The sequence below is a fragment of the Rhipicephalus microplus genome, chromosome 4, assembly GCF_043290135.1.
Source record: "Rhipicephalus microplus isolate Deutch F79 chromosome 4, USDA_Rmic, whole genome shotgun sequence".
In the NCBI taxonomy this organism is placed as follows: domain Eukaryota; kingdom Metazoa; phylum Arthropoda; class Arachnida; order Ixodida; family Ixodidae; genus Rhipicephalus; species Rhipicephalus microplus.
In genome coordinates, this window is record NC_134703.1 from 153,244,376 (window position 1) to 153,373,716 (window position 129,341).

The 129,341-nt window shown below is 46.0% G+C and overlaps 1 protein-coding gene across 1 annotated transcript; it reads left to right on the plus strand.

The window, feature by feature from the left end:
- Positions 1-39,812: 39,812 nt before the first annotated feature.
- E(Pc) (Enhancer of Polycomb) lies at positions 39,813-121,642 on the plus strand. The gene is made up of 15 exons (XM_037423518.2): positions 39,813-40,216; positions 53,589-53,748; positions 65,489-65,634; positions 83,840-83,935; positions 84,891-84,998; positions 87,027-87,094; positions 88,262-88,342; positions 89,418-89,547; positions 90,323-90,478; positions 91,310-91,396; positions 93,423-93,574; positions 95,442-95,570; positions 100,476-101,080; positions 108,243-108,444; positions 121,417-121,642. The coding sequence occupies exons 1-15, from the start codon at positions 40,064-40,066 to the stop codon at positions 121,496-121,498; spliced, it is 2,355 nt and encodes a 784-aa protein (XP_037279415.2). The 5' UTR covers positions 39,813-40,063; the 3' UTR covers positions 121,499-121,642.
- Positions 121,643-129,341: the final 7,699 nt, after the last annotated feature.

Consider the following 129,341-nt stretch of genomic DNA (forward strand, 5'->3'; position numbering starts at 1 on the left):
TTTCGTTCCGACAATGAAGCCTGCCTTCTTTCAGCCTCTACGACTCACTTTCCAAATCTATCGATGAATCCCAATGAGTTACCCCTTCTATACCTACGATGCAACGCCAGCTTCTCCCCCGTCGTGGCAACGCGGTTTTACCGGCTCCTACTTTGAAGTCATGCCAAATGGTGCTGTGAGTGGCGCTGCCAGCTGCTGTGGTTACTAGGCAACAGCTCAGCTCACGGTGTGGCCACCAGCCACAGCCAAACGGCGAGAATACGGCCAATGTGGCTCTTGCTACAAAAATGACATGAAATGAGTGGCACGACAGCTAGTCAGCGTACCTATAAGTGATTGTCATACTCACTCGTCCTCGCAATTTACACTAAAACATTCATCCGTCTGGCATTACTTAGCTCAAACCATGGTGTAAGCATAAGTTAGGTGATGACACAGCGCCCGGTGCCGCGTCCAAATTGTGTTCGCCGCCTGGGCTGTTTCTGGTTGATGCGAAGGATGGTGCTCGCGGAGGGCGGGTCAAAGCACTCAATGGGGAGTGACTCGATCCGCGCCGCGTGTAGAAGGTTATTGCTGTGGAGCCTCGCTTGTTATTGCGATAGCAACTATATGGGCACTTTCGGCTGGATTCTGCCACCGCCGGCTTCGGCGTCACTCACCACATAAGTACACACACACACACACGCACGCACACACACACACACACACACAAACACACACACACACATATATATATATATATATATATATATATATATATATATATATATATATATATATATATATATATATATATATATATATATATATATATATATATATATTGCCGCAGGCATGGAACGAGGTTTAGCCATGCCAATGCGAGTATGCACCATGGTGTGAAAGAAGAAGAGGACCATTGGTGTGCTCATGCTCTAACGTTCGGTTCGGCTCGACGTCCAGTGCTGCTCCTGTGAACAGACGTTGTGGTCGTTCTGTAATCACGTGACAATATATATATATATATATATATATATATATATATATATATATATATATATATATATATATATATATATATATATATATATATATATATATATATATATATATATATATATATATATATATATATATATATATATACCAGTATGGCATTAGACCAGACCCAGAAAAGACCATGGCTGTTGCGGCATTTCCTCCACCTTCGAACAAACGGGATTTGCGCCGGTTTTTGGGTCTCTGCGCCTACTACAGGCGCTTTGTCCAAAACTTTGCCAACATCGCTGAACGCCTTACCCGTTTAACGAAGGAGGGAGGATACTCCTTTTGTGTGGGGTCCAGAGCAGAGAGCCGCTTTTTCCCAGCTTCAGCAGTGCCTTCAGAGTGAACCCTTACTAGGGCACTTTGATGAAGATGCCGCCACCGAACTTCACACTGACGCAAGCAACATCGGCCTTGATGCAGTCCTCGTCCAGTGGCAAGACGGCGCTGAACGCCCCATCGCTTATGCTAGCCGCATTTTGTCATCTGCGGAAACTAACTACTCGGCCACGGAGAAGGAATGTCTTGCTGTTATTTGGGCGATAACAAAGTTCCGACCCTATCTGTATGGCCGTCCATTCAGAGTAGTTACGGACCATCATGCCCTCTGTTGGCTGGCCAATCTCAAGGACCCTTCAGGGCGCCTCGCGAGGTGGAGCTTACGCCTTCAAGAATTTGACGTTACAGTCGTCTACAAGCCGGGCCGCAGGCACACTGATGCCGATTGCCTTTCGCGCGCACCCCTCGCGACGACATCGAGGGACGATGATACCGATGGCCATTTTCTTTGTGCAGTCAGTGAATCTGACTTGGCCCAGCAACAGTGGAATGATTCAGAGATCCAACAACTTATCAAATACCTTCAAGGTCGCAGCTCAAGTCCACCATCGGCATTTGCACGTTCAGGGTCATTTTGTCTCCGCAATGACATCGTCTACAAAAAGAACTTCGAACCTTATGCGACTGAGTACCTCCTCGTCGTTCCACCAGGGCTACGTGCTGACATTTTACCTGCCTGCCACGACGAGCCTTCCTCCGGCCACCTAGGATTCGCACGTACCCTTGCCCGGATTCGGACTCGCTACTACTGGCCAAAGCTCACCCAGGATGTCAAGCATTACGTTAAAGCGTGTAATCATTGCCAGCGCCGTAAAGCCCCACCTGTGCGCCCTGCTGATTTATTGCAGCTTGTTGCACCCCCGTCACAACCGTTTGAACGAATCGGCATGGACTTGCTTGGGCCCTTCCCGAAGTCACATGATGGCAACCGCTGGATCGTAGTCGCTACTGACTATTTAACGAGGTACTGCGAAACGAAAGCCCTACAACGAGGCACCGCCAATGAGGTTGCGTATTTTTTTTTATCAACAACATCGTCCTCCGTCATGGAGCGCCAACAGTTCTTATCACTGACCGTGGAACAGCCTTTACAGCCCAATTGATGCAAGACGTCACGACACTTAGTGAAACAGCTCATCGCAAAACAACCGCATACCATCCACAAACCAATGGTCTGACGGAGAGATTAAACAAGACGCTCGCTGACATGCTATCTATGTACGTCGACCGTGATCACAGAAACTGGGATGCAATTTTGCCATACCTAACGTTCGCTTACAACACTGCGGTTCAAGAGACTACGGGTTTCACTCCCTTCCGGTTGCTTCACGGCCGAGAAGCAATTACGATGCTTGATGCCATGCTGTTTGTTGCCTGACACGACCGATATTACTACTGATGCGAACGACTTTATCCGGCTCGCCGACGCGGCCCGCCAGCTTGCACTCGAGCGGATCCGAAAACAACAACAAATCGACTCGCAGAGGTACAACTCCCGTCATCGCCATGTTATTTACCAACCCGGTGATCTGGTCTGGCTGTGGATCCCCGTTCACCAAAGGGGCCGCTCGGAAAAGTTACTTCACCGCTACTTCGGTCCCCATAGAGTATTACGGGGCCTCACAGATGTCAACTACGAAATTCTGCTTGAAGACACAGCTCAGCGATCTCGACGTTCCCAACAGGCCGACATTGTTCATGTGTCACGGATGAAGCCACACTACCCCCGAGCCACATGACACTGCTTCATCATGCGTCTTTGTGCGTGTACGCGATTACTTTAATTTTTAATCGGCATTGGTCATCGGGGTGGTACTTTTTTTTCAAAGGGGGGGGGGGGTAATGCCACAGGCATGGAACGAGGTTTAGCCATGCCAATGCGAGTATGCGTCATGGTGTGAAAGAAGAAGAGGACCGAGGGTGTGCTCGTGCTCTAACGTTCGGTTCGGCTCGACGTCCAGTGCTGCTCCTGTGAACAAACGTTGTGGTCGTTCTGTAATCACGTGACAATATATATATATATATATATATATATATATATATATATATATATGCCTTGAAAAAGACGGGGTTCCCGTCGAAACGTCGGCACAATAAACAGTTGTTATGTGAAAGCACATCTACTTTCACATATATATATATATATATATATATATATATATATATATATATATATATATATATATATATATATATATATATATATATATATATATATATATATATGAAAACGAAAGAAAAAAATTCCGAAAAGACTCCAGTGCGCATAATCAAACTTGGAACATCTGCCTTGTAAGTGCGAGGCGTTAACCACTTAGCCACCACGGAGCACGTCATGCAACTTGTAAACGGGTAGCTATATATATTGTTACGCCTGCGAGTCCACACTTAACGTCAATGCCTCTACAAAGGCAATCTGTGTCAAGGCCAGTGCTCGAGCTCTCCTAACGCAATCAACTTAACGACGTCATCAAGCGGCGGCGCCGGTCTGTCACGCAACGAACAGCGAGCTCCCTCAGCCCACGAGCCCGATGAAGCAATCGGCGCCTTCCAGTCTGGCGAGTTTTACGCAACACGTGGCAACATCCCTCGTCCTTGGGTGCAACCACGTGCAGCGGAGGGTCCCCGTTTGAGGATTCTGACATCACGACCAGCGGCGCTTCTGGTTGAACGTTTTGGTGACTCAAAGAATCCACCCGATGACTATTAAAAAAACCCTGCGGCACGTCGCCAGCAGTACACCTATGTGTCAGAGAAGCCTCTCGTTGCTAGAGCCCCTTTCGCAGTCGGCGCGCCCGGTGTCCTTGGCAGCGGCGAGTTTCGTGGCACCTTTCGTAACCTCGTCAGCGGTGCGCTTCGTAACAAAGAGAAGCCGACAGATGCGTGCGAGAGAAGACATCTCGGCTCTTTGAGTCCCTAAGCTGTCGGCCCCAGTGCCGAATTCGTAACGCCTCTATTTCTATGCTGTACATAAACCTTGCCTTAACTCACCGTCGTCTCGTCCGTCGTTTCGTCCGCTCGTCTATCAGCTCTGCGCAGAAGCAGTCTCGAGCTGAGTAACACACGCTACCAAACGGCTGGTGACCTTGGCGGTGGAGTTGGAGCAGTGGCGCCTTCGGGACTGTGTTGGCGTCTCGCCTTTGTGACAATATACCGCTTACCGCTGGTGGTGGGCATCTCGGAGGGTAACTATTTTGGAGGAAGGAAAGATAGGAGAGGGCATGCCCAGGCGGCTCGCTACGTGAAAGGTGTGAAGGAAATGACATCATGGCGGCCATATTCACTTGGCACAATGGCGGCTTTGCTATGGTTACGTGTTGCGCAGTGGAGCTGGTCTAGCAGTGAGCGGCCGCGGCTGGTGACGGTATGTGTGCCTCCCCAGGTCTCGTGCTGAGCCGTGGCGGGCAATATCCGTGCTCTGCGCCACGTTATTGGTTACGCAGTGTTCTCCTGGCAGTTACTGTACTCTTAGCAACGTTTACAGATCCTTTTGTCCATCACGGGGTTTCAACAGTGCGTAGAACGAGTGCATATCCATTTGTCGTGCGGTGGATGACGTGGATGAAGCAATTGGTGTTCCGCGAAATGGCGTTGGTAACCATGACGAACCAGAACGACGATGAACGCCTTGCAGGTCAGTGACGGTTGGGCAGTGCTCCTGCTTGTGACAACGGACGACGCTGTTGAGCCCAGAAAGACGCAATGGGGACCATGTGCACACACGTAGTTTCGTGTTGTGTGTACAGCAACAACTTGCATGTGCGCAATAAAACACGTTTTCCGTTCCACTTCGTATACTCTCCCCCAGCATTGCATGTAATCTCAACGTAACAGCAACCGCGTTCAAGTGTCGCCTGCACCGTGCTCAAAGTCACCACGGTCACAGAATGCTGACGCCGGTGAGTTTCACGCGGAACACGGGCACAGTGGCCGGGCGCTGCGTCGGCCTCGTGTCTGAATGCAACTGTAGAAGGCGCACGACCGATCGTGTTGTCTGTACAGTTGCTGAATTAATGACCTGAAAACACTCGCCGTTGACAGTGCATCTAGAGCACGTTCTCTCGTACTTGTTTCGTTGTAGGTAAGCTGTTACTCGCTGTTAATACTCGGACGAAATGATTTCGCCGAAGGTGTCGCGCTGGCCCAGAGTGTTGAACCCCGTTCCATTAGTTTCAGATCGTCACGACAAACGCGCTGCGCAGCTCACGTGCTTTCCGAGCTGCAGAGAGTGGTGCCTTCTGCTTTACATTCGGGTGTAAACAAGAGAGGAGAATTCGCCCAGTCAATATGGCCGACTTCCGGCTTCATCGCGGCTTCACAACGAGTGACATCAGGGCCTCTCCTACCTTTCCTTCCTCCGTGGTAACTATCGTGTTTCCAGCGTTAACAGCAAAATGGTGCAGCGAGCGCGCAGCGGCACGCGGCGGCGCGTGCCCTCATCTCCCACGCGGACATGGCCTCGCGTAGAGGAGTGGGTAGTCGTAAATTCCTTGAACGCACATTCGCGCGCCCTTATCTCGCGGTTGTGAGCATCCCATGTCATCGGAAAGATTCTGTTGTAGTTACCGGGCGCACAGAGGTCACTGCAATTGTTGCACAGTCTCCGTTTGCGAAAAGAGAGCGCTTTTCAGACGCAGTGAAGTAACAACTGAAACGAACGCTTATTCACGTTCATCTGTGCCTGCGAGTACGTTTCGTGCGTTATTTGTGCGTGAGAAACGCGGGGAACGTTTCGATCTGCTAGCCATTTTGCGCGTAACCTTCCAATTTGTTGCTATCGCGTTCATTACTTCGCCTTTGCTGCAAAGCTGTGCTTATTATGCTCGATATACACGTGTACACGGACGTCAATAGATTAATAGTGACTCTGTTGTAACGAAATTTATTTCCTAGTTTTATATGTAGATTATTTTCTATAAGTGTTTTCGCCATAAATTTACTCCTACAGCAGCAAGCGTTGGCCTGGAGAGTGGTGGCATTTTGACTTGAGAGCACTAAAAAGCATCTTTCGCTGAAATTCTGGTGCCGGCGTCGGCGGTGTCGGCATCTTTGTTTATGAACAAAAAGCAGCATTGTACGTAAAAGGAGATTTGCGGTTTTGCAATAAGAATACCAGCCCAAGGACAAAGGCACGCTAATAAATAAGCAATAGTCTGCGTCCGTTTGTGCGTATATGTGAAAACATGCGTGTGTGTGTGTGTGTGTGTGTGTGTGTGTGTGTGTGTGTGTGTGTGCGTGTGTGTGTGTGTGTGTGTGTGTGTGTGTGCGTGTGTGTGTGTGTGTGTGTATGTGTGTGTGTGTGTGTGCGTGTGTGTGTGTGTGTGTGTGTGTGTGCGTGTGTGTGTGTGCAGACATCGCTGTCACATTCTGTTTGCTTAGCAAAATGAACTAGAACTTCGTCAGAAAACTTTCAACTATTGTATCACGGCACCTACACGTGTTCCATTAGGAACTTAAATCGACACGCTACCCTTGCCAGTTTTGTTGTTAGCGTCACGCAGATGTCTTTTTTTGCCATCTGGCAGAGTAAGTAATATGCATGGTATGGTGGAAGGAACTTCTTTGTGTCTCGGAAGTCCACCCTAGGTTAACCCGTGTCACATCTATGTTGGGACTGCCAGGCCAGTGCCATCAGTCATACTTGGCGCTGTTTTATTAAGCGCCACGGACTTCAACTTGATGACGTGGTTATCAGACCGTGAAAGCGAGCGCATTACCTAAAGCAATATATTTTGTGCAGATCGTCTCTTGCGCCACCGATGGGGCACGCCTAAAATCATATTTCGCGTTTGATGAGTCATCTAAGGCTGTCTAAAGCTTTCGCCTTATCAAATGGTCTTGTATCCTAAGTACCTTGTTCGGAAGTGGTCCTTGGTCCTGCAATGTCGCAAGACGGTGACGATTAAGTGCTATAGAGACATCTAAAAATGAGAAAATCTGGACTGATGACATGAAGCTTGGCAAACTAATTATGATTACGTGAATGCAGTGAACGAAAAAAAAGTGCCGCCATATCCACGAAGTGAATGATGATGAGTGGGCGAAGCTCTGGAGGAAAACCTGGTAAACCATGAATCTTCCGTACATTTTGCCTACTCGATTTTATTACAATGCTCCCCCTAGCGTACGTCGCCGCACTAAATCGAACGATTGCCTTCCACCAATGACACGTGCCATATGTGACATCATTCCTATTTTATAACATCTCGCATCTTTCATCATCTACTACAAGTACCGCCGTCTAGTTTATAACATCTTGCATCTTTTCACCATCAGCTACAGGTCCCGCCATCTAGTGAGCACTGAAAGAACTAAACGAGAGGTGGCTACATGCAGGAGACGTTGCCGCCATCTAGTGAACACTGCAAGAACTAAACGAGAGGAGGCGACATGGATGGATGGATGCTATGAGCGTCCCCTTTATAACGGGGTGGTGACAAGTATGCCACCAGGCTCGACAAAAAAAAAAAAACTCTTTTTTCTTTTTTTATGTTGGCCTAATGCCTCTACTTCGATAAATTCTATCTTAATGGAAAAAAGGTACATTTTCAGCTTAAGTTCTCTGCCATTTACGGCACACTGTCCATATTTTATTTTTCCAATATTTATTTTTGTCCTTTCTCTCTAATTTTCTGCCACCAATACTCTAACCGTCTCTTACTTATTTCAATCGCGGGTGTGTTCAGCTTTCCATTGTTGTCCCTAAAACCCAAGGCTTCCTGTAGGCTCGTGCCCAAACGTACACCTGGGTGGATATCTCCACATTCAATCAGAACATGCTCCGCCGTTTCCTTATCTTTCCCGCAGCATGTGCATTGTTCTTCTTCTTTACTGAATCTTGCTTTATAACTACGCGTTCTAAGGCAACCCGATCTCGCTTCAAACAGTAAAGCGCTTCCCCTTGAATTATCGTAAAATGCCTCCCTCCTTATTTCATTTTTGCCCTTTCGGTAGTTACTCAAAGCCGGTTTTTTCTCCATAGCTGCCATCCAGTAAATCCTCTCCGCCTCCCTGACTTTCCCCTTAACGCTCTTTGTTGACATATGGCTTACAATACCAGCCGTATATTTACTAGTGAGTCTTCTAGTTCTTTTTCTCCACTGTGTGTCCACGCTCTTCCTATACAAATAACGGAACACCTTCTCTGCCCATCTACTCTCCTTCATATTTCTTAGCCTTTCTTCGAACCTTATTTTGCTCTGCGCTTCCCTCGCCTCAAAACCTGCCCACCCCATATCGCCCTTTACAGCCTCGTTTGTCGTCTTCCCGTGAGCACCCAACGCGAGGCGTCCCACAGTCCTTTGATTTACATCCATTCCCGATTGCACCTCTGCCCTCATGCACACCACTGAGTTCCCAAAAGTAAGCCCTGGAACCATTACACCCTTCCACAGACCTCGAAGCACCTCATACCTATTGTATCCCCACAACGCTCTGTGCTTCATTATTGCCGCATTCCTCTTTCCTTTTGCTGCCGAGGCTTTTTCCTGTACCTCCATGTATCTATCACTCTCATTTACCCATACTCCAAGGTACTTGTATTCACTTACCCTCGGTATTTCTTGGCCCTGTATGGACACCGTCTGATCACAGGGATCATTGAATACCATCAATCCACACTTCGTTACACTGAATCCTAGTCCAAGAGCTTCACCTTCCCTTCCGCATATATTCGCCAGCTGCTGTATATCATCTCGACTGTCCGCAAATAAGACGATATCGTCCGCATAAAATAAACCTGGAAGCTTCTGCTCAATCATCATGCCGCCCTGTTTGTGTGACAGATTAAAACCAATGTTGCTACCTTCTAGCGCTTTTTCCATACTCACCATGTACAGCATGAATAACAGCGGGGACAAAGGACATCCCTGTCTCAGACCCCTGCTAACCTCAACGTTCTCTTTGCTACGCATTCCTTCCCACTCTATGCAAACTGTATTTTCTCGGTATATCTCCCTCAAAAGCTGTATACAGTCGTCGCCCATGCCCATTCCTTTCAATATATCCCACAAAATTTCCTGATTAACGTTGTCGTATGCCCCAGTGATGTCTAGAAAAGCCACGTACAAGGGCCTATTACAGGAGACGTACAAGGGACATACGGGAGACGGTACCGCCATCTAGTGGACACTGCAAGAACTAAACGAGAGGTGGCTACATACAGGGGACGCACAGCCCACGCCTTAAGGAGCTTCGCCCCTAAAAAACACCGCTGCATCACAGAAATAGTATCCACAATGATTTCTAATCAACATTTCATTTTTCTTGGTCCAAATAGGCATAGATGAGGCAGCTCGAAAATGGCATCTAAGTTTACAACAGGAAATCGCTTTTCCGGCGTGATGAGGAACTGAAGGTAGCGCATAGGCCCCACACTGTTGGTGTCGTGTCATTGTCACGGCTAGAGTGGAAGCGCTGCCTTTTGCATGCGTGCCTGTTCATTCATCATCGCCATGCTGTGGAGTCGCTGTTTCGACATGCAATAAATTTGGCGTACTTTCAGCGGTCGTTCAGATGCTGCTGCACCTTTTGGCCCCCGTCGCTTGCGAGTAGTCGGCAGTAGAGCCAGTCGTCTTCGCAAAGCTTTCCTGGTTTGTCGCTCCACGGCCAGGTATTTTAGGCAGCCATGGTAAAAATGGCAAGCACAGCGTCCGAAGTGAGCGCAAGTTTCTTCGATGCGTGCAACAGGTCGTTTCCCTTGTAGTCTGCATGATATGTGGCAGAGATCGCTTCTTCCAGGGAGTGCTTCACGCGCACATGGTCAGTAGGCTGCAAGGCTCTGTCAGCTCTCGGAATCGCCCGTCGCCACTCATCCAAGCGCTCTGGTTCACGCGGAGCCTTGAAAAGTGATACACGCTCTGTACAAGCTCCCGATAACCCGGCTTGCTGTTCGGGACAAAAGACCACTTGCCTATTTCGAGGCGCGACCAGCGACAAGGCCGCTCACGTGCACTTCGGAGTCATGCACAGCCTCGAGGTATGCCTGCACTAAATCTCAAAGTGTGAATCAGAAAAACGCATGCGCTAGCAATGCTTACATGAACAGGCGTTTCAAAATCACAACACCCCATGCAATCAAAGCTTTCAGAAAAATGATCTTCCGGGTACGCGAATTTCAGATTGAACACTGCGCGAATACCTGGCACGCCATACAGCAGCGCCATCTCAACTCGCATGAACGAAACTACTCGTAGCTCAAGATCATTGGCAAACACAGTCTGCCTGCACCGTCTCCTTACGCGGAGCAGCGAGTGTCAGCGTCCGACGCTCGGAGAACACAGGGCACGGCGCTGAAGCACCGGCTGACAAGAAGTACGCAGCAGTCGGTAGCTAGGCAGAAACTCCTTTTATGTACACAAGCATGATATTATATACATATGTACAACGCCCCTGGGGGGCAGAGAACCGGTTCCGAAACCGAAACTGTAACCGCGACACCACATCATCGCACCTTGAAATGTAGATGATGTGGGGTCCTCCACGCAACCAATGTACAATAATACAATGCACAGAATACACAGAAGAGAAAGAAAGTGTGTACAACATAACGCGTAAAAAATTACTCAGCAAACACACGAAAATACAAAGGTAATGCACACTTGAGAAGGGATAACAAGCACACGCTGCACGTAGCACAACGAATGAGGAAGAATTAAAACTGTATAGCATGCAGACCAACAATACAACGGCAAAGCACATTGCTAAATAACCACCACATCATCCCCTCCCCTGAGAGAGGATTTCTGCATAGTCATGGCCGCGTTTGAGTCTACGCATAGCCTCCTTTAAAGGAGGCTATGGAGGCTCCTATAAAGGAGGCTATGGTCTACGGCGTCGACACCTGTGGTGATGCCGTTAGCACGTACGACAGGCCTCTGAACTGTCATCGTCCACAGCAGTCTGGTGGTGCGAAAGGATCGGTCCATGTGCTCTCTTTTCAGTGCACTTCCGGCACAGTGGGGGCCAGAGCTAGCACGCGATGGTGCTCCGACGGGACGCTGCTCGGTGCCACCGATGCAGGCGCCGTGCACAGAACAGGAGCTGACACGGCTAGCGCAGACGCAACCGGTGGTAGCACGGCTGCAGTGCACAGAACAGGGACCACTTCCTGACTCTCGACCGGCATGCTTGGTAGATGCACCTCCGGCAGATCGAGATACAGACACAGCATCCCGGAGGCAACGACAAGCCGAAAGACTGTGCGCCGGGGGAAATCAGCTGCAGGCAAGACGGGAGCAGCAGGCACAACCGTCGTATGGTGAGCTGGTGCAGGCAAAGTATGGTCAGCATCAGCAGACCCGACCGGAACTGCCATCCTCGTGGCAGTACTCCCAGTCGAAGCGTGTGCAGTCAGGGCATGCTCAACATTAGGACACAAGGCAGGAGCAGGTGCCTCAGGAGCACGGCCAACTGGGACGCTGACAGATGCGGCACAAGCGAGCACGTTTTCAGTCTGGGCAGGGATCGTCACAGTTTGGGAGTCGAAGTATGGCCCGGTAGAATTAGCAAGATTTCCGCAGAACTCGGGGTGGGGGGGTGGCGGTGGTACAGCAGGGTTGGAAGCATAACGTTGTAGCAGTATGGGTCGAGAAGGACGAACGCCGCGGCGATTCATCCCCCATCTGGATGAATGACCAAAGCAGGTCGGGGTCATGCAGGCCGAGTAAAATTTGGTGCTGTATCATTGTATCTGCAGCGGTACCGAAATTGCAGTTGTTGGTCAACCACCGCAGAGCTAGAATGAATTGGATGGCAGTCTCGTCCGGCTTCTGAACTCTCCGCCGGAATCGCGCACGTACGCAGAAAGCGTCTTCAGGCGGCGCGAAGTGTGCGTCCAGAACAGCTAAAGGCCGTTTCACGTGACACAAAAAGTAGCAATTTTCAGTGCACGAATTCGCTCGCAGCGAAAAAAAAAAGGGCAGTTCGCTCCGCCGCAGCGGTCCGCGGCGAGCTTCCAACATGTTGGAAAGTTTCGCTCTGATCGCAGCAGAAGGAGCGATTTTGGGTCGGGACCCGTCGAAATAGGGCTGGTCCGGCCAAGCCGTCGAAATAGAGTTGACGTGTTTGTTTTGGTAATGGCCGATGCTGTGCATTTTAAAATGAATTCAGACTGGAAAGTGTTCTTAAATGACGAAACAAGCAGGCCCTTCGTTACCGTTCACGGTAACATCATGATATCATACTGCACATATTGTTACATTACATTCGCGTCTGTCACAATGAGGGGTGGCAAGAACTGCCGCTCCAGTCGTAGAGTGAAAATCGCAGACCGTGCGCGGTCCATGTAAAACGAAACCGACATTAGCGGCGGTTGCGAACAGCGCGAATGGAGCGAACGCAACGACTTTTTTCGCTGCAATCGCGGCATGTGAAACAGTCTTAAGGCCTGCTAATACGCGTCGCAAGTTGCGTCATCTCCTGGAGCCTCGATGCCTTCAGGTAACGTCTGCTCGCCAGTAGATTTGTAGTAAGCTTGCAATCCCTCCACTCCAGGCGCGTTGAGCAGCATGAGCAGCAACTCCTTCTTTGCATCTGGCGTAGCATCCGGGATCACCGCGCCAACGTACACTTGCAGAACGCGACGCCAAGTCTTCCACGGAATCGGAGGCACGCCAGGACTTTGCAGGAACGAAGGCGGTGGAATCGCGGGGAATATGCCGCTGCCGAGACAGAGTGCATACGGAGGCAATAAATGTAGAGCCACCCCACGTGAAATCGAAGCAGGACATACAACATTGGTAGGACAGCTTGCACGGGTGCCGAGTCGACCACACGAGGAAGAAAGCTGGATGCCCAACTTATGGCATGATGCTCGTGGATCCCATCCTCGTCGCCAAAATGCAGTATCATGCGTCGGACGCGACGCACGGAGAACACAGGGCACGGCGCTGAAGCGCCGGCCGACAAGAAGTACGCAGCAGCCGGTAGCCAAGCAAGAACTCCTTTTATGAACTCAAGCATGCTATTATATACATATGTACAACGCCCCCTGGGGGCCAAGGAACCAGTTCCGAAACCGGAACTGTAACCGCGACACCACAGTCAGCACCTAATTTATTCTTACACCATGGCTCAAAGTCAGAGTTTTGTTGACTGCCTAGCTATACATCGGAGAGTCGCTGTGATCGCCACAGCTCACGGACACGTTTCGCGTAGGCTGTGCATTTTCACCTTGCTCCATCGCCACACGTTCCCTTTTCTTTGTCTGAAAAGTGATCCATCGCTTCAAGAGGACGTCAGGCACCGTTGGAAATCGCCACTGTGTACCGGCAAGTCGTTCTTTTGCTGATGTGAGCGCACCAGGCCCGACTTCACTAGGCCGCCGTGCTTACCCTCACTCCGGCGTCGTTCCGACAAGACGCCGCCTTGCTTTGTCAGCGTTCGCTTCTAGAACTCGCCCCACAGGGGCGGCGCCAGGGGGGGGGGGGGGGCAAGGGTGGGCTGGAGCCCCCCCAAAATTCTCGCCTGCCCCCCCTATGCCCACCCAAGTGCCCGGAAGCATATATTGAAAACCTAGTAGGAACAGAGCTAGCTTGCCCCCCCCCCCCCCGGAGGAACTCACTTTTCGTGGTTGCCCCCCCCCCCCCAGTAAAAACATCCTGGCGCCGCCCCTGTCGCCCCAGTCAGGTAAATGGAAGTTCTCGTAACAAGAGCGCCAAAAACTGATGAAGAGCTTAATGATGGATCATGGTCACATACTGCAATGGCCATGCAACGCCGATATGGCCGTCCTGATCCCGAGCACCACTCAGACGCGGCTGACAACGTGACCACCGACACCCAACGCGGAAAGCCGACTCCTCGCCATGCATGGCCACCGCCCGCTCTAAAGCGACGCCCACTGCCATGGTTACCGCCGGAAGATTACAAAATAGTCGTGCGACCGCCGGGTTCACCACACCTATAGCCGATCTGGGGCCAGCCCGCCTCTCTGAAGCCTTATGCGCCGCTGTTGGTTTCGACTCGCCCGCAATCTTGCACATCGACCAGATGTACATTCACCCAACCAACAACACTAGTACTGTCAGCACGCCTGATGCAAACCGTACAATGGCTCACCTGAAGATTACCCAACTGAAAATTCCCGACCAATCCTGTGCCATGGCTCTGTATGCCCCCGCACCCGACAACTCGTTTAGAAGCATAATATTCGATGTGCACAGCTTCGAAAGTGATGACCAGATTTTCAACGAGCTTCGCGCCCGCAATCCAACTATCGACATCGTAGGCGCCCGGTGACTGGGAAAGACAAACATTTCGTCTTAACCATCACTGGTCATACCCTTCCCAAGCATGTCCGCTACCTTCTTTCACGCTCTTGATATTTGCCTTCAGAGAACGGATAGAGACGTGCTTCGATTGCAGACAAACCGGTCACAGGACCAACGTGTACCCGAAGCCGAAACAAGATAGCTGTCGTCGTTGTGGTGAAAGACACCCGCAAATTAGTGACTGCAAAGAACTCACTTGCCCAGCGCAATGCGTCGTTTGTAAAGGCGGCAATCTAACCGGCAGTCGCAACTGTAAATACCGATTCCTGAAAAGGAAACCTCCAGGAAACGACAAGAGCACTGACAAGGCAACTCAGCACCGTTCTGACTGCCAAAACGAGGGTACTACTACCGACAATAAGAACTATCGAGAATCTTTCCCGCCGCTTGGTGGAAGAAGCACCAGTGCTACCAGACCTGACCACGGTTCCCGCTCCCGATCCCGGTCAAGGACCCGGGATTACCCCAACAGGCAAGCGGCCGTCTCGCACGCAAAGGGTGTTGCCTGCAGATGAACAAGCAGCGACAGCCGCAGAAACAACCCTTCGAAAACCAACAGGTGAGGGAGTGGGCAGAACAGGTCAAACTATTGCAACAGCAATTGGCTGCCGCTAACGATAAAATTAAACAATTGGAATGCAAACAAGTGCCCACTAGCGCCACTATTATGAACAGTACCGAACAGATTATGGCCTGTGTCACCCAAAATGAAAACACTGCCACAATGGACGTAGGCGCGGTCAGGTGCATGAAACGTGAGGCTGGCGAACCAACAGCCGTAATTACCACCGCAGACCCGAACGTCTCACAAATCAATGACCGAATTGAAAGGCTAAAACCTCTATTCGACAAAATGTCTAGGGAGCAAACAACTCAAAACCAACAGCTCACTGAAAGTATCCGTGCCCTTGATATGGCTCTCGCTAACCTTACAGCTCGTTTAGATTTACTTCCCGCTCTGACAAAGAGTGCAGCTGCGACCGACCTAGTCACATCACAGACACCAATTATTCCGTCCTCAACTCCCACGCAGCCCATTGCTAATAAAAGCCCCAAAATGCCCTCGACCCAATCTGTCAGGGCAACGCCATATTCCCTAAAAGATGGCCAATGCGACTAGCACGCTATTCTGGCAGTGGAATTGCAGGAGCTTACAGCCACAACCGGGCGGCTTTGTAATTTCGTCTCCAATACGCCGGCCAGTCCCCTAATATAGGCGCATTACAGGGGACAGGCTATCATGCGAAACTGTCTGGATATGCGACCTTCAACGAATCCGGTAAGCGACCGGCTACTGCTATATTGGTGCAACGGAACCTCACGGCAATCCAACATGACTGGCATTATCCAGAGATAGCTCACCCTCTCGTAGAACGTCTCCCCCACAAACGCTCGGATAGTATCGTTTAAGTTTTAAACTTGTATAGTCCACCCAGGCATATTAGCATCCACGTTGCCTCACTTCTAAGAAAAATTATAAGAGTAGCGGTTCACTCACAGCTGATAATAATGGGTGACTTTAATTCCAAACATACCGAATCTCTATCCCAAATCTGACCGCAAGGGTACTAAACTATTAGAAACGATTAGAAACTTGAGTCTTACCCTACTCACGCTCCCCGACCGATCAACAAGGATTGGGAATAACATTCGTTGCAACACAACCCTCGACTTGACAATCGTTAAAAACGCTTACGCAGTTACGTGGGGAACAATGAACGACATTTACGAAGCGACCATTATCTGCTTTCCATCAACGTACCCACTAAAGGCTGCAAAACAACGAAATTCACTACTAACCACTATGATCGAAAATGAGTGGACTACCGATCTCACTAATGATGCTAAACGAGCTACTTGCGAAACCCCAATGGAGCGGGACGGCCCTGTCCCGGACTCGAAGCTTGTGCACCTATGGGAAACACAAGCTAACTTACATCGCTGATGGCTCCGCCAAATGCACAATCAAAAACTTGAAACACCGACTAGCGCAGACAGCGACATCGAGGCGTACTCAAAGAAACTTAGTCAAACGCACTGGCATCTGCTATGCGACAGACAGAACAGCCAGCTAGTAAATAAAGACACCTGGCAGCTCCTCGGGCACTTATTGGATCCTGAGCAAGCTAAAAGCACGTCGTGCAATAAAACGCATCAGCTCATTTTACAAGTACAGCCACCAACCAGAAAATGGTGCATTAACTGAAAACAGGTATTTAAACCCACAAGTAGACTCGTCACGAATGGCTGAATACTCTGGATTACTAACTGTGAGCTAGATCGAGACATCAGCGAGACAAAAACACGTGCTGTTTCTAATAGTATTCGTACAACGGCTGCCCCAGAAGATGATCAAACTTCCAACAAAATACTATGTAACCTAGACATTAGGTCTATAACGGCAACTACTGACCTTATGAGCAAACATTGGCGTCTGGGACACTACCTCCAAGTTAAAAACATGCTCGAGTAATCTTTGTTTCCAAGCCGGGTAAGACACTGGGTCTGAAAAACCTTCGGCCTATTTCCCTTACATCGTCACAAAGGAAAGTGATGGAAGACGCAATTTTACCATGACTAACAGCGTATGCGGAGTCGAGTGACCTGCTACCTCCCACGATGGTGAGATTTCGGCAGCAGTTATTCACACTATCCACACAGGATATAGGGCTGCAACTACACCAATGTATAAATAAATCCTAGACACGCAGTGGCTATATACCAGCACTATCCTCGGCCTGGATGTCACTAGAGCATTTGATAATGGGTCTCATGCTACTGTACTTGACAACCTGGCCCAAAGTAACGTCAGCCGTCGCACTTACAATTATATCAGAACTTTTCTGAATGAATGCACGGGTGAACTAACGCACGGTGACCTCAAAAGCGACAAAATCATCCTTGGAACACGGGGCACTCCGCAAGGAGCCGTGTTATCACCATTTCTCTTTAACATTACCATCCGTGGCCTGCCCACTCTCTTGGATCAGGTCCGACACATTAGGCACTCACTGTGAGCTGATGATATTATCATATGGACCTGCAGAGGCTCAGATGGGCAAATCTGTGACGCGTTGCAAACAGCCGCTGACACTGTACAAAAGTACGTAGAGAAAATGGGCTTTAGTTGTTCTCCCAACAAATCCGAGCTCTTAGTAGTCAGAACCAAAAACAAGAAGGATGACCCTTACAGTGGAGTGCACTCCATGATAGCTATCACAGTAGATGGAGATAACATCCCCACTATTCGCACAATCATGGTTTTAGGAATCTTCATCTAGCACGACACTCATAACACAGACGCTCAGCAAGTTACAGCCATCCGTACAGCAAACGACTAGGCTTCTAAGTAGAGTGGCAACTAAAGATCAAGTAATGAAGGAACTCGACCTAAGCAATTTAATCCGTGCTTTTGTAATCTGTAGAGTCACCTACTCGTTCGCCTACTACCAACTAAGAAGTAGAGTAGCTAGTACTCTAAATCGTTACCCACTTTTTTAAACAAGCTTCGTAGCGGTCTTTGGCCTGTTAGCTAGTATGCAGCTCCTGCGCAGGACGGCTTTATGTTCTTCCATAATAGAGTAACTAGTACTCTGAATCGTTAACCACTTTTTCTAAACACACATTCCCTTGGGATGGCTGTATGTTCTCCCATAGTAAAGCACCTAGTACTCTGAATCGTTACCCATGTTTTCTAAACACACAAAAGCGCATCTTTCGCCCTGGTACCACAGGGACGGCTCAATGGTCTCCCGTAGTTGAGTACGAAGTACTCGAAGTTGTTGAACACGTTTTCTAAACACATAACTTTTGTCAACATGACCTCAGGAAGTGTGAGGCTCACAGGACGGAGATGAGCTCTCCCATATTAGAGTATCAATTATTTTACATTGTTAAAAACTTTTCGGGGCAAAGCTCCTTATGGTGTGGGTCATTACCTCGTAGTTCTCAATTGCAAGGCCACTGCAACTGAAAACGGAAGTGCCGGTAGCGAGCACAGGTTTTCCTTTTGACATTGAAGAGCTTGACTATTCTGTACCCCAAAATTAACTGTTTGCACTCTGTGTCAGGCCATTGAATCGCATGACAAGAACTCTTTTCAAGGTGCGTACAGTTTTGCAACTCAGATGTTTCCTTGAACTTTTGAATTTTTAAATGCTTTTTAGTGAACTTCGGCGACTTTGAGCGTATCTATCTACCTAGCCGCTTACGTTTGGGGGCTCTCGTGGTCATCCCCTTAACTTATCGTGAACCGAAATTAGCATGGGAGGGTAAGATTGTTCGTAAGATGACGCGCTGGTCAAGACATGAATACTGTCCCCGTTCCCTCACGTACGTCGTCAAACACTTCACGCCAGGCAGTGGCACATACCCACGGGCGGGTATATGCCGCCGGTATGTGCCACAGGTGACTGACACTTTGTATCTACCCAGGAACGACGAGAACAAACATGGGCAATTTTAACGCGTGAGCATTAAGCAATACCCGACATCGGTAGCGTCGACCCAAAGAATTAAGGCACAGAATAAATGTCAGTGTTAAGGAAACCTGACATAGGCAGCGTTTACCCCCCCCCCCCCTCGACGAATGCAAATAATAAATTTCAGGGTCCACGCAGAAATCGAACACGAGAATTTAGCGTGGCAGTCAAGCATTCTACCACAGAGCTACGCCAGGTCTCGGAACTACTATTTAAAATACTCGCTAATCTTCGTGAAACGTTAATAGTGGTTGCAGTGCTGCCTATACCAAACTTTATAGACATCGCATAAGTACTCGTTTGATACAGCCGTCATGTCGGGTTAATATCGATTGTGGTTAGGTGCCATGCGCTGAAGTTCATTTATGTAGCAGTGTCCAGGGCCAGCATCTTCGCCATCTTCGTAAGCACAGCACTTCATATCAGCTTCGTGTTGCTAATACGCATGTTCCAGTTAGCATCGTTGCGCAATTGCAAACATCTGCAGCTCTACAACATATGCCTGTACGTGCAACATTTGTACATATGCTTAGCGTCATTTCATCAAGTGTCGCTCTATAAGAATATGAAACATGGTCACCTTCCCTCCGCATGCTTCGCATAACGTCGATTCCCAGGTACGTGAGGTCTGCCGAATTTTTTTTTATCTGTCACTAAGTTTCGTCACCTTTGATGGCATATTGTTTTTACAGAAAAACGTTAAATGCATAGGGTCTTGTGTTGCTCCGGTGCTTTTCAGTATCTGATAGCCAATTGCGAGAGACGCTTGTGCCAAAGCCTCCATTATCACCGGGTAGAACCTAATTTTAGAAATGTTGATGATTTAATTGTTTTCCCTAATATTGGAGGGAGGGACTATTTTAGATGTCATTGGTAACATCATTTGTGTTTCAAGCATGCCGCTCTCATTTTAGTTTCACACATCACGTTCCCCAGGAAAATTTCATTATGTTTATAGACCTCTCACCCACGTTTCATTCTCATGTTCACGTGGGCCGGAAGTATAGTCCAAGGACTAAACGGAATCATTTGCCTTATGATTCCCCCCACTCCAAGCTGGTCAAAAGAGGTTTATCCAATCTTTGTCAAATACTGTAACTAAGAGTTGCAATCGTAAAATGTAAAATAACATGGTTGAGCAGCGTTGCATTTGTTGGTTGGCTTACCCGAAGTCGTTGATAACGTCTGTTGCTAAATATGTGTTTGAGCGCGTTAAAGCAAAACACTGTCTGTCGGTCTGATGGTGGTGTTGACCCGCAGGTCACGGGATTAAATCCCGGCTGTGGCGGCTGCATTTCCGATGGAGGCGGAAATGTTGTAGGCCCGTGTACTCAGATTTGGGTGCACGTTAAAGAACCCCAGGTGGTCGAAATTTCCGGAGCTCTCCACTACGGCGTCTCTCATAATCATATGGTGGTTTTGGGACGTTAAAGCCACAAATCAATCAATCAATCAATCTGATGGTGGTGTTCGAGAGCAGAAGAACCTTGTTGTTATTCCGTACGTACATTATACATGAGACAGATTGAAAAAAGGTTGCGGCCAGGATTGACGTCAAACTGGTCTGTTCCGCACCCAGAAAATTCGCGGGTCTTTGTAAGAGGGTTGTGCTGCTCGGCACGAAAAGCACGATTTGCGACAAAAAACATGTGACGAAACATTGCGCGTGTAGCACATGTGTGGTTTATTGCATCCCTTTAAGTTGTGACAAGTTTTACGTTGGACAATCTGGTCGATGTGTCAATGTTCGGTTGAGGGAGCATGAAAATCTCCAACCTTCAGGCACTGGTGGTAACCAATTGTCATTGTATTAAAGTTGGGTGGTTGTACACCCCTTTTTGATAATGCTACAATTTTTGGTAGGGCTACGATGCAGCGAGAACGGGAGAATTATGAAACTTTCCCTATCCGGAAACTTGGTTCAGACAAATGTGTCAGTGCAGCTTCGCTTTATCTTACCAGAAAAGAATGTTTGTTTCCAGCACAGAGGTGATCTTAGATTAGCTGGTTTTCTTTTTGTATGTTATGTCCGCATGCTTTGCACGAACTTGGGAGGAAAGGTTTTTTTTTTTTTTTTTTTGAAATAGACGTCAGTTGTTAGTGCCACGTCTCCGTACTCTGTCTGTGTTTCTGCCACTCTGCTTTATTTCTGATTGCGATATTTTGTGGCTTTAGTTGTAGTTAACTTGGTAGTAGTATGTCGTAGTAGTAGCCGCTTCTTGTCAGCTTTAAAAACTCCTCACTAGTTCACGTTGTGTGTATATGCCCTTGAAAATAATATCACTAAATGGCGTAAGTGATTCTCGTATAAAAATTCACAGCATATCCACGGAGTGAATGATGAGTGGGATGAAGCGTCCGTCCGTCCATACGTCCGTCACAGATAGACGGATGGACGCTTCGCCCCACTCATCATCATTCACTTTGTGGACATGCTGTGAATTTTTTCTAAGCACAGTTGGGTCATCTCGTAACCAGCCTATTCGCTGACTTGAGAGGAACAGCTTAAGGCGCACCCATAACAGAATACATTGAACTCTAAATCACCGAACATCTTTCTTAATACAGCTCGTCACCTTACTGAACAGGTTGAAACACAGGGTGAATAAGCGTTAATCAGAAGGTGGCATACACAATTTCTCGGGGTATGGAATAAGAATAATATTAAATTTCTTGGATACTCCCATTCTAAATGTCACTTGCAAGGGAAAAAATTGTTGCTTTTCTTCACAAATATTGTGCGATTCTGTTCAAGCTTAGTGCTTTTCGTTTTTTCTTTTAAAGGGGAAGCTCCTTAGGGTGCATCTCGTTCCCTCGTACTAGTAGTATGTTGTAGTAACAGCCACTTTTAGCCAGTTTTCACGATTGCTTACTAGATGGCGCTGTGTGGATTTGTCCTTGGAAATAATATTACTAGATGGCGTTAGTGGTTTTCGTATAGAAATTCACAACATATCCGCGGATTGAATGATGATGAGTGGGGCGAAGCGTCCGCCCGTCCGTCCGTCTGTCCATCACAGATGAACGTATGGACGGATGGACAGACAGACGGCTGGAAAGACAGACCGACGGGTAGACAGGCAGACAGATGAACGCACGGACAGACGGGTAGGTAGACGGACGGACGAGCGGACGGACAGACACACAGACAAACAGGCAGGCACATGAATAGACGGGCAGATGGACGAACAGACAGACAGACAGACAGACAGACAGACAGACAGACAGACAGACAGACAGACAGACAGACAGACAGACAGACAGACAGACAGACAGACAGACAGACAGACAGACAGACAGACAGACAGACGGATGAACGGAGGTGCGGACGGATTGATGGACAGACAGACAGAATGACAGATGGACGGACAGCTAGACAGACAGACAGACGGACGGATAGAAAGACAGGCAGATAGAAGAAAGTTCAATAAATTACATTTTTGATTAGTGATGTCATATGAGAGAACTGAAGTTCTTCCCGCGAAGATAGAATCGCAACTTTGAGATATATAAAAAGTGGCCTCCCCTATAAGCATTGTGGCGTAATGAAATCCAAGTAAATTCAACTGTGAAGTGGACACGGTTGAGCGCGACAAGCAGACGACCAGAATGGCGTCACTGTGCAAGACAGCAGGTCTATTCAATTCACCTTGGCTAGCCTGAACTGATTCATGATGGTGCCGCTTGGGTGCCGTCGTCGTGCAGGGGGTGTTTCAGCAAGTGCAGCATAAAATAGTTTCCGAAATTTTCACGAGAGTGCAGACGTACAAAAACATATGCTACGGCCGGCTGTCTCGCGGGCTCAGGAGGCTGTGATCCGTAAAGGTCGGCGCCGTCGCACGTTGCCTAGCATTCGCAGCTTCCGGGAAACGTCCACTGCCGTATCTGTTGGCTGCGGTCAAGGCACAAATTAATGCAGCCGGCTTTGTCATGTGCTGCTGTTTCGCCCATCTTGCACTGCATGGACTCTTCACTTTAGTCCATGTATCATCTGTGTGAGAAGCGTCAGTGTACTAACGTCCATGCCATGTCTATGAGGCATATCATTGACCATTGCATATCACTGACTCGGCACAGCAACGCCGGGTAATCTCACGCGCATTGGAGGCCGCGGTGTCCCAAGGGATCCCCGTTGACCTCCTTTAAGCAGCGTAACCGACCTCTCGGCTGGTCCCCTTTTTTGGGAGTAATAAAGTTTTGATCATCATCATCACTATAGCCTTCCAAGACGGCTTCACTTTTGATTGATATATGGGGTTTAACGTCCCAAAGCTACCATATGATTATGAGAGGCGCCGTAGTGGAGGGCTCCGGAAATTTCGACCACCTGGGGTTCTTTAACGTGCACCCAAATCTGAGAACACGGGCCTACAACATTTCCGTCTCCATCGCAAATGCAGCCACCGCAGCCGGGATTCAAGCCCGCATGTCGCGGGCCGAGAGGTCCGCCGGTCGCGATTCGCCGGGATTCGAGCCCGCAGGTCGCGGGCTCGAATCCCGGCTGCGGTGGCCGCGTTTCCGATGGAGACGGAAATCTTGTAGGCCCGTGTTCTCAGATTTGGGTGCACGTTAAAGAACCCCAGGTGGTCGAAATTTCCGGAACCCTCCACTACGGCGTCTCTCATAATCATATGGTAGCTTTGGGACATTAAACCCCATATATCAATCAAAAGTGAAGCCGTCTTGGAAGGCTGTAGTGATGATGATGATCAAAACCTTATCATGGCAGCAGCCAAGTACCTTAGCCACTAGACCACCGCGGTGGGGCACGGCTTCACTATTAAAGAGGCTCTTCAGCACTTTTTGAGCGTGGTCAGAAAACGCGGCCGATCGGTAGTAGAGGCTCCCGAAAACACGCGAACCAAATAATATAGCACGGCACGTGGCCTGTAATTCACCATAAATTATCAAAGTCAGCAAAAAAAAATTAATTTATCTTCTCTCGAGAAAAAACGTTATATGCCCAAAATTCACATGTCAACGACCCATCTATCATCCATTGGCTGTTGTAGGCCCGTGTGCTCAGATTTGGGCGCACGTTAAAAAACCCCAGGTGGTCAAAATTTCCGGAGCCCTCCACTATGGCGTCTCTCATAATCATATAGTGGTTTTGGGACGTTAAACCCCACAAATCAATCAATCAATCAATCAATCCATTGGCTGATTTGAACATGGCGCGCTCGCTCGTTACAGAGGTCACCGCGGGAGACCACTACTTGTCCACGCGTGCGCACGTGATCACACTGAAAAAAGGCCGCACATTCGAAGAAAAAAAAACAAAAAAGTGCTCAAGGTCGCGAAGCGCGTGTGACGTTTTTCTGTGGCCCTGTCATCCCTCCCTGCTTTGCTTCCAGCGCTTTGGTCGGGACGAGACAAGATAGAATGCAATTACAATATGCGACAAACGTTTGTAACTCCACTCGCAGTGGACAGATTCTTAAAATATTTGCGGCGCTGAATTTGTGAGGCAATAAGCTCTTCCATAGATTTCATTCCATGGTTACTTGAAAAGTGTTTCAGGACCCTTTTAAATGTGCATTTCTTAGCGAACTTCAGCGACTTTGACCGTATCTATCTATCTATCTATCTATCTATCTATCTATCTATCTATCTATCTATCTATCTATCTATCTATCTATCTATCTATCTATCTATATATATATATATATATATATATATATATATATATCTATCTATATATCTATCTATCTATCTATCTATCTATCTATCTATATATCTATCTATCTAGCTGCCTACGACTTTTAGCAAAATTGGTGTGGCATAACATATCTTTATGACGAGCATGAGTGACTAGTCATAACATAAAAAACATTACATCTACACCATGATGGTCATGATTTACATGTCAAGCTCTTGCTGCTCTTGCAGTGGTTTCATTCACATGACATAATCGAAACTTGGTTTTGTATAACATGACAATGGCGAACATAAGTAACAGGCCCTAACATAGAAATCATGACATGCATGTCATGTTAGTCATGAATACGCGCCATACGCTCATTGTACGCTCGCTCTCGTTTCGCTAGCTTCCCATATATACCAAATTTGGTATTGCGTGACGTGAATCGATGGCGAAGGTATATGACTGGTCGAAACACGATAATAATGCCAAGCGTGTCATGTAAGCCAGGACTATACACGCCATACGCTCATGGTACGCTCGCTGTCATTTCACTGGCTTCTCATATACCAAATTTGGTGTTACGTGACGTGAATGGACGACGGAGGTAAATGACACGTCCAAACATGATAATCACGATATGCGGGCTATGTACGACATGACTACATGCTACGCTCATAGCGGTCTCGCGGCCGTTTCGCTAGCTTGATATATACCAAATTGGGTGTTACGTCACATGAATAGATGACGAAGGTAAATGACTTATCCAAACATGATAACCATGACATGCGTGTCATGTAAAACATGACAACATGCTACGCTCATGGTACGCGCGCTGTCGTTTTTCTGACGTCCCCAATACCAAATTTGGTCTTGTGTGACGTGAATGGATGACGAAGGTGTATATGACGGTACAAACATGATAATCATGGCATGCGTGTCATGTAACAACATGACTACAAACCCCGCTAATGATGCGCTCGCGGCTGTTTCGCTAGCTGGATATATAGAAAATTTGGTATTACGTGACGTGAACACATCACAAAGGTAAGTGACACATCCAAACATGATAATCAAGATATTCATGTCATGTAGAACACGACATGCTACGATCATAGCGCACTCGTGGCCGTTTCGCTAGCGTCACGTATAAACAATCTGGTAATACGTGACATGAATGGACGACAAACCCAAATGCCAGGCGCAAACATAATAATCATGACATGGAAGTCATGTACGGCTTAATTTACATTCCTACCTCTGCTGGGGCTGGTACTGCAAACGTTAGTGGTGCCGTCGTTACGCGACTATTAACAACACACTTAGATCTTATCCAGATACCTGAGTGCGCATTACATTTTCAGTTTTGTTTACTGTGAACTACATTCATGCGTCTCATAACGTAGTGGTCATTCTAAAGTGACATATCTACCTTCCCCATTCGTGCTTCGCATATCATCAATTATCACTGTACGTGAGGTCTGTCAATTTTGTTAATCGATTACCGCACCGCTGACGTCGCCATATCGAACTCGTGAAACGAATATCGGAGTGAAGCGCACCGCGGTTCACCAAGTGCAGGGGAAACAAATGGACCAGTGGTTACACAAATGCAGCTCTTCCGCGATTGTTAAAATATATTTATGCTCTAGTGTATATAGAGTACCATGCTTGCTATAATAACAAGCACAGCCCAAACTCCCACACAAAGAAGTCGGTTTATGATTGATATGATGACGCTCACGCTCTTTGGACGTTTCATATCAGAAGAATGTGGCAATCGCGCATTTCCGCGTTTCAGTTCCGGTTTTGCCAGTATACAGTACATACCACATACAGTGTAGTCATCTGCACCACATTGAGCACTCGCTCGCGCCGAAGCTGCATCTTGTTCTTCGAGCGCCTCGACGATATCGGGTGAAGAGCAGTGTTGCGGAGTTGCCATTCCGTAATCCGGAATGACTCCGGAATCGTTCCACATTTTCCAAGCACACTAGCGCCGCCATCGGGCGCGCAAGCACTCATGGGAAAAGTTGGTCCGCCACAGAAGCGCCGCGGCGAGCACTCAGGCCGCATGCTTCAAGTTGCCGTTTGCACTGTGCCAGCGCTTCTCAGAACAAGTGAATTCGGCAAGGTGCGATATATTGCCCGTCACGATTCTCACACAAACTGCAGTGTTTGGGTGGGATGATCTGTCTACGATTTGCACTTGTCCCCCTGTTAAACCAGCTGAGTGGCTCAGAAGCATCTGTTGTATAGTTATCATTATCCTTTAGCGTCAGTCCGCCTTCGGCATAAATAAAAAAAAATCACAGCATATCCACAGGGTGAATGATGTCGAGTGGGCGAAGCTCCGGAGAGAATCATCGGTACAACCGTGAATCTTCCATGTGTAATTTGCCCAGTCGATAGTGATCTAAAGACATCATGAGAAACACTATGTGTGAATATATAGAAATCAACTTATATTTGTTCTTAGATACGATGGATGGCTTGCGATTTCCATTCATTATGGTGGCTTCATGGTCCGTGAAATGAAGGGTTAGCGGTTCCTGTAAAGCTTGCAGTGGAAAATTTGCAAATACTAGGTCAATGCATGTTCACCGAATCGTGGTTTGTTTGATAAGGTAATACGATCTGAGTGCATATCGAGACGCCACATGTTGGATAAGGCTATTATTGGTCGTCTGCGACATGAACGTTGAAATCACCAACAGGGTATGAGTGGTGCATCATCATCGTCATGCTTTATCGACGCCGTGATTCCGCAGTGTCTGCATGACTGCTGAGAAACTCGATGACGAGCTCGCGTGGGAATCGCGAAAGCGACGGCCGGTGCCCGTCATGCTATAGGCGTATGCCTGTCGGAGTCGTGAATAATCAGCTGTTACCGCTGTTTCGACGCGTTTGTCTTCCACGAAGGCGTTTTATTCATTACTTTTTTATGGAACAAAGCGCGGCTGCGCAATGTTTGTTCTGAGCTTCATTAAAAGGATACAAAGTCGTCCAACCATGCGGGCCGAGGGGCCGCATGGGGGCGGAGCCTGCTGCTGAGAGCTCCTTCGTCCACGTGTGTCCGAAACGTCGCATGCGGCACGCTGCACCATGCTACACTGCATCGCACGGAAAATCACACACCTGTTTCGCACTATAGACGTGAAGTTTTCGGCAAAAACCGAACTAGCAAGCTTGTGTCCACGCGTCCATAAGTCCATAGGTTCATAAGCTTGCTCCGTAAAACACCTAGACATGTTCGTGAAATGCGTAAAGGGAGTAGTATATATGACACATTTTTATTGTGGAAAAGTCTACATCGGGCAGTCAGGAGGATGCGTGAACGACCGTCTTAGAGAACATCGCGCATCTGTTAAGGCACCAGGCCACACTGATCTTGCAGATCGCAGTGGAAAGTGGGGATGTTACCCTGCGTTTAAAGAAACAGAAATAGTATTTGGGCATAAGGATCAGCTGACACATGAGATAATCATACCACATTCTAAAAAGGAGACGTGATTGTGTCAGCCAAGCCGCAATCGTACTGCATGATAAAGAATACGCGTATCTCGACACAGTGCTTCAGAAATTTAATAAATGACAAATAATACCAGCAGTTTTGAAATCCCGGTGCGAGTGTTGTTGCTGTTTTTTTACACTGTTATGTTGCACATGCGCGGAGAACCGTGCCACCGCTTTAAATACCTTTTTTCTGACTATTAAAACTTCAGTTGTGAGAGCAAGCGCTGTCCTTGTCAGCCTCTTCTCTCCGTCAGTTTGTGTTGTTTTTTTTTTTTTGTGCGCTTCAACAAAATTTTCAATTATGATCGCACGTAAGAGTTCAGGCTACGTTAACGTTCTGCACATGCTCAGTTTGGAGCACGCAACGCTAAGGCTACCATTAGAGAGTTTTAGTACTGCGTACGTGGCGGCGTTGCGTACGTAAGGACGCCACGTTCTGCGTAGTGCGCATGCGCAGACCGCAACGCGCACGTATCGCGTTACGTACGCAGCCGCTACGTACGCGCGCATGAGATGCGTGCGTGCGTACGTATGAGCTGATCGCGCCGCTCTCGAACAAGTTCGCGAAAGCGCGAGACTTCGTTTTGCAAAATGGCGGCATCGAAGGCAAGCACCGACCGGCTCTGTGGCTAGAGTGTACTACCTATTCTAGTACACTCTACTGTGGCTTAAAATATGGCCATAATCTGGCTATAACACTTGGATTGGCTCACATTGGCTGTCAACAACACGTGCTTCTATTCTAATCTACCAGATGACGCAACACGCTTCACGCTCGTTACGTACGCTGGTACTACGGCGTACTAAAAGCCGATTAGTGGCAAACGATGCCACGTAACGCAAGGCGCTTGCGTGATGCGTACGTAGCACCATTCCGTAGTACTAAAACTCTCTATTATGTCCTTTGTTGGCTGTTTCCCGCTATACTAAAACGATGCTTGCGTTCGATGCGGCCTTTCTTATACCAGATTGAGCACCATCTCTTCTCATGGTCCGACTCACGGTTCGATTCGAAACTGTGTGAGTGAGTCGACTCATGAGAGAGCTTGCCCACCTATGACCTGATGACATCAGCTTTATCAGGCGTTCATTTCGATTCAACTGTACATATGGCTATCGTACGTACGTTGAGTAATCGCAGGAATTAAATTGAACTGCCAGATCTTCCCGGAGTGAGAATTGGCAAAATTTTTTGTTGTTGTTGTTCCGAGGAATTGAGAAGAATAGAATTGCGGCAAGTTCTATTGCCCAGAATTGAAGCGAAATGGAATGAAGGCACCCATTCCGCTACACTGGTGTGGCGCACTTTATATAAAACCACATAGTAAAAGTTGAACAAAAAAGAGGAAGTGAGCGAGAAATTGAAAAAGGGAGAATAATAAAGAAAATAGGAAAAAATAAATAAAAAAACACAATAAATCAAAGCATATCCACGGAGTGAAGGATGGTGGGTGGGGTGAAGCATCTATACATCCATCCGTGCTTTTGTCCATCCGTCCATTCGTGTGTTAGTCCGTGCGTGCATCCATGCATCCGTTCGTGCGTCTGTCTGTCCATGCGTCCTTTCGTCTATCTGTCTGTCCATCCATGCGTGCATCCATCCATCCGTCCGTGTGTGCGTCCGTCCGTCCGTGAATGTATCCATGCGCCCGATTGCGTTCGAGAATGCAAACGGCGTGCGGGTACGCCAACGAGACACGAGCCAAAGGAGGCCGAGCGCAAGCATCTTCAACGCGCCCGCAGCTCTGCTTCGTCCCTGCTCCGCCTACGATCCGCCACGTACGATGACTATCCAGAAGGCTGAGGGAGGCGCTCCTTTCTCGCGCACCCAGAAACAACGCTCGCAGCAGCCAATCGGACTGTAGCGGGAGAGTAGAATACCCTCACTCAACTGCAGTTTGCGTGTACTTATACGAGACAGCGCTATCTATTATACTGTTTGGGAGATACCGCATTCTTTTTTTAAGACTATAGCCTTTCTTGGGGACCTTCGACCCAGACGTGTTGATCTATCTGTCCGTACACTTGTCTGTTTGTCCGCCCTTAACGATACTCTAAACGGCACCAAAGTGGCCAAACGACACTCCAAATGGCCGACCCCATCCGCAGCGCCCATCAATATTGCTCAAGATTCAGCGTTCATACATGTGCGATTGCCAACTAAAGAGCAATTATTGTGCATATCAGCGGCACCATACAACACGTCAATATTCTGTATGTGTGTCTCTTACTAGAAAAAGGCATACATAAGTAATTCTAAGGGCTGTGGAGTTTATCACGTTGTGCTGACCATGCAACGCTTACACAAAAGGCAAGTGTTTCCAACGCTTTGCTAGGACGACACGGTGGTGGCATCTACTCGTCACTTTGTGTTCTAGACCGTATCACCTCCGAGACGGGCGCGGGGCGCGCGCGATTCGTTTTCCAAGATAACTGCCAGATATAGCGCTCATGTCTCACGTGTGACGTGACTTGATGCGCTCGTTCGCCTCCGCTGCACACTCGAGGCACTCTAGCGCAGCGCCTCCAAAATACCATTCACCGATTTCCTTGCGCAGAACATCAAATAAACGTTGTGTTCACTCTCTCCAGACGCAAGACTTTTGTCTTTCGACGACATTTGCGGTGTAAGGGTACGAGCACACTAGCGGGAAGCGTGCCGCCGCGGTGGTGGTGGTGGTAAAAAACATTTATTTCAGAAAAAGTCTACTAGAGAGTGCCGACGTGGCCCATCGGCGTGCTAGAGTGGCAAGACCCTATTCCGGGATGCCAGTGGAGCTGGAAGCTGCCCGTGCGCGCTCCACCAAGGAGCGTTGTGCAGCCAAGGTAGAGCAGCCGAGCAGGTGCTCCTCCCAAGCCTCTCTAGTTGGGATAGGAAAAGGGGATGAGAAAGGAACGGGATTAACTGGGCACGATGCTACGACGTGATATGTGTCGGCGAGCACATGACAGGTCGAGCAGGTGCCATTGATTTCCGGCAAAAAGTGCCTGGCGACCGCCGGACTGATAAAGGTGTTCGTCTGCAGGCGGCGTAGCAGTCGTTCGTCCGCTTTCTTCAAACCGCGTGCGGGGTCCGGGTAGAGACGGCGCGAAGCCCGGTAATAAGCCAAAATTTCGCGAAAGCGCGTCAGGTTGGTATTGCCAGATTCCGTCTCGGGACATGGAGGGGCAACGGCCCGGACAGGACAAGCGCGGGCAGCGGCATTTGCCGCCTCGTTGCCGGGCATGCCCGAGTGGCCTGGGGTCCACACTATACAAATGGGATGAGGGTTAAAGCGCCAAGAGGCTGCCTGTAGTAGGCTAGCCGCCAGCGGAGCAATGGAACCCTGAAGGTACTGAGAACAGGCCGAGCGCGAGTCCGTCAGGATGGTGCGTGAGGCAGGGTGAGAGGCGGCCAAAGCTATGGCAACCTCTTCAGCGTGCGTTACTGTGTCTGCTCGAAAGGAGAGGCCATCTACGTGTTTGCCCTCTGTAATCACGGCAGCCGTGAAGTGACCCGAGGGGGAGGGACCCGAGACGTCCACGTAGAAAACACCAGGACGATCGGAGTGTCACGTATGAAGGGCCGCGGCGCGTGCTAGTCTACGGCCAGGATGGAGGTCAGGGTTCATATTACGGGGTAGAGGTTCCACCCATAGCTTTTGACGCCAGAGCTCTGGTACCGGCTGCAGAGGGTCTTGGTCAGATATCGGGTTAAGGCCAAGTCTGTGTAGAAGACGGCGCCCTGAAGGCGTCTGCGACAGTCGATTGATTTGGTTAACGCGATGAGCTTCGCGCATCTCTGCAAAGGTGTTGTGTACCCCCAGAGCCGTGAATCGGCTGTTGGAAGTTGCAATAGGTAGGTCCAGAGCGCGTTTGTATACTGAACGAAGAAGGACGTTCAGCTGGTGCTCGTGTCGACGACGCAGGCGAAGGTAAGGCAAGGCGTAGAGGACGCGACTGGTCACAAACGCGTGGGCCAATCGGAGGGACTGAGACCCGCGGAGGCCGCCGCGCCTGGTAGAAACTCGCCGTATCATGCGGCTCACCTGTTCGCTGGTGCGTCTGAGGCCTGCTATTGTGCCCTTTGGATCCAAGGACGATGTGAGGTGAAGGCCAAGAACCCGAATATTTTGCACTGACGGGACGGGCCCGGACGGAAGAAAAATTTGAGGCGGCGGTAGCGGAGAGACTGAAAGAAGAGCCGATTTAGCTGGAGAGCACTCCAGGCCGCATGAACCTGCGTAGGTGTCCACCAGAAGGGCAGCCTTTTGCAGGCGTTCTTCGATTTGCGCTAAGGAGCCGGTGTTGGTCCAGATTGTGATATCGTCCGCATATAGTGCGTGTTGTATTCCCTCGACCTCGCTTAGAAGAGAGGGGAGGTTCATCATCGCCAGGTTAAAAAGCAGAGGAGACAGGACTGCAGCCCCTTGAGGTGTACCCCGCGTGCCTAATAAGTACGGGCCGTGTTCGGTAGAATTAACGCGAATGAAGGCGGTGCGATGTGATAGAAAGGCGCGAATGTAGTTGAAAGTCTTCTGCCCGCAGTTTGTGGTAGACAGGTTAGTGAGTATTGTGCTGTGTTTGACGTTGTCGAACGCCCCGCGGAGATCGAGAGCGAGCATGGCTTTATCGTTATGGCGCATAGTAGTCGGCTCTATGATATCGTGTTGAAAATTGGAGCAGGACGTCCTGCGCCGACAGATGCGGGCGAAAACCAAACATCGTGTCGGCAAAGGTGCTCCTGACCTCCAAGTAGGCCGAAAGGCGTTCGCGAACCATGGTTTCCATGAGTTTGCCTGCGCAAGACGTAAGCGAGATGGGTCTCAGTGCCTCAATACTAACGGACTTTGCCGATTTGGGAATGAATGTCACGACCGATGTGGTCCATTCCGTTGGAAGCGGAGAACCGTCCCATATCGAATTTATAAGCTGGAGTAGCGAGAGGTGTGCTTGGTCGGGAAGATTTGCCAGGAGCGATACTGTGATTCCGTCGCGTCCAGGGGCCGTGCCCCGTCGCATTTTCGTGAGTGCAAATCGTAAATCAGAAAGCGTGTATGGGGCGTCGAGGTCGATGTTAGGGGCGCCGGAATACGTATATGCTGGGCCTGCGGGATCAATTGTGCGGCAGATGTAGCGTTCACAAAGTTCTCGCGCGAGTTCATCCGTAGTGCCCTGAAATGCATGCAGAACACGGTGGAGCTGGCGTTGCGTTTCTCCCCTGGTGGTGGAGGGATCTAGAAGGCTTCTAAAGAGTCGCCACGCACTCTTAGAGCTCATCTGGTTTGCAGCCTTCGAACAGGTGTCTGCCCAGTCAGCATCGGAAAGTTGTGCGGAGTATGCGGCCGCCTCGGCAGTGAGCGCCTCAATGCGAGCGCGAAGTTTCCGATTAAGTTTGTTGCGTTTCCAGCGCCTTATGAGCTTTGCTTGGGCGGCGGCGGCAGAAATAGCGCAAGGAGCGATTGAGTCGGCGGCAGAAATTCCTCGACGCTCGGCGGGAGAAAGAGAGAAAAGCGGCGTCTCGCGAGCGGCGCGCGGCGCGCGGCAGAGCGTGGCGCCGCTAGTGTGTTCGTGCCTTAACATGCTAATACGGGGCCATTTTTTTCTCGTCTATTCTTATCTCGGTTACGCCATACGCAGGACAAGGTTAGACTAAAAGGAGCTTCGCTCTTTAAATTGTAAAATACAAAGAGAAAAAAAAAGATAGGAGGCAAGAGAGAGAAAACCGAAGAGAAAAAAAAAGGCTGCCCAGCTCCGCACTTGCCTCAGGCTTGGCACCACTATAAGCTGAAGCTGAGCATACGTTTATGTTGTTATGAAACCTGAGTTGAATTGGTGTTTCCTTATATGTGAACAGAAGATAGCAGAGTGGGTCAGGGTACGAACCGTGGTTAAGGACATCATAGTCGAAATAAAGGAGAAGAAATTGCCATGTGAAGGACACGTAGCGTGAAGGCAAGATAATTGCTGTCCATTCAGATTTATAAAGACTGGATTCGAAGAGAAGGCAAGGTAGTTAAGAGAGACATATATATAGTTAGGTGGGCATACGTGACTAGGAAGTTTGCGGGTATAAAAAGGCAGGAAAAAGCATATGACCGAGTTGACTGGCAGCCTTTGTCCTGCAATGGTCGTCGCACAGTCAGGCTGATGATGATGATGATATGAGAGCTGACAACGCAGAATAACCGAGAAGTAGTTAATAAGGTTCGAAAATGCGGGTGGGTATATTGCTTTAAAAATGTAAGGAATGTCCACTGCAGCTAGATAGCACTATTTATGCTATGCACGGTTATTCTACGGTCGTGTAACATTTTTCCTCTACACTGTTGCATACTGCACAACGCTGCTCCATTGTTGATCAGCATTGTCATGTTTCATAACGCTGCCTATTCTTTCTTTCTTTGATTACCAACAATAATATTGTACCCATAAATCTAGATGAAACCTATTTTATTTTATATCTTTGCTTGTTCCTTAGTTGTTTTTTTATATCTGTGATCGTAGTCCTCCGGCACGTAATTTTTTTTCACCTGTTTTATATTACTATCTCGCAGTATTCTTGCCCTGTCTTCCTTACTTTTCAAAAATCGTTGTGGTTCTGCGTCCCAAAACCCCGATGCGATTACGAGGCACGCAGGGCCGTGGCACGAGTTTTAGCAACCCCCGAAAATTTTCTAAGCTGTAAGTTTTCAGTGAAAAGGACGAGGATAAAAAGAAAACCAACTTTATTTTGAAAATCCGGCAGCCTCGGCACACAGAGCGGATCCCACGTGTCAGTCAGGAGCTCCTTGTGCCCTGGCGGCGTCCTCGGCTCGTCTAATTGCCCAGAACTGTCCCTCTGGGTCTCAGCTGAGCAGCTGAAATTCGGAAACAGTGCGTGCCGACGTTTCGACAAGTGATCTTTTCCAAGGCTGCAAGGAATTTCGTTAGCGCTGGCGTGTGCCATCTCCTCCTATACAAACAAGGGAGCAGGACAAAGGGGACGAGGCCACCGTGGAGGCCCAGTTTGCCACGACTGCTTTCTTAGGTACCGGCGACCATTGCAGCGCCACCGACGATTCTCGTTGGCTACCATCGCCATGTCGCTCCGTCAGGCAAGTTCCATCATTCGGAGTTTTAAGCGTGTAACGAATGACGTGTGATATCGTTCAAATAAATGAAGCGATTGTTACAGGCAACAACATGTAATTAGATCCAAGTTTTCGGCAGGTGCTGCGTGAGCACGTTGCAAGTATTTGGATACGCCAACTGAAAGGTTGGAAACTCGAGGAAAGAAAGGATGCATGACTGTAGTGAAATATTTACAGGTTTTCTCGCCTGCACTTGTGCAGCATGTTTTAATCTTTACGTTAATGAATCGATGTTTTTTTTTTACTTGTTCATGGTCGTCTTAATGTGCACTGAACAGAAGTCATGAAATGACACTAACGTAAAAAATAAGACAAAACTTTCATATCTGGATGTAGTAATAAGATAAGAACAAAACAGTGCATCATTCGCAATGGTCGAGCTCTAATAGAGCGTGGTGCGATCATTGCGAACTAATATTGAATCTGCTGCAACGAGGCAAAGAAGTTGACGCCGCCAACTAAGACCATGCAAACAATAAGGCTGTAGCCACAGTCGTGGACCACACACTCACAGAACGTACCAGCGCTTCCGTGCGGTGCGGCAACATCACCGATGCTGAAGAAACTGCCATCGCGCTCGCTCTCGCCCTCGGCTACAGACAACGAAGGTCGTTGACAGTTCTCACGGACTCTCAAGCAGCTTGCCGCAACTACCTACAGGGGCGCATCAGCCAACCCGCTCTCAGCGTCATCATGAGCGTTACAGACACTGGCGAGCATTCTATTACACATCCACTCAGAATTTGGCATCGGATTATATGGACTCCGGGCCACATGGGACTGGAGGGGAATCAGGCAGCAGATAGGGCAGCTCGAGGCTATGCGAGCCGAGCACCTTCCAACTCCGCCCCTGAGGAACTCGTTCCGGTCCCTTGCGACTATTCGGCCATCCTAAACCATTACAGAGGACTTAGGAAAGCTTATACGCTACCACACCGAACACTAAATAAAGAGGAATCAGTCAGCTGGAGGCAAATTCAAAACGGCACGTTTCCAAATTTGCACATCCTGAGTAAAATGCACCCCTCGGCATACTCTCCTCTCTGCCCATGGTGTTCAGCTAAAGCCATTCTGTACCACGTCACGTGGGAGTGTCAGGCCATTACAGCCTTACAACCAGTACAAAATCCAACAGCGGAGCGATGGGAGGAGCTGCTGGCCAGCGAGAACCTGGAAGATCAGTTGAGTCTGATCAACCGGGCCCGCAGAGCGGCTGCTGCAAGCGGAGCCCTGGAACAAGGGCCCTCCCACCGCAAGCCAAACATCTCCGACTACTCGGAGCTTCTCCGCAGAAAATTTCATGTAAATAAATACGTTTTCACCACCACCACCTAGCACCAATCTTCACATCGAGCACCATGCAGTTGCCAACGTTCTACGCACACACAGAAAAGAATTCCTGGGTACGGGACTGCAGAAATTTCGATAATCTGGTGTTTTTACCGAGTGCTGACATGGCACAGAACCTCTATACGATTTCGCCTGCATCGAAAACGCGGCTGGGTTTCGATCCCGCAACCTTAACCAAGGCGGGTCGATATTCACGCACATTCTTTGAAAGCAGGGGATGCTTTCTCGGACAGCGGCGTTGACCTATCCCCACACTCGAGCGAGTAAATGTCTAAATAAAGAAATAACCGTAAATATAAACAGATCGAATTTTCCGAACAATTGTAATCGAGAACACGTGACATCTGCTTCTGGGCTGTGGTTTTCATGCCCTTTGTTTTACGACTTCTTCGTGTTATCTTTTTTTTTTTTCACATTACCGTGGGTTGAAATAGCGGTGAATGGCTGGCTGTTTCATATGGAATACATTTGACTGGCATATTGTTTGGTGATGCGCTTTATTTCCGCTTAATTGTTTGCATTCTCAGCTTATTAGCGTGTGAATGCGATTCAGTTGGTACGTGTGCATAGCTATAAAAAAACAGCGAAACGAAACGGGCAAGTCGTAGAGCGGTTGCATATTGGCCGTGTTTATTTTGCGCCGTTCTGATATACAGTCGGCCGTTTGCAGAGCGCTTGGTCGATCGTCCCTATCATGTAGGCGAAGGGCGGTGCATCATTTGCAGCTTACTTAGCGCAACTCAAATGAGTAAACACACACACGTACGCACACGCAAGAAGAGAGTGAACTACACTACACAAGTACGTCTCATATATACATTTCGTGTGAAGTAAATATCTACCTCAATTTTATGCAACATAACCTATCTGGATGTAGCACAATCTCAACTTGTCGGCATTCCAGTGCCTCAGCAAGAGAGGCGGCTTGCAAGCAGAAAATAAATTTCGTACGGCGTCTGCGTGTCATGGAGTGCTGCTTCGTTTTTTCCTTGTAAACTGTAGTAATAATGATAAAAAAAGCCATTACACATTCATGGGCACCTACACTTGAACACAGACAAGGGAAAAAAAATAAAAAGAAAGAAGGAGAACATAGTAAACTGCACTGCGCAAATACATGGCATGCATTACACACTTCGCGTGATCAAGTAAATAGATCTACCTCATAAAAAATGTATTGATTGATATCTGGGGTTTAACGTCCCAAAACCACCATATGATTATGAGAGACGCCGTAGTGGAGGGCTCCGGAAATTTGACCACCTGGGGTTATTTAACATGCACCCAAATCTGAGCACACGGGCCTACAGCATTTTCGCCTCCATCGAAAATGCAGCCGCCGCAGCCGGGATTGGATTCCGCGACCTGCGAGTCAGCAGCCGCGTACCTTAGCCACTAAACCACCGCCGTGGGGCTGAAAAAAAAAAGAAAATGTTAAGCAACATATGATATCTGCACGTGTAGCAGAATCTCAAATTGTCGAAATTCAAGTGCCTCAGAGGTTATGTATGCCTACGCCTGTACCGTTTTATAATTAAACTGGCATTTGGTGTGCATCACGGCAATTAACACCACCGTGAAAGAAGAAATACATCTATCAGTGTTGAAAAAAAAAATAAATAAAAGAACTTCCGGTGGCGCAGCGACACGTCACGTGCACACCACACTGATCTGTGACGTCACCAAGTTCATTGCGCAACACACGCCAGTTCAGCATGAGCCAACCGCACGGTCTCATCTTGCTTTCGTCAACATACTCACCCCCCTCTTCCACCTCAAACTCTCCGTCACCCGGAAAGAAAAATCACGTAAAATCAAGGTGGTGACAGGCCCGCTCCTACGTGAAGCAATAGCAGACGTAAAACCAATTAAAGATAAATGAAAAGGTATAAGAACTACCCAAAGCGCAATTTTTTTTAACACCAATAGGAAAAATAAAAATTGGACGCGGTAACGCATGCGGCTCCTAAAATGATTGAGTTGGTTCAGCGAGCACAGAAAGTACTCACATAGGCCATTTATTATACAAGCATGATGGTTTTATGTAATTAAGTGCTGTGAATGATGGTTGTCCCGACGTGCCCGAAAGAAAGCGCATGCCTCAACTTTCTGCGCGCCACATCCCTCACGTTGCATTCAACTGTGCACGTCACTGGAAAAACCTGGGATATACAATACTGTCGGTTCAAAATTGAAATATGATGGCGTTATGATTTCAATAGACAGAATTACAGTGCACCGAATCGCAATCGGCAAGCGCGAACTTTCTCTCTCCATTCGCGTGACGCACTTCGATGCCAGACAAGGCGCGCATGTTTGTGAATACGCCAAGCTTATTTTGGCGCTTTTCAAATTGACTTTGAAATAGTGATTCGCCCAGCGAAAGCATGAAAGTGAGAAAGAAGGCGCGCACAGTAGCGGAAAGCACGCCCACTTTTCGGGGGCGCGCTTTCGTGGGTGAAGGCACCGAGAGCGAAAACAATCAGCTCTTGATCGGCGCGGGGAACTACGCCTTTATTATCGGACCCACTGCGGCAGGCGACGCGCGCATTCCCTAGCCCTCCTTCGTGAGGTGCGCGTCACGCCTTGCTTTGCACATGATTTCAGAGATGGCGCCACTGCCGAAGCGCGTTGAAATGCGCTCGAAAGTGCGGGCGGGCGCGGTCGCGTGGTCCCGAGCTAAAAAGAAAAACACTCAAGAACATGTATCAGAAGCACCGAGAGGTGCATTTGTAATTGCGATAAATATTTTCATTGAAATTATGCCTGACAAATGCACTGCGTACGTTTTACGATTGCGAATACGCAATTCAAACTGTCGTAAACAACCCACTTCGTGCGCAACACTCATCGTAGGCCAAGTTTTCCAGGTAAATAAAAGCAATGACAAGATAATTTGAGCACCGAAAAATCTAATAAGAGCTAGTTGAAAAGTTACGAGTTGATAATTAGGTTCTTTTGCGAGCGAAATTTCGAAAAAGCTGGGGCAAAGTTTGAAAGTTCGTTAAAAACAACACTTTCGTAGTTTCCGTCGCGCGTAACAGATGTCACTAGGTGCATCGTCAACTTCGAGGAGGTTGATGGGATTGCATGGCTGACGACCGCCATGATGGTCTTTGAAAAATTTCCTCTATACCTTCGAGTAAAGCGCTTATTATGCATTCGTCAGGGAGGTGAGATACCCAGCTTCACCATGGACTAAATTTAGAAACTCTACTCTTTCTAATTGAACCACAAAAACCCGTCTAGGCGGGTTTTTTGGAGTGCTATCTGCCTTGCAATCGCGTGGCCTCGTGGTGCTCGTACGAGGACTAAGAACCACTCGGCGGGATGAGCAAGCTTTCGTTCCGAGCTCGGGCGCTCGACGCCTCCAAGCCCATGCCCATATTCCGGTCAGAAGAAATCCCCGATCTCCCGGATTTCGCTGCGATCAACAGAGCAGTGCCTCAGATGCCTACGGGAATGGAAAAAGAGGAAGAATGTGTGAGTACATTTCACAAAGAATCTACTCTGAATTGTGATTGGCCGCTGACATGCAATGGCGGGTGGTTAAATCGCTCCCCGGTGTTTTGGTCTGCACGTTTCGCGCTGGATGCCGTTGCATCGTTGATGTTGTGCGTTGAGAATTATTGGGGACCCGCCGCGACTGTGGAACCGATCGTTCGCGCAGTTTGTTGTTTGCCGTTGGCGCTCGCGTAGCGTGTAAACAGTGCCTCTCCACCGGCCGACGAGCGCGGGTGTGTGACATGTGGTTCTGGGTTGGATGCGGTGCTTTGAATAAACGATTAGTTGTGCTTATTCTTGACCTGTGCCGTGCTGGCTCATTCGGTACCACGGGAACATCGCGATCCCTTCGCCGATGACGTTTTCGTGGCTGTCGGATTAGTTTAGGCGCGCGCTATCCAAATTGAACGGGTTGCGAGCTTACTAGTTTATTGTTGTGTTCGCGCGAATCACTCGAAAATCGTCGGTGTTTAATGCTGCAATTTTAGTGAATCAACCGCATTCCGCGCCATTATACCGACACTCAATCATTTTTACGACATCGTTAACGATAGCGGTCGGCTTCATTAGCGGGTTTGTTTACATGTTTTCGTAGGCGCTTCTTTGATTAAAAAAGTAGGTAGTCAGCATTTTGTCATTCGTACCTTTGATGTAATGACTGCTAGTACAACAAAGTGTGCGTTTGAAAGCGACCTCGCAGAACTTCGTTTGATGTTTACTTATGTAAACAGTGCGGGCATGTGGTGGCCGCTTGTTTCTTCGCGCGTATTTTGCGAGGCCACTCGCTGTGCTAACGTAACCGAAACTCCTGCGTAGGTTTTCTTGCAGAATTTGTTTTTATCATGTGTAAACTGCCGTTTTGGGCTTTCCCGTAGCACTGCGGCTGATTGATTTATCGTGTACTTTCCGCAAATTCACCGATATTTGCAGAATGAGCATTTCGATATTTTGTGTGTGTGTGTGCTAATTTTTGAGTGGCAGTTAGTATTTATAGTGTTTGTAAAGATGTGATAGCCTGTGGAAGTATTTTCTTCGGACTTCTTGCGTAATGTATTTAGTTTTAAAAAAATGTTTTATGGTGGTAGTTTCTAAAATTTGTATTCAGATGATTCTGTATTTGAATCTATGAGCAGAAACCAACATTTCACACAAATTAGACTGTACGCGTAATGCATATGGCGTGCATTTTGCGTTAATTCACTGAAGTTCAAAATTAGGACTTGGATTAGGTGTGTTATTATTGAATGTAATGCTTGAAAGTGTTAACCGGATTTTTAACATGGTCTTTTTCAAATCCCGCACACAGCTTGATGTTCTTTAGCTGGCACATTTTTGTCATATAGCAACATGAAAGAAAAAAAAAGCTACATCTAAAATTTGCGGCAAACAATTTAAATTAATATCACGAAAAATACAGTTGTCATAGAAAATGGATGCATGTTGCTAAGTTTTTGACCTGCCCTCACCTGGAACTGTATCCACATAATGTGGTGTGGAATACTCAAAAACTTTGTCGATTATTCAAACATCATGCTCACTTGGGATTGTGCACACATAAAAGCACCCTGCTTATAATAACTATGCAATAGTGCATTCTTTGGAAACGTGAAGGTAGGATTGTTATGCTTGTACTTAGCAGATCTTAAGGGTTAGCCATTGATTATTGTTTCTTTGTGCTTTCTATATTAACCGGCTCTCAGCACTAACTCGCCCTTGTAGTACACGCTAATATAATTTTGGTTTGGCGGCCTCATATGATGTCAGATCGGAAGCATTTACATTTAGGATAGCTTGTTTGCGGCTTGAGCAGAAAACAGTATGGGACCCTAGAAAGGGATATACAATAGCAGTGGGCTTATATCAAGGGTTTATTCTTTCAAGCAATGTATTCTTCGGTGATTGTTCTACTCGACAAAAGAATAATTTGTCTGAAAAGACTGGAATAGTAGCTTGCATGGCAGTACTGACATAACGATCACTCCATTAGGACGCTCTTTCTTTTCTTTCTTTCTTAGTTCACTGTCTGCCAACAGCTGAAGTGCCTTGGCAATTGGTCACTACAGCATACAACAGTGTAAACGTGATATATGTGCGTGTTGGCAAAAAACATTTAATGTCACTGCTGAGGAGAATGGCTCCATTACAACATAGCGCATTTATTATGAGGCAGTTGTCAGTGTACCCAGACAATAAACATGAAAAACTTTTATTTGTTCCAATGTTACAGCTGCACCTCGGCTGTAACGGTGAAATAACTAACAGTTTTTATTAATGGTTCTATTTTAATACGCACATATAGGACATAATTTCTTTAGTAGAGCATGTTTAAGTTAGTCTATAAGGTGAAGTTTTCGACATGGACATTACCAAAATGAAAGTGGCTGCTAAATGCGTTTGTACATTTTGTGCCCCAATTCTACTCATACATTCATTCCGATCTTTGCATGGCAGATGAAATGGTTATTCACAGCTACTGCAGCCATGTCATGAAACTTGTTACAAGATATCATGACTGAGCAGGTCAAAACGCTTGCTGGTTTTTGAGTGGTGGTGCCTGAAACTGAAACCGTGTGTGGTGTTCTTGACTAGACAAAAAACGAAACTACTCTAAAAGTTGTGAAACGGATCTTTACAGTGTGCATTGCCACTGTTTTCTATGTGTTAGGTTTCGTGTAGTATAAGTCATTCATGCTCATCATGGTAATTTTATACTACGTAACAATCTTTTTAACAATGCATTCCACTAACATTCAGCAATGCTGTATAATGTGGCTTTCTCCTTCTTGCTTACAAGTATGATGTGACCTTCCTTTTTTTTTTTTTTTTTTTGATCTTTCAGTACATTCTGGGAAGTGCAATTTTAACGAGTGATTTCATCCTAATGTGTCTATGCACGTTTCCACTCTATCTTTTTATTGTCTGTTTCATTAAGGAGTGAGCAACACACAGTTCTTGAAAAAAAAAATAAAAAGTTAGTTCTATTGCCCCTTCCTTATGTTCTTAAAAATCTTTTATGCTGTCTATGGCTCTACTGTCGTTTCTTGCAAAGTGTACTTGATGAAATGACTGCTGCTTTACGAAGACAATGCCTTCAAGTCATGCTTGAAGTATGCCTGCTTGGTCCTCACGAATGAGTTAGCAGCTGCACAAAACTTTCACAGAAGACTTTCAAAGCTCTTGTGAATTTTTAGTGATGCTGCTTTTATCGAAACAACTGATTGTATATTCTGGGTTCAATTTACCTGCAGTTATGCATAGTTGAACAATATTTTATTTACATTGCATAAATTGGATTAGTTATAGTGAGAAAGTTGTGAATAAGTCCTGGGAAACGGCATTTAGAAATGCCCTGATGGGGGTAACGACCAATTTAAGCAAGGCTTGTAAAGAAAAACTGACATGACACATCTTGTCTTGGCTGGAGGCTTGGCATATTCGAGAAGATGGGTAAACCAAGCACAGTTTTTCATTTAGACCCGAAGGATGGTGTAACAGAATATATTCTATGCTAGTCAATTTTTCAAAGCCATGTGCCTTTGAAGCTTAGGCCTAAACTGAAGGTGCACAAAATAATCACCCAAGTACAGAGAGATTCTGTGTAATCTTTATCATTCAGTTGATGTCATTGCTTCCTTGTTGAGGTGTGAATCTGAAAAAAAAAAAGATATAGAGCCATAATTCTCTCACTGATAGCCAACCTATTATTAGTTTTTTTCTCTTATAATAGGAGCAATAGTATTGAAAGCTTTTAGCTAGGGAGAAAAAATTAAGAAAAAACTATATGAGGTAATTTACCGTGCACATGCTCCTGGCAAAGTATGTACAGTTTCGCTACAATTAGTACCACATCCTGGATTTTTCAAAGATGCCTATCACTTGATTTTTCTCCACTACATTGTCACACATGAATCGTAGCCAGCTGATTTTGTCGGTGTTGTGGGTGCAACGTTTTTTGGACCACTTGCAAAGAGCGAAAAAGGATAGCATGGGGAAAGGCAACTAAGGCTTATGTTCCAAATGGCCCAACAATTGTTCTGATGAATCTGTTAGGGTATTCCTGTATTTGTCAACCCTCTTGAAGTGGCTTCGAAATGCTGTCTCATGCCTTAGGCATTGCTTCTTTCAGGAAAGTAGCAGGGAAAGGTGCGACGGCTTAAAGGGACAGCTTACGCAAAAAAAAAAAAAAAAAAAACTTCTCACAGTGGTTTGATGGCAATGTGGTCGCACCTCTAAGCGCAATAGAACTGCACTGCCAAGCGTGACTGCAGTGGGGTGCATATCGATAGACACGGAGAGTTGACGCTCATGTGTTAAGTTTCAGGGGCGCGTTTATAAAACCAAGTTGATCAACACTAACCAGAAGCCCACTACCACAGCATCAGTCAATGGACTAAGGTCCTGTTTTTAGACATGAAACACATTTTTTAAAAAATGTAAATTTAGAAAAAAAAAGAGGAGGGAGAACATTGCTAAGGAATAGTGTATTATCTAGTGCAACTCTAGCGGGAACTCTAACAGGAAGCAGCATTTCTACTTCAAAGGCAGATGCTCACAAGCATGCACCAATGAGTGCACTCTCTGCACTGACCTTAGAAGCCGGACGATTAGTGTCTCCATTGTCGGAGAACATCACTGTGTGTGAGTGAGCAAGACTGTAGCAGACGCAATTAGTAGCAGGCGCACCTTATGTGGGCGGGTACATTATGTGGGCGGGTACATTAAAATACTTTCTTAGGTTGTGCCAAGCTGTGATATGAAAAACGGGCTCACGAGAGCAATTATTAGATATATTTATTTCTAAAATTTATAAGCTTGTGTGGGAAAGAAAAATAGATGTTAGGCTTGTTTAAAATGCAGCTCGGTGGTGTTGGAGTACATAAAGGGTTTTCATCATTTTCAGCTGCTTGTAATTAAATCATCGGTTGTTTTCATAGTAAGAAATACACCTAGCACGGGTAACAGATGTTGCCTGTGAATATGAAGGGAGACGGGCAAATACTACTTGGGACAAGCCACGATATTTGTGCTTTAAATATTCTTGAAGTTGTAATATTTTCAAAAGCCTGCAGTTGTCATGTGTTATTGGATTAGTATTCATCTAGTATTTTCTAATAGGTGTTACGTACATTTAAATGTCTGTTTGTCATGTTATTTGATTTGGCAGCTACATTGCCAGTGAAATATAGCACTCGTTAAATTGTAAAACATAGTGTGTCACATGTGCTGTTTTTAACTGCATTATATAAAAAGCTTTTGGCAGTTTCAAGTCACATAGAGTGATATAGATTGTGAGTTAGTCACAAGCTGAGTAATTGCAAGTGAATATCTACTGTACGCTGGGCTTCCTTGGCATTTGGCCAATGATCTGTGAACACAGAAATATTGCAAATTGGAAGTTTGAGCATTTTTAAGTCATTTTTGATAGTAGTAATAGTAGTTGTGGAAGAGTGAAAAAGAAATCCCAGAAACACGCACACGTGTGTGTGTGTTGGGGTTCATTCTTTTCTTAGACAGCTGGCAGGAGTTCTATATAGTGCTTTCTTAGCACTAATGAAATTACCTCTCACATACACAAACACAAAAAAGAAGCTGAGAAAGAGAACCGTGTACCAACTTGTGCTGGTGCAATATTGCTATTACTAGTAAAAATAAAAAAAGCACCCTGCTACTTCTAGACATACAAAGTACAGGAATATGCTGGGGCGCATCTCGTGGGGATAATCACGCACCTGATTTATTATATACACAGCCACGAGTATGTGAGGATACAACTATACAAAGAACACGTAAAAATAAATAGCAAAAAGCTTTTGTATCGCGATTATTGCAGTTAAACTCCGCTCAACAACACAATGCCTTGCATCATATTGGTGCTCAGGCCAAGACATGCAAAGATTCATTGCTTTTCAACGGTGTTTGTGTGGCGCTGCCATGGTATCTTAGTTTTTGACTCTTGCACAACGGGGAGTGCATCACAGTCTTTGCTTCTTGGTATCAAGCAGATTACGTGTTGGTATCTCAAGGAGTGTGCTCGTGTGGCCTTCACTTTGATGTGCTTCCGCTTCAGTTTTCTTGCCAGCAAGAAAGACTAAGGCAGCATAGAACTTAAGTTTGGTACTGTTGATATAGTGTATTGAAGGCATGCTGTATCACACTACTTCAATAAACATTTAACTGGCAGGCTTAGGTGTTAATTGCATATTTTTACAGCAGGAGCAGATATCATTTCCTAGGAGTAGTCCGCAATGTGTTTTGCCTTTACGGGCAACTTACCAACAAAACTAATGGTGCAAAAGTAGGGCTGGTCGTAGGGCTTAGTACCGAACTGGTGTCGTGTTGTGTGTTTTATTTGTGGTTCACGACTGGGAATGATGTTGCTGTTGGACATCCAGCACACTCACTCATACTGAACTCATGGACACAGCTATCCTAGTGGGAGTGACACTTAATAGGCAATGCTTGATTGCGATTGTGAATGAGGGTCTCGTTGAGTGGGCCAAAATGTACCTAAATTTTCTTGCCTGGCCAGCATTCTTCTTTATTTATTCTCTAAAGCACACTAGTTTCATGTATTCCTTCAAGACTACACAGTTTGTTCCTATACATTGTACTAAAGACAAGACCATGAACTTAGACTCAGTGACAATGAATGGTGTGCATTGTCTTGTGCAGCTTGGTACTTGAGAGATTATCTGTTAGTATCTTGAGTATGCTAGAGCTTCGTGCACTTTGATGCACTGTTGTTTCAGTTTTCTTGTCCACAAAAGAAAAAGAAGAAAAAAAAGAGTGAAGATCCATGCGGATTAGGAGAAATTTCATTTCAGCAATCCTCGCTAGCCTGTGTTACATGTTCTGAATAAAGGATTCACAGTGAAATCAGCTTTGTTAGTTTTCCTTGCCTTGCAATCTTTTTCTTCCTTTTCTCTCACAGTTTCCATCCATCCATCTGATTATTACGTTAAACTATTATGTTATGACACCCCACTAAAAGCAAATAGTAAACCTTTATTATTGCTCTCTCTTTCTCTCTCCTCTGCTATTGTCTTTAGTGTGCAAAAAGTATGAGCAGCCACCCAGTAGCTCAATTTGTTGCTCTGTTGAAATGATTTCTATTTATATGATAGAAAAGAAAATTAGATGATGTGGGAGAAAGTGGAAAAATTAAGTTTCTTAGTTTTTCCTAGGTATGTCACACTCAGATAATTTGCACACTGTTGCGCCAGTCTTGCTGAACATGCATTTTCACAGCTCCTTAGGTTGAGTTTTTGTGTGTTGAGAAAGCTGCATAATCCTTTTTTTTAGCGATCATCTATCAACTATCTTCAGCATGATGTTTTAAAAGTAGCACTCATAGCTGGTGCACAGACTTCGTGAGGTTAGGTGTTGTCACCTGTGTTCGGTTCTTACTTGTTTTCTGCCTTGCCACCTTTTCTAACGGTATAAAGGCTAAGGTGTCTGTCCTCCAAATTTTATTTAGCAATCCACATTCAGCATGTGTGCAGGTGCATACATGACTTTTTATTATCATATGACACCTCGGTCGTAGCGTGTAACGCTCATGTTCACATCTGTTTAAGAAGCTTCTCAGTATAGCTTTAAGTCCTTGTAATAACTGCCATTTTTGTAGTAGCTTAGCTTACTTGCCTTTGCGTAAGGGCTGCAAGATATGTGCTTCACACTTGCTTTGCACTGCTCGATACTTGAAGAGGCCTCATTGCGAGAAGCCCAGTTGTGGAAATAAGGCATGCATTGACTTGTTGTCTTGTATACTACATTGAGTGAGTGTCAGCACTGTGATTGTGGCGGCATTCTTTTAAAGGCCAACTCTGGCGATATTTTGACTTTGTCAAAATAATGGTGCTTTTATGTTCCCCAGGCGCTTCTGTCACGGGCCTGATAGGAGAAACACTGGAAAAGTTTAGAATAATTTTTAATAAGCAAGAAAGTGCAACACCAACACCGATACCTAACCGCAGTACTATCTTCATGTGACGTAAGCGATGGTAAAAACCGTATTAACCAGAAACTGTGCAAGGCCTGCCGGTGTTGCGAGGGTGGAGTATGAAACTGCCAGCAATAGCGACGAAGAGCAGATGCTCAGGGAAAGGTGACCCCTTTATTCTGTGGTGGCCCCATCGCAACAGCCGCACCATGTGTGTTACTGACTGTGGTATGTGCACAAGCTCGTCGCAGCTGTTGCAAAATGACAGCTGTGATTTGGGCGCATGTGGAGGTATGATTTGGGCGCCGAAGAGGAATGACCATTGCTGGTTGTGCATTCCACTGTCAGATGGCACCACCTGTACAGGCCGCTCAAGTTTGTTGGACCGTGATCGATAAAATGCTATTGCTGAAAAGTTTGCGGGATAACTGAAGCGTCCTAATATTGCTATATGAAAAGTGCATATGTCTGGCAATAGCGGAGTTTAAAATTGCAGTGGCAGGGCTGAGGTAAATTAATTTAAGCCGAGTACGGCACGCTCTTTCGCATGACGCGCTATGTCTGGTCACGGTGCGCCCTGCATACGTTATAAGAAATGTTTCCATATGGTGATGTACTCACTTAGTACACAATCCTAATGTCCAGACATAGACCCTCTTCTGCCGGTACGGTATTAACACATTTTCGTGAAGTGAGCTGGCAGTGCTAGCTAAAAAAATATATAATAACAAGGCGGATGGTTATCGTAACCTCTGAGTGTTTCCTGAGTGTGCGGGCAACGGGGAATCGTGTGCAACCACAACGCAAGACCACCTGCCACTTATCACTAGCATGCCCAGAACGAACTGGAATTCGCGCGCTGAACCAACGAAATGTTCGCGCACGATCATTGCCTTGGGAACAGCAGATGACATAGTGGTGCCTCGTTTCTGTAACTTTGATGCAAGTGTTGGAACGCACACACACGATGTTGCCAATAACTGTTGGAAGCCGGTTGGAAGAGTCGGGGTAATTTATAAAAATCATTTGTAAGAAATTTTCTTATCTGCCCAGCCTGCGAAAACAATACCTTGAAGTCCTCACGCTGGTTCCTGTAGATTCCACAAGTTTTTCAGCTTTTTAAAGGCTGCCGTAAACTACTCAGAGGTCGAAATTCAGTTGTTGTGGGGAAATTGTGCATGAGTGTATGACGAACACAGAGCTGTGAGAATTTTTCGGAACAGTGCAGTAATAGTGGAGTTAGACGCATTTGATTATCGAAACCGTGACGACCACACCTTTTGCTCTCTCCTGTGCTTCCCTCCGCTGGTACGCTCTCCCACGCCGTTTTGTCCTCTTGCTGAGCGCTCCTACCAATTTCGCATGGCATATTTCATCGCTGACGTGCTGCTTGAAACACCATCTACTTCCGGTGCCACGACTCCGTCAGTTACGTGCTTGTTGACGAACCGTCACTGCCGTAATCGTGCCGGTATGAAATCTGCATTGCACACATGCATTCAAAGGATTGCCAACGCGATAGACCCCTGCCCCGCACGTGTTACGCGCACACGGGCAACACGAGGAACAACAAGCAGCGCGGACAGCTGCTTGCAGACCGACTGGAAGTCGTAGGCTCTTGCTCGACAGCATATTTGGCATATTTGACTCGGCGCGTCACGCGGAGGCTCGAAAGACCCAGAAAGGAAGAGGGATTGTTTCTTGGAATTTGTGGTGCGCTATAGGCTCATAGCGGGGCCATGTGCAGAATCAATAATTGCGATTGCACTCTGCACACGATGCGCACGTTTACTTGAAATGCTTGAAAAAATATTGGAGGTCGTGTACGGGCACTTTAAGGCCTTGTTAATTATATTTTTTATTGCAATATCATTAATGGTGTATTGTGAATGAACCATAGACCAAACACTAATTTCTGAAATTGGCACTGCACTGCCATGGCTCATATATGTTTTCAAAATCTGCAACTTAGCTCTAATGTACTAGTACAGCTACACCAGTGTGCAATTAAACAAAATAAACTTTTAACTTTAGTTTCTTTTGAAGAAACAGATGCTCACCATTAAATTAATATCAACATGGGCTCAAAAAACATGTTTACCAGGGTGAACTGATCTAGATTTCCTTAGTGCCTCTTTAAATCAAACTTATTCAAAATAACGTGGAAGATCACTGGAAGACATTATGTCTTAAGAGGCTTTACATGCCTGTAAAAGTTTATTTAAATGCTGGAAGTGCGGTGTTATGATAAAAAAAAGGAATGAAAGGGAAATAAATTGTAGCATACGTAAGAATGTTTTATATAGCAATGGTCAGGAGTTCGCATACCACTTGCGCCCTGTGCAAATTAGGTGTAACTGGATTCGTTGCATTGTGTGGCTGACATTGCATAGACTGTGCCATTGTGTGAAGATGGTCATACATCTTCTAGAGCACAATAGCCTGCTGTACAGTGATCAATAACCCGATTGAGCACATGTGCTTCAAATGATTGTTTTTAAAACACAGCCATTGCTACAATAGTAATTCAGGACAGTCCTTTCATTCATTTTGGGCGGGGCTTATGGCTGTAAAGGCATTACAGTTAATGACATGCAATTGTTGATGTAAACTAAGAATCAGCAAAGTGAGTTGAGCCCGTGAAGTGGCGAGCACCACGCGGGAACACATTTGGGGCTAAAATTCGTTGACCTCGTGCACAAGCGTCAATCTGGTATGTAGGTTGTTTCCTTTCACCTCACCTAAAACTAAAAATTAACTTGCAAAAGATTGTGAATCACTAGTTTCCTTAGACTGGAAAGTAATCTGGCCTGGAAACACAGCTTCTATAGCTGGTTGTAATGGGAATCACTGTGGTTTGCTTTTGCTCCCAAAAGGGTGCGAGTACTGGGAGGCACAGAGCGATTTTCTGTGCTGCTCTCTGGCCACTTAGCACAGATGGATGCCATTAAACTTTTTCAAAGGGGACACGGTAGACCCTATGCAGGCAAAAATAGGCGACTCTGTGGTTGCACAGTTAAATAGTAGAGCCTCCAAAGCCACCCCTTCATCCATAACAAGAAGGAAGAGATAAGAGCTGAATGGGAAGCACGTCACGCAGATTGGGTGACACAACACATGGCCGTCAGGTCTCAGTGTTACTGTTTGGCATCCATACTTATTTTTAAGAATGTTGTAAGAAAATGGAATGAGTTTTTATGACCACTTGGCCGGCTGCAACTAAGGCAGCTTTTGGGTCTCAATTACGGAATGCGTAGTGTCCCAGGGATTTGGCCTATTGTCCTGTCGACCCATTGTCCTGTTGTCTAGTATTTTTAGCCCGAATGTAGATTTGTGGCAAACAGTGAGACTCAAAACAGTCATCTGCAGTACCCACTTTGTCAGCTGTGCTTATGTGTGTTTTAGCTTGTTTTAGCTGTGTTCAACTAAGTGGTCTCTCAATCAGCTTTATTATGGTGGTACGAACTAGTTGAAAAACACAGTTGCACACTGAAGAATATGATTCCGCAAAGTGTAAACACTTTCGTATGTCTAGTGTTGGTCGATGGCTTTTGCCAAGCAATCGATAGTAGGTCAGTACAGGGTGTGTGTTGGTGGTTGTCGACATATATGGCCAGCCCCACGTTGTACGTGCACCAGCAATGACATTCAGTCTTGCAGGTGCATTGACTCATGCGCTAACAGTGTTAGGAAACTTGAGAGACCGGTACTCCATGGGGTGTATGTCTCATTATTGCTGCTAATATGTCATTTCAACTATCCCAGCTTTTTGCTAATGCACGCTGGTCGTAGCAAAAGAGACACGCTTTGTCAAGTATTTTCTATCCTCTGCTTATAAAAAAAAATTGGCCTTGTATTCCCATGTTTCTGCAAATGTTGCCGAAAGACGATAGTCTTGCGTGTGGAGAGAGTGAACAAGACATTTATTTGATGTTCTGCGCAAAAAAAAAAACGGTGAGTGGTATTCTGGAGGAGCTGCGTTAGAGTGCCTCGAGCGTGCAGCGGAGGCGAATGAGCGCATCAAGTCACGTCACACAAGAGACATGAGCGCCATCTGGCAGTTTTCTTAAAAAACAAAGCACGTGGCTCTGAGACTGGTGTGCGCGCCCATCTCAGAGGTGATAAGGTGTAGAATGCAAAGCGACAGGTAGGTGCCACCACCGTCTCGTCTTAGCAAAGCGTTGGAAAACACTCCTCGTTTCGTGCAAGTGTTGCATGGTCAGTGCAGCGTGATAAGCGTTACGGTCCTTAAAATTACTTATGTATGCCTTTTCTAGTAAAAGATGCACATGCAGAATATATACGTGTTCTTATGGTGCCCCGGACATGCGCAATAATTGCTTTTTAATTGACAATTGCACAAGCATGAACGCTCAATCTTGAGCAACAGTGGTGGGCGCTGCGGATGGGGTCAACCGTTTCAAGTACCCGATGCCGTTAAGAATGGACAAAAGACAAATGTACAGACAGACTAAAATTTTTGTGTCGAAGGTCTCCAAGAAAGACTATCTGCTTTAAAAGTTGATTCACAAACCAACATCGTACTCCACGCTCTTCGTTTGCTCAGTGCCGTCATTCGATTGGAAATCCAAAGATTTTCGAACAACTGACGGCACTGTGGAGTTCTCTCACGCAATAAACACAACAAGCAACGTGTAAGTCGCCATCACGAAGTGAACTACTTCGTTTGAATCATTTATGAAAGTTTCCAATTAGTCTGAAACTGCATTGCAGTAGGTAGAGCTCGTATTATGTTGTCATTGTTGCACATCAAGACAAGTTCAAGCTGTGCGCCGCGAAAGAAACAAGGACAAAATGGGCAGAGTGGCTGCACTGTTGCTGCACACTCAGGAGAGCGGTGGCGCCACCAACTGAGTGCACGAGGCCTATTGTGACGCGCTTTTTACTAGTGCCACCTCTGTCATGAAATCCGCAGGTGTGATTGGCTTGTTTGGGGACTTGGTCTAACCAAAGCTTGAAGAGATGGTGTTTTGGATCTCAATGGGAGAGTGTAGGTTTGATCTATGGACCTGAGCAGATGCCAGAGTGTTGCATGAAAAGTTCTCGTTATTGGGCAGCGGCTCTTTCTTCGTGCTGCCACTGTGAATTTGAGTTATTGAGGTGTGCCAGCATCCTACCTCAATCAACATCTGGTGTTGAAGCTAGTATAGAAGCTAGAAAGAGAAACGAAAATAAGCTATGTCGTTCCAAAGAAATGTTGGTGTCGGTGTTTTTTGTTGTGAGGAAAAAATCAGGATTGGCCATGTGCGAAAATTCCTGGTAGACAGATACAAATGGGAGCCAGAGGGAATTTGCACTTTGGCTTGAATTTTAGCTTTTGCCTGACCCATCTTTCCTTTGCTGTAAATGATGCACGCGAGCTGAGTTTTGCTTTGTTCTGTCATGCAGGAGCATCATCTACAGCGTGCGATCTCAGCGCAGCAGGCATTTGGTCATACAGGAGAGCTGGTCATTCCCACGCCCGAAGTGTACACCATTGAAGATGAACTCTTCGACGAGCTCTACCCTCCAAATTACAAGATTTCAAGGCAACTTATTCACATGCAACGTAAGTTCGCCTTCCACTTGCGAGTCGCCAATGATTGATAGGGGGGTTGTGTGGCAACGCATTGTTTGTGACACCATCACGTGTAATTTCACTGCGTGCTAGCTAGAAGTCAATATAAAATGGTTCTTACTTTTATGTTTCACCATTTTGTTCGATGATGATAAACTTTCAGATTGTATACTTATTTGCACCTGATTTGTTGACTGAATATGTGTCAGAGTAGTTCTTTGTGTTAGTGTTCACGTAAACAAGGAGAGCCTATAGAGAACCTAGTTTTTTTAGTCGCACCCTACGGTTTCCCTTCATCAGACTCAATATCCGTGTGTATGTGAGTGTGTGTGGATGTGCGAGTGAGAGAGCGAGAAAAGCAAGAAGGGACACCAACCGAAGGCGCTAGGTCTTATTGTTGCAACCCTTGGTTCACGTTCTTGAGGTGAAAATATGTGTTGTGATATACTTTCGCGTGTCTGTGCCTGAGGACATTGTGTTTGGCTGTTTCGTTTTTTAATAAAATGCTGTTACTTATATCGTCGAACACATAGTTACAATTCTCACAGCAGGGCTCATCAAACATGATATCTGCCATAGTTTTAATCATCCATCTACCGTGTTCTATAATGTGTATATCAGTGCCCTTGGCAACCAGCTATTTTTTCTAATTTCATTATGGGTACAGGTGCACCCGTGCCACAGTCTTCGATAATTAAAGAGGGTTTGCATCACAAAAGGCGACTATGCGGAGATTTCGACATTGCTAAGCGGCCCTTGTATAAGTGCAAGTAGCATTCTTGCAAAGCACCCACAGCATATTCGAGAAACAGAGAAGAGCTGCCACTCATTACCTGATCTTAACGTTCTGTCAGGGTCGACAGTGAGGTGGCCCTGACTACATTTATTGGAAAGCCCAGCGAGTTAGGCAAGAACAATTGATGTGCATGTTAGCTCAGCCTTAATACACAGAAAATTCTATCACTTGTGCTTGTGACTTCATTGTATTCAGCGAGAGACACATCTGCAGATGACCGCAGTGTTACAGTAGCTCCCACTCTAACGTGTAATGTATTGGAGCATTATGATTAGCATGACGGAAAAAAAAAAGCAAAGCAGACATAAGCATAAGTGCTTGGTCTATATACAATGCTATGGTCTGTGTGAACTCGGTGAACTCGGTCTCGGTCAATCTGGGCAGTCATGAAATGTTTTTGGTGGATGACACAGACTCGACGATCAGCCTTTCATCAGTGCTTGTGCTGGCCATTGGATTTGTATGGCGCAAGGTGCGGAAGCAGTGATGCAGGGCAGTTGATCACTGTGTGGTTGAAAAGCCATTCCTAACAATGCCGCTGTGCTTTGGCGTGCCTTTTGTGCTTCAAGGACAGAGTATTTTTCTCCCAGTATGACACTGTTGGAAAGCGTTCACATATTCCCACTAATGTGTCACATTCCTTCAAATAAACCAAAGGGAATCTGATACAACCTTAATGAAAGCCATCAGGTAATAAGGAAGCTAAGAAAGGTATAGGGGATAGATGTTAGCTGTGCTGTATAATTGCTTTGTAGTAATTACTAACCGTAAAGAAAGTAAAGTGGATGGAAAGACAACTTGCCTCTGGCAGGAACCGAAGTTCCACATTGCAGTGACTCAGCGTCCTGCTAGTTTAGCTGCAGTGGTTGATGCCTTTCCGTCATATCAGAGGCACGCAAAATGGTTTAGCTAGTGTGTTGTTTTACGTCAGCGTCAACACAGTTTCAGAGCCAATGCTAGAGCATTTTGTCACCAGTGCGGTGACAGCAAACCTCTCATAATTCATTGACCGCTGTGCATATGGAAGTTGTGACGACAGGTTGTACAGCATTGCATTAGTTTGGGAGGATATCCATTGATAATGAGGTGTGGCGCTTCCTGAGTGGAGCAGCGACTCTTTACATTTTACCCGTTTGTGTGTGTGGGTGTGCACGCTTGCCGAGCGTGTCATGTTGAAGGTGCTAGAAGGGCAAGTGAGGCCTAGCAAACCAGAGGAGTGGGGGCTTGCCCAGGATGGAGCTGACACAATTTGCAGACGACTTTGGCAGTTTATGCTGTGGCAGAGGAATGGCTTATGAAGAGGTTTATTGGTTTTTCAAGCTGTCTCGCCACTGACAACTATAGCGTTCTTGAACAACCGATTGGGAGAGGGTGCTGTTCATTCCCATTGTTGCACCCTGGAGCTGCAAAACTCGATGCTTCCGCCCATCTTGACTGACAATGCTAACCCACCGGCACCTTTGCCCGAATCCATTTCCTGCACCGAGCTTTCTTGGACCACGGGACCCAAAGGTCTTCAGTGGTGCAGATGAGACTGACTTGAAGGACTGAATTGACCACTACGAACTGGTGAGCGTGCATGATAAGCGGGATGACCACGACAAGCTGAGCTATACGTCATAGTTTGTCTCACTGGCATCGCCGAATTGTGATACAGCAACCACCAACACATCCCCACGCAGACAGTCTTCAAGACATCCTCCTCAGAAGCGTTTGGTCAACCGGCTGTCCGCAAGCAGCTCGCAGAACAGCTCTTGCATGTCCACTCACAGCAGACCGGAGGAAGCTTCACAAGCTATATTGAAAACCTCGTCAACCTTTGTAGACATGTCAACGACACCATGCCCAAAGCTGACAAAATCAAGCAAATCCTAAAAGGCATTGATGATGGCACATTACCAATACTCTTGGCTAGGAATCCGAGATCAGTTTCAGAAATTGCTCACTTGTGTCAGAGCTATGACAAATTGAAAAAGCAGCACACCTTGACTGTGCAGTCTCTGTCGGGTGGCAAATTGCTGTGCAGTCTGGACACCATGCCTGCCTAGTCGACGTTGCTTCAGCAGGTCGGAGACTTCCTCTCTAACTTTCGCTAATGCCCTCCAACTTTCCCTAATGCCATTTACTCACGAGTGTTCACCTATATACCTTGTCACTCCGCCAAATGTGAAGAAGTTTACTGGTTGTTCGGGGACATTATAGTTGTCAATGGAGACGCAATGTTAAGAACCATCCAGAAGCACAGCACAAGCTGCGCAACACAGGCTGCGCAAGCCAGATGTTGGCAATGCTGCTGGATGGAGGGGCACCTTTTTCTTCACAAGGCTTAACTATTGAATACTAGTGCATTGCATATGAGCCACGGCAAGCACTAATGGGTGCATTCATGTTACTCATTCATTATGAGCATCAGAGGTTAACGATCGTAAACTGGCCTTTGTTTGTTCGTTGGCCATGCAAATGCTGGTGACTGCGGCATCTCCCATCTCAACTCTGCTGGAAAGAATTTTGGGTTTGGATGGTGCACAAATGGCAGAAGAGTTACTCAGCAAGGTTGATGCAAATGCTGGTGACTGCGGCATCTCCCATCTCAACTCTGCTGGAAAGAATTTAGGGTTTGCATGGTGCACAAATGGCAGAAGAGTTACTCAGCAAGGTTGATAATTTTTGTTTGATCAATGGCATGCCACCAATGGACCAGGTTCCCTGCGTTGTTTTCCTAGTGCTTGACTGCAGCATGAAGTTGTGGTACTACTCAGCGGGGCCTTTCAAAGCATGGAATACTTTTGCCACAGTTTCATTTGGGTGCTCGTTAAAATCCCAGGTGGTCGAAATATCCAGAGCCCTCCACTATGGTTTCTCTCATAATCATGTGGTGATTTTGGTACGTTGAACCCCACAAATCAGTCATTTGATCATTTGCCACAGCTTTTCGACAAGAATTGTCGGAAAACTGTCTGAATTGTGAAAAACTGCCTACAAGCGACAAGGTGTGCATGTAGGCAGTGCCACATTCCAGGCTTTAATGGACAGGGTTCTTGAGGGCTTAAGCCACAAATTAGCCATTGCATTCCTCGATGATGTCTTGGTGTACTCTCCAACTATAGAAGACCAACTTGTTGTACATGCCTCTGAAGTTCTAGAATGCAGCGAAAATGCAGGGCTTACAATCCCGCCAAAGTACAACAGTGCACGCAGTCCCTCACCTTCCTCGGTCATGTTTCTCCAAAAGAGTGCCAACCAGACCTAAAGTTGCATGTAGTGGCTGAGTACCCAGTGCCATTCAACATCAAGAAACTGCAGGCATTTCTGGGTTTCATTTGATATTACACAAACTTTCTACCACAATTTTTTCTCACTGCCAAGCCATTGCCCAACTTCCTAAAGCGGCAACAGAAGTGGCAGTGGACGAGCATTAGAAACGGTCATTTGTGACTCTTCAAGTGCTTCTGGCAACAGCTTGCCAGGCCTCAATGCACCATTTGTAGTTGAAACAGGTGCCAGCAGTGTTGCCCTTGTAGTAGTACTGCTGCAACATCAAGATAAAATTTTGAAGCCAGTTTCATTCACCAACAGAGGCTTTGTAGATTCTGAGCTTAATTACACAGTCCAGGAGTGGGAATGCTTTGTCGTTCTATGGGCTGTGGAGAAATTTTGACTTTAATTGGAATTCCTAGAATTTGAAGTGCACTGTAGTCACGTGTCATTGGCTTGAATGTTTCACCTCTCGACAGACATCTCCTTGTGTGTGGTGCTGAATACTATGCCTTAAAGGAACACTCAAGAGGTTTTTAATTCGGTATCTGTGAACTCTTACATGTCTACCAAGGTTTTTTTCGCAAGGTTAGATTCTACAACGGCGCTGTAAGCCAGCAAACTTTGACAAGAAAATGCTCCCCTCCCAACGACGCGCGAGGGCACAGGGGCGGAGCACGGGATAGACACTTGGGAAGGTGACGTCACCGTCAGGGTCCAGCCGCCGCCTGGTGGGCAACTTCGTGCCAAGCCGCCTGCATCGCTCAGTCAGCTCAGCTTGTTTACTTTGCGGCTGTGCCTTGTTTCTGCATGCGATCTGCTGCCTGGAGAAGCATCAGTTCTGCCAGTTTTAAGGAATTTCTTCCCATTGCACCCTTCTTTTCTTCTGATTAGAGATTTGCGCCATCCGACATTCACTAGTTGTGTTAGTGCATGGTTGAAGTAGACTCGTGATGCCGAGTTACTGGGCGGCATATGACTGCTGCAGCAATTGCGGTCGTAAGGAGGTCGCTTTTCACCCAAGTTCCTTTGAGGTCAGAAGATGGCTGCGAAGTAGGCCGCTGCAGTTCAAAGAAAATATTTCAAACTTACAAGATGAAGCGCGCTGTGGCAGTCGCGAATCTGCCAAATTTCCAGGCAGCAGCAGCACTGCTCCTCTTTCCCGATTTGCACGCAGAGCGTGCATGAGCATCCATGTCGAAAACACAAGTACAAAGATATCAGTATGCATAATCGAAATCAGCTATTCTACACGACAGTTGCGTGCTTCTAGCGCAGCTAATATACCGTTTGCATTTTAACACATCATCACTGTAGTACTGGGCAGAATTTAAAAAGAGAGAACTGCAATACATGAGCCAAACTATTCTTGTGCAATTTTCAGTGCAGTTCAGAGCACATATCACCTCTGCGGCAAGAGCAGGCCTGTCTGGCTCTTTTTTTTTTTTTTTTTTTTTGTTCTCCTGATAGCATGTATACTGACTCATCGCGTGCACCTTGCCCGCTGCGAAGTACGATACTAAATGCATTAACAACGCTGCACTCTGAGCTGTGAAATCCACGAACAGCTGATGTATCTGCACGCTGACCCCACCTAGCGCAGACCATGCCAATACGCTTCTAAAAGCGAGTGTCATTGCTGCTGTTTCTTATCGAATTTGATATCCACTGACAAGTGTATCATTTGTATCTGTTTACTACAGTGAAATTAAGCACTGGCATGTATCTTATATGTACCAGCCTATGTTTTCGACGTGGGTGAAGGTGGCTGATTGGGACTCACTTTTCTGTGCCGCTTCAGTCGCGCGACAGTCTTCAAAAGCACGCCTGAGAGACTCTTGCCAGTTAACTTGGACACTTATCAAGACTCCATCCCATTTGACAACTGCCTACTGGCCACCATTAAAGACCTCAGTGTTCTAAACAGTGCAGGGAAATTGGCTCAAGAACAACAGCATCGTGCCCTTTTGTGGGATTGTCACCTACAAGCTCTTGGGCACAAGCGCTTGCTGTAGTCATTGTCGATGAATTCACCAAAATCATTGACCTCTTTCCTCTCCGTGCAGCGAGCATACAGCACATAGCCAGCCATTTTTGTGATGATGGGAAGCCAATTCTTAGTGAATTATGGAAGCACCTGCTTAGGCAGTGGTGCATCTTGGAGCACCTTGTTGTGACCTACAGGCTGGCCGTGCCCATGGTCGAGCGGTACAGTGTTCGTGTGTACTGCAATGAGCATAAGTGGGACCAACACTTTTTGGAGATCGCTTTTGCATTGCGAACAGCCGTAAGTGCTGTCACTGGATACACCCCAGCCCTCCTCTACTATGTCCAAGAGCTTCGTACCCTGTGGCAATTTTTCGAAGACAAGCAAAATGGCAAGCCTGCCACGTTGGCTTCCAGTGCACTTGCAGCATCAGCAACGTGCATAGCGTGCCCAAAGACAACACTATGACCTACAATGCCGAGCCACAACACTGAAAAAAGGTGACCTTGTCCTGTGTAAAACTGCCTTCAATCCACCCATGAAATTACACGACCACTTTGGGGCACCTTGACCATTGGCCACACATGTCCCTGGTATAATCAAACACTGCGCATTATTGTTATTACCTAGTACTGACAGGCACAATAGCCAGAATCTGTGACATATCGGTGTTAACATTTCTGCAGCTTTCGCATCCATGTGTATTGTGAGGTTCAGCTGCTCATCGAGGATTGTTGCCAGCAACATTTAGCACTTAGACTCGACACTTCGTGGTGAACTCATCAAGTTTCTCAGAAACAACTTTTTTCCTGTAACATTGATCTCCCACAGTCTACTCTAATCATTTTCAGCAACATTCAACTCCTCCATTTTGTGCATGTGTCCCTGGGGAAATAAGTCCCTTAGTTGATACAGCATTTAATGTTACATCAGAACGGAGATGCATCTGAAGGAGGCCACACTATTTGCGTTAGGAAAAAGTATATTGGCCAAACCTTCAGGCATCCGTTTTGTTCCTCGAGGTACGTTCCGTTCACTGTATGTTTATAAGGACAGGGGTGGATTATCACCCCTGTCCGTTTTATGTGTGCATAGCTGTTGTGATCGTCCTCTCTGGCATGGCGCCGTTTAGACGTGGGACGGTTGCTGGACAGCGCTCCCAGAGGTGAACCAAAAGCGACAACGACACGCTAACCGTACTTGGAATTTTGCGGGGCCGACGTCTCCCCTCATGAAATTCTTTGAACTTACGCGCTCGACTGACAGCCTATGAGGGGCTGTTTACAATCAAAGTGGCTTAAGAAGGGTGGTTATCTGTGTACGTCTTTGCTCGTCGGAGTGCCGCAGACAATGGGCCAAGCGACTGAGGTCCATGTTCGAGTGCGTTCTCAAGTTCTCTGTCCTGCCGCCATGCCACCGTTTTTACAAACCGCTGCTTGCCTGGCGACATTGTGTCCTCACTGCAACGGATTACAGACTTGATTTCTACATAGAACCCAACATGTTTGTGCTGTGCTGTGTCGTGCGCCTGGTGCAGTGTTTTTGCAGTGTTTTCTCCCTCACCATGGTACGAACTGGGCATGCCTCCCCTCTCTTTTCCTGGGTTGGGAAGGAGGCGGTGTTTCACCCTCACTTTTCGAGGGCGGAGGTGAAGAGAACAATTTGATTGGACCATTCTGGGTTTCATTGTTTCCCCTACAAGGAATCCTGGGAAGACATGGACTTTAAAAACACGAGCGCAGAGACGCTTGAGGCATGCTACCAAAAACATTGTAGTATCATGCTACCTCGAACCTGTATATAATTTAGATGAACGCTCCTGTTAACCGCACCGGCTCTCTCCTCAACATCTCACCGGGACTTTGGCTGGCTCTGGTTTTATGGGCAGACCCTCGACTACTTCAATGGCTAACAGAATGAACAAGAGGAGACACACGAGTGAACTCCAAACAATGTTTACAAGACAAACAACTCTAACGAGGTGCACTACACATGAACATGCACGGATTTAAGCACACATAAACTAAACTGAAAGTCCTAACTGCAGAATGTCCGATCTAAGTTAAAAGATGGTGTTTCACGACTTGTGCACAACATAGTCAAGGAGGTGGCAGACCCTAGTCAAAAGCGAGCCCAGACATGCAGGTGGCACACGTTTCGCGTGCGGCATCGGCACAAAGACAAGGCCTTCGCCTAACCTCGCAGCCAAATACAGCCTTGCACTGTCCCAGGTAACAGCGGGGATCAAGGATCAGTTGTCCCTGTTTCATAGGCTGACAGCAGAAGCCACGCCCGGTATCGGTAGCCTCAGGCAGGTCGACTCCCGGGCCTTGCCAGCAACAGGCAACAGGCAGAGAAAGTTCCATGGACAAAGCCCTGGTCCGGTGTGTCCTGACTGGAGCCACAGCCGTCTGGGCCACCAGGCAAGCATGGCCAAGAGGATTTTGAACGACAGCGCCTTGACCTAGTGTGTCCTTCGGCTAGCTTCGGCTCACCCGTCTGCGCGTTCCACAAGCGCTTCTCATGCTTATCTACTTTTCCTTTTTTTGTTCTGTTCTCGTGCTGCCGCCACGTGTGCCACTTGCCCCAGGGTTGCTTTCTTCATGTTGCTGTCTTATTCACTGTCATAGGTCTGCACAAACCTTTCCAAATTCCACCGAAATATCACGAACACATGAATGCCCTAATAAATTTGTCCCTTCACTACAGTGTTGCTATTGGTGTTCACGTGGCTAAGTATGTTGGTGCTGAATGCGACTCTCTGAGCATTGGCAACAGCGTCACCATGGCGGTGAGAGGTTGTAACATCTACTCTTCCTCCTGATCACGAGTACAGTGATCTGTAGTTGTATGTGCTAGTCTATAAACACCTTCAGGTGAATCTCCATTACGGAGTGTTCTCCTAATAGTGGGACTTTTTCCAACTATACGGGGCTTCCCTGGCACTTGCATTGCAAGCATCAGTAGTTCCTGCAAACCCCCCCAACCAGCACTTTCCTGGCAAGTCTGGCTGGGGGGCTGCTTGTGTACCTGTTCTTAATATTCATGATGAGAACTTACTGACAATGATGCCAAGGAAAGTATGGGGGATGTTAAAAGTGGTGAAGAAAAGTGGGCGAAAAGATAACTGGCATTGGCAAGGGCTGAACCTGCGACCTTAGAATACCGTAATTACTCGAATCTAACGCGCACCTTTTTTCCGGTTAAGCTAGTTCATAAATCGCATGCGCGTTATAATCAAGTACGAAAAAAAAAGAATACGGTCATTCTATTGCCATCGGCATTTCCAAAATGGCCGCCCCCTACGTGCCGCCCGTGCGTCGGCATGGCGTGTCGGCCATTTCCGCCTATGTGTTTCCCATGTGCGACACTTTGTACGTGTGCTGAGGAGTTCGTCATCTTCTAGTGCATTAGCATCGACGGCATGGAAGGGCCGACTCCAAAAACTCGAGTGCACCACGATGCCGCTTTTAAAAGAAAAGTCATCGCGTGTGCAGAAACGAACGGAAATCGGGCCGCATCGCGGTCGTTCGGAGTTCCCGAAACGTGCGTGCAGGACTGGCGGAAACAAAAGCAGAAGATTGTGGACAGTAAAGCTTCACGCAAAGGCTTCAGTGGACCACAGCAAGGTCGGTTTCCGCAAATTGAAGAGCTGCTCGGCGAGTATGCGCTTGAGCAGCGAGCGGCACAGCGGCCCGTGACGACAGAACTGCTCCAAGGGCGGGTTATGCAGTTAGCCTTAGAAAAAGGGCTAATTCTGAGCCAGTTTAAAGCGAGCAGGTGCTGGCTAACTAGCTTTATGAAGAGGAAAGGCTTTTCCCTCTGAAGGCGAACGGGCATATGCGAAAAGTTTCCGGAGGAGTACGATGAAAAGCCTCACAGTTTTCGGAGGTTCGTCCTAAACTTGCGGCACAACAACGACCACCTGCTTGGGCAAATCGGGAATGCCGATCAGACGCCTCTTTACTTCGACATGCCTGGCATCACAACCGTCGAGAAGAAGGGGGCAAAGCAAGTTCGCGTGCTGACATCGGTCCACGGTAAAACTACAGTGACGGCAATGCTCTGTTACACGTCAGATGGGCACAAGCTTCGCCCGTACCTCATACTTAAATGGAAGACGCTCCCGAAAGGAGTCGTTTTTTCGAGTGGTGTGATCGTGCGGGCCAGCGAGAAAAATGTGTGCGCGTTGCAATCGATGTCTTACATTTTTTTTTTTTTTTTCGTCGTGGAAATCGGGTGTGCGTTACAATCGAGGGCGTGGTAGAATCGAGTAAATACGGTAACGCTCCGATGCTCCACCAACTGAGCTATAGCGGCAGTCATCCCCTTGGCCGCTTTATGGGGTGTATACATAGATCGGCGAAAATTGTGGAGCTTACTGAGACTTGCTCATAAAACATATTTTGCATTTAAGGCTCACTTCAACTCAAACTCTCCAAAATTTTCCCGAGCCGGACACTTACTCAAGCTTTCACTGATGAAAATTTTCTTATACCGGACAACATATTACTGATCAAGACTCACTCAGACTCTTGGGTCAATCCTAGTCTGAGGAAGTCCAAGTAAGTCGACTCATAGGTCCAATAGCCTAGAATTGTTTTTTTTCGACCATGGTGTCAATGTTCTTGAACCCGAAGTGTCTCGTGTAATCGGTGCTCTTCTAGGCGCTTTTAATATAGTACCTCCGAGCAAGGGTCATGAGTACTTTCAAATCATTAACAACATTTTTCTTGAGAAAGATAACCACAAAATATATTTATCAAGATAGCCCTGGAAGAGTAGGCGGCTGGGAGGTCGAGGAACCGCCTGCGTAATTCACGCCTCTGGTCAATTTTGAAACTGTGTATGAACGATACTGCTTCAGTATGTGTGAGTAGAAGAGGGAATTCAGATAAGGCTGATAGTATTTGTTAAGATGAGTAGATAGGACACTAGATCGGTAAAAGATGGAATTCACTCATACTCAACGAAATTTTTCTGAGGTGGACTCGCTCGGAACTTGCACTCAGGAAAATTCGCTTCAAGCGGACTCATTCCACTCGCACTCACTGAGCCATTACGTACCTGGGCTTACTCAAAGTCTATTCTTGAGTGAGTTCACCAACTTATAGGTATATATGGGCTTTTAAACCTGAGAGTGTTAGTCAGTGCCACTAGTAGCCGTGACAGCGAGTGTGACACACTGCTTTACTGACTTTTGGCATCGCCTAGCGTGTGATGTTATCAAAAGCTGGCCGATGACCAATAATCCCTTGCATACTGCTTGACGGTATCAAGCTTTGACATAACGAGACTCTCGCTGTGAATGAAGGGAAGCAGTGTAAATATTAGGGATCATTTTTATTTGTTAGACGCAATTATAATGAGAACTGAACCGACAGTGTGCTAAGGAAAGTATAGATGTTACCAGGAGTAATTGTAATGTGAAGAAAGAAAAGTGAACAAAAAGACGACTTGCCGCAGGCAGGGATGAATGCACATTGGAGCTGAGGACTTTATAACAGCACAGCGGCTTTCTCTCCTCTTCCTTTTATCCCTTTGAAGTTTCGGTAGGTAGAAAGCAGCCCTCTTGTCAATGTATTAGATCCAGCAGCCATGTTTAACAATTTCTCAACACTTATAGAATAATAGAGCTTTAGCTTTTGTCTGTACTTGTATGAGTAATCAGAGCGTTTCTTTTTGTTTCGCAGCATTCGCAATGGATCAGGACATCCCGGACTACGACATGGACTCTGAGGACGAAAAATGGCTCACACAGCAGGCAAAAAAGATGGAAATCAACCCGCTACAGTTTGAAGAGATGATGGACCGGCTAGAAAAGGGCAGTGGGCAGCAGGTTGGTGACCAAGCATATTTTTCTACAAATGTGTTGCTGTAGCTTGGTTACGCAGCTGTGTCGCACTTATACGCTGCGACTACCGCCACCACTCCTGCCAATGTGGCTTTGCCCACTGTGAAGAACCAGCAGTTGCCATTTGCTCTTCACGATGGTGAATACGCAAGTTTCGAAGGACGCATTCTCTGTGCCAGTGTTTGTTTTCTTTTTCTCTTCTCTATCTTCTCTTCTGTGTTCAGAAGGGGTTGTAACGCGACATTATTCACCCCTCCACATCAGAATGCTTAAGTAAGCGAGTTTTAGTATGGAGCTCATACTCATGGTTTGATCCCTGATTGGTGCACTTAGTAGGTACATCACATCTTGTTTGGGGTCTTTGTATGTAATGCGGTGTGTTCCTTTCATTTATTAATAAAGTTGTTTGAAGTGAAATTCTCAGCATACGTGAGGCCTCGTGCATTAAATCGATAAACACAAATGGAACACTGTGAGAAGACAAAGTACTGCCCTCATCACCTTTTTCACTTCCCACCGTTCCTAGAATAACAGCAAAAGTTATTGATGTTCCATCACTGGAAATAGAAAACAAAAGGCACCCGCATGTTCCTATCGGGGGAACTCAAGTAAGTGCGTTGCAAAGTGGTAGGGCTGTCACGTGAATCTTGTGTAATTGGGTAGGGTCTAGGAATGCTTAATTGTTATTTTGTCTTTATTATTAATATTTGCTGAATGAAGGAGAAGTGTTGCCTTGATCGAATGGAGGGACGTTGATGTTGGGTTATACCCGACTATTGGTTGAAGGTACTGTTGCTTCCATTGCATCTACGCGAGTCAAGGAAAGCATCAAATCAAGCGAAAGCCAAGTAAAGACTCCGTTGACTGAATTCACTGTGCGCGATCCAGTGCCTAAAAATACGGGGTGGACAGTGAATAGTTCTGCAGCGTGAGCAATCGTTTCTTTTTTTTACTAGCAGACGCTGCCTGTGCAGCCTTGTGAGGCGAGAGAGGGGGAGGGGAGCGAAAGTTTGCACGAGATGCGAGCATGCGCAGTGGGGGTGTGAACGGCGCTGCCGCCACCGGATCCGCTACGTGGCCCAGCTAAAAAATGCTCCACCTTAAAAAAAAAAAAAAACTCTGAAAGATATTTCCACAATCAGGACCTTGAAGCATAAACTTGGGTTTTTTTGTTGTTATTGTACATTCCACAGTGTACAGGTTATGCATGGAAAAATATTCTGTTTCATTTCTATCCCGTATCCGCCAAGAGCAATTCATAATTGGTCAAAATGTACTGCAGCCGCACTCACTGGAGTTGTTTGTTGCAGGATGTAACGAAAATTGCTGAGACACCCCATTGCATTCGTATGCAAAACAAAAGCTTTTATTGTAAGAGCTGAAGAGTGGCTTGTTTCGAATGGAATTGGAGGTGGCTGCCTGTCAATGGCTCAACCACTGGGCACTTCTTAGTGGGTGGCAAGAGAGAGCTTATTTTGATAATTTTATTTAATCTATTGCGGGAAAAGCTGGCACGAGACTCTATGCAATGCACAAGAAAGCAGGTGCAAGGCGGGGCTGCATGTGGGCGCACAATAAACGAGAACGAACTGTTCAACCAGGGCAACAGGGGTGTCGGTCTCTTTTCTGTCTAAACATATTAGTGCTGGAAATCCGGGAGAATGCCAACATCTTGCACACCAATACATTCCAAGGATGGACTTGCTACGCAAACATCGAGGCGTCCTTCGCAGTGCCACTACCGAACTCCTGTCCAAAACCAGCTAGATCCTCGTGCAAGATACATTACCGTCTACCGCCAATTTGCAGAAAATCATTCACGGGCGTCGTGACAAAGATTCAGCTTTGCCAAACGGGATAAACAGATTACCGATGCCCTCGACGGCGTAGATTTGCCAGAATTTGACAATGAAGAGATTGTGAGGGCTCTAAAACTACCATGAGAAGATCGTGAAGGTCATCAGCAGGCTTTGATCCGCAATGAACGCGTGTGCATCAGTTAGCTTTACCGTCCTCAAAGCCGACCAACCGGGGCACGCTGGTAGGAGCGACAAATCCAGCAACTTCGTGGGAGCTGCCTGCTTCAACACCACCGGCCAAACCATTGTTGATCGCAGTAGGACATAAGCGCCAAGCTTGCGAGCCCCTCTGCCGAAGCTTCCAATGCCCATCCCTTCTACGGCGAGAACCGTGAGTGGCACGGGTTCTGGGAGCATGATGAGGCGACCCTCTACACGCACCCCTATATCACTGGTTTGGAAAAGTTCAATTACTTAAAGACAAACCTAGCCAGTGCTACGAAGCGGGCCATTGAAGGGATACGCCTGACAGAAGCGAACTACAATGTCACCGTCAAGGTGCTCACCAAAAGGTTTGGCCAAAACGATCTCCTCATCGGTGACCACATTGACAGCCTCCTCTTCATCGAGCTAATCAAGACATCTTTGCAAGTATCAGGACTATGGCACCTGTACAAGCTAATACAGTCCCGGACAAGCTGTTTGGAGACCGTTAGTATGTCGTCTTAAGAGTACACTGTTGTTTTGCACCAGGTGCTGATGTCCTCATTGCCAGAAGACCTGGCAATCCAGTATTGAAAGTGCACGAAAACAGACGCCGCGCACTCTGAAGTACAATCAAGAGACAACTAAGTTTAGGCAATCTTGAGGTTCTTTCAAGTGGAAGTCGAAAGCAGAGAGGAGTCACGCAAGCAACCCGCTGCAGGGAAACTGTCAACGAACCGTGATACTGCAAACACCATGACGCCGCATCATCTTCCACCCACACTAGCACCAAAACCATGTTCATCATCGCCAGGTGCCAATTCAAGACCTTAAGAGACTACGTGTTCACTCTGCGGCATCTCAAGATACTTGTTGCATGATGACCAAGCCACGCCATCAGAGGAGGAAGGACGCGGCGGACGTCCATGGAGGCAGGACATCTTTGGGACGAGCCTCCTCCACCTGATGTCCAGAACTTGTGCAAGAGGTCTACATTAGAACTTGCCGCTCTGTCTGACTTCCGCATTGTCTTTTATTGACATCTCAAAACGATGAAGGCATGACAGCATTACTGCCCTGTGACGCAACCTTGGAAGGATATCGAAGATGCATGGGCACTGACAGGATCACAGCTCCTAATCGCAAAATGCGTCCAGGAGTACCAGGAAAATTTGGCAGCTGTTGGCCTGCCTCTATCATGCATGTCTCGCGAAGCGGTGTGAAGTGCGAGCAGCTTTTCCGAGCACCGAAAAGAAGGAAGACAGAATATTTGCTTTCTCTGCATTCCGCTCATCACTGCCAGGCACCGTCATCGTCTTACCTGTGCTTGCTTTTGTGACAAGAACAACGTGCCAGCGCTGCAAGCGAAACTCGATAGTATGGTCAACATGTTTTTTGGCAGGGATGGCATCGACATGCATTTCGAACTCACCTACCCAAACGTCTATGAGGTTCGGCACACTGCAAATTGGCATTGGCTGTGTCTACTGGAAACAACAAGTGACCACACTGCAACCCTGGAGGATATTGAATCTAAAGGTCCCTGGTTCGATCCCGGGTTTCAGCACCAATATGTTGATGCAGAGAAGAGACCAACCCCCGCGTTGCCATGGTTGAACACTTCGTTCTCTTTTATTGTGTGCTCACGTGCAACCCTGCCTTGTTCCCGCTGCTTTGCACATCTTGTGCGTAGCATGACTATACCTCAAATAAGTTGGAGACGTCCCTCAAAAGCTTAATTCTCACCAAACACCAATTGGCCGTCCAGCAGGCCCACGAAGCGGCTGCCAGGTATTCCCTGTCAGTACTTACGTAGGAGACGCCCGCTACGCGTGTCCTGCAGGACAAAAATAAAGTTTTTACATTCCATTACATAAGGGTGGTGAAGAAAAGTCGGGAAAAAGAAGCAGTGAAAAAATGCTGGTGCCCATGGTTTTTCATCACAGATACCTGTTGTCTTGTGTGGCATCGCGCAAGTGTCCCCCCAATCCCTTGTTTTTTCACCATGGTCTGATCATGAGTGCCTCAATGAAAGTGTCGAAAAGAGGGGTGCACTGCAGTGAAGCTTTAACTCTCTCATGAGAACTATGTGGCTGTAGGAATGACACTAATAGGGGGAATGTCGTGTGAGCAGTATTTCATTGTCAGTAATAAACAAGCCCACTCATACAAACTGTAATTAAAAGAATATTTCTTGCAAAAGCATTTTGAGAAGTGACCAAACCTTTTCCACCTTTCCCCTCATGTACAGTGTGACACTTTCTCATGTAGATAGGTCATTTGGTATGACTACCTAGGTAGTTAAATCAGGTTCAATGGCACAGGGATAACTGGAATTATTATCTTCGGTTGTGCAATTAGCTCCATCGTAGACTCGATCAAGGAAGAGGGGTATGTGACACCCTCCAAACTGGCTGCACTTCTAAGAGAGCCAAGGGCATTGATACCTTTTTAAAACACTCATTGGGTAACTACTGCAAGCACACTTGCTTGGTACCCACTAGGGCATTAATTTTACTCTTGGGTAGTAGGCTGGCATTGGCTATGCTATTTTTCGTCATTCTTCTGAGAAGCGTGGTATCCACTAAACACTTGCAAGGGATTTTGTGCCAATTGTCCATGCTGTGGCTGACGAGGATTAGGAATTATGGCTAAAGTGTGTAAGTGCCACAGTTAATAGGGAAACAAGAACAAACTTTTGTTATAAGTTGGAGAATTGGATGGCCCACTCATTACACTGTTCGCATTGTGCGACGACTGGTTGATCTTTCGCTGTTGTAAAACTCTTTATAAGTCGTATTAACGTGATTGCTTTTCCGACATCAAGCCTGCCTAAGGCAAGTTTAACAACAGTTTACAAGCACCGGCATAACTCAGTGATAGAATATTGGGCTGGCACCCAGCGGACCCAGGTTGAAGCCCCACTTAGTCATTTGTGCAAGGTTTTTTTTTTTTTCTCATTTCGCGCGATGTGGTTATGGACACCGGCGGCGGTACACAACACTCAGAGACAGAATGGGATCCTTGTCATCTCCTCTCATTAGCACCTGCATAACCCGAGTGGCCTCGCGTTGTACCGCGTCCATATTTTGTAGGAATAACATTCAACTAAGCGGCGCTACCAGGCTGTGCTCTCGACTCTCTATGTGAAATTACCACGCCGCAAGCTAACACGGTAGTCGGAGTCCGCCGGATGTGGTACGGCACTCATAAGTGTTATGACTGACAGAGCCATACTGCTGGTCTGTGCTGTGTTATGTTTGCTGTTGGCATCGTCCATTGTATCGGCGTTCTCTCCTCGTTTATCGACCTCTCTGGGAACGGAGACCATCGTCTCGTCGCCCCACATCTGGGGCGCGGGCGCATTGTCGGAAAGTGGGTGTTCGGGCGGCAAAGGTGCCTGTGAGCTCGCCAGCCGTACTGCTCCCCAGTGCTACTCTATCGCAGTTGGCAGTTTCGTTTCTTTTTTATTTTTTTTAAGTGCGCGCTAGCGAGCTTGGAGACTCGTGCCAATGGTGGGAGTGGGTTATCGCAGATCTCTATTACGCCCCTCCCCTTCCCCCATTCTCGAGCATCGTTTCACCATTACCGTAATGGAGTGGCTTCGCGAGCTCGGACGAAACGCAGTGGACGTCTGGCGCGATTCTCGAGCATTATTGTGTACTTCTCGTCGCATTCACCTCGCCGTTGCCGTCGTGCTCTCCAGCCTGGCGCTGACCTGCCCCGTGAAGGCGTTTTTCTTTCTTTTCCGGTGTGTATCGGGTGGTGCACTTGTGAGGGAGAGGCAGGGCGAGAGGAGCTCGCGCGTCTGTTGGCGAAGCGCACGACTGGGCAGCGGCTCGCGTGACGCCGCGTTCAAGGACGGACGCGCACGTTCGTACGAAAAAAAGGGGGAGGGGGGAGAAAGGTGTGCAATCACGTGCGGTGGTGAAGAGGCGGGGGGGGGGGGGGGGGGTTCGCTGTGCCGAATGTGACGTCAGTTCACCTCTCTGCCCTTTCGCACCGTACCCCTGCCGTGTTTTCTCTTTTTTTCTCTCCTTTTTTTTCCCCCTCCGGCTTCGGTGGCGTACTCCGACCACCATACTCCGACGATGATACATGCGGTGAGGCCGTAAGGCGGGAACGTATCCTTTCGCCCTGTACTGGATGCGGGAGTGGTAGCTGACTGCTTTTTTGTTGATTTATCCTTCTTTCGTATCTTTCTTTTTCTGTTTACGGCTGAGCAATTACACTGCGGGATTGCGCAGCGAAAGAACGAACGGCACCTAAATGTCGGCGTTACATTTTTTTTTCGTTTACATTTATTTTCAGTCGTGGCTTGATGCACCTGCTTTGCCTTTCTGTCGAGTAGTACATCAGTTTTTGGGCTGATACCCTATGTGGCATAACGAAAAGGGGGCTGCTCCCGGAAATAATGTAATCCCTTAGTACCGTCGTGGGAATTTCTGCGCATTCTTTTCTCTCAATTTTTCTCTAGCCCCGGGTAGGCACATATTATTCGTGAACAGCCGATTTTGTAGTGTTTTGCTCGCGAAACTTTTGTTTTCTGTAGATTTCGATGCAGTGCTGAAGGCCTCGTGGATACGACTCGGCATAATATTACAATTTTTCGCCGGAATTGGACGGCTGCGGAAAGGGACGTTTACTGGCAGTGGCGTAGCCAAGGTGGTGGGGGGGGTTTAACCCCTCCCCCTTTGTATATACACGCACACATACAAACGCACGCAGAAACATAAGTTACGGTTGAATCCCCCCCCCCCCCCCAATAAAAGTAAATTCCTAGCTACGCCCCTGTTTACTGGTACTTCAAAAAATCGTAGCACTATGTATTGTGGTGTACTATAGTTTGAAGGCATTCCAGCGAGCCACCAAACAGCGTACAGAAAAATCGCTACTGATCTCGGTGCGATCATCAGTTGAGTTAGAAAACGGCGGCAGCTTTCCTAAATTCATTGTACTGTTTCCTTTTTTTTATTTTACTGACATTGAAACGAAGAAGGTTTAGCATGAGCTGGCGAGCTGTTTGAACGTTGCTTTGATTTGTGTAGTGTCGCGCGATCTGTCCCGATGCCACATGAACCTTTGCTCTTAGAGGAGTACTGACACGAATTTTTAGTACACTTAAATCGTCGCTCAAAATAAGAACAAGGTGTCGAGGACCTTTGAAAGAGTATTGTGGTGCCTGGGAATGCATCGCATATATTCTTAATATTGCTGCAATAAAATTTACACATTTCCAGTTTGGGCGGCTTCTCCGCGACGTACTAGCGGTAGATCCTTTACGTGCTCGTGGTACGCGGGAACAACAATGAGTGAATTATCGTCCGGTGACCCTGAATGTGATTTCGGCGATTTAGGTGGCACGGGGGACGCAGAATCCGCAAACTCAGTGGGACGGTGTTGACTCGTCGGGATAATTGATGTCCATTACAGCGGGGCCAGCCTGCTGATCCTCAGCCACGATAACATTAAAACCAAAGAAAGAAATTATACATGTTGGCTGGTTCCAGCGTGTGAAGAGTGTTGACACTTTAATATCAAGGAAACGAAAAAAAAAAGAAATTACCGTTTTGCGATGTCCTTAAATATCGTGAGTACACCTATGAAGTTTGTCACAAAGTGCGCCCATTTTCACACGTCTCGGAGCTTAAGTTGGGTAATACGACACCCGTACGATTCCTATTAGGGAGTTTTAGAATACTGTTTTCAAGCGCTGCGGGCGTAGCGGGTGCCATATGAGTTTTAGAATTGCGTTTGCCCTGCTGCAAACCGCAACACACGATCGCCGCGACACCGTATAGCCTCGAAACCAGCGCTTGCAGGCCACATGCGGGTCGCCATCGCCGCCCGCTATTTCGGGCATGGGTCGTAACGCAAACGCAGACTCGCATTACGACGCATGCGCAGTGGCAGCGACTGCACTGCAAGGGCTCGCGGTGCGCTATTCCAAAACTCCCCATTCTACAACCCCCTACTTTTGCGCGAACAGTCTGCGAGTGGCCGCGTTGTTATTGAAAGCGCGAGGATTGTTGTCGCCTACATATGCGACGTTTAGTCCTGTGAGACTTCGCGAAAGGAAATCCGAATGTTGCCGGGCGTGTAATAACGGGCGGGCGTGTAATAGCGCACCGCCAGCCCTTGTGGTGCGGACTCTGCCACCGCGCATGCGGCGTAACGCGAACCGCCGTTTGCGCTTGCGGTTCGACTGCAGAAAATCCTGAATTTGCGGCGAAATCAGGCTATAGGTGGCAGCAACGTCCCCGTGCAAGTGTGGATAGGCAATCAGCGGCGCGTATACAAATACAGGCAGCGGCGCTTTGTTGCATGTGGTTTGGACCTATTGTCAGTGGAAAAAATGCGTTGACTATACTTTACTGTCAATATCTACGCTCTTCTCTACCCCTTATACGCATGATTTTTTTTTTCTCTCATTCTGTTCATCATGAAATGTGGGACAGTCGATAAGTCTAGTCAGGCCCCGCCGCGGTGGTCTAGTGGCTAAGGTACTCGGCTGTTGACTCAGAGGTCGCGGGATCGAATCCCGGCTGCGGCGGCTGCATTTCCGATGGAGGTGGAAATGTTGTAGGCCCGTGTGCTCAGATTTGGGCGCACGTTAAAGAACCCCAGGTGGTCGAAATTTCTGGAGCCCTCCACTACGGCGTCTCTCATAATCATATCGTGGTTTTGGGACGTTAAACCCCACATATCAATGAAATCATAAGTCTAGTCAGGAAAGCTTAGTGGCTGACTGCGCTTTCCGCTAGACTGCATTTACCACGTGTACACACATGTTCTTGCACCCGTAAAAATCTTATGTAAAAGTTCAGCAGAAAGCTTTTATCGATGGATTACGTGCATGACGGTGCTACAACAAACGCCTGGTTAATGGGACAAGCCTGTTTTTTTTTTTTTTTTTTTTCACAGGAAAAATTACCACTGCTTTCCGTCGGTCATAAACAATGCCATACAGATGTAGAAACCAATGTAAAATATATGAAATTTTCATTGAAATTATACGACGTTATATATAAAACATGCCGTCTGAATTAATTTTCAACGTCTGGGCTCTTTAAAGCATTGCTAAATATAAGCAGACGGTTGCGCACGGTAACACATTTGGTTTTAAGCACAGTGTAAGTACCGAAGTCTCACAGTTTTTGTGATAGTAATATTTCTATGTCGTGGTACCACTGCCAGATAAACACAAATAAGGCTCCCCGCATGATCGTTAAACTACAGTGCTGTAGTTGTATACTTAGCAGCAGCGTGCCAGTGTATGGCCTAGAGCCTTTTTTTTTTTTGTCTTTTTTAGCAATTGAGTCACTATAACACGCTTCAATCACACAGCATTTAATAGTCCTCATGTTTAAGAGGATGCCAAGAGCATTTTTCGGTGTGCTAGAAATGGAAAGCAGCACTCACTCTGATTCCGGTGAATGGAGGGTACGATGACAATAAACAGCACTCTTGAGAGTTTCACTCGCTGATTGTATTACAATGCATTAGCAGCCGCGCAAGACCAAATGCTTTTGTACGTCGTTTCAGGCATACTTAGAAACAGTTACACCCGCGCTGACGTGACCGGACAAACCACACTTTGAGAAGGAGCATGACGTACGCGCACGTAGAAACAAGACGTCGCTAGCAGACGACGAAAGGAGCAATCTACACTTCACCGTTTCGGCCAGTTGCCGCCAGGCGGCGCCTCTGCTCGATCTCGCGGCCATTAGAGTGCGACCCACAAGGCCTGGAAAATGCTGGTGTCGAGGCTATGGTGTAACGCTGCTGTCAAGGCTAGGGGCAAACGCCACTCAACACCCGCTAGATTCTCAAGGCCTTTTCGATGGTTGCGTGACGTCACCCTGTGGGCCTGTGAGGGCGCTACGTTCCGGTATTTCAGAGCGCCCCGCTCGCTTTTACTGGTGTTGTAATAGTCTGTGATGGGTGCGAAATATCATGTCATGTATTCGAGAAGCTTTCTCGAGCACAAGGGAAGTATTCTGAAGGTAGTTTCACTCTCGTAAGAAGAAACCATATGACATAAGATAAGCTTTATTCAGTTCAAACATCACTTTTTCTTCAGTGTTGCTGATTTCTGTGCTGAGGCCTTCTTTTGCACATTGTCCTGGATGCTGTCATTTTTCAGCCTGCAGACGTTGTTCAAGACAACATTGGTTACTGTGCAAACTACCAAACGAGGATGGATAGTTTGTGTGATGGGGCCATTTTGGCATGTATTAATGTCGGTCTGTGGTTTCAACAAAGGAAATGCCAGAGAAGTGACACTACCGCATTGGTCACTGCAGTAGAGAAAGTCTTTGATGTATTCTCCTAATGACGATTTCTGCAAACTACAGGTTTTCCCACACACTTTAATCCAAGTGCCAGCCTAAATAATATGCACACCATTGAAATAATCTGAGCGCCAAGCTCTTTAAATCATGTGCCAAACATTTAGTCTAAGCACCAACATATTTAATCCAAGCGCCAAGTCCATCAGGCCACGTGTCAATGAATTTAATCCAAGTGCCATCGTGTTTAATCCAATTGCAAATGACTTTAATTCAGGTTCCAGTCATTTTAATCTATGCACAAAAAGCAGAATACGGGGCGTAAAAACAGCATTGCAATTGAAACACAGTTCCAACATTATAAAAGAATAGTCGGAAGCTAGAATAAATAATTATTGTTAGTATTTGTCTCTAGTATTCAAGAAAAAAAATTACTGCTGCAGTTCGCTCGAAGCGTGTTTGGAAGTGCTTATACTTTGCTATGTACAAGTTCGTAGATCAGTGCCTGGCCCAGGTGAAGTAATTTTAATGGCAACGGAAAAAGAAGCAGGAACATGTTAACGACTATTTTGTGTTCCTCAACAAAGCTAATGATTAAATTTGTGCATGACTGGGCCAGCTCATGTTATACGAAAGACAGAATACGGTTATGGGAGGGCTGTAATGCAACCAAGATGTGGAAAACCTGGCCGTGGGCAGTATACATGCTCAATAAATTAAGGAGCCCTCTCAGGGCAGAGCGAATTAGAGACGATTCGAAGAGGTTTTCATCTTGCAGTGCACATAAGACGTAAACTCGTGATACTGATGTGAAAAACGGAAGTCATATTTTACATTCATATCGGCTATTATCTTTTTATTCAAACAAAATTATGTATATTCGATGAACGCGTGTTTCAAGCAAACATGCTTCAGCAACACTAGAGTCGTCTTTTACATGAAAACAGGAATATCTCCTTTGATGCTTTTATAAAAAACTTAATTCCCATGAACCCAAATAAATGCAAGTTCTGTTTTAAATGGTTATTTCTGATTTCAAGAACGAATGAATGTCACTTGTCGGTCACTGTTGTTCTCACCGGGCCGAGCAGACGACTGCGAATGCTTCAGCGGATAAGTAGCCGAATGCCATATACTGAGCAGACAGCACAAATTTATGAATATGCGAGGGTGTACATGGTTAGCTGGAATAATGCAGTAGCGGTGAAGCATAGACTAACATGGACTCCATGAGCAAATACATTTAGTACCCGTAATTGCAATTATTACACACTTTTTTTTTTAATTTTGAAGCTATGACACCAAAACGTTTGGGGGAAATAGCACTGTGCACTTCATTTCATAAGCGCTAGCATGTATAGGCGAGGGAAAAGTTCTTCCGGTGACTTCATTTTTATAATATTTTGACACTTATGGTAAAATATATGTTTCTGGTGCATGGATTAAACTGACTGGCACCTGTTTAAAAACGTTGGCAATTGGATTAAACACGGTGGCACTTGGATTAAACTCACTAGCACGCAGCCTCATTTAGTTGGCATTTGGATTAAATATATTGGCACATGGATTAAATAGCTTGGTGCTCAGATTATTTCAATGACGTGCAGATTATTTAAGCTGGCACTTGGATTAAAGTGAGCGCGAAAATGTGTAACTTCGTTACCAGAACCATGTCACAGCACTACCCCAAGCACAGCACTTGGCACAGCGCTATCACAAGGAAGCCATCGGAGTTGCACTCCATTCAAAACAACAGAAAGTGAGAGATCTGGGAGAACAGTCAATGAGCATTAACGTAAGGAGGAGGATTGTTTTTGATAACAAGAAACCTTGTGCACTCGTTACTGATAGGTACTGTTCAAAAATAATTATTGCAGATCCCTAACAGCTTCATCTTGAAGTCTGTATATTTTGCTGAAGTTCTCTAGACTCAAGTGACCTGTTTATAGCTTCCTGCAAAGCAGCGCTCTCCCTTCTTGCGATCTCCCTCGCTGGCGATTGAGGAGGTGTTGGCTTTGAAGACAAGTATTTTGGACAGTTCGGAAAGATAGAAGGTACAACATTTTGCTTCAGCTTGCGCTTCTCCTGTTCTTCCTGTTCGTTCATCTCGATGTGACAGCATCATTATGAACTCATGTACTGATCGCGTGCTTTCTTTGTTATGATGTTTTTCTTCTACTCGCTCTCCTCTTACACAGATGTATTTTAGTGAAGCTGTGTCACTCATGTACTGATATTGTGTTTGTGTTTGTGCCCCTCCTGCTTGGGCCTTTTTGGCCTGCAGTATTTCACAAATAAAAAAATAAAATAAAATAAAAATAAATCCTCTGCTTGGACTCCAAAGCAGCAATTACGAGCTTCGACAAGGGCTATGTCGCTGGGACTGTGGTTAAAATTATGAACGAAGTCCATTCTATCAATACTGAAATTGGATGGTTTCCTGCTCATATTGGACAAGTGGACGAAGCTCGGTTCAACCTCAATGAGGTGACGAATGACCTGGCACGAGGACTCGCTTGCTGTGCCGGTCAGACCCGATCCGACGCCCACTACCATTCCGGGGGCTATAAAGATAGTTTAATCGCTTACAACGACATCACAAAATATTACTACTTGGGGCGTTGGCAATTCCCACTGCCACACGCAAAATTGGACAGGGCTCAGGCAGTCACGCTACGTTTACTGCAAACCAGAACTTACCCAACTCAGTATTTTCTACATAAAATTCTTCCTGACAGTGAAGTTCAAGACAAGTGTGTCGCATGCGATGGCGTAATTGGGATCAGACACATGCTGGCAGGCTGTCCCGCGACTCTCGCCCACCCCGAAGAACAATGGCTTTACTGGATAACGATGGTGCGAAGCGCGTCTTATCAAGACCAACTACGGGCAGTGCAGAAGGTCCACGATGACACCACAAGGCTCGACCTGACGGTACCGACGTGGACACAATCCGCCTCGGTCTGAAAAGACCGGGCTTCAGGACACAAATAAAGTTTTGTGAATGAATGAATAAACTCTCTACACATTAAGCACACTACACGTAGATATAACCTGCGAATAGCTGTTCCTTCATAATTATTTAATTGTGGTATAAGCACAAAGTCGGTTTTAAAGAAAAAAAATAAACGTCACAGTGATATGCGTAACATTGCTATAGAACAGATATTTTTTTTTTACACAGCACAATAAATTTTGCTATCCATGGACCGCGCAAGTACTACGCCTACGATTCTCCTTCTAAAAAAAATATAAAGAAAGCAAAAAAGGAAAAACAAAACCACCTTCGAAGGTGGGTTTCAACGTCTGCAAAGAAAGAAAATTACCTTTTTTTACTACTTTTTTTTTCTTGCATCACATCATGAGAATGTCATTTTCCTTGCTTTTCACGCCTCACATCTGGCAGTGACATGTGTATGCCGAAAAAAAAGAATGCTCCCATGGACACGAAGAACACCGAATTTAGTGCGAACACACGCCACGAGCAACACAAATTGCACACCAGCTCAGCGTACACGCATGTACTGATTTGCCCGGGCAAGTGTGCTGAGAACAGACGTGGAGGCAGTGTAGCCAGACGCTTTCATAGTTTTTCATTTGGCTCTTCTGCGTGACGTAGCGTGTGGTGAAAGGAGGGTGTGAAGAGGCCTGAAGAATTTTTTGAGGGTGTTGGCCCACTACGCCCGCAACATCTGCTAATGCTTCAGTTAATTTCCTCCTCCTCGACTAGCTTCTGACTAGCTAAGGAGAGAAGATGTTTGAGGTTCGGAATGGGTCCCGATGACTCGAGTGCACGGTGGCAGCGCGTAGGAAGAGCCGCAGTCCGCTAAAGAGACGCTTTATTGCAGCCTCAGGCCCGAGTCCAAGCCCGAACCTCCGCTCTCCATTTCAGATTCAAACATCCTATTTTCAATTCTTGGTTGAACAAAGGGTTTTCACACAAGCCAATCACACGTTGGGACTCACATCATCACAACTGAGACGTCCCCACTACGCCACTGATCGCCAAAGAAAGGGAAAACCCCTCAATGCCCTTTTTATCCGGTTCCCTCTTGGCTACGTGTTTCAATCACTTTCCACATACAGGGATTCGTGCTGGGGCCGGGAAGTAAGAGACGTCACCATCTTTTCTTAATTATGGACGCATTTAATTCAATAGCAAGTGAAAATGGCGTACACGCATACTGTCCGTGAACGACATCTCTGTTACACGAAATCGTAACACATCAGCAAATACTCGCGACACGTGAAACAGGATACATGAGTGAAGTAACGGTGACAATACAAGGGTGCCTGAATACACAGTAAACACACGACGACACAAATGATGAAGTTATAAAACCACGCAATGTCTCAACGCGCCACTTCCCTGCCTACAAAGCTCGTCTAAATTGGGTGCATAAAGTTCATCTCACGAATGGTCCGTGTTGTCAGTCTTCATCGTTTTCGTCGTCTTCTTCGTCTCTCTCAGCGATTTCTATCTTCTTTCATAACGTCCCGCAATCACTCGCTTCCTCGTTTCCCATCTCTAACTTTCATTCCTCGTCATACCATCCCTGCCTCAGTCATCATCTCATCGACTCTACTCGCTATCTCTTCACACCGTTATCTTCCTTTTCCATTCCGTCTCTCTACCATCCCAAACTCATCGCATCGTATTCCCCCGACTTCCCTCGTATCGTCTCGTAGTCCCTTTTTGTAGTACCCGACTCCGCCCTGCCGGGGCACCAAACCAATCGCCACCATCGACGCGACATATTTTCTTGTCAGTCGGAGTGTGTCGTCTTCGACGGCCGCTCCCGCGGCCCACACCAGTAGAAAACCCTCTCCCAAACAAAGCCGAGCAGGTAACAATGTATAAACTCAAGCCTCAGAGAGAGAGATGGGCGAGCTGTCCCAATCCCAAGACACTTTAATTACGGGCGAACAATGGTCCCGATGCTTCCGACAAAGTGTGTCGTCTGTAATGGCCAACGTCCGGAGTTTGCAGTGTTGTGCCGAAAAGTTTTTGGCCGAACTAATTGCCCCGATTTCTGGTACTTGATGCGCCGATGTCCAGAACGAGTCTCGACGTCTCCATGCAGCTCGGTGTCTCCCGCGAAATTCTCCGTAGCCGCTGCTTCTTCGTCATTCAACGCTGCGGGTGGCCATCCGCGCAGAATGCAGTAATGAGCCCTGGAGCCGCGGAGGCTGACGGAAAGTCAGACCGGACCCGGCACAGGTGCTGCGGCAGGGTCGCATTCCCCGAACCAACAAAAGGTGCTCTGCTGCTCCCCCATGCCACAAATCTGAAGGGTGCGCACGGATTATTGCCACCGTACACTTATTATTATTGCGCGCAGATTATTGCCACCGTCTGTAGACCACAAGGCGCCGCCCGGTCCTCGTATTTGCGCGGGGGGGGAGTGAGAACAGTAGAAATAATCCTTCCAGGTACTCCACTCCAGAATGTCCATTCGTTACACCGAAGGTTTTTTTTTTCCTTTTTTTTTATGCGTGGGTTTAAGAAACGAGCGAAAACACCCTGAAAGGACCGGGGTTCAGTCCGTGTTTGCGGGGACGTCACACAACCAATTGCAGGAACATTTTCATAACGGACACCGCATTGGTAAAAACCTTGTTACCAAATACAACACGCAAAGGGGTAGGTTCTCCCCGTGTCACTCTCCCTCCCATGCTAGGCCGTGTATCGGCCGACCTCCGTCAGTAGCCGTTCTTACGCTCAAGCTCCATCAGCTTTCTCATGAAATGTCGCTTCATAGAAGCTATCTTAAGCGTGGACGGTACACCGTGAGGCCTTCAGCGCTGACCAGGTGTGCACGCGGCAGCGAGGGGCCCCGCCATCCTAACAACAGTCAGTAATGACGTGTAGTGCAAGAGAATAAACTCGTCTCCGTGCCACCATCATGTATCGGGCAGCACAGTGGTTGCATCCCTGCGTCATTCTCAATGGCACGCGTGTTTGCCAACAATGACTTAAACTCAGACGGCGGTGCTTGGCCTGTTTATTGCAAGACGCTCTTCCGAGTAGGCTTTCCCCTTCTTGTCCCAAACAGAAGCGACCTTGACGGCTCTGCTCGTGAATCGCGTGAACGAAGGAGTCTCCTTTATTTCCCGTGTGCAGGTCTCTCGCCTTCGCCATTGTGGAACGAATCAGCTTCCTTAGTTGACGGGGCGGGAACTGGCTCTGCGGTTTGCATCAGCCGCATTAATTGCACTGCATACAACACGCCGGTAATTGTTGCCTCATACTAACTGCTTCTAACTAAAACTTGCTAGTATCACCAGAGGCGGGATTGCTCGAAAACTGGGCCACAACTTAGTCTTGGCAGAATGCATTTTTTTTTCATCTTAAGTTTGTTCTAGACAGTGCCAAGTAGTACGTCAATGAAAGGGAAATAGATGAGGGGATAGGTTAACGATGTACCCCCTCCCCCCCTCCCACAACTTTAATTTTCCAGCAGCCAATGATGGGAAATAGGAATTGGGGGGGGGGGGGGTAGGATAGATGAACTAACGCTTGAGAAAAAAAAAAGAACATTGGGAGATAGAGCTGTTACCCTCTCCCCTTTTTACAACCCCCCCCCCCCCCGCCTAAAGTCAGTATGCAAAGAATGCACTCACACCGAACTACACATATTGCTATTATCACTAAGGTTCTGAAGAATTGGGCCATGATTTATAACTGAATATGCAGTTTCTTGTCACACCTTCCTGAATAATAATATGTGGGGTTTATCATGCCAAAACCACCATATGATTATGAGAGATGTCGTAGTGGAGGGCTCCAGAAATTTTGACCACCTGGTGTTTTTGAACATGCACCCAAATCTGAGCACACGGGCCTACGGCATTTTTGCCTCTGTCGGAAATGCAGCCGCCGAAGCTGGCATTTGCTTCCGCGATCTGCAGGTCAGCAGCCTTAGCCACTAGACCACCGTGGCGGGGTGGTGTCATACCTCCCTCTACTAAGGAATTCGTTCTATACTATTCTTCGGGACAACTTTTTTTGGCACTGCTGTGGAAGCTGCAGAACGGGTCTGCATGCCTGCTAGCGTGCCAAAAGTAGTAGTACCTAACATTGTTGAGAATTTGCTCGTTTTCTTGGTCAACTAACTACTGCCTTACATATTATTATGAGACTGAAGCAGTTATGGAGTGTTAAGTGAAACGTAATTAGATTCATTTTACAAGAGTTAAGCTCTCAAGGCGTTCGGGACGTGTCAGTCTGTGTTTTGCCACAAACTTGCCACACAGTTATCAAAGAAAGATATGGGCAAAGTGTGACACTGCAATGCACACAGAGCAATCAAAATGTTTCTTCCCCATTCACATTTTCCCTTTATATTCTTTCTTAACAAAACTGTGCCGCGAGCAAGTGAAGTTGAAACTGAAATTGAAATCAGCCGCAAGCTTTTGTGCTACTTGCAGAGTACCACAATGTGCTGAAACCTCAGTTACGTACCGTTCGCTCCATTGCCAAGGTTAGCTGTCCCGGAGTGTAACAACATTATCGATAGGAGGTGTAAGCTATTGGCCCACATTTGTGTTTAGTGGCACGAAAATGCGCCAGTATCGCAATTACTGCCTTATTTCCCAGTCGTGGAAATGGTCCAGTTCATTTTTTTTAGCTTACCTTGTTTTTGACGGCATTCTCTGAAAGTTCATTGGAAAGGCTCATGTGTGTGTTTTGAGCACCTGGACGGAGGCTCTTTTATTCTGTACCCGCCATCAGTGGCAAAGAACCGAGGCTTGTCGATTTGTTGTCTGATCTGAAATGGGTATACGCACGTTTCTTGTGCTGCTTCTAGTAATTTGTTGGTTATGATGGTATTATGATTCAGGACTAAGCTGCCGTAATATATGTTCCTACTTTTTTTTTATTTCTTGTAACAGGTGGTCACGTTGCACGAGGCAAAGACACTCCTAAAAGAAGATGACGATCTCATCATTGCAGTATATGACTATTGGCTCAACAAAAGGTTACGAACGGTATGTGTTTTACTTACTTGTTATAAGTATGTCAATTGTAGCCATTTCTGAAATGCAAAGTTTGGTGTTTCATTTTGCAGTATAAGTTGTTGCATTGTGTTCTTATAAATTTTATTTGCAGTGAAAATATAAAACATAGTTGCCGGTAACCCTGTTTCTCCATTCTCTCATTTTTTTTTTCTAGTTGCTGTTTAGTTACCCTGTTCAAAAGGTTTAATATGTATTTTTGGAAGGGCAGGAGTGGGTCAAGTTGCTTGTTAGCTCTTTCTCCCAGCCACCCTCATTATATTGGTGGAAAATGAAGAACCTAATATTATACAGTAGACTCATTAAACAGAACCTGAAGGGACCATGAAAATGTGTTACATTAAACAGTAGTTTCATTTACTGAAAGATAAACAGGGGCGCAGCGTACAAGTACAACTGTTCTATTTAAGCAGCAGTTGTTTTCAGCAGATTATTGTTTAATGAGAGTCTGCTGTATTATTGTTCTCAGTACTCCAAAACTGTAGATGAAATTATATGTGAAGAAGAAAATGTGAAAGCGTACATGCGAACAGTGAATTTTAGATCTCTGGAACATTTGAATGCACACACATATGTTCCGACATGCGCATACAACCTTCAAAAAGGTCATTGTAATAGATGCAAGCATACTTTACAAGGTTGCTACCGCTGATGGAGGTGTGCCCCACTCGATTGACGATTCTCAGCTTTGAAAATGGCTTTTGAACGTCGAAAATGCTCAGTTTAAATATGAGTTTATCCGATATATACGATTTATCAAAAATTTTACTGGCTAATGTTTATTGTCTTTTTTTTTCCCCCGTATTTATAAGAAAACGCAGAGCCCTAATTATGATCATGAGCTTACACTTGCGAAATTGCTGTGTTCGTGTGCATTCTTGGGCAGTTTAATAGTGTGAGTGCCTTTCTTTTTGCTTGTTTCCTTTAGCAATGCCCTCTGGTGCCTCAAGTTAAATCTGAAAAGCGCGATGGATCAAATAACAGTAACCCGTACGTCGCTTTTCGGAGACGAACAGAAAAAATGCAAACGAGAAAAGTGAGTATTGTCCTCGTGATTTGGATAATGCATAGCCTAATGTGTGTGTTTGTTTTGGGGCTGAGGGAAAGTGCTTGAGCTGTGTAGATTTGAAGGTGTGTTAGGACCTGCTGTCACCTTGTGCATCATATACAAATAAATGCCAAGTTGGAGTGCTAACAATTTTTTTTGTTGTGGAAATTACAGCCTTCAGGAGGGGCCCTGCAACACTTTTTCAGCAGGGTCAGTAAATGCTGCCAATCGCCAGTCGGGGCTTCTGTGAACATGAGAGCCAAACGTCGTTGTGCAGTAAGCGGCCTGAAATTTACAACTAATTCTTCAAGTCGGCGAGAAATCATGCTCTCAACAATTGACACCACAAATCCAAAGACTGCGCCACGAATTCACACTTCACAGCTGTTGGCCGATTCGAACATCGTGGCCGACATATTGTAGGGGCCGCTGCAGGATGCCGCCATGTTCCTGCTCATGCATTTGATGTCACGCTCTAACTTAGCCACGTGTTTGGAAAAGGAAGTACTCGAGGTTATGCCACACACTGAGAGAAGTGCTTACGCACACACGCTTTGCACAACCCGTTGTCATCTCCTTCTCTGCGTAGCTTTCGGCGCACTCTCTTGTACAAAAAGGAGAACGTACTTGAAGCGTGCAATAAATCTCTCTAAACTAGCTGAGTGTGCTAGTCGGTGATTTATACTTTAGCCAAGTAGCGTGAAAAAAGCACCTTGACGAAAAACACACAGGACAAATGTCAGCTTCCAAGTGAATATCTATCGTCATAAAAACATCCTATATCTAGTGAGTACGGGAACAGTCCCGCAGTCACTGCATATGTAAGTCTCTAAATCTCTGAGTCTTCCATTACTTGATGGATTCTAAAAGCTATTACGGCAGTCGATTTGCAATGCAATTAGCTCTTTTGATGATGACTACTTGGTAAAGTCTTGCTGGGCTGCTTTAAGGATAAGGTGAATCTCCGTCATCTAGTTACAAACATGGTAAAATATTAGCTTGCCGCGAAAAAAAAGTACCACAGATATCCCTCGGGCGGCCTTTAATATGGCTAATTGTTCTGAACAGATACTACTGAACTTATCCCTTTGTCCTACTGGCATCCTTAAAGGGGCCCTCAAACACTTTTTGAAGTAACCGTGGAATAGATTCCTTAAAAGAGCTTACTGCCTCACAAATTTGATACAGATTTGTCGCACACTGCAATCGCATTCTCTCTTCTCTCATCCCAACGAAAAGTGCTCGAAGCTAAGCAGGAGGGGGTGGCATGGGCAACGAAAATACGTCATGTGCACCTTGTGAACTTGAGCACATTTTCTTTTTTTTCTTCTTTTTTTTTTTTTTGAATACGCAACTTTTTCAGTGTGATTGGCACGCACGCATGGACAGGTCGCGGTCTCTTGCGGCGATCCATGTAATGACCAAGCGTGCCCATGTTCAAAAGCCAATCGCTGATAGATGGCCTTCCACGAGTGATTTTGAGTGTCTTCCGTGATTTGCCAAGAGAAGAGAAAGCAATTTTCGGCTGACTTTGGAAATTTATTGCGAATTCCAGGCCACATGTTGCGCTATAATATTTGGCTCCCGTCTTGTCGGGAGTCTCTACTACTGATCAGCATTTTCTGACCATGCTCAAAAAATGTTGCAAGGCCCCTTTAAGAAGCCTCAAAGCCTTGGACTAACTTTGTTAAAGATCACGCCTCCACTACTCACCTAGATGTGCTACTCTGGTCGGGAAGAGCGATCTCCTATTTCATACTTAACATAGCATTTATGTCTGTAGAACATGAGCACTTGATCTGTCAGCCGGAACAACCCAAGGATGTCACGTTTTTTAGGGGGAGTGGAGGCAAATGCTGGCTTCACTTTGCTGCTAAGAAGTTTTGAGTGATTCCACTCCTGGATACTTTTCAATCCCCCTTGTGTTGCAGCATCAGCAAGATTTTAACAACAGTGCATTGCCCTTAGCATGCATTGACTGAGTTGCTTAGAGTCTTTTTCTGCATTTGTCTTCAGAATCGGAAAAACGATGAGGCATCGTATGAAAAAATGCTGAAACTGCGAAGGGACTTAAGTAGAGCCGTGTAAGTATTTGCATCAAGTTATTATTCCTTGAACTCTTGCTTTTGTGCACGACTATGGGAAAAAAAAGGAAATATGTGCCCTTTTGTAGTGCTTCCACTGGCATAGCATTCTCAGCATAGGAATCTGTTGTAATGGAGCTGTTGTTGAGTTTTGATTTGCATGCACTGATTATTACTGTTGGCTCCGTATGCACTAATGTAATTTACTACAATATGCTAATGTCTTATCAAAAACTTTTACAGAATCGCCTTTCGCTGGTTGTCTCTCTCTTTTTGCAGTCACAAAGCACTTCAAATTGTTATTGTGCTTTTTTTTTAATTGAATGTATGTAAGGAGAGGTTGGTGCCAATGCGTGGCGCCGGCTACTCCTGTTATTGTGCTTATTGGCGATCCTGACTAAAAAGTTAACTAATCTTTACTACCAACAATAACACGCAAAAAAGTGCCACAAATTGAAAGCCTAATGAATCTCACATGTGGAAGCTTTTCTGTGAAGTAGTCCAGTCTATTCAAAATAAGTGGCTGAACTGTTTAATCCTGATTTGGGCATATTCAAGTGCTTGCACTCCGCGGTGCACAGCTCAATAATCAATTTCTTCATTACCTTATAATTTCCTGCTTAGTGAGCCATACTGAATCGCTGTTGCTCTTGACGTATGCGCTGGTGGATTATGTCAAGATACATCACTGTGATGAGACATTGCATAATGAAAGTCATTATACACGTTGCTTTCATGCTGTTTAAGCTTGACATGATGTTTATGCTTCGGAGGGGTGCTTAAGCATGCACTGACGCTTGTATGTGCGGTCTCTTTCACACGGGTGAGATCTCAAAGCGCACGACGTCAAAGTGGAGCGAGCACTGCAGTTGCGTGCCGGCAGGAGCTCACACACGCACAGACACTTGAGGAGTGTAGAGTTGAACCGTCCGTGTCATCTGCGACAGGGGCACGTGATTGTAGTGCTGGCCGCAACGCATGCCATGTGCTTCGAGTTTTCCTCTAAGTGTGAAACAGACTGTATACGTACATGTTTTCGTTTGAAGACTAGTTTGGCAGCTGCCTTAGTCGAGCTTTGACCTACTGATTCTGCTAATTCGTAATGACTGAGTTGTTTTTCAAATCGATGTGCGCACGTGCTCAGTGTATGTCATGGGTATGTTCCAGAACACTTCTAGAAATGGTCAAGCGGCGGGAAAAGACGAAACGAGAGCACCTCCATCTCACAATAGAAGTGTTTGAAAAGAGGTAAGTACCGAGCATCGTACCAAGAGCTGCCCTGCTGTGCGTGTCTTGCTTGTTTTCGAATTTTAGTGCTTGAGCACGTTCGTACTACAGTGCGGCAGCAATTTCTGAATAGGGAAGCTTTATTCGTAATGAATTTGGCTGTATGAATTCTTTAAAATTCTCTTGGCATAATGTTACTGTCTACACAAGTACTTAAAAAAAGTTGGCCTCATGGTCGTGTAATGGTATGCGCTGAGTGGGTCAATTGAAATTGAAGCTTTTCCAGACAGATGCAATTATATTAGCAAACTGTCACGCTTGGGTTTCTCACTATGGGTGAAGTGTACGTGCGAGATTGTTTGCGCTTGTATTGCCCTTACTGTAATCGCGCATCATCACATAATTTCTTGCCTGATTTTGTAGCTTGTCTTGCTAGTAATTGCCAACCACTGTCTGAACGAATGATAACGTGGGCAGAGTGCTGCCTTGGTCACCGATGAAGCAGTTGAGTCGCATCAATATTGCCATTATTCATTAGTCTCACAATATTATTAGTCCCCCTTCAAGCATGAATGGGCTGTCTTTAAATGCACGAAATTTACAGAACTTTAAGATGCTGGATATTCTAATGCAAGATGAACAAAGTGGTGATTATTTGTGCTTTTTTGGTAATTATTTGTAATTTAAGATCAGCCTATTCCCGTCTCAACCTCTATAAAATGTGGAAATCTCGAGCCCATAATAGACGAGCAATGTATCGGATACATCAGCCTCGGGGGGGGGGGGGGGGGGGCAACAAAAAAAAAAAAAAGAAGACTCGTAGTGTAGCTTTCGAAGTACATGACATCGAATAGCTAGTTGAACACTGTTGTGTCTTAAACACTGATGTTCTTGCAGCAAGACACAGCACAATGAAGTTGAATGAGCGCTAGTCATCCTGTCCTGAACTGTGTAGAAATGTGCACATTCCATTTCAAGCCAGTTAGAGAAAACAAAATTCAAAACATGGAATGCGTGGCACCTCTACGATTGATCTAGGCTGATGACAATTGCGATTGTACTTTGCTCTCCTCTTACGTTTCTCGTTTCTCTGCAGGTATCAAGTGGGTGACTTCACTGGCCAGATCATGGCAGAAGTAATGGCCATGAAGAATTCCAGGCCAAGTTATGTTTCTGTAAATAATAGTCAATTGTCAAGGCAAGAATCTAGGTTATCAAAGCACCGGGTAAGTGCCCCCAATTCATTTTGCATACTTTCGTTGCAAGGAACTCCAAATATTTGAAAAAATTTACGTACATGATGGCAGGGGTCAACCACCCTCAATAAATATGTTTTTGTGCCAGTTGGCTTTGGTTGAAAGTTAGAAGAGGTGCAGTCACGAGTGAAATTCATGCTAGTAGGAAAGCATATTTTTATGGGATAGTGGTTGGCTACAAACTGGTACAGCATCGCTTCTCAAGAAATATGGCCACTGAAAATCTCATGTTGGCGTTTCCTGATTAGTATTTGTTTGCAATCGTATGCGTTGGCCTCGTGCAAGCCTTAGTGGTGTCGAAAAATTGTACGAATTCAAGAAATTATCTGCCTGCTATATTAATAGTGAATTCTTCTCTTCAAATACTGTGCTGATACTCAAAATTTTTGATCACTAGCTTTATTCAACAATAAAAGTGACAAATAATTCACATTTTGCCACCTCTTCAAGTGGCATTGTCAGTACACAAAAGGCATCCGAATGAAGAATACATCTTTCGTAACATCCAGCAGGGGGCCACAATTACTATTACATGCAGATAAACACAAGTTTTGGCACATGATATGCCAGATATACTCAAACAGGTGAGATGAAGTCTAGTTACAAAGAAGTTGTTTCCCGTACTCTAAGCTGTCTCACTGCACTTTTTTACGACAACCCATTATTTGGGACAATTGCGCTTTCACCTATATGCGGGTGTTTTTTGCAACAGCACGCAAAACTATGTTACTCATAATTGTTTCAGTCTGAAGATGGCATGCCTCGAAGGAAGCGAGAGTACACAAAGCGCCGAAACAAAGAAACTCCTAGTCTGTGCACCAGCCAAGTGAGCTATGCCCGGTCAGAGCTGGAAATGGGCCTGTCTGACATGCCAAGCTCAGATGATGAGGCGCTATCACCGGTGAGTAGCCGTGTACTGTGGTGCGCCGGCTTTGGCAGGGGTTAGTAATAGTAGTACGAGTACAGGGTGCGTTAAGCAGACACTTAGGAAACGTTTCTCTTCTGCTGTGTTTGTTCCATTAAATGCTCATCAGCTGCTCCTCCGATGATTTCCAGGCAGCAAACTGTAGTTTTGTCGAACTTAAGACATTCATTTGATGATAACAAGGGAGGTACTGCATTGCAAATATTAAAAGCAGGAATCTGTCACGGGGCTTCTCAATTTTGTTCTTACTAATTACTAAAAGTAGCTCTAAGCAATGATGATTTGGCAAACACTACAGCAAAGTAAATAAAATCATCAGCTAAGGCAACTATCTGGCAGTCTGGGGATGTGGTTTGCTTTTGTGTTTGCGAAAGTGAGGCTACCGGAAGTAGTGTAAAAAGTAGGCTGAATATAAGCAACCATTTGTGTGATTGTTTTTCTGATGCAGCTACAACAAAACCAATGACATTTTTGGAATCTGTAACAAAAAGTCTAATAGGACTGCAAAACGTCGTTAGGCTCGCTTAAGTTTCTTAATTTGTCAAGACTTGATTAGGTCTCATGCCAAGTTGGTATGGGACTTAAGTCTTAAGTTACACATTTCTCCTTAAGCATAATGGATGGCTATCTGATCCTTGCCAAAATGGAACTTTAGCTGTAAGTACCACCGGCCTAGTTACATATTTCAGAGGAAAGCTTTAAATTTTCTGGTAGCACCTTGGTCTTTGGTTATGTGACACCAGATCGCTAACCACGTAATTGCAATCTCCATTCACTTGCTCACATTTTTTCGCTGTTTGTGTTCAGGTTACATCGCCATCTGACAATGAAGATGAAAATGATCCGGATGGTCCTTACGCTTTCAAACGGAAGAAGTACTGCAACTACCATGCTGTAAGTTTTGCAAGCTCAGCCGCTTCACGCTGCATGCTTCTTTATGGCAAGAACGTCCGCATCATTGTTTTCTAAACGTATCTCCAGACTACAATGGCAATGCGTGCCTTGTTTAAAGGGTCCTTGCAACACTTTTCTAAGTAATTGTCGAATGACTTCATTAAAAGACAGTATTGCCTCATAAGTCAACGGCTGCAAATATGTCTAGAATCATTCAAGTACGAGCGGAGTTGCAGGGATTTGTCACATGCTTTAAGCACCTTTTCTCTGCTTTCCTACCAGCGAGCTCACTGAAAGCTTTGCCGGGAGGGGTACCAAAAAGAAGATACACATTCCTTTGTCACAATTGCAGCATTTTCAGTGCGTTCGTTCAGCTTACTTCCCTGGCTTCAATAAAGTGTGATACCTTCAGTTTGATCGCGAGTGCACGTGCAAGCTGTGGTGGCTACATAGCCATGCAGCTCAAGATGCTCAATTTAGCCAATGGTCATAGACATTGGGTGTCTTCGGTGTATACCATAGTCATTTGGATTCAGGCATCATATGTCAAGAGGAAGAGAGCAGCACTTCGAGATAGGTAATATTGCACTTCAAGTTGTAAAAAACTATTCCTACTTAGGGCAGGTAATAACCGCGAAGCCGAACCACGAGATTGAAGCAACTAGAAGAATAAGAATGGGGTGGAGCACATTTGGCAAGCACTCTCATATTATGACAGGTAGATTGCCACTATCCCTCAAGAGGAAGGTATGTAACACCTGTATTTTGCCGGTACTTAGCTATGGAGCAGAAACCTGGAGACTTACAAAGAGGGTTCAGCTTAAATTGAAGACGATGCAGCGAGTTGTGGAAAGAAAAATGGTAGGTGTAACCTTAAGACACAAGAAGAGAGCAGAGTGGATTAGGGAACAAACGGGGGTTAAGGATATTATACTTGAAATCAAGAAGAGAAAATGGACATGGGCCGGGCATGCAGCGCGTAGACAGGATAACCGCTGGTCATCAAGGGTAACTAACTGGATTTCCATAGAAAGGCAAGCGGGTTAGGGGGAGACAGAAGGTTAGGTGAGCAGATGAGATTAAGAAGTTTGCGGGTATAAATTGGCAGCAGCAAGCACATGACCGGGTCAACTAGTGGAACATGGGAGAGGCCTTTGTCCTGCAATCAACGTAGTCGGGCTGATGATGATGATGATGTCAAGAGGAGAGGGAACGATTCTAGCCGACTCTGAGAATACATTGTAAATTCCAGGCCACTCGCTGCGCTAAAATGTCTGGCTCATGTGTTGTCAGAAGCCTCGACTACTGATTAGCAGCATTTTTTTACCATGCTAAAAAAGTGTTGCAGGGTCCCTTTGGCACACCCTAATGAAAGTACTGCCACAGTTTGGGCATAGTGTCCATGAATCAATGAGCTGTCTCAAAGCACTTTTACGCACGGTTATTCTCTATGGTTTACTGTAAAAAGTTGGACAGAATCAAATTAATGTTGATGTTCAGCTTAGTTAAGGGTGCACATACAATAATGCATTTCTTGCAACATGCATGAGCCTTTTGTAACAGGTGCTCTACTGTGTTGATAATTGCAGTTCATCAACTTCATGTTTGATGTATTGATGTTTAGGCACATAAGATCTCTTGTAAGTTAAAGTATCACCTCACAGAAATAATCCTTTGGAAAGCCCTTATATGGAGTGCCTCGTAATCATATTGTGACATTGGTTTCTAAAACACTACAATTTCAACCAGTCCTGAGCGGGAGGCATTCACCAGAATAAAGAGACGGGGCGTGCAAACTCGGACAGAAAAGGAAAGCTGAGACACCACAAGCGGTGTTTTTGGTGTCATCACTTCCGTCTTGTGTCTGTGCTTTCACACTTTGTTTCTTTAACATGAATACCTTCCAGTGAGCCCAGCTCTCTTTCACTCTAACGAACTCTCGAGATCTCCGGTGTCGTTTTGTGCATTGCACTACTGCTTCCTTCCCCTTGATGTGCTAACCACTTTGTGGTGTTTGCTTGCGCAGCCGCTCTTGGAGAGGCTCGGGAACTACCCCTGGTGTAGTCCTGAGGAAGGGGGTGCGGGAGAGCGCAAGTATCGTTACTGCCTAACCACCCTGACTGTACCAAAGCCCCACTGCATCGGTTTCGCCCGTCGGAGGATAGGCAGAGGTGGCAGGTGAGGCTTCCACTGGCCTTTCACTGCAATTCCACAGCAGCAGCCTACCATGAGTGGTTGTGTCAGCTCTGTACATGCCTGTAAGCATCTTACATGACCCAAAACATTTACCTACCTCCCGTCCCCTTGTGATTGTCCTCAGTATACTAGCTCCCAAACGTAACAACTCTCAGCAACTTTAGCACGGCTGGATGACTGGCCGCTTTCGGAGCAGTGTATTTTGGAGTGCTGGTTGGTTCGAGCTTCTAGCCAAAAAGCAATAAAGGCCCTCTGAAGCTTCTGCGGTCAACTGGACTCTCAAAACAACCGTGACACTCCCACGCTTCAGTCTGTATGCGGTTTCTTTTTTTTTTCTCTCTCTCTTCTTTATTCCTTCCTTTTGTCGTTTCCCTCCTTACATTTCTACCCCTTTCCCAGTGCTCAAAACATTTACCTACCTCCCGTCCCCTTGTGATTGTCCTCAGTATACTAGCTCCCAAAGGCAACAACTCTAGGCAAAGTTGGCACAGCTGGTTTACACAAACTGAAAACTTTCTTCTGGTTAGCCTCCCTGCCTTTCTAAACCTTTTTGTCGCTCTCCCGTCCCTCCTGGTAGTAAACTAAAGAAAGCAAAAATTAACTAAAGAAAGGCCACTTACTTATTCAGAGATGATGCGTAGTGCGATAAAAAAAATTTGCATGTAAATAAACCATGAAACAACTTGTCAAGCAGTGCACAACCATGAGCTGAAGCGGTTGTGTTGCATTGTCGGTAGTGGCTCGAGAGCAAGACCGTAAAGGGTCAAATATATGTATGCAGGTGTGACTTCTCCGTTTGCGAGCACCTAAAATAGAAATGAGTTGTTTCATAATGCAGGCTTGACTCAGTTCGATTTGGTAGAAGCAATGTAAGACGGAACGAGAAACTGCTTTCGCGAAATTGTCAAAAATGAGCTGGCAAGTCAGTGTATCATGTCTGACAGTCTGCCTTTTTACTTGTTCCTCATCCATCTTGCGTGAACATTTCGTAGCGTGTTGAGCACTATTGAGCATGATAAAGGGCTCTAACAGTAAAGCCAGGGCCACCTTTGCCTCGCCTGCAACATCGTAAGGAATATGGCGCAGCACAAAACAGGCTTGGCACAAGTTGTGGCGAACTGTTTTCGTCACAGTGGATTTGTGCAGCCTGAATCTTCAGAAAGCTCGGAATTCAGCCCAGAGGCCGCCCAGGAGAGGATGATGATATTGCGTTCCTTGGTTGGCTTCCCTCCGAAGTGAAGCTTGTAGATTACGTCACAATTGATGACGATGTTGTCATCATCGGTCACTTGAACAATGACAAGATGAGTGCTGCTCTTATTGAGACAGATGAGGCGTCCAACAAAGACCCATGCGATGAACTATGCCCAGTGCATCATACCACAACAAAAGCCACGGACACTCTCGTCGTTTTAGAGAGGTTTTGTTACGATGTCCTAGGCAATACTCTTGGTGCTAGAGGGTTCGTCACATGCCCCCAAACTAGTCCTTGCCATCCAGCTGTCTACAGAAAAACAAACAAGCACCATGGACTACTTCTCGTAATAAAGGTAATGATAAAGGAATTGAAAATGTGCGTTATTATTATGCATTTGTTAATTCGACACTTGGACAATTGAGACATTTTTTTTTCCGCTCCCTTGAGATCCAGCTCAACGAAGTTTTGCTGTATACAATACATATGCAGAACATTAATGCTATCGCAAGGTATCCATATAACTGCTCTTGCAATACAAAGCTTGCAAAACTTTACAAACCTCTGCTGGAAGAATATGATTGTAGCGGGCTGCCTTATCATTGCTGCAAGTTGTCGTCTCACTGAGCATTTTGTTCTTCTGCGGCTTTCCAGGGTATTGCTGGATCGAGCGTGGACTCCGTTGGACGACTACTGGCCAGACCTGGACGTAGCGCTAAACCAGTCTATGCCTAATGGCCTGCCTCCCAGCAATGATTTTCTGTCAGAGGTCAAGAATGAATGGTAAGGAAATGGGGTGGAGAACCTCTGTCCTTTTATGTATGCATTCCGTGAAACCTCATTGATACATTTGCATGATTTGGCAAGGCCAAGAAAAAAGGTAACAAATCAAGACGTACGAATTGGGAGAAGCTTCGACTTTTAGAGATAAACACCATACTGATAGACATACACACTATCGCCTCTCCAATGGCTAGTTCACCTTGGCTTCTCAGTGGAAACCTGTACTGTGCCATGTGGAAAGCCAGAGTGAAAGCGCCTTCTGGCTCGTGTTTTTACTTGCATCTACCTTTAATTTTTACTTATGGCCAATGCTTTTTTTTTATTCACTCAGAACCAAAGGCACCGATACCGCAGCCACCAACGCAAGAAATTTCACAAAACTAGCTGCTTAGTTATCGTGTTGAAATAGAGGCACGACACAATGGAAATGGAATGTGTTTGGCTCGCTTGTAAGCCAAAAGTGTTGTGCAGCACAGCATAGAACACTCGCACTCCACCCTTCCCTTCACAATGTGACAGCGCACTACAGGTAAATGCATAGTGGTCCGATGACCTCGCTCACCACGATATTGTGTTCAGTCTGAACCACAGCAGTGAGCAACGCCACGTGAATGAGTTTTGCGTGCTGCTGCAGTTGTTGGAAATGTGCTACTCGTGTTATTGCAAAGGAGTGCCTCGAAATGGAACTTTTGAAATACACTCAAACCTCATTATAACAAAGTTGCACCTTACACGAAATCAATTCGTTATATTCGAAAATTCGTTATAAAAGTTAATTTCTAACACTATGTCTATTTCAAGACTATTCTTTATTTGCTTCGTTACAACCGATATTTCTTTATATCCGGTTTCGTTGTATCAAGGTTCGATTGTACAGCTAACTCTCTCTGTATATGAAACTTCCTCAAACGAAATCGCTGCCTAAATGGAACAACTGCCTCTGATATGATTGGTTTTGTACTTGAATTCTGCACCCTTGTTTATTTCTCAGTAAATAAAACTCCTGTTAAAGCAAACACATTTTGCGGATCTTTTGGTTTCGTTAACTGGCGTCTGCTGTAAACTGTCTTCAAATATGGTGTAAACTGTGTGCAAATGTGAATCTTTTCTTTTTTACGCGGGAGGAAAAAAAAATCTAGATTCCGACGGCTGAAGTTGGGGGTGCATTTATTATGCGAGTGAGTTGATTACGCAAGTAAATAGAGTATGCGTATCACCGGAAAATCACATTATTCAATGCAAAATTCACCGAGTCCGAAAGAAGTCCTACATGATGACATACTCGAGGGCAAAGGTTAATGTGGCATTGAGTGACACTGATCAGCACAACAAATATGCAGAGCAGAATCGCCTGATGCCACATGAGTCACAGACAACTCAGCAGCCTTGAAATAGCTCATCAACTAGTGCTCTTCTTTCTTGTTATGAAATGTCAGCAAAAACGTTCTAGACGTTAAAGGGGACAGTGTACCTAAAACCTTTTTAAAAGTTCTTTATTGATTTAAATGAAGGTATTTAGTTTATGTATAGTACCGTAATTACTTGAATCTAACGCACACCTTTTTTCCGGTTAAGCTAGTTCATAAATCGCATGCGCCTTAAAATCAAGTACGAAAAAAAAAAAAATGAATACGGTCATTCTATTGCCAACGACAACATTTCCGAAATGGCCGCCCCCTACATGCCGCCCGTGCGTCGGCATGGCGCGTCGGCCATTTCTGCCTATGTGTTTCCCATGTGCGGCACTTCGTACGTGTGCTGAGGAGTTCGTCATCTTGTAGTGCATTAGCATCGACGGCATGAAAGGGCCGACTCCAAAAATTCGAGTGCACCACGATGTCGCTTTTAAAAGAAAAGTCATCGCGTGTGCAGAAACGGACGGAAATCGGGCCACATCGCGGTCGTTCGGAGTTCCCAAAACGTGCGTGCGGGACTGGTGGAAACAAAAGCAGAAGATTGTCGACAGTAAAGCTTCACGCAAAGGCTTCAGCGGACCACAGCAAGGTCGGTTTCCGCAAATTGAAGAGCTGCTCGGCGAGTATGCGCTTGAGCAGCGAGCGGCACAGCGGCCCGTGACGACAGAACTGCTCCAAGGGCGGGTTATGCAGTTAGCCTTAGAAAAAGGGCTAATTCTGAGCCAGTTTAAAGTGAGCAGGTGCTGGCTAACTAACTTTATGAAGAGGAAAGGCTTTTCCCTCTGAAGGCGAACGGGCATATGCGAAAAGTTTCCGGAGCAGTGCGATGAAAAGCCTCACAGTTTTCGGAGGTTCGTCCTAAACTTGCGGCACAACAACGACCACCTGCTTGGGCTAATCGGGAATCCCGATCAGACGCCTCTTTGACATGCCTGGCACCACAACCGTCAAGAAGAAAGAGGCGAAGCAAGTTCGCGTACTGACATCGGTCCACGGTAAAACTACAGTGACGGCAATGCTCTGTTACATGTCAGATGGGCACAAGCTTCCCCCCCGTACTACATATTTAAATGGAAGACGCTCCCGAAAGGAGTCGTTTTTTCGAGTGGTGTGATTGTGCGGGCCAACGGGAAAAATGGGTGCGCGTTGCAATCGAAGTCTCACTTTTTTTTTTTTCGTAATGGAAACCGGGTGCGCGGTAGAATCGAGTAAATACGGTAATTGTGTGTTTATTTGAAATATGCATTTTTTTTTCTAATTGTACAGTATGTAGTTTTTAAATCTCTGATGCAATTTTGGGAGCCAATATTTGCCTAAGCTGAGCAAGTTACAAAATAATTAAGCATATCAGATTGACCTGGAATGAGTGCACAATGCAAGAAAACAAAAATGGATATTCTAAGCCCATTTTAACAGTGGCTGTGGTATGTTAACTATTTGTGGTTGACATTTTAGCTTGACGTAGGCTCGCTTGGGAATGTATAACGTACCACAACTTTTGTTTCAATGAGTTTAGAACGTCTATTCTTGTATCCTTGCATTGTGTACTCTTTCGAAGTCATTCTTATTAGCTACGGCTCCCAAAAAGCATATGAAATGTTTGATATTTTGGAAAGTACATTTTATATATAATGCAGCTAAGACAGGGTACGACAACGATGACACACTGTATGTTCTCCATGATGGCAGGCTGCTGCCTTTGTCGCACAAGTTTCGGTATCACAGGAAATTCTCAGACCTATCTTATGTAAAAAAAAGAGCCTCATTACATTAATGTAAACACTAAATAAAGTTCATATTAAACAGTTATATATTAAACAGTTAGGTTTATTGCACTGGACTAAGTTTTTCGGGCTGTTTAATAAATCGTTATTGAAGACAGCCTGATAAGTGCTAATGCACTCGACCAGTTTTTGGAAAGTCATGTTTGAATAGTCTATAAATTTAGAGCTGTGCGGATAGCAAAATTTCGGGTGCGAAGTTACTTCAAATATCGAAGCATGAGTTCAAATTGAATAGAATATTTTTCTAATATTTTTGGATACTTCGAAGCAAAATTACAAGGGCGAATATGCAAAGGATTCCGAAGCATATGACGAGACGGCAACATGAAAGTGGTTCTTTTGATTAGGCTGATGAAATACTGGCAAGGTGGACACGTAGGTGTCTTGTGAAGGATGACGCAATGTAGAGGTCGAATTGTATTTATATACATCATTTGGTGCAACTGAAGTAACAACAGTTTACATATGAAAGGCAAAGATGCTATTTCCTCATCTTCTCCTCTTCTTACAACTTCTGTGGAAGCCTAACTGATATGACGGACGAGAGTGTAGAACTCCCTTCGTTTCGGAGCTCTGAATCTGCCTCGTAGACATAAGAAAATCTGGACTTTTAGATGCTAAACATCTTCAGCCTCCGATTTTTTGGACTTGTTGCACCCAAGTCTCAGGTCAAAAGAAATGTTTAGCCCCCACTTCTGCCACATCTATAATCTCCATGTTGGAACTAGTGTTTTTGAGTTAATACATCTGTGACCTTAGTAGAGCCTGAAAAGCAGCTTTGCCACAATTCGCATGTGTGGTGGGGTGAAGCATATGAAAAAAGTCTGATATGAAGAAAGTCTGGCCACTGACAATCGGGCACTGACTGTATTTTTCTTCAGGAAGTTCGAATAGTTAAATTTCAGTGTGAATAAAATCAAATGGACAGAACTATTCTAAAAGTATTCAAAATGTCAATTATTCACTCACCCTTACTTTGTAGTTATGTTTGCTACTGTCAAGCCGAAGAAGTTTTTTTCAGCAACTAGACAATTGAGGGATGGCAAGCAGTTATCGGTTATCGATTGGTGGAATGGCCTTTAAAGCTTTTAATATGCTATCATGTTTTAAACCAGCCACTAAACTTACGCACAGTCATGTTTCTGCTTAAAAGCAGGAATGAAGACAAGCGTACGGCGATCAAGGTATGGTATATCAATTGTGGGAGAAGGTCGTATCTTTGTAGTGTCCAGCCGCTTCTCCAGAAAACATATCGCCATAAATGGAGTTGTGAAGCCTGAGCCAATATCTGTCTGGGGTGTGGTTGCATGCCTGTAGCAGTCGTCCTACATGCGGGCACTGATAGTGTGTGTGTTCCTGCTTTACTGCCCTTTTGTGAACTTCCCGTTGACAACACTCTTTCCGTCGTCCTTCTTCTTTCTCTGGTGTTTCATATATCTTTTTTTCCACTCCCACTTGCTCCGATGTTAGTCTAAAGCTTTGTCTTTCAATGCCGGGGCTTACAGCCACTTGCTAATTAGCCCTTGCTCAAATTGCTATCCCTAGAGTTATCGCACGAGGCTGCTTGAGGGGTTGCGATTTTTTCACCCGCCTCCAAAAATTTTTGTTTCAGTCTAAGAGCCCAGCACCGCGATGGCTGGCGCCCACTATGACGCCGGTCTCTTCAGCTGCGAGTGAGTGTGACACACGCTCGGGTTGGTGTGCAGGTTGCACTTCCGGCCACAGCGCAATGGCAGTGGGCTGCTACCCGAGACGTCACGGCCGGAGTCCCTTTCGGGGGGCCCCGTGGGGGCGGCAGCGGCTGCCGAAGCTGGGGTTGGTGCTGGCGGCGGCAGCCATCACCACCCAGGCGTTTCTACACCCGTCACCCCTAGCAACGTGCCGTCCTCGTCGTCGGCCCCGACGACGGATTACGAGAGCTTCCAGAGCCACCAGGAGGAGTTGTTTGAAATGCAGCGCAAGCAGCTGGAGAGGTTAAAAGGTGTGACGACTGCGTCGGGAGCGAGCAATAGCGCAGAAGGGGGCTCCAGGCATCTCGGCATCAGCAGTGGGGCACCTTTGGTGGCATCTGCGCTGGGGAGTGCAGCACCTGGTAGGTCGTCGCACTCGACGCTGGATCCCGCCAGTGTTGAGTTTGCCGTGTCCGCACTGCTGAGCACGACGGAGGTGTCTGGTATTCTGAACTCATTGGTGTCCTCGCCATCAGTAACTACGGCGGCCTCCCTAGGAGACGGATCTGGGTCCACTGTCACAGCTGCAGCTCACGCAAGGCTTGCAGTGGCAGCAGCTAATGGTCCTTCGGCAGACGCAGGTGAGGGCATTGGTTGTGCTATCAACGCAGAATAAAGTGCTCATAGGAATCTGGTAGTGTGTCTTGTACTAATGTCTACTTGGCAGTAGGGGTATGCGAATATTTGTCAATATTTGGGAATAGTGTTTGTCATTTAATTTTATTCGCACTGGAAGTTCTACTGTTCGAACTTTTCTGGAAAATCAATATAAGGCTTTATAATAAGAGAAAATCTGCATGCAGTGGGCTTGATCGTGCATTTTGGGGCGTTGACTAGAACTTCTAGCCACTTCCACCGGTGCCCTGAGCAGTCACACCGCGACGAACTTGGCCAGGGGTTCGTTGCCAATGTGTAAAAAGCCTCTTCATGGTTCCAAAGAGCTACCGCGCAACGCGATTCATTGCTTGGGGCAAAGCACATGTGGCTTTTTCACTTCCACATGTCCGTTGGTGGGATGTCCATGTTCGTTAAGGCGGGCCTGGCTACGGCTCCGAGTAGTAAGCTTGGTTGCAGCATGTATGGCTGTGGTGCTGGGTGTTTCAAAGTACGTCATGCTCGATCACGAGCTCAAAGTGCCATACCGCGACGGTTCCCAACGAGTGTGGCGCACCGTCTCTCTCGTTCCAATGGTTGAGGTTTAGTTTGCAGGTATCGAACTAAAGTCCATAAATCGCATAAATCGGTCCATAAATCGCATGCGCACTAGAATCGAGTACAAAAGAAAAAATTGGCCCCATATCTGCATGTTACACTGCAAATGTCGTCGAAAGACGGTTGTCTTGCGCCTGGAGAGAGTGAACAAAAAGTTTATTTCATGCTCTGCGCAAGAAAATCTTTGAATGGTATTCTGGAGGTGCTGCGTTAGAGTGCCTCGAGCGTGCAGCGGAGGCGAACGAGCGCATCAAGTCACGTCACACGTGAGACATGAGTGCTATCTGGCAGTTATCTTTGAAAACGAAGCGCTCGGGGTGAGCGCCCATCTCGGAGGTGATAAGGTGTAGAACGCAAGGCGACAGGTAGGTGCCACCACCGTGTCGTCTTGGCAAAGCGTTGCATTGTCAGCGCAGCGTAATAAACGGTACTGTTTTTAGAATTACTTATGCATGCCTTTTTTTTAGTAAAAAGACACGCATATAGAATATTGACGTGTTGTTATGGTGCCTCAGATATGTGCAATAATTGCTTTTTAATTTACAATCGCACAAGTATAAGTGCTGAATTATTGAGCGATACTGGTGGGCACTGCAGATGGGTTGGCCGTTTGGGGTACCGTTTGGTGCTGTTTAGGGCATTGTTAAGGGTGGACAGACAAATGTACAGATAAACAGATCAAAATTTTTGTGTCGGAGGTCCCCAAGAAAGACTATCGTCTTTAAAAAAAAAGAAAACGGTCATTCTATTGCCATCGGCATTTCAAAAATAGCCACCTCCAACGCGCGTCGGGCATTTCTGCTGTAGTGTTTCCCGTGTGCGGCACTTCGTACGTGCGCTGAGGAGTTCGTCATCTTGTCCATTCACATCGACGGCATGGAAGGGCCGACTCCAAAGACTAGATGAGTGCACCACGATGCCACTTATTAAAAGTCATTGCGTGTGCAGAAACGGACGGAAATCGGGCCGCATCGCAGTCGTCCGTAGTTCCTGAAACGTGCATGCAGGGCTAGCGGAAACAAAAGCAGAAGATTTTCGACAGCAAAGCTTCACGTAAAGGCTTCACTGGACCACAGCAGGGCCGGTTTCCTCAAATTGAAGAGCTGCTCGCCGAGTATGTGCTCGAGCAGCAAGCGTCACAGCTCCATGCTCCATGTGCGGGCTACGCAGTTGACCTTAGAAAAAGGGCTAACGCGGAGCGAGTTTAAGCAAGCAGATGCTGGCTAACAAACTTTATGAAGAGGAAAGGCTTTTCTTTCAGAAGGCGAACTGGCATGTGCCAGAAGTTGCCGGAGGAGTACGAAGAACAGCTTCACAGTTTTCAGAGGTTCGTCCTAAACCTGCGGCACAACAACAGCTATCTGCTTGTACAAATAGGGAATGCCGATCAGATGCTTCTTTACTTTGACATGCGTGGCACCAGAACCGTCGAGAAGAAAGGGGTGAAGCAAGTGCACGTGCTGACATCCGGTCACGAAAAAACTAGAGTGACGGCAATGCTCTGTTGCACGTAAGATGAGGACAAACTTCCACTGTACCTGATATTTAAACGGAAGACCCTCCCCAAAGGAGTCGTTTTCTCGAGTGGTGTGATCGTGCGAGCCAACGAGAAAGGTGGGATGACAACAGACCTGGTCGCCGATTAGATCCATCACGTCTGCTGAAAGCGGCCAAGCGCCGGTTTGGGCCTGCGAGCGAGTTTCGTGCTCGATCTGTTCTGACGCCATCTCGACCAGCGGATCAAGAACAAGCTCGCTGTGTGCAATACGGACCTTGTAATCATACCTGGCGGCATGACATCACAACTTAAACCGCTTGATGTCTGCCTGAACAAGCCGGTGAAGGACAAGATTCGGGCGCTCTACACCAACTCGCTGATCAATGGACGACACTATTTCACGCCAAGCAACAAGATGAAGCATGCCTTTCTGTAAGACTTTGCTGCATGGGTGAAGGACGGGTAGTGTGTAATACCATAAGCCATCGTAATCAAGGCATTCAAGAGATGTGGCATCTCAAATGCCAAGGACAGTACCAAGGATGAGATGCTTTGGGCCGTTGACACCGATAAGGAGTTGTCCGACGGCGATAAGGACTGACCCATTACACGTTGCAACAACGCCGCCAGTGTGGTCACAGTTTTAGCTGCAGGGCTGGCTGTTTGACTTTGTGTTTTATCTTTTGAAACTTCAGTGCATTAAAACCCTAATACTTGTTTCCAGTGTGCAAAGATCGACTCCTATGGACTTTTTTCTTTTCTCTTCCGTCACAGAAAATGGGTGTGCGTTTCAATCAGTGTATTACTTCTTTTTTTTTTTTTTTGCCGTGGAAACCGGGTGCTCATTACAATCGAGGGCGCGGTAGAGTTGAGTAAATACTGTATCTGTGGTGGGCCTAGTGATAAAAAATCCAAATTATCTATAGCCCCCTGGAGTTTGGTGCCATTCATAAAACCTAAATTATATTGCTATATTTTAATGCCAGTCACATTACCTTCATCATGGGAGCACTGAGAAAGGGCATGCATGCACCGGCAGTGTGCCTAAATGCTAGCACCTCATAAGAAAAGTTTGTGATGGTTTCAGTTGTAGCGAATGCAGAATGAAGCAGGCACTACAACAAGAAAGGGACACCATGCATGGCCCTCCTGTATATTTAGAGAATTTCGCTGCAGCAGAATCATGAGTCCGGTAATCAAAAAACTTAATTACAAAGCAACGGAAATCAATTTGTAAATACTGCGTAACCGTCGCAATCACTACACCACGTTTTCATCGTGGTCATAATTTTACGCTATAAATTCGCCTCACTAGTTTCTGAAGGCTGCTCGAGGAATGGCCTACTCAACATACCAAATTAGGGGATACTACAGCAGTGAAGAAGTCGACAAGCTATTCACGACAGCTGAAGCTGCGGTCGGAACACGCGACCTGTAACTGTCACCAAGCCACTTCAGGCGCATAACTTTGAAGACATAAAAGCTCCTAAAGCACTTATAAACATATACCACTGCCTCGCGGCACACGAAGCAGTCCACTGACCTAAATTTCTGGGAGGTTGCTGGTGAATGCACTAGTGCGCCAGGATATAGCTGAATTAGAAGGCACACACGAGAAGCAGGACAAACGTACTAAATTGCTCATAAGTGTGCCTTCTACTGATGGGTGTAAAACTAAGAAAATTAGAAGATGTTTTCACCCATTCGTTTTGAAGACACTTAGTAGTTAAGAATGTCTAACTCAGTCGAGACCTAAGCCAAAAATCACCAAAAATTCGCCATGTTGCTATCCATGATTTTAGGTCACCAAGGGCCTCTCAGATTTGCCAATTTGGCAAAAAGTAGCCACCAGTGGCAATGCTCAGTGCTGCAATTTAATCCCGCAAGGGCCAAGGCAGAAACCAAGGCTGAGAAGGGGTGGTTACTTGAGGAGATGTGGTGCAAGGATTCCATCAATCTGTCAAGTAGTGATCTGCCAAAGTGACTAAAATCTGGATGGCAATTCTGAAACATAGCTTTACTTTTCAGTTATGTTTCAACACACGATGACGGCATTAGGTTCCTCACGAAAACAGTGTTTTATTAGACTAGCTCACATGCATATGTATTAAGAAAAGTTTTGAAAGAAATTGTGGAACAGATACTCATGTGTGGGCCTTGGGACGTGTGTTTGAGACCCCCGCTCTAAGTGGCGTCAGTTGATGCACACACAACGAATGGGAATGCATGAAGTCTTGCCAACATTCGGGACCTGTTGATGCGTAAGCAGCCGATGACGCACTCTCGGAGTAATGATTACACCAGTGTGTTAAGGAAAACTGACATCGGCAGCGCTCGCCCTACAAATGCAAAGAATAGATAGTATCAGTGTGCCAGCAGGAATCAAACCCAAGCATTCTGCATGGCAATCAAGTACTCTATTTCAATGTAGAGGTCGCCACAATTCGGCCTTTTTATGAAGACACTACTAAAGCCCCTTAATCTTGGGAAAGTACCGCCACCCATTGTACTCGCCGTGTGTCAACCTCTGCTCTTCCTTGCCTCTTTAGCGTCCTCCTGTTCTCAGCCCTTTTTTCTGCTCGATGATCAGTCTCCTTGGTGTTTGCCTTTAGAGGTGTGGGGATTTTGCGTTTCGCTAGTATTTGTCTTTTTTACTCGCGCCATTTTTTGTTGTGGCGACGCATAGCGACCGTTGTACAGGCTTTCTTTTCTGCGCTGCATGCTGGTGCTATGCCATGCTGTTGCTCCCGTAACAACCAGTGTGCAAATGTTATGCATTTTTTATAATACCAAAAGTAAGCACCATGGCTTGTGCAAGAAGCAGTGGCTGCACAACATTGGCTGAAAGAGATTAGTTCTATCAAAAAACAGTGTTCTTTGCGAGGTACTAAAACACTTTCTTTATTGCTGATGTGAAAGCGTCGCCGAAAGGTGCATGCACTTTAAATATTCTTCCAGCCTGATCAGCATCGTATTTTTTTCTCCCGGCTATTTGTGCGTTGCATAAAGATGTGTTGGCCTCATTTATGCTGAATATTCTGCCAAAGCTACATTAGCTCGCCCCATCCGCGATTGTTATTCAGTTTGAAATGCAACACTATGGAATCTGCTTTCCATTGTGAACAGTTACCTCGATACAGCTTCTTTATCACGCTTGTAGTGATTGTAAGGATCCGTTGAACATGAGTGTGAAAAAGAGCGAATGTATGAATAAAGGTCACACTAATGATAGTCTTCAGATGAAGCTTTTTTACGAAAGGGGAGGAGGGGGGAGGTATCTACGTTAAAACAATGATAAAGTGTGATCTGGCACCAGAAAAAAAAATTGTGCAAAAACATACATTTGATACGGTGCTGGAAAGAAAAGAAAAACATAAGCAATGTGATAAAAAAAGATTCGGAAAGATAATGGCACCCTGATAGCGAAAATGAGCCGTCATCTTAGAGGCCGTAGTCGATATGGCTCATATAATCATGCCTGATTTTGCGTGCTTTACGTTTAAGAAACTGGATTGTCTCTTTTACCGGTGTTAGATGTGTAATTTCGATTGTGATCTGAGTCAAGCAACATTGAATTTCTTGATAGCGATCAACAACCATCGGTCCTATATGCATAAAGGGGGGGGTGGAAGAAGGTGAAAGCCATTCTTTTTTTTTTCCCCTCTCTGGCAACGATTTGACTCTGCTCATAATGACAAGATGAATGCCGGAAATATTTAATCTAATATGATAGTGAAGGTTTAAAACCACCTTCTTGCGGCTTTTTGGGCGTGCTTTTCTGTTGATGTAACATGAACTGAAATCATAGCATCAATATGTTTTAACCACAAAGATGTAGCAGTCAGTTACGATTACGATTGTGACATCGTAATTCGGAGAATTTCTGTGCCAATAACCTTCAGCACATCAATGTATGAGTCTCATGTAATTGTGTAAATGAAATTATTCATAGCACCTGAATGATTAGCTGCTATCTGTATGTTCTAGCTATATTTCACTTTGGACCAACTTGAGCCACATATTATGCAACAACTTTTTTGGGGGAAATTGGTGCCGTGCGCTGAAGGTGGGCGGGGGGGAGGCTTGTGGAGGAATTGCGCACGCAGAGGAGAGAGTCGTTACTTTCTTGATCAAAGAGCCTTAGCTGCCACCGGAGCGTGGCACCCTTTGTTACTTGCGAGCCTACATGCCTATATGTGTTCATGCCCAATAAAAAGTGAAGTTCTACTTTCGTCCGGGCCAGCAGCGTGTATGCGTCGGTCTCTGCATGTCCATGCCCCTAAGGCACTAACCACGCGACACTCACAGCCATGCCAGGTCTCGAAACTGCTTTAAAAAAAAGACCTTGTGCAGGCGTAATGTTGGTGAAGTGTCGATTGTGGTTGTAGGGCTGGCTATCTAATTTTACTAGCATTACATATGTACTCCTACAATATGGGCATCACGTGTGGTACTCCATCCAGAGAAGTTGGTCTTAGTAGCACTACAGCCAGGGCTACCATATTTGCAAGCACAGGCACTGTGCATCAGCTTATTGCTTCTGGTATTGGTAATACCAATGTTGCGTTTACCAGAGTTATGCAACTGTCAACAACTGGTTATGTAAAACACATGCGATTGTTGAGCATGTGTCTGCACATACTACATTTGTACAAATCTTTTACGTCATTTCCTAACTTTTCACTCGATAAAAAATAACACAGTCACCATCTCTCAACATGCTTTGCAAAACATAGATTCCCATGGTACGCTGGATCTACCAATATTTTCTTTTACTAAAAAAATTTCGCAGTCACCAAGGAGGTTTCTCAGGTCTTGCCATGGAACATGACATTGATAGAATAAACTGATTCTACTCTTGCACAATGTTAGACATGTAGTCATGTGGTTAGTGTAACAATCCAGTAAGCTTCCACTTGCTGTTGCAAAATGTCGTGCTGTCACGCAACATGTTTTTTGGCAAAGGAAAGTCCCACGTCACCTTAATTGTGTAATCTAAACCGACTGTTTTCGTTCCTCTGTCTTGACCACAGTGCGAACAGCCAGCGAAGGTGATTTGCTGCGAACAACACCCAAGCAGCAGCCCGGAGGCCAAGTGACTCCTGATGCTGGTGCAGAAGCTGACTCGCACGTAATGGCTGCACTGCCACCCGTGGAGCTTGGGAACAAGCTACCAGCATCACTCACAGACCTCCGGTATTCCATCCTTGAACAGAATGGAAACGAAGGGAACAAGTAAGCATTTTTGGCTACCATTTTTGTTCGCATTAGTAGATAAGCATTAGAAGCTTCATTATGAGATAGGAATGGGAAAGGCATCGGTAGCAGCATCAGCACCTAGTAACTCATCAAGTGGGGGGGTGGGGGTGAAGAAGCAGGTGCTTATAGGATGGTTTCACTGCTTGTTAGTGATTTGCCCTCTTCACTGAATGCATGCATGCCAAGTTGCTGCTATTTAGTTCCTTAGTTTGCTATCAAACATAACTTTGTTACCTAAACAGCACACAAAAATTGTTTCCAGAATTTTGCTGTATGCTCTACAGGCCATTGTGACGAGCATGATGGAGCACATACGTTGAGCGTGCTATCTCGGCACAGCAAAGTCGCCAAGTTTTGGTAGGGCATCTCCAGCTTGAGTCGTTTCTGACGGTAGCTGCGAGATCAGGCTCGGCACACTTCCACAGGATAACTGCCTCCGGTATTTTCTCAGCCCCCGAACTGAAACTTCCGTTACAAGCATGCTACCCTCGGTTTAACCCATGAGCATAGTCGTAGGCTCAGTCTTCATGTTTTCCACAGTGTGAACGTACTGACGGCAAGCTTACCTGGATGCCACCTGAAACTACAAAGCACTCACTGTATCTTTAATAGCGGCTGTGATTAACTAGGGTTTTGGCTTCAGAAGGATTCAAGAAAATGCTTTGTAGTGGAGGATTCAAGTGAGGACACAAATTGAACATGCAGCACTGTAATGGCGCTACCTTGGTTCACAGCCGCCACGTTTTTAACATGACGTTTGTCTGAAAAATCGAATGAGATGTTGTGTGGTCTGCAGAATTTCTCCGTGCAATCATTTTGTCGGCATAGCGGGTCGTTTGCAAACTTATAGGGGCTCTAAAGAGCAGAACGATTTTTTGCGTATTAGTTAAGTACAATTTCAAGATTTCAAAAACACTACTCTTATCGCTACATGGCACTTGGTAAGCGAGAAAACGCGCAAAAAGAAAATGCGGGTGGCGATGTTACGTTAAGGTTGCCACGCCAAACACCGCAACGTAAGAAATTTTGAAGGCATCTACTGGGTCCTACGCAGCTTCGAATCGATAAAAATGAAGTACACTGTAATCTCATAGACTTAACATACGAAGTTTCAGGAAATTTCAGTGAGCCAGTTCCTCGAAAATATCAAAAATACATTTTGAAATTTCTCACATCACGCGCAAGTATTCTGACACAAGTTTTGAAAATGAAACTGCAACATTTGTTTTGTCCACTAATAATGAACTGATGGTAGTGAAACATACCGTATTTACTCGATTCTACCGCGCCCTCGATTGTAACGCGCACCCGATTTCCACCGTGAAAAAAAAAAAACGTAAGACATCAATTGCAACGCGCACCCATTTTTCTCGCCGGCCCGCACGATCACACCACTCGAAAAAACTCCTCCTTTCGGGAGCGTATTCTATTTAAATATGAGGTACGGGCGAAGCTTGTGCCCATCTGACGTGTAACAGAGCTTTCCGTCACGGTAGTTTTACCGTGGACCGATGTCAGCACGCGAACTTGCTTCGCGCCCTTCTTCTCGACGGTTGTAGTGCCAGGCATGTCAAAGTAAAGAGGCGTCTGATGGGCATTCCCGATTTGCCCAAGCAGGTAGCCGTTGTTGCGCCGCAAGTTTAGGACGAACCTCTGAAAACTGTGAAGCTTTTCATCGTACTCCTCCACAAAACTTTTCGCATATGCATGTTCCCCTTCGGAGGGAAAAGCCTTTCCTCTAAAGTTAGTTCGCCAGCACCTGCTCGCTTTAAACTGGCTCTGCATTAGACCTTTTTCCAAGACTAATTGCATAGCCCGCACTTGGAGCAGTTCTGTCGTCACGGGCCGCTGTGCCGCTCGCTGCTCAAGCACATACTTGCCGAGCAGCTCTTTAATTTGCGGAAACCGACCCTGCTGTGGTCCACTGAAGCCTTTGCGTGAAGCTTTGCTGTCGAGAATCTTCTGCTTTTGTTTCCGCCGGTCCCGCACGCACGTTTCGGGAACTCCGAACGACCGCGATGCGGCCCGATTTCCGTCCGTTTCTGCACACGCCGTAACTTTTCTTTTAAAAGTGGCATTGTGGTGCTATCGAGTTTTTGGAGTCGGCCCTTCCACGCCGTCGATGCTAATGCACTACTAGATGACGAACTCCTCAGCACACGTACGAAGTGCCGCACATGGGAAACACATAGGCAGAAATGGCCGACGCGCCATGCCGACCCACGTAGGGGGCGGCCATTTTGGATTTGCCGATGGCAATAGATTGACCGTAATTTTTTTGTTCGTACTCGATTCTAACGCGCATGCAATTTATAAACTCGCTTAACCGGAAAAAAGGTGCGCGTTAGATTCGAGTAATTACGGTATGCGTTAGAGTTCTCAGAGTGCACTTTGTAAATCTAAATGAAGCCATTGTTTCTCTTTAGCGTCACTTTAAGTGGTTGGTAACGTCCCTGTCACATGCATCTATTCTCGGATATGTGTAGATACTTGGTCTACATATTTTGCATGTGTGCAGTCTTGGGGAGCAATGTCTTGGGGGAACATTTTGTGATGGAACGGAACAAAACGCAAGAGAAGGAGAGCAAACAGTCAGAAGTAAGTTGAGGGACTTCAGAAATGTTCTTAGTGCATGAGTAAATACACAATCGTTATAGTTGGAAATTACTATTGGCTGGCATTGTTTTTCACAGCCTTGATATTGATGATTTCAGTGATGCTTTCAACAATTTATTCACGTGAGTGTCTTGATTTGGTCTTCAGTTGTAATTTTTCAAACTATTGGTGCGGTGTCGGACTAAACCAGTCATCAAGCAGGCTGATGACTCAATGACAGCATTTGGGTATGAACGCAGATAGGCTGACATGAACTGAGTGAAAAACTTCTGCGATGGTACTTTGGACCATACAAGGTAGTTAGACGTCTCGGCACCCTCGACTACGAGGTTGTCCCCGACGGCATCACGAACGCTCAACGGCGCTGATTGCGACCTGAAATCGTCCATGTCGCGTGCCTTAAGCGCTTTCAAGCACGTTAATGAACCGAAAGAATGTATTTTGTTGTTGTTGCTGTCACTGCTGTTTTGTGATTTATTCCAGGCATTATTGTACTTTCACCTTCTTTGGAGTGAATGGACACAGTAGATTGGGTCAGAACACCAAACAACAACATATTGTCGCAGTGCAACGCGAACAAAAGATGACAGCAGCTTACGGCAGCGAAAAGAGCGTATTCAGGATCAGCTGTACAGCAAGATGCCTGCTTCGTTGTCGTCTCGAAAAACCACCTGACCCACAAGCTGGAATGTACAAAACATTCCTATCATCGTTCTTTTTCATATAAACACGTGTCACTTGCCCCTCCTTATAGGAGCATCGCCCAGATGCTGATTCAGACCCACAGTATTTTTTTTAACGTGCAGTCAGTCACTCACATACGGCTTCATACGCACTACATGGACAAGTTCAGGCTGGTGCTGGCGACGCCTCGAGCATTGGGGACTGTCGGAGACGACCTCGTAGGTGACGTCACTTAGCTGGCGCGGTACTCGGTATGGCCCGAAATATCGCCTTAGCAGCTTCTCGGACAGTCCACGTTTTCATAGGGGTGTCCAAACCCACACTCTGTCACCGATTTTGTACGTTACAGTTCTATGCGAGCATTGTAGCGGCCTGCGTCGTAGTCTTGTCGCTGATGGATCCGTAAGCGGGCGAGCTGCCTAGCTTCTTCCGCGCGTTCAGTGAACACGTCAGCGCCTGTGTTGGTAGCGTTCCATTCATGTGGCAACATCGCATCCAGCATAGTCCGTACCTCCCTTCCGTCAACCAAGCTGAATGGAGTCATGCGAGTCGTCTCTTGTTTAGCCGTATTGTATGCGAACGTGACATAGGGTAAAATTTCGTCCCAATTCTTATGTTGGACATCCACGTACATCGACAGCATGTCTTCAGTCGTCTTGTTGAGGCGCTCCGTTAGTCCATTCGTTTGCGGGTGGTACGCAGTGATCTTACGGTGAGTCGTTCCACTAAGCATCAGGACCTGGTCTAAAAGAGCTGCCGTAAAAGCTGCTCCGCGGTCTGTGATCTTGATAGTCGGGGCACCGTGGCGTAGCACAATATTTTCTATGAAAAATCTCGCCACTTCCACTGCGGTGCTCTTTTGGATAGCTTTTGTTTCGGCATACCTGGTTAGATAGTCTGTTGCGACTATAACCCAGCGATTCCCTGCAGTAGAAGTAGGAAGGGGTCCCAAAATATCCATTCCTATCTGTTCAAACGGTGTACGTGGAACCTGAACTGATTGCAGCTGACCGGCGGGTCTCTTTGGAGGTGACTTGCGTCGCTGGCAATCGATGCAAGTGTGATTGTGGGGCTTGACGGCTGTTGTGAGTCATGGCCAGTAGTATCCTTGCTGTACTCTTGCCAATGTGCGAGTTTAGCCTAAATGGCCAGACGTCGGCTCATTGTGACATGCTTGGAGCACTTCAGTTCGAAGGGGTGCAGGAATAACGAGCAAATAGGGAGCTCCGATGGATGAAAAGTTTCTTTTGTAGAGGACGCCATTGCGTAAGTAAAACGGCGATAATGTCCTTGCAAAGACTCTAGGTGCCCTCGAAGAACGTCCGTCCACGTAATTAATCAACTCAAGCAATTCAGGGTCACTTCGTTGTTGTTGGGCAATCGTGGACGCGTCGAGAACACCAAGGAAGGCCATATCGTCGTCGTCAGAAAGAGAAGCTGACTGTACTGGTGATCGAGACAGGCAGTCGGCGTCCGTATGGCGCTTCCAAGACTTGTGTATGACCGTCGTATCAAACTCTTGTAACTTCAGACTCCACCGTGCTAATCGGCCGATTGGATCTCTTAAATTAGTCAACCAACAGAGTGAATGATGGTCACTTATAACTTTGAAAGGGCAGCCATACAAATACGGGCGAAATTTCATGACTGCCCAGACCACGGCGAGGCATTCTTTCTCAGTTGTTGTATAATTGGCCTCAGCGCGTGTTAGCATCCTGCTTGCGTAGGCGATCACTCGTTCCGTGTCTTCTTGCCACTGCACAAGCACAGCTCCGAGGCCTACATTGCTTGCGTCAGTGTGAAGCATTGTTGGCGCTTGCTCGTCGAAGTGAGCAAGCACTGGAGGTGTTTGAAGACGTTGGCGGAGGTCATGAAACGCTGCTTGCTGTTCGTGATTCCACTCAAAGGTGGCGTCGTCTCTAGTGGGGCGAGTTAACGGTGACGCAATCCGTGCGAAGTCGGCGATGAACCGGCGATAGTAGGCACTTAGGCCCAGAAAGCGCCTGACAGCTTTCTTATCGGACGGTACTGGGAACTGTGCCACGGCCGCAAGTTTTTCGGGATCAGGCCGAACGCCCGTGCAGCTGACGACATGACCAAGAAACAGCAGTTCTTCAAAACAAAAGTGGCATTTCTCTGGTTTCAATGTGAGGCCTGCGGAGCGTATGGCTCGTAGAACAACTTCTAGCCTCTTGAGATGCTCGTCAAAAGTTGGGGAAAACACTACGATGTCGTCTAGATAAACTAAACAGGTCTTCCATTTTAACCCTGAAAGTACAGTGTCCATGAGCCTTTGACAAGTAGCGGGCGCTGATACAGACCGAAGGGTAGAACTTTACATTCATATAAACCATCCGGCGTCACAAAAGCGGTCTTTCTCCGATCTCTTGGGTCTACCTCGATCTGCCAATATCCACTTCTGAGGTCCATTGAAGAAAAGTAGCGAGCGTTTCGAAGCCTATCGAGGGAGTCATCAATACGTGGAAGCAACGCGAACAAAAGATGACAGCAGCTTACGGCAGCGAAAAGAGCGTATTCTGCATCAGCTGTACAGCAAGATGCCTGCTTCGTTGTCGTCCCGAAAAACCACCTGACCCACTAGCTGGAATCTACAAAACATTCCTATCATCGTTCTTTTTCATATAAACACGTGTCAGTATGTTTATTTAGCTTATTTTAGAACGAGGATATTGTCCGCCGAATTATAACATAAATCGTGATCAACACGTGTGGGGTCTCGAATTGGCGAGCGCCACCACGCTCTTGGAGTGAACGGACACAGCATACACGGTTGGTACAAACCAAACAACATACATTTATCTAACTACTTTTGAACGACAATATAGTCCGCTGAATTATTATAAAATTAATCGTGATCAACACGCTAGGACGTCCTTACACAATATTACCATACACTCTAAAACATGACAAACACAATAACACACCCAAGGCAGCGTCGCCAGCGCTTGACTTACCACGAGGGCCCCCGATGTGCAGCCCGTGGTGCCACGCACCGGGGACCCACGCTAGAGACAATTGTTCGCGGCAACTGCCACGCGCAGAAGAGACTAGCTTATTTCTCGCTCGCCGCTACCAAGGCTTGTCTCTGCCGGCGCTATACCATGATGATGCTCAGGTACACAATGCCACCTATCGTTTAATTGTCACCCCCGAAATAAGGCTTCTGTGCAAGACACGTGCGCCACGCTGCGCAAACAACTTTACAGGGGGTGTCAGCACCCTCACATTTCTCGAACCTTAATTCAAACCTTATTCCGAAAAACAAAGGAATCAGCTACACAAGCTCTAACAAAAAAAATAACTCATGTCTCTTCATAATGTCCGTGTACCACGCCGCCGCTGCCGGTCGGCACTGCTGCACTGTCCTGCTCGACGACTTCACCTAAATACCGGTCAATCCAGTACGGCTCAATCATGTGCATACGTATCCGGGGTCATTACCTAGGGAAGCTCTATCTAAATAGAGTAGGTTCAGCTGACGAAAAAGCTGATATTTTTACATTTTCGGTCCGTGGAAACATCTCCTTGTCGACATACGGCTGATTTCCTGCCTCTGTCACACTCGCAATCACAGGTTTGTGCACGCATAAGGGCACGACGCAGCTAATTTCGCTGTGCAAAATTTCTTTCACTTAACGTCAACGTTCGTAACAGTGGAACACCACTAATTGCACTTCACACGGCAACAAATTGCAACACGCACAGCTCAGTCGAGCATGAACGCATCGTACGTAACATGGTACATAAACTCATTATCCATCGTCATTATGCGATAGCGATGACACTGCGTCTCACTCAACACGGTTTCGGTTTCATGGGCAGGCAATTTTCAGAATCTATTTAGCGGTAGAAAGATGCGCGTTGGATTTGATTGCTTTTAAGGCTTAGAATAAAGATTCGCTTGCACCCCCTTAAACTAATTATTGCTGCCATTAGCTACCACTGGCAACAATAATTTAATCTACCCCCATTGCAGAGGCAAAAGGTCATCCGTGGGCTTATTCAGGCAGTCTGTACCTGTTTTTCAGGCAAGGCTGAGTGTTGCGGTCTATAATCTTAGTTTTCCAACTATACAACGCCCGGTCTTGTGATCATCATCATCATCAGCCTGACTACGTCCACTGCAGGACAAAGGCCTCTACCATGTTCCGCCAGTCAACTCGGTCCTGTGGTTGCTGCTGACAATTTATAACCGCAAACTTCGTAATCTCATCTGCCCACCTAACCTTCTGTCTCCCCCTAACCCGCTTGCCTTCTCTAGGAATCCAGTTAGATACCCTTAATGACCAGCGGTTATCCTGTCTACGTGCTACATGCCCGGCCGATGCCCGTTTCCTCTTCTTGATTTCAACTATGACATTGTTAACCCCGGCTTGTTACCTAATCCACTGTGCTCTCTTCTTAAAGTTACACCTATCATTTTCCTTTCCATTGCTCGCTGCGTCCTCAATTTAAGGGGGCAGACTGGTCTTGGATGTTTTATGTTTATTTCTTCAGTGATCTTGATCAAACTGCACAGAATTATGCAGTTTTTTCTGGTGATTCCAAATATTTAATTAGTTTTTCTGTAACTCACCTTGTTTCTGAGATAACTTAAGTTCACCCCCTATTGTTCAAGGCCATCGTAGAAAAAAAATTGCTTAATTAAAAGTGATATTTAGTATATGCCAACATAGACTAACGACTATAGAGTGAAGGTATGGAATAGTTTTTTGTTTTTAGGGCTTTATTGGTTATTTTATAGCAAAATGAACTGTCCATTTTCAAAAGCAGTTGGAATTATGTTACAGTTTTGATTAGTAATTAATTAAAAAGTCTTATGCTCTAAATTCCGCTGCCACACTTGCATTCTACACACAAAGAAGTTTGCACTGCAAAGAGAATTTTGTTGTACCTGCCCTAGGTGCAGAGATATTGAGGCCTCAAAATTGAAAAGTCGTAAATTTACTTTTTTGAGAAAAATCGAAAAAACTGAAAACACAGTTTCTTCAAAAAGCAACAATCATGGTGCGCATGTTTTGCCATCCTCATAAAGACACTCATAAATTGGTAGCAGAGCTTTAGACACAGGTGCTGGCAAATTATAAAGAAGCCTCAAAGTCGTTTCCCATTTTTTTTGCAGGTTCTGCATGTTAACAGCACCAAGAATCTGGACAGTTAGAATGACATTACAAAAAAATTACTACTTTCTGGTGTGTGAAAATTTGTAGAGAGATGGAAAAATACTTGCAGAAACCAAACATGTCAATTTGAAAAAATGAATTTTTTTGTCACTTTTTGGTCCAAAGACCAGTCGGTCCCCTTAAGCTGAACCCTCTTTGTAAGTCTTGTCATCATCATCATCATCAGCCTGACTACGTCCACTGCGGGACAAAGGCTTCTCCCATGTTCCGCCAGTTAATCCGGTCCTGTGCTTGCTGCTGCCAATTTATACCCGCAAAGTCTTGTGTGGTCCCCTAAACATAACGGTCTTGTGTGGTCTCCTAAGCGGGAACCACGTTTTGGTACGCACTAAGTCATGTCTGAATTGATTGTCAATGTCAGTTTTGACGCTACTTACCGGCGAGAAAACAACGCCAGGATCCTCACAAACACGCGCACACAAGTTTATTTATCATTTAGGGACAGGCAGCAAAAAAATCCGTGATACTCACTTGCCATGACGACAGCATCTTCAAAGTCGGTGAGGCCCCGAGCCACTCAGTTCATTAGGACCGCATCATAGTTGCACTACACGCCGCTTTAGATAACAAGGAACCGTCGTTCATATCGACATCGCTGTCCCCCTCACCTTTTCTTGAAGCAGAATGAGGTGTGACGGCGGCAACAATGATGCTGTTAGATAAGTTCAGAGATGTAACGACAGCTCCGTCGACATCTCGGAAGGTGCCGAAGTTGAACTTTTTCACTGCTTCTCCTTGCCGTTCGAGCACCTCAACAAGGAGGCTCTCGCAGTCTTTGGTGTCCTCACTATCCTTGTTGTCTTGGTTGCCTTCTTCAAGCATCGTGAATTGCTCTCGTGCGAAACAATTCTGTATCGGTGCAGGCTGTAGCTGCATTCATGTATGTGCAAGCAAGTGTATGGCAGGACTATCGTGTACGTACTGTCACTCTCCACAGCGAGTAACAACCTTCACAGCAGATTTTTGCTATAAATCTGCTTTACAGAGCGGATGATGCTCTGATCGAGGGGCTGGGCAAGTGCTTCTGTGTTGAGCGGCAAAAACAACAGCTTGCTAGCCGACAGATTATCCGCATCGGCATGCGCCGACGCATTGTCAAGTACTATCAGCATGCTCTTTTTTTTTGGCAGCAAAACGGCGGTCTAGCGGGCACACGTACTCCTCAAACAGCTGAGCGGTCATCTAGGCCTTTTTGTTGTGTTTGTAAACAATGCCGGAGAGAATCCGAACGCCTTTGAAGCACCGTTGGTTTCCATATTTGCAGATCACCATCAATGGCAGCTTCTCACTACCGGTCATATTCATGCCAAAAGTGACAGATATCCGATTCTTGGCTTGTTTCTCGCCGGCGCACTTCTCGTTCTTGAATGCCAATGTCCTGTTCAGAAGCAGGCAATAGAAAAGTGCCAACTCATCAAAATTGAAAATGTCGGCGGCATCGTAGGCTGCCAAGGCTTTCTGCAAATCGGTGTTCTGCCATTTGACAGCGCCGCCTTTGTCTGCTACAGCAACCTCACTGCAAACACCCTTCCCCACTATGCCATAGCCGGCTTGAAACTGCAACAACGAGGGATTGCTGCAGGCAAAACTGGTGCAGCTCAGCTGATCTGTGAAAGTTCGTGCCTTTTCAGTCAGAAGGGGCCCACTAACTGACAGATTCATGCTCCATGCCTTTTTCAACCAAAGAAGCAGGGTCTTTTCCACTTTGGGATGAGCAGAGCCTCTGATGCAGCGCCTCTTCAAATTGCTGCCTGTGCCGCCCGTCGACTTTTCACGAGCTTTCCATATTCCCCACACAGTTGTCAGAGGCAAGTTCTTTTTGCAGGCTACCGCAGATTTCATTGCCACATTTTCAATGGTGCAAGTGATTTAAAGTTTTTCTTTCATACTCAAGACGTAGTACTTCGGCATAAGATGCAGTCTTCGTGTGCGAATTCAATTGCAGTTTTTGCGCACGACACAACAAAAATTAAAAATAAACACGACATGCTGCACAAAAATAATGTAGGTGTGGAGCTTTTGAGCCGTTACAACACTTGGATTGAATTTGAAAGTGACAGCGAATTCGCACCCCCTACCAGGAGTTCTTGGGCAAAAACCAATCTCGAAGGCCATGCTTTTGCAGGCTGTGATCGGCAACAGCAATATGAGCAGAAAATATGTCAACTTGGCCATGTGTTGACGTCACTATTGCTGGCTTTTGTAGCTCGATTGTCACAGCTTGTGAATCGAACATCTGCAATCATGAAATTTTGCCAATTTTTCGGCCTGTGGGTTGATAACAAGAACAAAAATAGTACGTACTAACCGTATGTAACGCCACAAGCGACTGTGGCTTAAGCGGTCAGCCAATACATGGGGTTCGATGAGGACTGTGCGGGAAATTCTTCTTACTATGTATAAGCTGCAATTACACATTAAGTGGTTGTGTATGAAAGAAGTTTGACTGCAAATAGTCCACAGTGCCCAATTCAGCCAACACCCATGAATTGGATATGTGGCACGGTCATTAACGTACGTGGTATCATTTGTAGAAAGATGAGGGAAGAATTTCCAGCTGACTTTAAAAGTAAAGTGTGAATTCCGGTCAACTTGCTGCTGCACTGTATTGTTTGGCTGGCATATTTTTATGAGCCTCGGCTACCCTGATCAGCAGCTTTTTCTAATCATGCTGAAAAAGTGTTGCAATGCCTCTTTAATTAAAACGTGAGTTGTGGGAGAATCAAGGTCCCACACAATATGTGTGCTTTACGGCGACGCAATTATTTTCCCGATACAAAACAGAAGAGCCGAACACTATTAACTGCTCTTCATGCAGGCGCAGGCAACTTTTCAGAGCGCAGCTCATGGTTGACCAGCAGCCGAAGCACAGGGAGCGTAGACTTGATGTTGCTCAGGCAATATCTCCCCCCCTCACACTGCATGCAAGCATTGTGCTGCTCCCTACCCCACCCATATCTTTTCTTTGTTTTCTTTTTTTAGATGGGAGGGCATTTTATGCTGGGGCAGCGTCCAATCTGAGGCTTTTACAACCATACTGCGCATGTGCAACTCTCCCTTATTTGCCTCTCCTATGCAGGTGTGCACTCATCTCTCCGCCACAGGTGCAGTGCAGCAAATTATTGCATATAAAACTCTCTTTCTAACCCTTTACTGCAGAGTATCGGGAATTCATGACGTACCGAAAAATTTCAAGCAAGCAACTCATGAAATGCGTGCCACCATCAATGCCGGCTGTCAAGTACTCACGGGGAACGTAGCTTTCAGCATGAAAAATCTAACACCATTTCATCACAGGTATTTTATGCTAGAACCAATTGTTTTGTAGCAGATGGCAGAAAATGCGAAGCGCTTGCAACAACTCTCACTTCATCCATCTTTCTTGCCTTGGTGGCATAGGTTCCATCTTTGTCTATTTTTGTTTATCTCGTGTGTGCACACTCAAGAGGTGGAATACGACATGTTATGTAATTTTGAAGTATGTTTTCTGTAGCTGGGTCCTCATTTCTGTAGCATATGGAAAATTCGCAATGTGCATAAAAGTATGCTTTAAGGTTGCATATTATATAATTTAACTGTAGAATCATTTAAAGGTTTGCTATTTAAAGCTGTAAAATGAAAACGATTTTTGTTTCTTTTGACAGGTTCATAATTCAGGCGCTGGTAGGCAGCGCAAGTGTCGCGGTGCAGTATAAAGCACGCGTTCACTGTGCTTTCATCATTCTCTCACTGTGCAATGGTGTGCGAAACGTCATGAACAACGTCAACTTCGGTGCTAGCTGCAGTGGCAGCAACCCCGCCGCGGAGCAGAGGAAGGCTCGAGAAGTCGAGCAAAAACATCAAGCGGACCCCAAAAATCTAGCCAGGGAAGCTGAACATGACCGTTAACGTCAGCAGGAACCTTCTACAGAAGCAACATGGGCTCGGAACCTCGAAGTGGAACATCAGCGTTATCAAGTCGACCTTGAACTTCAGGCTTGAATAGTTGGAAGCGCAACGACTACGTCGAGCAGCAGCTCCTGATCTCGAAGGGACGAGGCAACGTGAGTCTTCTGCCTTGAGCCGCCGTCTACCAAGAAGCCGCCGTGATGCTTTCGCATCCCACCATGTTCGCCCGTTGGGGGAGATGATGTGGTTTTATTTTTCTTCAATATTCCCCGTTCGTTCTCTCTACATTTCTTCCTGATTTGTAACACTGTGGTTCCTTTCTCTGTGGCTGATCAACCACCCCTGAAATGTGCGCACAGTCCCTTGTGTCTCTGAAAATTTTCCGTCAGCCCCATTACAATTGGTCTTTCACCTCCGGGGCCCGCACCATAAGCATTGTGCGTGTGCATGAAGTTCTCTGGAAGGGTAAACGCTAGTAAGAAAAAAACTGCATTATATATAATTGGTCTTGCAGTGTAAGTGGTTACGTTATAAATGGTTTGAACTGCACTCACAGGGCACGCCATGAGCTGAGCAGCAGCAACCTCGGTCGAGTCAAGTTGGAGCCGGACGGGGCATTGCCGATGGACGTGACCTGACAGCTGCCCCACCGCCTTCTGGAGTTTTACCGAGTTTACCGCTGCCAGCTCGTCCGGGCTATGGCAGTTCACGTTGCCTCATCCGAAGGCGTAAGGCCACTGTCGGCACAAGCCGCTTCTCCCACTCGGCCATTGGAACTAGCAGTGCGGTGCATCTGGGAGAGGTGCCTAGATCAGGCCCACCGCGCTCACCCGATTGGGGCAGGATACCTCGTCGTCGCCGCCGGCTCTTTTTGGCTGGACGCCGGAAAAAAAAAAAACCTTTGTGTTCTGCTCAACTGACGCATGTTGTGACAGCTGTGGCCCTCCTGTTTGTTACCGTTTGTCGTTGGTTGTCGGCACCGAGAAACGGGAAGAGTAGAGAATGCGGTGGTTGCCCGCTGGTGGTGGTGCCGCTGCCTCTCTGTCGGCTTTTCGTCTCCGTCTTTTCCAGGTTGTTTTTTCCCGCTGGCGGTATTTATTTTGTGCTGGTCACTAGGTGCAGATCTATCTTGATTTGTCCCAGAGTACAATTTAGCATTTGCCCAATTGGTCTACATGTTCAACGTAGAAAACAATTTCAAAAATTCACTCCTATTTGCCTAAAATGCGAAAGATGATTCTTACGCCTGACTGTCACACATAGCCTTTGTGAACACTCCAATGCTTGCAAGCTTCAGCATCCAAAATTAGCAGTGTTGCTGTGTAAATTCGAGCTGAGGAATTGCATTCATCTGTTTAGCCGCCAGTGGGAGTAGTTGATTGCCCCTTTTTAATTAAAGCATACAGTCCTTTTACAATCTGCTGTAAGCTTTGTTTCTGAGAGATAGGCTGATCAAAGTGAATTTCAGTTGTACAGTAGCTTCCTCCCCTCTTTTTGTTTCTGTGGCCCTCCCAAATATAACAAACCCAAGACAAGAAGACGATGAATAGATAGACGTAAAGGGCTCTGTGCAAAATGCTTGTTTCTGGTAACTGTGGTACTGGCTGTGTTGGTGTCACTGGTACAGATGCTGTACCGAGCGTTGCAAACGTGTTGTTCAACAGTGTGTACAATTGTAAAGAAGAAGAAAAAACATTGTGCAAATGCAGTAACTATGTTTGGGGGGCGGCAAAGCATACAAAGGGGAGGTCTTGCTTTGAGAGAAAAAACAAAGGTACTGCGGCAGTGATTTTTTTTTTAGTCCGTTCAAGTAACTGTTGTGCACTCGTGTTTCAACATTCTTTTGCCCTTTAACGGTGCGCATCAGCGACGGCCACATCCATGGCTTGGTTCTGTAGCTGTGATAATACCTCATAAACAGGGACTTCTTCGTGGGAAGGGTTCTCTGTTTTTTTTTCTTTGCCTTTTTATTTTGGGGGTTTGGGAAAGGGGATAAAGAGCAGAGAGGAGAGACATGTCTGAGCTTGGGAGCTCTCCCTCATCTCGTTGTACAATGTGCTCTTGACAATGTGTGTGTGTGTGTGGCATGTGTGTGTGTATGCACACTCATCGTGTAATTAATGTAAGTGCTAGTAGAATTCATTTGTCAGGTGCAAGTGAGCGTGTGTGTGTGTTTGTGCCCGCATTTGTGAACATATGCGTGTGTTAGCTTGCATTGGCAGGTTTTTTGAAACAATGAAAAAAACATAAAAACAACAATAAACAAACCACGGGCTTGATTAAGAAACACCAAGTTTGCAAATGTTTAAAAAAAAATGCACACTATTTGGTGAATATTTTAGAGACCTCACGGTGGAAATGCAAATGCAGTCAGATATGACTTTTTCATTGGACTGTCAAACTTGTGCATTCAGACAGCAACTGGGCCACACAAAATGCCTCGTGTGTACTTTGAAAATTGTTTAGTATGTTCTTGTAAGTCTTTCGACGCTGCTGCTGCTCGGAAAACCTGTTAGGGAAAGATGTGATGCGAATCCCCCCTCCTTCTGTAGGTTTGCCTGAAACAGTACCTCGAACCTCGACGTTCGCAGCATCTAGGAGAAGGTCGAAGTTCGCAACACGGAAGTGCTGAGTTCCAACTTTTATTTGAGAACATTGCAGGGAGGCTTGTTGGCTCCTCGGAAATCTTTGTGTGCCAGCTTGTAAATTAGCAATCTCAGGGGTCTGTCTCTTTCTCCATCTTTGGGCACTGTCATTTATAATAAACTTTGTGTCTGCAAACTGTCCTGAAATTTGCCAGCCATTCCACGCGTATGTCTTGGCTCAGTGGCAGTGCGGTTCGTGTCGTGGCGTGTCGCTCACGCATTCGCTTTAAGCCCGCTAGACAGTAGGAGAGAAGCGTGTTCATAAAATCACAAAAGAAAAAAAAAAAGCACCTGCATAAAGCAAACGCGTAAGCAGGTGCTTTGATTTATGTAAATTGGTAGCTCGGTATGAATGTATGCGCGATGCCAGAAGCAGCATGAGAGCTAACGCATTTCGAAGTACAACACTGTCGAGAGTGTGGTATTGTTTTTTGTGCATGAGTGTATTGATGTAAATAGAATTTTGTTTTTTCTTCCACCATGAAGCTGTGACTGAAGTGAAGAGGTTTTTGTTAACTCTTCGACCCTGTATATATTTTGTATTTACGTTGAAGGATGAAATTGAGGGGATAACAAAAAATCTTCATATATCATTTGTAAATAAGCATGGTAGCCCTCACGGGATTAAAGATCTAACCGCCTCAGAAAATGTTTCCATTCTTGTTCTTTGCAAAGAAGCTGTGTGTACTACCATGGCCAATAGAAATGCAAACAGATAGAGTGTTTTCTTTTGTTACTCCTTCTGCTATTTAAAATATTGGTGCGAAGTCTTGGCCTCAAATCAAAGATACTTTCTTCTGCATTTCATTGTTTGCATTTTTCTCCATGGTGATGCACCCGGTGTCGGAACAGTTGAAGGGACCGACAACCAATTTTTATGGTACCTATTTCTTTAGTGTAATGGTCTTTGGTATTGTGGAAAACGCCGCGGGACATTTGTAATCAGAATTTTTCTATTTGTGGTGAAGTCGTGTGGCAACGTATGCCGCAAACAGTAAGCACGAGAGTGGTTTGTATTTGAGCGCTGTGGTTTACTGCGAATGCGTGCACTTTGCACGCTCCACACGCACCGGCTCGGCACGGTCCATGGGCGACCGTGAAGGCAGCGCTGCTTGCCACCATGCAGCTACCGTTCTCTCGCAAACAGCACGGAAGTGAGTGGGGCTTGATAATAATATACCCTCTAATTTTGAGAACTAATTATGGTGCACACAACAACATCAGACTACGCGACTATATACAGCAAAGTAATCGACTTGATACTCGAGATTCAAAGCCGTTCCGCTAGGCTGTGCGACGTACAGGTTTCTGATAGTACTATTAAACACGATATAGGTATATGAATCCTGCTTAGCTCCCAAAAAGAATGCTTGAAATCTCTCAATATAGTTCACGGTCTTTTCACTTCTACCAAAATCTAATCACACATTCTGGCAAGTTGTCGGTCCCTTCAAGGTCTCCAAGCCATTACTGACAATGGCCTACTGGTCTTAACTCCCGTGCGATAGGCCATGGGCGGCCACAAGTGTGGTGCACCGTTGTGAAACGTGCATGCAACTTGAGTTGCCTGCCGCACAATTTTTTTCTAATACATTTGAGATGGTCGCCAGAATGGCTAGGACGTTTGGCATGGAATGACCCTATGCTTATTGAAGAAACATCATTTTTGTTGAAAATGTGTTTCGTTGTGCACTGATGTCAGGATCTCCTATGAAATTTCCAGGATGCTAAAGACATCTGTTCAGTAGAATAACTGTCTTTAAAGACCAAGAACACAAATTTTTTCTTGCCTTTAGGTGTAGTTATAGGTTGCTAATGAACCGCATACTGTAGAGCAGTGGTTCTCAGCCATGAATGTGTCGGGGACCCCTTGTGGACTGGTGGAAATGATGGGGGACACCTAGCAGTGGAGCTAGGGGAGGGAGAGTACATAGGTAAATTGACACAACTGGAGCGTGAAACAGGTGCCTTTTACTAGGCTTGTGCGAATAGTGAATTTTAGGTTCAAGGCGAATAGCCAATAAAGTTATTTCATCATCAAAGCGAATAGTGATTTTGGTCGAATAATTTCGAATCGAATTTGAATAGTGTATATGACATACAAAGAAAAATGGGTCCAGTACGAGTAGCGGAGTTCCGAAAATCAGTCGCACGCTGCAATTTAATTCTCTCTTTTCGTCCCGACTGAATAGCTGGAAGCTAAGCAGAGAGGAATGGCAGGGCGAAAGAATATACGTCACACGCACCTCTTGACTTTGAGCACCTCTTTTTTATTTTTTTCTTAGAATACGCGACTTTCAGCGTGATCGCGCCCGCACGCGTGGACACGTCGCGGCATCCCGCTGCGGCTCCAGTGACGACTGAGCGCGCCGGGTTCAAATCAGCCAATGGCTAATGCAATAGCTGTCGCGAGTGATTTTTGAGCTTGTGGTGCCATTTGCCGAGAGAAGAGAGCAATTTTCAGCTAGCTTTGAGAATTTGCTCTGAATCGCGGGACGTGTGCTGCGCTATATTTGGCTCGCGTGCTCTCGACTGTCGATAGGGAGTGTTTTCTGACTATGCTCAAAAAGTGTTGCAGGGGCCCTTTTTAAATTTGCAGGGGAACTTCGCGGCAAAGCGGATTTCCCCTGGTTAGATGCTTTCACGGCTTAGCACTCCGACACTGCAGCAAAACTACCTTTACAAGCCGTTAAAGGCGAAATAATATACACCTGTTCATTCATTGCAAATATTTCGAAATTTTCAATAATTTAAATTTGAATCGAATTCGAATACTCTACTATTCATTTGAATATTTGAAGCATACGAATATTCGCACAAGCGTATCTTTAATTGCTACAAAAAACATCAAACGTGCCACATCAGTTCATTTTGGACAGTTCATCAATACGTAGCACAATCACGCTCAAAGAAAAACGCGGGTGAGGGTTTCGCGGATCATAGAAATGGCTTCGCGGACCCCTTAAGATCTGACGACCCTCCCTCATTTGAGAACCACTGTTGTAGAGCTTGCTTGAAGGTGATGGTATATGATTTGAAGAAAAAAAAAAGAAATGAACGGTTTCAAGAGTAAAAGACTGTGATTGGGCCCCGTTTTTGTCGCTTTCTGAATCGCTCACTGGGCTTCGCTTCTCGGTTGTCTGTGCACAAAGCCGGTCTTATTGTGAACACAAATTGCATTGCTGCACATGGCAATGCATGCCTGGGAGCACTCAAGTTGACAACTGTGACAGAGACCACACAAAAGGAGCATGGTACCCAACAAAAACACGGTTGCGTAGGTGGTGGTTGGTAATTTACATTAAAACAATACAGAAAAACGAAACAAAACAGGGCAACCAAATCAAAAAGGTTTAAAATGTGTTCTAAACCACTTAATTTTGGTCGGTGCCTCTTTCATTTGGTTTATTCTTCATGCTTCCCGACTACACGATGCTTCATGAAACCATCAATTTTAAAACAATGTTGTTGTAGATGCTGGGAGGTGCGCTGTTTTGTGCTCAGTAATACATCCCTGTGATACGATTTTCTTAAAACGCACACTGGCACCATAGTCTTCAGTTCCATTGCGATAACTTCCCACAGCTTATAAGCTGGGTACATCCTGTCGCTTTCCTTCTTGTCCTGTTGCTTTCCTTCTTCCTGACCTTTGTTCTCTTACAACAGAGCAGTTCCATTTGATATGCCAGCCTGTCTCAATATTATCTCACTTATTTCAGTCCTCCCCTTTTTCTTTCCCTTCTTTGTGCGCATGCTTCCTCTTCTCCTCTATTTAAGTTGATGGAGAGTGAGCTAAGCTGACATAAACACTCTGCTAAGGATGGCAGCTGTTGCACCGAGCCCATTTGTTGAAATGTCAGGCTCCAATGACATTCCTTGTTCAACAATTTTTCATCACGAAAAGGAACTCTTGCCTCGTGTGTCTGCAGGAGCTGCAAGTACGGCCAGCATGAGAATAATCGGCTGCACTTGGATTCTCCTTAAAGCACTCCTTCAGCACTATTCAACCCCCCCCCCCATTTTTTACTCGTGGGAATTGCTTGGACTGCAGTATGGAGAGATTAGTGCAGGAAGAATGGCAGTGATAGCGGCACACGGTCTGATGCTATTCGAATTAGAAAATTTATAACACGAGAAAAAAAAATACTTGCCCTCAACTTCATTTTTGAGGGGCCACGTGACCACACTTTGCTCGCACCGTAAGATTTAATGGCTCCCGCAATAAAATGAGCTGGATGTTCCTACACAGAGGAAGCTCGCACAGCATTGTTGCTTATCTTTTCCAAGGAATTGTTGACGTTGCCATAACAAACTCGGTGTGTAACACCTGGCTTGCCAGAACATGAGCTGGCACTACTGTTTTGATTGAAGCAAGGTATTGTCTGCGGTTCTTTACAAAGACATTCTGTGTCACTTTCTCCTCATTATGAGCAGAGAAATGGCGGAACAACTAGAGTGAGGAACTACTGTTGAACCTTCGTGAGTTGTTTGGTGAGCTGCCCAACAAACTACAATGGTGCAGTGACATCAATTCAACAAAGGGGATTACTTGCACCTTTTCAACAACAATAGCGAGCCTATCGCGCATGCGGAAAGAGGCAGCTCGCAAATGCACAGAAGCTAAGAGGAATAAGAAATGAAAGCGTTAAATCCAGAAGTGAAATAGTAGTAGCCAGTGGTTTTGTTGTGCTTTTTGGTCATAGTGATCTTTTTGCTGTTGTGATGGCATCTTTTTGGGGTTTAATGAAAAAGCACAGAAAAGAAAAATGAAACACACTGGTAATCTCACTCTGGATGCTCCGCCACAATCGCTTCTAATTACATTTATCCAGTCATACATTTATATCATTTATCACGCAGGTTACATTGATCCAGTCATTGCCTGGCTCCCACCCTTCGTTATTTGTGCCCGCAGTAGTTCTGGAGGTTGGCAGCGATGTAGTGACTTTACTACGTGATTAAAATTCTATATCATTTTATATCAATGCTTAGACCTATGCTAAATTATCCACAGCCACCAGTCCATGCAAGCAACGTATAAAAAAATTGGTCCTGCAAAAGTGTTGGAGGCCCCCCTTGAACTAATTTCTCCTTGCTTCAAATGGCTTTATTAGAGTTGGATCACCTTATATAACCACTGCCTCTTTTACTAGATGTCTGCACATTGCTCATTTCCCCACTCAACATAGGTTCCTTGTAATTCACTTCAGTATCCACAAGACAGCACTCGTAGGCAACACTACTCTGCCCACAGCTAGACATACAGGCTACTGTGGTGAAATGTGAAAATGAGCCGCATTGTTTATATCTCATACCGATTATCTACTGCTTTTTTGGCAACAGTTATATGGGACTGTGGTGACTTATAAAATGTGGCCCTCAACTTTTCCGGTTTGACTTGATTTCTACCACAAATCGCAGTATTTTAAATTGTAGCTCATTTTACGGCACATTTTTGACAACCTGTCATTGTTTGCTACATGAGTTACGTTGTATTAAATATATTTCATAAGAAGTATTTATGATTACGAGATGCTTTGACAATGCTCTGAATTACAAATAATGTATCACAGACTTTATATCTGCTCCCTAAACACCAATAGCTGCTCTAAACAAACATTTTTTTCTGCTCCGAAAAAACACTTAAAGCTGCTCCGAAGCAGTACTTTTCCTGCTCCAAAGTAGGCTCCAAAAAGTGAAAGGTCACTTCTATCACTGTGAATGTGTGGACTCTGTGCAATACTCATTGATGTGACCTTAAGAAAATGTTGTAAAAACCTCATATCTCGAATTTTTCATGCTTATAGTATTAGAATCAGATGAGCTTTGTGCCAGC